General features: G+C 40.5%; 2 long non-coding RNA genes and 1 pseudogene across 2 annotated transcripts; 2 read left to right on the top strand and 1 right to left on the bottom strand.

The window, feature by feature from the left end:
- The first annotated feature begins 60,203 nt into the window (after positions 1-60,203).
- On the top strand, positions 60,204-61,021 carry LOC134486722 (aldo-keto reductase family 1 member C2-like; annotated as a pseudogene).
- A 16,181-nt stretch (positions 61,022-77,202) lies between these two features.
- On the bottom strand, positions 77,203-78,786 carry LOC120102231 (uncharacterized). The gene is made up of 2 exons (XR_005503447.2): positions 78,471-78,786; positions 77,203-78,116 (listed from the first exon to the last, which is right to left on the bottom strand). It is a non-coding gene; the product is annotated as an uncharacterized LOC120102231 (long non-coding RNA).
- Positions 78,787-78,835: 49 nt separating this feature from the next.
- On the top strand, positions 78,836-82,323 carry LOC134486667 (uncharacterized). Its single transcript, XR_010066010.1, has 2 exons — positions 78,836-78,947; positions 82,166-82,323. It is a non-coding gene; the product is annotated as an uncharacterized LOC134486667 (long non-coding RNA).
- The last annotated feature ends 61,856 nt before the right edge of the window (positions 82,324-144,179 follow it).

Here is a 144,179-nt window from a genome sequence, read left to right as displayed (position 1 = left end):
GTTGACAATTTGAACCACTTTGAACCCACCTACCATGGCATTGGGGAATGGTCTTGGATTGTTTAGCTACTTAGTGTCACCTTATTGTCTACCACTCAACCATAGCTTTCATCTGTATTCTATCCCTGAATAAGTTTTATCTGGCTTAAGATAGTTGGTGACCTGAAATACAAGGTTATACCTTAAAATAATTTTGGACCTAAAGATATGTATTCTCAACTACCTGATAGAACTGGTCAATAATGGAATGGAACAAAGAACTGAGAAGAATGTGGACCGAGGAAATGCCCTGCACATGTAGCTGATAGTTTTGAAAAAGTAGTGTCACTGTTACCTGGTGGGCATGTCTTGCTTGGGTGTCACTTTAGTGCTGTTCAGGTAGCATGCAGTTCTTCCCCACGGCTCATGCTGGTCAGCCAGCAGGATGCATGCTTCCAGCTGAGTCCCAGCCTCCTCCTCCATGGACTGCAGCCAGAGCATGCAGTGTTTTCTGCAAATAGAGACATACTGTCTAGTTCTCAAATGTAACCAACAGCTAGCAGTATCCTTGACACTTGACACAGTGTCGTGACCAATGACTTAACTCCTAGAGAATTCTATGCCCACTTTCTTCCAGCAGCCCTTGTGCTCCAGGAGTAAATATCCTTTCCACTTAGTGTGTCTGTATTCAGACTCCTTATTGTTTTTATTGTCCTTTCAGGTGCTCTTCCAAATCTCTAAGGTGCTCAGGGTTTAGCGTCATACAGTGAAACCTTTTTACGGAGCCCATGCTAAGGAGACCGCTCCCTAGGATTCTTAGGATGCCCTACTCTTGAGTGGCTTGAGCTTGTTTGTGTATCTGCCCTCACCAGGAATGTGCAGCTGCTTCAGCACATTAACTACATGGGGAAAGACAGCCATTGGGACTGTCACTGTGGATACGCCACCCTCAAGCAGATCAGCTTCAGATGGGTGCTTCCATTTCAGGGTCCATGCCACCTCTCCCATTCATCTGTGGGTTTGTTTTTTACCCCATCTCTTGGTTTGTACTGTATTCAAAAAGGATACCATATACTTCTCTACCCTGCAATATGTCCTTTAGGCCACTGGTTCTCACCCTGTGGGTTGAGACCACTTTGAGGGTCCAAGGACCCTTTCACAGGGGTCACCTAAGACCAGGAAAGCAGATATTTATGTCATAACAGCAAAATTGCAGTTATGAGATAGCAATAAATATAATTTTATGGTTGGGGATCACGTGAGAACTTGTATTTGAGGATCATGGCATTGGGAAGGTTGAGAATCACTGCTTTAGGCAGAGTTGTCAACTGACATGTGACATTGGGGATTGGTTCTAGATTTCCTTGCTACTTAATGTGTCTTCTTGAACACTTACCTGTAAATCCTAGCCTGCATCTAGTCTGCCGTTCTGTATCCATGTATTTTCTGTTTCAATCTGTTGCTTTTAAAAATGTCTATGTGCGTATGAGTGTATGAATGTAAGTACGTATGATTGTAGATCTGTTTCCAGTTATGGTCTGTCCCTAAAAACTCAAAACTCATATCCGTGTGCTAATTTGTTTTGCATTGACGAATGAGCTGCTATTTTCAAATTCACTTGGTGGAGATGGAAAAACGGGAGCCTTGATTATCCTTCCCAAACGTGGTATTTCGTCCAGTCTTCCAGGTCTCACCTTTAATGCCCAATTGCTGAAGGCCAAGTTGTAAGAGCTGCCTTCTGTTCTCTGAAGTACCCCACCCATTGGCAAGCTCCATAAGCTCTTCCTTCACGTCACAGTCTTGTCTACTTGGCTTCCAGTGCCCTCCTGTTCATTAGGACTCTATCTCCCCTCTTCCGATGGCCATTCTTTTCTCAGATGTGGTCAGGGAAAACAGCCCTCCTAAGTCAGGGTGGGCTCCGCTCAGTCTTCAGCCAGTCCTGGTGATACCTCCCTTGGAAATGAATAAGTAAAGGATGGGCAGATTTAAAAGATTGAGAGCGAGTGAACTAAAAACACAGTGATGCTCTGACAGGAATCCTGCTTCCTAGTAGCCTCACAAAGCCAGCCTCTACCTCTGGATGTAAATACACAAGCATGAGCACCACAGTCGTTTAGGAAGCAGTTTCAGGTTGTAAGTGAGGCTGTACAAAGAAGCTTGTAAAGACCAGATTCTGGGCAGGCAAAATGCTTCAGCAGGAAAATGCACTTATAATCTGATCTTGACCCCTGGAACCTATGTAGTAGAACCAACTCCTACAAGGAATGCTGACCCCATATGTATATCCACACATGCACCATGGCACATGCAGACTAACTGTAATAAAGAACAGGGTTAGTGGATGTCACTGAGCCTGCCCTTGCCTGTCTGCCTGAACAATTAGTCTATAGATTCTATTTCAGCCCCCAAGGTTGGTAGTTTCTTTAGAAACAGTTTAACTGTCATATCTAGAACCAATGTATCCCAGTATCCCAGTCTAACTGTTGCTCACATGGTCCTACTAAACTGGTAACCAAACTGTTCTACCACTACTTCTCTCCATTCTGGAAAATGAGATTTTGTTGAAATTGAGATGTTGCCCTTTTTCATAACACTCCCACACCTATCTCGTAAGGCTTCATGCATTCTCAGTTTTGGTTAATCTGCCCTGTGTAGCTCTCCCATGTCCATCTGCCCCCATCCCCTTTTAAACCGTTAGCCCCTAGTATTGCCCTCCCAGTTCTTTATATCATCTGTACCCTCTTTCTATATTCCTTACTTGAGGTACAATATTACATGTTTCCATAGAGCGATTCGTGTGTGCTCCATCTGGCAGTGGAGCCAGGACTGCCAGGAGCCTTGCAGTTTTCTTCGATGTGGGAAATGGGGAGAAGCAATAGCAGCGTTCTATCCGTACACAGATTCCAGACTCCCTGCCAGGCATGATGGGTATTCCTGTCATCCCACCAAAGTTCCAGCACAGCTCCATTGACAGTGTGCCTTCTCCATTGACAGTGTGCCTTCTCCATTGACAGTGTGCCTTCTCCATTGACAGTGTGCCTTCTCCATTGACAGTGTGCCTTCTCCATTGACAGTGTGCCTTCTCCATTGACAGTGTGCCTTCTCCATTGACAGTGTGCCTTCTCCATTGACAGTGTGCCTTTGTACTCTCTCTCTCGGTGGTTTTGCTTAGAATGTTTGCCATTTGTCCACTTTTGGACAAATACTTACAAACGGTGTCCTTATTGGGTTCATCATTAAATACTCTTGTTTTCATTTGTCTTCTCTCAAAAGCAGGCTTTTAGATGAGGAGTGAAGATTTTCTGGTTTGTTTTAAAGACAACATGAGGGTGGAAAAGTGAAGTAGGAAAGAGTAAATTGTGTGTCCATCAAATAACCAGTGGGACAACCTGACCTTAACGCCACCTGGGAGCCATGGGAAGGTATAGCCAACACACTTTACCATCCCCCTTCCAAGCAGCGTGAAAACCAGGGATTTGCCAGATGAGTCAGTCTCTGGTTTACTTTGAAAGGGAACTTCATTATCCCCTGGTGTGGCCCGTGTACAGGAAGAGTAGCTTCTGGCTACCAGAGTGTTCAAAGTTAAAGTTACTGGCTGTTAGAAAGGAAAGTGCTCTGCCCAGAAATATAGAGGAGTAGGAATCAGAGCAGGACACCAATAGCGTGTGCTAAAGCTCTATAGTGTACTTGGTTGTCTTATTATTAGGAAGTGAGTTTCAAGCATTTCCTGATTTCTTCCTAATCTAATTTTCACCACGGATCAAAAGATAAAGACAGTGTGGCAGAATCAATGTAAAGCAGATCTAAGTAAAGATCCTGCGTAAAAGATGGCCTTTACCTGTCCTTTTGTCTACGTGTATACTATATGTCCATATATTAAGCCATTTCACACCAAGTTAAATACATTTAAGTATCTAAAACTTACATTCTGTCCAAAAGAAGTGGTGGGCAGGGGAGGAAAGTAGGATCACTAATGACTAAGAAGTGTACTTTTTTGTTTCTGCCCACAGTAAAATAACTGCCAGAAAAATCTTCATAGCTTTTGACTCTGACTAAAATACGGCATCACTAAAGTTCGGTAATGAAGTAAATTGAGCATGCGTGTCTTGTTTATATTTTCAAGACGAATTTCTAACTTACAGTAAAACGATGTACTTTTCCTTTAGTGTTTGTAAGGAAAGATGACTCACACGCCTGCCCAAACCTTTGAGAACGCACGTTTTTGTATTGGCATTTTATCTATGAAGCCCACTACAGAGCTGGGACCCATATCATTTGGGTGACTGTTTCCACATAGAGAGCTAGACAGAGCATGGATTTAGAAGCAAAGTTCTACTCCGCTAAGGCTGAGGAAGCTGTTAGTACCAGGTATAGAGATGGCAGGTCTGCCTTTATGATACTTAGTAATTTTCAATAAGTTCACCTTTGGTGACTGTAAAAGGATATTTTCTGAATTACTTTGCCCTTACGGACGTAGGCATCATTCCTAAGAAGCGGGGCTGTTAACAAAATTATACAAAAGAAACCAGAGTAAAGTTACCCACTTTTTCATGTTAAAAAGAAAAAAGCTAATGGCATGCATTGAGAGGTTCTTTATGTTCCATCGTTCAGTTTGTTAAATTCCATGTGTTTAAAAATTAGCACTTGGAGTCTAAATCTTATTTAAAACAATATTCTACATGTTCTTAGTGAGATAGAGGACTAAGTGCTGTTTTTTAAAATTAAAGTTAACTTATAAATTTACAAAATGACATTTAAGGCAGTTGAGTTTATTTCTCGAAAGAATGCCCTTGTCCATTTTGAAACTGTTTCGGGGGAGAGAGGAGTCTAGGCCTGGTTAGTGGGGAGGGAAGTGGAGGAGTTAGAGCTGAGGGTGCTGTTGGGAGTCCATGGGAGAGGATGGGCAGGGCGGGCCCAGCCTCCTGCCTTTGTTTCAGAGTATATTGACTGACCTTTGTTTGTTTTAGTCATTGGAATTCAATGTTGGACTTTATTTGAAAAATTGATTCTACCGCCCTTCTTTTAAAGTTTGATAACAGTGATCTAGATTTTCTACAATATTGGCAATTTCTCCTAAATGCCACCAAGGAAGTTGGGTTTTACTTTCCATCCAGATTCAGGGTAGAGACACTTCACACTGTGAAAATTATAAGCATTTCTTCTAAGTTAGCTGAGTCTCTGTCATCCTGTGCGTTTGTGACCATGATGTTAAACTTAAGAGAATTGGACGGATTTCTAAAGAGCATCTATTTTTATCATTTCATTTTATAGATAAACTAAAAACCCAAAGTGGATGTGACCCACCCCCAAGGTTACATTGGGTAGAAATGAGTATAGATTCGAGTGCAGTGAACGAGTGCAGTGAACCTTCTCTATAAAGATCCCACTCTATCAATTTTGACTAACGATTATATATATATATACATATATATACATCAAGTATAATACTATTTACTGAAGCAAGTATACATGTGCTTTATTAGATGTCTGTTAACCTAAGAAAGATGAGTCCTGGCCTCTAGGGTTAAAACAATCTGTTTGGTAGTGGATGTTGATGGCATGTTGGCCACCAGAGATGCATTGTCCTTTGGGTTGATAACACCACCCAGATTCCCCTGTGGGTAGTTAGCAATGCACTGGCCTTCCCCACTTGCCTCTCAGCCCTTTCATTTTGCCACAGTCTTTGTGGGGTTCCAGATCTAAGTCCCTATCCAGCCCTAGAAGGTTGAAGGCCTAAAGCTAATGCTAGGCAATTAAACTATGACTTGGGACTTTGTATTTTAAGCAGGGGGATTCAAATATGGGGAAATATTTCAGAACTGATGTAGGGCAGACCACTGACTAGTTTCTGGATGCTTTCCCCACCAGACATCTTAGATCCTATCACTTTAAAGCATGGCTCTTTTAATCTCGTGTTGATTCTCATAACTCTCCCGTTTGAATATGCTCCCCCTATTTTCTTAAGTTAAATAGAATTGGTTCATGTTGCTTGTCATCCAATTAATGACTATGTTTGCGTAAAAGATTCCCCAATTCTCAGATGGGACAACACAAAGGACTATAGAGGAATGAGGTGTCCCAAAGTTTGGGTTATTATCTCAAATTCTGAGTCATCGTGCCAAGAAATGACACCCTTAACTGCCACCGGAAGCTTGTAGATTTCTGTTCATTGACAGGCTTGGCATTGGGAGACCTGTTATGCGATAAAGATAATTCCGTTCTCTGCTTTATCTTCTTCCCATTTAGAGACGACTTCCTAAGAAGCTGTCCTGGGCCTCTCAGGGCTGTGAAGCACTGTCCTCCGGTTCCCAGTGTTCATTTTGATCTGCTAAAGTACCCTTGTGCTGGCCTTCTGCTGAGTGCTGTTGACCTTGTTCGCTGATTGCTTCTAGTGATTCCCTTCAGTGATTGATGGAACCGACCGGACAGCAATGAAAACAGAGCCGATTCGCTTTATCTTAGCAGGATTAAAGCCTGGAAAGAAATCTAATTTTTCTTTATGGGGAAGGGAAGTCAGAACAAAAGATTTTGATCAGTGTCTTAAAGTAACATGAAAGGAAGACTGGAGGGTTTAATATGGTAAAAGGAAACTCCGTGAAGGAAGGGCAGCATAGCGGTTGGGTTTCTAATGGAAGGAGTGGGACTCTCCAATTTCCTCTTTAACAATAAATGCGTTCACATTCTAGGCATGCTATAGACACTGGCCCATGTTGCCTCTGGATACATTCATGATGTAACTAGGAGCAGGAGTGAGGAGAAAATGGAAATGTAATATAAAAATTAAGGTGGTTGGACTGGAGCATCGGATGGGATGGTTGGTTCTTCACCATCCCATGATACCTCTCTAGCTTCATCCCAAGAAGTAATTGTTTGTAACTATTTTAAAATTTATTTAAATTTTAACCGTTAGTAATTGAAGGCCAGTTGCAGGTTAGCCTGTGGTGGGTCCTGTCCCAACAGGATGAACTATTAAAAAACTCCCTTTCATTCATTTTTTTTTCTCTTGTGGAAATGTATAGATAATTCTGTCCTAGGGAGAGCTGGGCTTCAGAATGTTGATGCCATATCATTCTGCTTCTGTAAACACACTTTGTGTCAACAGTCGGCCATTTAGCCTCTGTTACACACTGCAAAATGGAGATGTGTCAGTCAGAGGCCAGCCTACACGGTGCCTTGTGTAAATTGGAAAATGTCACCCTGTCCTTGCTCCTGAAAATGTGTTGCCCCATGAGCTTGATAAATGAAAGACAGGCTTGATTTCTGACCTCCATTTAAAAATATAAGCTACTCACCTGTACCTCGCGTTCATAATGAGAGTTTTTGGGTTCCCCTAACAGGGACCAACTATAAACATCTCAGACCAACCAAGAATCCAGTGTCAGCATAGTGTAGGACGTAGATCCGGAGGGAAAGTGGCAAGTACTGCCTGTCTCACATCAGAGCCAGTGTTTTAATTCAGGAGCCAGGGAGTTCTCAGTGCTGCTGTGACACGTTTGACCTTTCATAGCACTGCTGGCTCAGAGCTTGCAGTCTCAGGGGTGGTGTTTGATTGCCTGGTCCCCATCTGACCGGGAGCTAGCTGGTGGAGAAGGATCTTCTGAAGTGCACAATGGCAGTCGGGTAGTATTCAGTGCCTCCTTGGAGGATCTCAGTAACTGACTCATCCCCAATGAATGCGGGATGCAATTAGCATGCTGTGTTGCATTGTTTCTCAAGCTTCCTGATGCTCTCACCCTTTAACACAGTCCCTTTTGTTGTGGTGAGCCCCGACCATGAAATTATTTTTGTTGAAACTATTCTTGTTGTTCCTTCATAACTATAAGCTTGCTATTGTTATGGAAATACCTGTGTTACACGATGGTCTTAGGTGACCCCGTGAAATGGTCCTTTGAGCCCCACCCCCCCAAAAGGAGTTACAATTCACAGATTGAGCCATGGAAAGAACTTGGTGCTATACAACAGAAACCATAAATTCTTTTCTAGGTTTTAGGCGGTGAAACATTCTAAAGATATTATCTAGACCTGGATCCCTTAAAAGACTACTCTGAAGACGGGGCATAAAGTGTTAGTGCTAAAAGGACTTCAGTGACAAGTTTTCCTTGCCTCATGTTTTGAGTCATGCCTTTTTCTCTGCACATAGACATAACAGAAAAATATAAAAAGAGGACCCTGTTGATGGTTGAAATTTCATAATTAAGTATTCATGAAGTGTTGTGTGGATTCATTATCCTCTTTATATAGTCTCTTTAACTCACCCCCAAACCGAGGATAGAAGACAGTATACTCCAAAAGAAGAAATGTTCTCAGACGCATATCTATTCCCCGCGGAGTGAAATGTGATGTTTTCTGTTTGTTGTTTGTTTGATGTTATCCGTGTGTGAAAATAGCAAAGTGGTCCTACAATTGACAGTGCAGTCTGTAGGATGGGATGATGCTCTACCCTTAGGCTTCCACAGGATCCAGTCCTTTGTGTGACCCACATCTGCTGCGGAGAACCCTGCTCCTAGTGCCTAGGCCTTCCAGAATGGGAGAGAGGATGTTAGCCTTTCTTTTTCTTGGTCCTTGTTCCTCACTCTACTGATTTTCCAATTCACTGTGATGTTTTCAGGCCCTTGAATTTCCACAGTGCATAAAATTACTGACATAATGCATAGCTTAGTGGAATTTTATCTCTGACATCTTATCATTGTGCATAAATCTGTTTGTGTACATTTTAAGTGTTCTAGTGGCATTCTAAGCCCTGGTTTATTTTACTAATTTCCCTGGTAGGTAAAGCCTGGGCTACCTGTAGGTTCTGTGTGGATCTTACAATTCTGGTGAACAAGAAAGATACAAGTAGATGCATATATTTATATATATATTCTCATAAATTATGAAGAAAAATAATTTTAAACAAAACCAACCTTGTGGGAGAACAGCAAGGGTAGGGCATGGCCAATGAGCAACCAGGCTTCTCTGAGGCACAGAGCAGTCGAAACTTAAAGATAGACAGGTGTGATGGTTTGCGTGCGCTCATCCCAAGGAGTGACACTATTAGCAGGTGTGGGCTTGTTGGAGAATGTGTGTCACTGTGGGGGTGAGCTTGAAGATCTTCCTCTAGCTGCCTAAGGATACCCAGTCTGTTCCTGGCTTCCTTCAGATGAAAAGGTAGAGCTCAGCTCCTCCTGCACCATGTCTGCCTGGATGCCGCCATGCTCCTGCCTTGATGGCAATGGACTGAACCTGTAAGCCAGCCCCAATTAAATGTTGTCCTTATAAGACTTGCCTTGGTCATGGTGTCTGTTCACAGCAGTATAATCCTTACTAAGACAACAGGAAACCTATCAAATAAAAGGTTGGGCACACAAGAACTAGAGAAGCAGAAAGGAACAGAATATAGAAGCAGCGCATACAGTTTAGGAGAGCATGGATTTATATGGTTGCAAGAAAACACAATGTAATAGTGACTTAGTATTTAAATGTACTTTGCTTAAACGGTCTTTTCTCTGAAGCATCTGGGCTCATTCCTCAACCAATATAATACATTGCATCTCATTTCTACACCTGCTGCTATGGCTACTCCAAAAGGAAGGAGTACACAATGCTTTTCTTTACACCCTACACCTGAATTCATGAGTTAAATGTTCTCGTGCTTCATGATGCTGCTTCATTGTAACGACCTGGGATACGCAATGACGAGTGGAGAGCTGTGTATTAGGCTCCGACTGGATGATATGTGAGGAGTTAGATTATTCTGGGCAGAGATTAGCCTAGGTGAAGGTCCCATGGTAAGGCTACAGTCTGCGTGCTCTAGAACTGCTTAGTAATAATGAGATACTCGACTCCCTGTGGCCACATAGCAGATAATAACTTGAAGTGTGATTCAGTGTATGGCTCTAGTCATCAGGGTTCTGCTGTGTCTTTTATTGAGGAAAAATATACTTTCTAGAGTTAATGCTAAATGAGAGGCCTGTAGCTGATGATCATTACGGACTATATATCACATGTGGCAACCATAGCCAGACATTTTCTTACTTAATTCTAAAGACTATCATTGTTTCTGATTTGAGGTTAAAAAAAATCAAGCAAGCCAACAAGCTAAATGACTTATTTCAGGTCACACAACTAGTAAATGGTGGCACTGGTGTACAGACCCAGGCAGTCTTGACTTCTGTGCTACACTGTAGTTCAGATTGGCGAGAAAGGACCCTGCTGATCAGGTGCTCGAGCGTGTAGAAGAAAAACGTCACGTCTTCAGAGTCATGCAAAGGGCAAGAGAAAGGTGTGTGTGCATGGTACTGATGAGGTTACATTCTCTTTCATGTTAACGTCCCCCCCACTCCTGGGGATCAGACTGTGAGGAAACAGTACTTTGTTAACTTAGCAGAGACTCTCTTGTTCCAGTGTTGCCATTGTTCTTTCTTGACGTTCTTGCATATTTCCACTTGTGGTTGGAGAGTACCTGACCCACTGAGGCTCCATCTGGGCATCCAGTGACAAATGCCCATCATCAAGCCCTTAGAAACTAGGGAAGAGAAACATCAGAGATGAGGCTACATTTTCACAAATAATTTCCCTACCTAGAGCACTTCAAAGCTAAAACTTAAGAAAACTTGAACTGACTGTAGAAATGGAGACAGCTCCCCTCAGATTTAGGACTGTTTACCTAGAACCCTGTACAGCCTGATGCCCAACAGGCAAGTTGTGCAGAACAGGCACAGCTCTTATTTTCCAGCCCGTCTTATTCTTTCTTTCTTTGTAAAAAGTGAATCTGGGATAAATGTAGAGTGTACTGTATGGAGACCCCAGGGAGACGAGTGCACGATCAGCAGGCAGGATGAGAAGTCATTGTGCTTCTGCTTGACTCACTTAGAGTCATGGCAGAGCTCCAGTCCAACATAAACAAAGCCCTTGCCAAAGGGGGGAATTTTGTTTTTCTAAAATTAAAACAATAAAAAAAACCCCTAAAACTAGATGCTCCATCCTGATATGAACATCACATAATAACAAGTGTAGACTGTCTGAGCTGAAGCTTTCACTGTGAACGTAAAGATTTTAACAGTGTTGTCCAGGCACCTCATTTTCTCCATTTTGGAATAGCCTGAGTTGGACATTTCAGGTCAGGTCTTCTGCTCCAGACAAGCTCTTGCCTTTCTTGCCTCTGGATTTTTCTTCCTCATGCAGATCCCATGGGGTGAGCTTTCCCTTCCTCCTTGTTCTCAGTGTACTTCTCCCTCTCATTTTTACTGCATCCTCTCTTGGAACCCCTTTTTTCACTCTCAGTTTGGGCTCACTGCCCCTCTACCTTTGTATTTTACTCACTACCTTCACCCTTTATTTTATTTCTTGGCTTATTTAAATAAAATTATCTGGTTTACAGAGACTTTCCCCTTTTCACACAAAGTCTGAAGCCCTCAGAGTTGTCAGCTGTCTTTGTCCAGTATTGTTAACCGCTAGGCCAAGTAACGTTCTTGACAAATGTCAGGCAAACCAAATTCCAATGCGTGAAAAACTCCAAGAAGAAGAAGTAAGACGACACAATTCTATGCTGGCTTTGGAAGTGAGAATGGTTTCTATTAAGTCGTCATCAAAACAGAGGAATACCAAAATTAAACTTCATAATCCAGCCATCCCAGGAACAGGTAAACAGAACAAAGCTGGACCTGAATCTTCGTGCTGACTTCCAATTCTGACTTCCAGTTCTAAAGCAGGCTGTTGATTCAGTGTGCTTTAATTAGCTTGGCTGCTAAATAGCTGTGAATATCACACTCGTGGAACTCTGTGGGGCCTGCTATTCTTACTGAGTCAACATGAACGCAGCTCATCATGAAATACTTTGGCCAGTTGTATGGACTTGACATTTTCCTGGAATCAACAAGGAGCATGTATTCCCATATGGCAAGCTACTGGATTTCCTCCCCTATATTGTGAGTTATAAACACACTTTCCCCATTGACGTTTATTACAAAGTAACACAAAGCAGATTGCTGGGTTTGGGCTTGTCTGTGGACATTCCATAGCAGGCATAGTCTGTGTTCTTCGTGTGCTGGACTGAAGGCATATCCTTGCAGGTTAAGTCCTCAAATCCTGCTCCGCCGTTCTAATAATTTCATTGACTTAACCTTTATATGGATGAAGTGCTTTGCTCTGTACTGGTTGAATGAATGTTTCATGTTATAGTTCAGTCTGGGATCTGTCAGGTGACATTACAAGAGGTTTGAACACCAACACTGGGTCACACCAGGACAGGCTCCAGATGCTTTTGTATTTTATTATACCATCCTCTGTCTCCCTATCTGGATTCTTTCTTCTCTTTTTTGCCATCTGTCAATAGACTTGAATGAGGTCCTTAAACACCTATGCTATCAACAGGTCAGGGTCATTTTTTTCATTGTAAGACAAAAATGTATTATAAAACAATTTCTAGTTTAAATTATCCTGTGTTTTTTCCAGGGCTAAGTAGTAATTTACTACTATGATTATACAGTTTATTCCTATAATTCTAGTATTTGTGGCAAAGAAATTGAATTGTGTGTATATGCATGTGTGTGTGCGCACATATGTGTATGTGTGTGTTGGAAATTTTTACTAAAATTAATTTGTGGTTTCGGAAAATTCCATGAAATTAAAATTTCGATACTTATAAATAGAAGTTCAATGGATTGTAGCCACAATGATTAATTTGCTTTTTGCCCATCGTTGCTTTCAATCAACAGAGTTGAATAATTTACAACACAAACCTTCTGACATGCAAAGTCTAAAGTATTTCCTACTTAGCCCTTTACAAAGAACGTTGGGTGTCCCCGACTGAGAATAATGAAACTCTGTTTTCAGTTAAGACTTCCAGTGCAGATTTTCATTGCAAGAATAGTATGTTAGTTTCCAAGTATTACCATAGCAACATCATACTTTGTGAGGCTCAGAACAACAGGATTTCTTACTTCCCAGTTCTCAAGGCTGGGAATCTGAAATCAAGATGCACCATGCTCCTTCCGAAACCTAGAAGATAGGTTTTTCCTAACTTCTCATGGTGGTCTTCAACACTCTGGGTTTCAGTTATGTAATCTCAGCTTAATCCTCATCTTCACATGGCGTTCTCCTTGCGTGTGTCTATGTGATGTGGCCATCTTCTCACAAAGCTACTAGTCACATCAGACCAAGGAGCGACTCTGCTTCAGTAAGATCATCCTCAGTAATGACACCTGCAACTGCTCCACTCCAGATAAAACCACAGACGACATGCAAGGCGGAACATTCCAACACACTCATTTTTTGGATTAGGGTGAAGGTAAGGAAATTCAGCTTCTGACAACTAGCAATTTGGATCTTCAAGAAGGGTTCATCTAAAGGAACAGAGACAGTTAGTGTCAGAAAGGACTCTTGAGTCTGTAACTGGCAAGTGACTGTGCCCTCCACTGAGTTTGGGATACAGCATGAGTTCAAAGTCAGTTACTCTCCCACATCTAACGTACACTTAGCTTCACCAAACACTTTTCTAGAAATAGCTATTTAAGCATTAATCATGAAACCCACTATTTAAAGCTTCAGACTGCAATTGCCTAAAATCCGTAATGCTGTGATTTTTATTCATTGATTAGAAGGGAGGAACGAATGTAGTGAGCTTTATTTTTACCCTGATTTTATTTGTCAGCAAACATTCTAGAAAAGAGAATGTGTGTACTCAATCGAATGTACTCAGCCTTCACTGTCAGCAACTCTCATAGTTTAACATTCTTCTTTTGAGTGACATCCATATGAAAGAATACTAAGGACGAAGATCAGAAAGTTGAAGAATAACCTGTTTCAGTACTTGAAGAAGTAATTTATCTGATCGCTGAAAAACTCCTTTTGTCTTAATAGCTATCACTTTTAGGTGGGTTTCTCCTCCATTAGGTCTGTTAATAGCTGTTTGCAAGAAAGATACTTTCTCTGTGTTCAGAGATCATTAAAATATGGAGTATGACAGAACGGATCCCTTCAGAACTATGGATTCTGAACATGGTGGATGTTTAGAAAGGTCTGCAGGGATCTAAATGGACATAGGTCTTGCATAAACACACACTGGGTAAAGAAAGATGTTGGTGTTATGCTGACGAGAGAGAGAGAGAGAGAGAGAGAGAGAGAGAGAGAGAGAGAGAGAGAGTTTAATCAGGTATTATTTACTGATAAATACTATTCCCTACAGTATTTTTCAAGTGGTTTCCCATTCTGATATTATGGAGAAGCCTGGGTGGTTTGGACTAAAGAAAGCCATCAGTGTGCTTTAGCAATGTTGTTCTCTTGGGCTGCATCCAGGCTTTCTGGTTTACTGCTTTGGAAGATGCTCCTGCTTCCAGTTGCCAACATCCAGGCAGCTGGGCATGTAGCTGAGAAACCCTGGAGACAAACACCCCTGAATGAACCTCCAGCAATGAGACCCAGCCACCCAAAACCTAAAATAATCACAAGATGGGATGATTGTGCTTGGAGAGGAGAAGCTGACAATAGGATTGTTACAGCACAGAAAGTTTCACACTGGCTGTGGCTGTGAGGTAATTAATTGCCCTCGTGTATGCCTTTGAAGTAGATGGAAGTGAGGGAAAATTACCCCATTTGACTGATAGAACAACTGAGAGGAGAGGAGCTAACTTGCATGTGGTTACCCAGGGAATAGTTGGCTGAGATGCCAGGATTCTTGACTCCAAATTCATTGCTGTAACCACCAGACTGAAACCAGCCGCCAAAGGCTATAATTTGGTCTTGAAGCTGTGGCCATAGTTTAGAACCACAATAGTGAGAGAAGCACACTTTAAGGAGGACCTTGAAAATCTCTCAAGAGAATTATGCCTCTTTATCGGTGTTGATTATGCAACGCTTGCAATGAATGAAGATTCTGTCCCTGCCACATTTTTTTGGGTTTGGGTTAGGCTGTGTCGCTCTTAGGAAACTGGGAAGCTTTGCTTCCCCATTGAGCCCCAGTTTTTAGAAGAATTGTGTTGAGTTTATGATGCGTGAATCAATGTGTTAACAGTCAGCTTTAAAATTGGCAGAAGTATATGGGGGTTGATGAATATGGGAAGTTGGGCTAGTGAGAGATTTGGAGGTTTGGAAACTGGGTGATGATACTTCATGGGGACACTCGGGTAACTTGGATTGGACCCAAGGGAGACTAAAAGTCTGCAGGGATCTAAATGGACATAGGTCTTGCATAAAGACACACTTCTGTGTCTCTGGAAGCACAAGTGTGTACAGAATATGGCAGAAGTAGGGTTCCATGGTGACTACCAGGCTCAAGTTCTGCAAAGGAAACCTCAGATGTCACAAGATCTGGGTTTATGTCTTTGGGTCCCAGGTTCAAAAGTAGGTATTGTCAATATCGTATCTTGAGAAGGGCAAAATGATGGGTAAACGGAACGATTATACTAACAATTATACTATGGAGTACCCTATGGGCTCAGTGCTATATTATCCCCTTTCATTCCTACTTCAAATCCTATAATGTAAGCTTAAGTCTTTATAACTTTTTATGTGGAAAATGTGTATTAGAGCGGTTGACAGGCATGGGTGTCATAGTGAGGCATGAGACGGAGAAGAGATGTGAACCTGGGACCCCAATTCCATTGCTCTATGCTCGGTTTTATCACACAATGGACTTATTAGGGTCTCGAGTCACAGGCAAAAGGGAAGGGACCTACTCTTTAAGACTGGCAGATACTTCTGTGAAACCAACTTTTCAATTTTCATTGTAAAGACTATAATTTCACAAGAACAAACTTCACTAGATATCTTCAGCCATTGTTCTTCAGTAAAAAGGAATACACCAAACTCACCAATACCTGGTTCATGTCTGACAAAATTAATTCTGTAATATTTTCTAATACCCAATCTCTATTTAGATTTTTTTGGAAATGAGCAGAAATCTTTCATCTTACCTAATGATGTTTCGTTCCCAACCGTTATCATCACATGGCCATCTAAGTATTTATGTTGATATCCATATGCTGCCCCCAACCTTGGTTAATGGTGTTTCTTATTGTACTAGGTAGTGGTTAGAGACTCATTAGTGTTAAAGTGCTGAGAATAAACCGTCTCAAGTGTTCAGGTGTAAATGTGAAATATGATGCTGACAGACAGACAGACAGACAGACAGACAGAGACACACAGGCACACATACACAGACACACACACACACGCACATGTGCATGTGCACACACACAAACACAGGCATGCACAGACAAACACGGGAACGCATGCATGCACACATGCACACACACACGGCAAGATTCAGGCAACGTCCCAGCAAATGAGATGGAGAAATGTCTGAGCTGGTAGATGGGGTTATGGGCACAATATCAAACCACTTGAAAGTTCCAAAACAGGGTTGGGAGTTTTCTGATATCTCAACCCTAACTGATGAGCTATTGGCACTTGATGGCTGCTGTGGAAAGGAAAGTCACTTGTCTTTCGGGGTGTGGCCACTTGTGGGTTCCTCATTCTTCAGTAAATGAACTCATACCCATGCACATCCAGGGCCAGGTGCAGCAGCACACACCTTTAATCCCAGCACTTGGGTGACAGAAGCAGGATGATCTCTGTGTTCATGGCCATCCTGGTCTACAGAGCAAGTTTCAGGACAGCCAGGGCTACCCAGAGAAACCCTGTCTCAAAACAAAAACAAAAACAAAAACAAAACAAAACAAAACCAAACAAAACAAAAAACCAACTAACCAGCCAACCAAACAACCAAATAAACAACCAAACAACCAAACCATTATGGGAAATATGGAAAGCGCTAATTGGACTCTGGGAAGGAGCAGTGATAGAAGGGCTGGGGATCCTGGAGTGGGGAGGAGAGGTGGATATAATAAGATACATTACATACATGTGTGAAATTTCAAAGAATAAACAAACATTAAAAAATACTCTATCTTGGGTTGGGGATTTAGCTCAGTGGTAGAGTGCTTGCCTAGGAAGCGCAAGGCCCTGGGTTCGGTCCCCAGCTCCGAAAAAAAAAGAACCAAAAAAAAAAAATACTCTATCTTAATGTAGTTAAGCAATATGTTTTTTTCTCTGATAAGTTACATTTTTTGGTTTCTTTACTCAAGACATTTTCTAAAATTATGATCAACAAAACATTCCCCAATAATCCCTTCTAATTAACAACTTCTTTGACTTTTCACCATTAAGTCTTGAACACATACCCCATACAGGAACTGATTTTTATGTAAATACGATGGTTAATGTTGACAATTTGATGAGATTTAGAATCACTATGGAAACAGTATCAGGCTATGTTTGTGAAAAGCTGTCTAGACTAGGCCAATTGATGTGGGAAGGACCCATCCTAAATGCGGGTGGTATGATTCCAAAGTCTATTGGGTATAGATGTCTATATATGTGTATTATATCAAACTTATTAATAGTTTAGATCAGGAGCTGACACAATACTTCCTGGCTACTAACTGCCAACTCCTGTACATTTTATAGTACAGATATGGTATCCATTTTCAAAGGCTTCAAATCATGTAGATGAAAAGTTGATAGACCATAGAGAGAAATAGTTACATCCTTTGTTTCTTTCTTTGTCCTGGACCCATTCCTCTAGGAAATATTTCACAGTGGACTATTTCAGCACACCTCATAGTCAAACAGTAAATGGATTGAGACACATAAGAGGTATGAAAATATGCCTGGTAAGTAACAAGAACGATGCTAAATTTTCCTTATAATATTATTTCCTTCTTTCTCTCATTTGTTATTATATTCAAGTAATGTAGGGTTCTTGAATTTTCATTTTTATATTTATTTATGCAATTTATTGTTGCACATTGATTTTAAACCTAATTATATGGCGGTAAGATTCTAAAATTCCATCTGTTTGAAATTCCTTTGGCATTGCTCCATTTGGTCACTTTTCATAAATATTCCATGATTACTTCAGAATTATATCCCTACATTATCAATATAGACTTCTACAAGTGTTTATTATATCAAACTCATGAATTTTTTGGTCAAGTCTTATATGTTACTATATTTAAAATGTGTGGATTTTACTAAGTCAGTGGATGAAACTGAGATGATAATGTTAAAATATCACTAAACAATTTAAAAGTTTTTAAATGCACGTTGGAAATTTTATATACAATAACAATGTGGTTTTCTAAAATAGAGCGTGGCATTGCTTTGCATTTTACTAGAATTAAATCAAGTCCTTATGTTCACAATGGTACTTACAAGTTTCATTCAAAACTAATGAAATGGTTGAACAATAAAATAGCTTTATCTTTCAGCTAATTTTTCTTTTAGAGTATCCTTGGCACATTAGGGACTATAAGGTGTGTTGAATATTTCACTGTAAGAAATGATGGGTCCATTTTACTCTGTGGTCTATCAACTTTTGATCTATATGACTTGAAATAATTCTAGAGCTATTAGATTTTCATGGGGGGTAGAGACTTTGTTAGTTGAGACTGGGGATCTTTTTCCGTGACTCAAATATCATTTTATCTGCGATTATTATAGCTTTTCAACTCTAATGTCATTAGTTTTTCATGAATAGTTTTCCCCTGTCCTCTTATTTTCAACTATCCAGGTCCTTTTGAACAACTGAGGTATACTGTCTGATCCCTTTATTTTGAGTGTGTATGCCTGTGTGCTCATGTGTGCCGTGTATAGCCAGAAGTTAGTGCCAGACGCCTTTCTCATCCTTCCCACTATGCTTTTGAAACATGTCCTCTCACTAACATGGGGCTCACTGACTCAACTTGACTGATGCCAACAAACCCTGGGCTTCCTCTGCTCTATCTCTGTAGTTCAGGGCTTCCCTGTGCATGCCTTACTTTTATGTAAGTCCTGAGGATCAGAGCAAACTCTTCTTGCTTGTGTGACAGGCACTTTACCACCTAAGCCATCTCTCTAACTCTGCTACGCTTTTGTTTTTATGGCAAATTTAATACAATCACACTTATTGTGGTTTTAAAATATAATTTGACTTCTTTTAAAAGATTATCTTTGTCTCTTTTACTTCATTTTATCCTCTCTCTCTCTCTCTCTCTCTTTCCCTCTCTCTCTCTTTCTCTGCTTATCTTTGTGGAATCATGAGGTTTTCTTTGAAGTTTTTGAAGAATTATTTTAGCTATTTTTAATTACGTGTATATGTATGTGGACGCCTATGGAATCCAAAAGAGGGTGTCATATCTAGGCGAGCTAGAGTAACTGGTGACTGAGCCATCTATCAGGGTTCCAAGAAGCAAGCTCAGGTCCTCTACTGCAGCAGCACACTCTTGCACATAATAATTTCTTTCTTAAAGGTTCCTGTGTGTGTGTGTGTGTGTGTGTGTGTGTGTGTGTGTGTGTGTGTGTGAAGCCTCAGTAACTCTACAGCCCATACACATTGCTCTGCCGAGCCATCTCTCCAGCCCCTTTTGTTAACTTTCCAATTTCATTTTTTCTCTCTTGACTTCAAAGTTATTTACTTCTGTCTCAGTGACCACTTTTCAAATTTTGCAAATATCTTCAGCAAGATTAGCAGTCACTCCTTGATCTCTCTGGGAGACTATTCAGACCCTGGATGTACTTTTAATTCTCATCGCCCTCTCTCTCCTCATGAATGTGGTATCTTTTCTGGCATCAAATTAAAAATTGTTATTTGGGGACTCCATGGTTAGGAGTGATTTTCCAGAGAACCAGAGTTTGGTTCCCAACACCACAACAGATGGCTCATAACAGCTTGGAGCTCCAGTTCCAGGGGAATCTTATACCCACTTCTGGGACCCTCAGCCACCTACATTTATGTGGTACACACACACACACACACACACACACATACACACACACACACACGCACGCAAAGAAGCCTTTAAAAATTTTTTATTATTATTACTATTATTATTATTATTATATTGCAAACAACCATGTGTAGGCTTAGCTTCATTTTTTTTAAACGAAATATTTCTTTTTTTCTTTCTTCCTAAAATTTCCCTTTGGAGGTTTCTTCAGTAAAGATCTCTTAGTGATTATCTCAAATTTGTTTGCCAAAAAACGTCTCGTAAACCTTTGTTCTTGGAGTGCAATTACACCGAGAGTGTAAGTTGCAGTGCAGTTATTTTGTGTCAGAACCTTGAAAATATTATTTCAGTGCTTTTTTTTTTTTTTGGCTTCCCTTGCTGCTGCGAAGTTTCTACCTATAATTTGTGGATCATTTTCTTTCCTGTTGCTTTAACAATCTTCCCTTTGATTGTGCTGTAGAATTTTAAATTTTACTGTTTCACCGAAATATATCCAGGAATGGGTTTATTTTATAAAATTCTTCTTAGTACATACCATACTTTTTGTGCCTACAAGTTCATGTTTCCTCAGTTCTGGAAAATTTGGGGCCTTCAACTCAGAAGTTGTCTTTCTCAACACTCAGGGCGCTTGCTCAGTACAGGATGGCCAGACTTTCAGTGAAGTGGCTACATTAATACAGTATTTCAAGGCGCCCACAGTAATACAGCTGTAATACAGGATTTCTGATCAGCTGGATGGCGGGCGTCTCTGTGAAAAGTAAGAAACAACAAAACAGAACCCTTTTACATTAGAAGTCACAACTTAGGGAATTTGGATCAGGGTTGAGGTTTGGTCAAGCCCTAAAGTAGCTTTCTTTTATTGGTCGAAATCAGGACAAGCAATTTTGATTGCTTCAGAGATAAAACCTACAGTGGGCCTGGACACTCACTGAGTTAGCATCAAGGGCACTGGGGACAGGGGGAAGGGGGACAACATGGCAGAACCACAGGAAATCTTCCTGAGGTGCACTCAACGGTGACATCCTAGGACACCTTTTACAAACATGTCACCCATTTGCCCACTCCTAATACTGCGACCAGTATAGATGATGTCTTCTGGCAATTGCATGGCCCCTGTACATGGATCTAGTTTTGCATCCTTATTTCCTTCTTCGTTCTTAAATTAGAGGATCACCTCGAAAAACACAATAGTTGATTATCTAGGGGAAGGAGTTAACACGGGGTCTCACTCCATAATCCTAGCCTACTTGGAACTCACTTATTTATCCCAGGCTGCCTACCTGCCCTGCCTTTCCTTCCCAAGTGCTGGGAATACAGTTATACACCATGCTGCCAGCCTTGACTGCTATTTTTTGTTCTATTAAAAATCACACCTAAGGGTTGGAGATTTAGCTCAGTGGTAATACACTTGCCTAGCAAACACAAGTCCCTGGGCTTGGCCCTCAGTCCTGGGAAAAACAGAACAAGACACAACCACCTGTGTGACTTCAAATTTGGGTCAGTAAAAACATTTAAAATGTGTTCTAGATTGATTAGCATATTTTATCATATAAAATGTATGTGCCAAGCATTTCCAATCCCCCAATTATGTGCTTAGATAATGATGAAATGAAAAGGAGAGAGACATTGGAATCTATCCTCAGACAGTTTTGACTGGGCACTCACCCCCTGCCCAGGACTGGCCACTAACCACTGCACTGCAAAGGTAACACAGGGACACTAACAGGGAAGTCCCTGGGCCCTGAGCTGGGAGAGTTGCAGGCCCTTAAATAACACATCCCATCCTCTGATTTCACTTGGGATACATCAGCTTAAGTAACCTAATTGAGTGTCATAATTGATTTGGGAGACTCATTTCCTTCCTTGGAAATCATTAAAGGTAGCCACGGCATGCTTGAGGCAGCACTTTCTCTAATGGAGTCCCTGGATCTGCTCTTGAGGAAGAAAGGCCCTGCCAGCAGGTGACTGCTCAGTCCTGCTGGCCCATAGCCTTCCCAGACCTGCCCTCTCTACAAAGGCCTCAGTCGCTCCCCAGGCCTCCCCACTGGGCATCTTTCAGAGTACACAAAAAGGGCATATTGCCATTCCTAATGGAGGCAGCCACCCTGGGCAAATGGCTGGCCATTGGTGTCGTATTGGTCATCACCCCAATTAGTGTGACACACTCCATGCCACTGAAGAATTTGTAGCAGGAAACTCCATTGTCAGTGGCTCAACTCTTCACCTCTGTGAAATACCTAGATACTGTGACTCCTTTTTCTTGCTTCAATCCTTAGCTTGGAGACATTTCCACCCAGCTGAGAAAACCCACTAAAGAATTTGCAATCCCCTCTGTTGATTTTAGCCGCAAGCTGTGAATCTGGGAGCAGCCACTCTGCTCAGAAAACCTTGGAGTCACGGGGCGGTTGTTCATCCCTTCATTTATTCTCTCCTCTACTGAACAAAATGTGAAAGAGTCACATGAACACCATGTAAAGACACTGGAGTTTAGGGTCGCAGATGGAGTGCTGTCGGAGAATTAGCTTTCTGACCCACATCCCTCTGCCTTACTCTTCATCATGTGTCTCTCTCTACAGTGGAATTGTACATACGTTTATGTTGTATACAGTCATACAGTGATTGATATATGCACGATATATACACACATATACATATATATCAATTCTATTGTATGTGATATATGTACACATATATACACACATATACATATATATCAATTCTATTGTATGATATATATATACATATATATATATATATATATATATATATATATATATATACGAGCAGTTCCACAATTCCATATAAATACCTTGAAAGAGCAAGCTTCAAAACCCCTTCATTCCTGAGGTAGCCTCTAGTCTCCCAATGGCATGTCTAAAATGAATGTCTAAAGAAAGAATTCCTGTGCCGTTGGTGACATGGGACACCCTCCTTGTCCATTGCTTGGTTCACAAATCTTGCTGTTCCAAAGTTCTTCAATGTATCTAACCTAGATCTCCTTGATATTACTTAAATTTCTAGTCTCCATAGAACAAATAACAGGTTCTTTTATGGTAAAGACATTGTAGACAGTATTTCATATATATATATATATATATATATATATATATATATATATATATATATATATATATATATATATATATCCTCTGCAAGTGGACTATTTCATTCTCAACTACCAGAGAGGGAGGAGCACATGGAATGTGCTGGAATCCTTGGCTTTCTTCTCCATCCAGTCCCGCAGACAGGACTTACAGGTTTTATTTGTGGCTTCATCTTGAATCAGTCTAAATGTCTGCAGATGATTCTGATTCAAGGACTATTTTTCAAACAGGCATCCTGAGTTTCAATGGGAGAATCCTGTCATTAAGTTCCTGGGTCTAAACTACCTTTGACAACTAAAGAAATAAACACAATTTATCATAAATACACATTTAAATACAAAATGTGTAAGGGCAAAAACAAGATGCATGAGGAGATAAACTGTCCTGTGAGGATTTGTGTAGTTAGAACAGGTGAGTGTGAAAGGAGGAACACGGTGTGTCCTGGGCACCCAGGCTAGAGAGAAGGACCTGAGCTGAGGCAAAGAAGGCGAAGCAAGGGGGCCCCACCAGGCACTGAGGGAAGGATGTCCATTCAGGCTATAACAGACTGGGAATTAGTGGGTTTAGTCAGCTGAAGGCTGTGAACTGATGATATGAGTGGTAATCAGGCACCATTGACTTCCACAGCAAAATGGATTCAACATAGAGCTTAGAATCGCGGTGGAAGACGTGTTCACATCCCTTCTTCCCAGAGACAGAGTTGGTCTCTGATGGTGAACCGGCCCAAAGTTGCAGATAGAGAGAAGTAAGTGGTCAGAGCCAGAGCTTCCCTTTGTGATGGTTTTCCTTACTGCACAAGTCCCCTGGAAGCTGTTTGGAGAACTGATGTAAAGTCCCTATCCCCGAGATGAATGTTCCTTGCTTTGTCACCAGCTCCGCCTTTACTTTTCAATGATTACAGCAATGGTCGCATCTCTAATCCTTTGTTTCATACTTTCTGATCTCTAAATAGTTCTAGTTTTAGAGGTACCATTATATTCCTGATGCACTAGACAAAAAGGAAGTTGAGTAAGGGATTCAAGGCCACACCCAGCTAGTCATAAGGTGAAAGGTGTGTGAGGAACAAAATAGGACACCTGACTACAGACAGATGCTACGGGATGGGGTGACTGGCTACAAAGGACACCTGCCATCTGCTGTGGCTGAGTGCTTGGAATGCAAAGGGCAGGGAGGTGATGGATTTGCTTGTAGCCTTTCTGACGGTGCTGATTAATAGGAGTGAACATGTGTCGGAATGTTCTAGGTTGTGGTACTGGAGAAATGGCCCAACAGTTAAGAGTGTTAGCTGCTTTTCCAGAGGAGCTGAGTTCTGTTCCCACCACACCTACCTTGTGGCTTATGACAACCTAGAACTCCAGCTCCAGGGGAGCTGATGCCTTCTCTGGCCTCTGTGAGCAACACACACACACACACACACACACACACACACACACACACACACACACACAAAATTTTAAAAATAAAATAAAACCTTTGCAGACTGGGCAATCAAAATACTTACACTTGAGTACATTTTGTATAACTTTAAAAAGAAGTAAAATAATTGATGGTACCAACAACTAATGAGTGTAAACAATAAGTAAGTAAGTAAGTAAGTAAGTAAGTAAGTAAATAAATAAATAAATAAATAAATAAATAAATAGGTGCAGTTGTTGGATAACCACAGCTTAGTGAATACAGGAGTATGCGAACTCTAGATTCCTCTTTATTCATCCTGTGAATAATACTGTGGATCTTTCAAACTGTTCCCACATCAGGCACCCTTAGTTGACCTCCCACTAAAGGGGAATCTTGATTAAGTGGGAGGGCTTAACTTGTGCAACTCGCGGAGCTCTGGGGAGCAGCCTCCATGAGAATGAATGGGCTGCCTGCAGAGTTCATGGAAGCTGGTTGAGCTATCAAGCATTCCAGCTAACCAGCAAGTCTGGAGGGCAGTCTGCCTGTCTTCCCAGGACAGGGGTGGTGCCTTATAAATGCCCACGGTCTGGTGAACACTGTGTGCTAGTGATGCCCAAGTCATGAGGCCTGGGCTGGCACAAAAGGTTTTCACCGAGGTTGGTCCTGGGGAATGTGTCCTTGTCTGTCTCAGTTCCTGATTACACCGGAGGAAATTCAGTGCTTTCTAATCAAGAGCTTAAAAACCCCAGATCCTAAAGTCTGCCTCTACCTCCTTGACCTAAAACCTTGGACTGGTTGAGCTCTGCATATTGCTTCCAGGTTGAAAGAATATAGACCTGTCTTTCCTTGTCTCCATAAACTGTCCCTAGTGAATTCTGATGTCAGGGCTTCTTGCCCAGTGCCATTATTGTCGTAAGCCTCGAACTCCAAGCATAGGCATCCGGTTATGAACACAGGGCTTTCTCCCTTACCTGCACTCCCAGGATTGCTCAGCAAAGGATGTAACCTACTGTTCTCTCATCAGCTTCTAGCTGACTGCGAACGTTTACAACTCTTTTCAAACCTTCTACATGTTCATAGTCTCTCGTTTCGGGCAAACAGCCCAGCTTCCAACTATGTAGAGAAACAAACACCATTAAGTATAATTTCTCTCCTAGAGACAAATGTCTCCCTGCCATTTCCCAGGACTCCTGCATTCCTTCCCATTTCAGAAGAGAAGGCAGGGGGAGAGGGGTGGTTTTACAGTGGTTAAGAGCAGGGCGCCTTGGGTTTCTGCCTTGCTCCAATACTAGCTAGCATGTTAACATTGGGAACACCACCTGACGCCTAAATTTAGCATCTGTAGGCAGAGGTACTATCGATGCCACAGACTGTAGAGAAACACATAAGGAAGTTGGAATATTTAAGCAGTTCCTGTTGGGTAGATGTGTCCTCTGTATGCGGGATGCTGTCCATGCTTCCTTCTCAGAGCAGACTCTTCCTGTCCTCTGAGTCCATTTCTCTTCCCACTGCAGTCCTCATTACAGAAGACACTCTGCCCCCACCTCTCCTCCAATTCTAGGATCAAATGTCAAGTTTAACAGATTTCCCTTGTTAAAAATCTCACCTCTCTGGATCTTGATACTTGCAAGTATAACTTGCTAAATATATAAATTTTAGACAAGTCAGATTTCCTCTCCTTTTTTTCCTCCAAAGAGACTATTTTCTGTGTTTAAAATACTAACTGTGTGACATCTCCTTTTATCTCACTCCGTGCTTGGAGGGGTAGTGTGCTGTGCCCAGGGTTCTGGAACCAGGGAGGCCTACGTAGGAATCATGACTACCATATTGGTTCGGTTGTATTAGCTACTTCGCTATTGCTGAGATCAAAGTATTTGACAGAAACAATTTAAGAAAGGAAATCTTATTTTTGTTCATGGTATCAAAGAGCTCTCAGTACATGACTGCGTGGCCCCTGTGCCTAAAAATCATGGCAGAGGGAGCCTGCAATGAAGGATACACTTTCAAACCATGGCAGACCAGGGAGCAGAGGGTGAGGCTAGAAAAGGCTGGACTCATCAAAGATCTGCTTCTACTAATCTACTTCTGGCAGCCAGAGGCTGTCACCTACATAGGTTCTACAGCTGCCCAACATAGGGCTTCTAGTTGGGCCACGTATTCAAAGCATGAGCTACTTGGAAATATTTCCTATTCCATTACTAAGCCCACGAGGTCCATTTTGTCCTATATAAAATGGACATAGTCCAGAACCTGTTACCATGGAATTGTCCTATCAGCACAAATAACACTGGAGAGGCTTGTAGCCCCACACTTGGCACAAGGCCTATTCTATCACCACTGTAACAGAAATTAAGGAATCTCCCAAACCAAGGTGTCATACTTGCTGAAGGACCCAACCCAGTTTGCGGCTGTGCTCGCACATCAACACTAACGGCGCTGTCAAAACTACAGAAAGAGCAGAAACAAAAAGCAAAAGGGGGAAGCATTTTTTTATTCTGTTCACAGACTCGTTTCAATGCACGCTTGAGTGCTTCTCTGTTTGAGTATGTGTGTGTTTTAAGTTTAATTCATACAATTAGCTTTTCATTTCCCATCTCAAACAGTTTGTAGCTAAGGAAGAAAACTAAACTTTTCCCCCCTCTGGGAAACAGGAGAAGAAGGTTTTTCTGAGGTAGCTTAGATTATTCCTGCAAGTTGATTAGTATTGTGTATCGTGTCCATCACGATTTTAAAGCTTTCGAATTAGTTGATCACCACAATCATTCAAATAACCTAATAGATCTGATTGTTTATGTAGCATAGGCTTTGATACACGTTTTTAAAATTTCCCTATTTTTTCTGCGTTGATAATTATTTTTCTGTGATCTTCCCCAATTTTTTTCAACAGAAAGAGAAGATGATTAATATCCTGAACATTGTTGAAGTAGTGTCCACGATATCCACAACACGGAAGACAGATTCTTATTTTCAATAAAGATAAAGATGCACTTCTATGTAAGAGGGCAACAGACACGAAGAGTCAATCCTCAAAGTAAGTAAAAATGACCAGTAAGAATGCTATAACAAAACAATGGATACTATTTTAATGTGGGAACTAACTCAGCATGTACCCATGCAATTCTTCATGACCAACTAAGATTATATTTGGACTTGCATAGTAAGAAACATCCTGCTTTTGCAGATAACTCTACTGCCTCCATTTTATATGTGACTGAAAAACAACAGAAGATCAATAAAGGAAAAGGCAATAAGAGGGGTATAGAGTAAACTGACCAGTGGCAGCATGCTAAATATTTGAATATGGGGCAAATTGCTCTGAAGTCCATGTATAAATTAATTTTTAGTCCCAAATTTGGTAAAACGTGGCTGGAGGGTGACAACCCTCTTGTCATCTTGCTGCTGGTCAGTCCTGAAAACTGAAGCTTCTGTTGATCTCAGATTGCACTCCCCTGAGCAGACTCTGGCTCTGACTATAGCCTGGAGCCAGACGCTGCCTTTGGATTTTCCTCTCCTGTCCATCCATCATGCAACACATTTGATGGCTCGCTGTATTCCAGAGGGACCTCCCACTTGCTAGCTCATTTATTTTTAAATATCAGTGGCTATCTTTTGGAAAAACTTCTCCTACCATTTAATGAGATTCAAGAAATCATATTATAAAGAGTGTTTTTCAGAGGAAACTTAGTAGAAGGACCGAGCACTTTTCCAGCACAGAACATTCAATCTTCTTGGTCCCTAATGCGAATTACCATCCTGGCCACAAGAGATGACACTTCATTCAAGGTTTGAGAAACTAATGGCAATGCTATTATAACAAAAACAATCTTTGACTAGCTGTCTACATGCTGTTTAAACGGTTACTGAGGCAGGATATGGAGAGCCTCCTGCCTTAGATCACTGACGTTCTGTTATTCAACCCAACCAGCCTTCATTTTCTTCATGAGTAAGTGCTTCCTTCTGAGTCCCAGTAACCGAGAGACACAGAAGTCCAAAAAGAGCACTCTGAGATGGGAGCAGGTTATAGCTCCCCACACCTAAAAGCACTAAGCACAAACTCATACCCAGCTCACTAGAGGGAATCAACACACACACACACACACACACACACACACACACACACAGATTACTATTCAAAAGTAGGACAGAAGGATAATTATATTTTATATATGGTTCTTGCCATATGGCCACTGTTTTACCTAGTGAAAATTTTGGATTTTATCTGTAGCTGTTAGTGTACGTGTCCCTGGGTATAAATCCTTTCATCTGATCTTTGCGTTTAGAAGTTGGTGGTTCTTACATGAATTTGAAGGTAAATTCACTGAATTTGTCCTTGAGATACAAAGCAGATCCACAATGTTGCTGTTATCTGTAGATTGTTCGCCCTTCCCCCAGTCCTTTCATATTAAAGCTGGCAGAAAAGGCCCTAAGCAAGGCTGGTTGAACAACATCCTTGGAAAGCTGAACCCTTTTCCCTCCAGACAATGTGCTCACCTTCAAACTGGCAACAGTGTAACTTGAAAGACGAGAGAGCTAATCACATCTCACTGAAGAAGTGGTTCTCAACCTTCAGGAAGCTGGGACTCTTCAGTACAGTTCCTCCTGTTCTGATGAACCCCCCCCACACACACACACCATAAAATTGAGTTCATTGCTATTTTGTAACTGTGATTTAGTACTGTTATGAATAATATAAAAGTTTCTGGAGATGGAGTTTTGTAAAAGGGATCAAGCCCCAGGTTGAGAACCACTACACAAAATGAAGATGGATTTGTTTGTTTTTATTTGTTTATTTAATATTTATTTATTTAGTGGAGTTTCAAGTAGCAGGATTTCTCATAGTTTTACTTTTACAAAATGCCCATAGGAAAAGAGATTTTTGTGGCCAAGACATTGAGCTATTTATAGATTGACAGGGAGTATGAGCGTGGGCATGTCCTGAGACTTCCTGTGCTTTAAAAAAATTCTCTTTTTAAAACTCTGTTTAGCTTAGTGATTCCAAATTTGTTTGACCACAATCCTTTTTTGGGAAACATTATTAGTATTGCATAGAACTAAAAGACTACAGAAAAAAGTCACTGGTTGTCTTTACAAATCCTTTAGGATCATGGAAAAGATGTGTAATAGCATTTGGGGTCACAGGTTTTCTGATTTAGATTAGATCTTGTGACTACTAACTTGACAGGCTCTGGAATCACCTAGGAGACAAGCTTCCGGGTGTGTATGCAAAGGATTATTTAGGTTGGTTAATTGCAATGGAAAGTCTCACCCTAACTGCCCGACTGAATAAAAGGATGAAGATAGGGAGTTGGCAATCACTGCTCTGTGCTTCCTGGTTACGGATACAATGTGACCAGGTGCCCTCGGCCTTAGAGACCATGGCTCCTTCAGGCTGCTACTGATTGGTACAATTGTGAACCAAAGCAAACCCTTCCTTCCTTAATGGTTCCATAAAAGCATTTTATCACACCATTGAGATAATATGGAAAACTAGCACCAAGAAGTGGGGCCATTTCTGTGATAAGCCCAACCATGTGGCTCTTAAAACTTAAATGCATGTTTTGAAATTTCAAAGATTAATATAAATATTATTCAAAACTAATAATAAAAACATCTGTATCGTTTTACATAGCTATAATTTTTTGCTATGAACACCAGATCTTCAGTACATATGTCTGTTGCTTCTTCATTCCAAGTTGCCTCCTTCAGGTCAATCTCAAAACCATGCAGGTCATGTTAGAGGGACAGAAGTTTAAAATTGCCAACAATGGGAGTAAAAGTGACAAATCATTTGAAGTATTAAAGAAAAACTTTCATTAGGACGTTAAAAAATGCATCTAGACTACACCCATTAAAGGCTGGACAGGTAGAAAGGGCAAATTTATTTGGAAGGAGATAGCAGAACTAAGAATACTGCAGGATTCCTTTCTCAAAAACAGACAGGCAAGCAAGCAAGCAAACAAAAACCCTGCCTAGGAAAGTAGTCTTGCAGATTCATCACAAAGATATGCAGAGCCCAGTAGGCGTCGTTCAAGGGGCCCCATGCTACACTTTGAACTGAAAGGGAACTCGGCAGCAGTGCCCACAGGACACTGGGTTTGTAGATCTGAAGGATGCAAAATGAATGGGGTCCTGGATTCGTTTTCCGTGGTTTCAGAGAACCACTGAGGCCAGGCAATGTGTGGCTTGGTCAGAGTCTCTTCAAGGTAGCCCCGAAAGTTCATTACATGAAGCTATGAAGGTGCAGTGGAGACCCCACAATCCTGGAGACAGGAGAACCATGGGATTTCTGCTAAGGAAAAGTAGCTGTGAAATAGAGTCAGCTCAAGAAGGAGAGACATTATGTATTGTGGGCAACACATCTGGATGGGGGGGGGGGAGGGAGTTACAGAAATCCTTTGGATTCCAGATGATTCTGTCCAGTATCCCAGATGCTGATATGGACATGCAGGGTTTGGTGTTTTCCCTCCCTGCTGGTCTGGTTCCTTCCTGCTTTGGTCTGATCTTTCCTGGCTATGCCCCCCTGCCCCAATTCCTCTCTTTTAGAAGGAGAAGATTTATGCTGTTCCAGGTGACTTGTTTATTTTGTTTTAGTTTTTTAATAGTTCCTGGTTAAGTTATTGCCTTAAATCTTAAAAGATACTTGGACTTTGTACTTTCTAACACTGTTGGAATTATTAGAGACTATGGAGGGGGAAGGGTGCAATGTTATGACTTAACAATATGTTTGGGTGTAAAGTGGACAACTTGTGATGCTTAATATTTATCAATAACTTAACATGAGCTGGAAGACAGGCCTCTGCGCATGCCTGTGAGGAAATATCTGGATGGAGGTGGGAGGAAGACCCACCCTAACCGTCGAATCCATAAAATGGAGAAAGGAGCTGAGAAGTAGCTTTCATCACTTCTGTCTTCTAACTGCAGATACAGTGCAACTGTCTGTCTCAAACCTCTGCTACAGCTTCACAATGAACAGTGTGGGCAAACCATAGAGAATGTTGAGCTAGAAGTTATCTGCACAAGTCTTGTCACAGTCTAAGCCTGTGGAGATGTGTTCACTGGTGACACACATGATGGGCATTAGCAGCTTCCAGATGAACAGGGCACAGAGGTGGAGATGAGTGGGACATCTATTGGCTATCTTGATAGTTCCTGGGTAGTGGCCATCTTAAAAGTCACAATGTTTGGACTAACTGGCTATTTTGTTCCCGCTCAAAACCATTATATTTTTCAAAACTTGTTTGAGTATAAAACATAGTTTTCCAAAAACTAATATTATCAACACTTTATGGGAGTGGCAGTCTGTGCAAAGCACATAGAGCACACTGATGGGGCCGTCAGGAACTGGAGCTTATGAGCTATGTTCATGTTAAGCTGGTAGTCCCACACTCTGAACTCTGTATTCACTCCACTGTAACTTGCTCTACTGAAGTTTTTAATCCAGTCTCCTTAATGAGCACTTTTGTTTGAAACTGTCAAAGAGCCTTACAAATGAATTGTGTCAGACAAAGAGTTCTATGTCCTGAACACTTTTAAGGATGGCCCATATTCAGCGATTCGTCCAAGCAGGAGTAAAAGCATGCAACCATTTTTGGGCCAATGTGAGAGAGTTCTGACAGCTAATGTGTTCCACTGTCTCAGGTCTCAACAGAGAAGGCCAAAGATTTGTTACTCCTGGTGGACCTACCCTGATTCATTTGAAAAAAAAAAAAAAAGATGTGCAAAAAACATTACAGTTGGACTTCTGTTCACTGGTACTTCCGTTAGTCTTCCTAAGTGTAGATTACAAATGCCATCTCAGTGTCTTCTCACAGAGAATCCTACCCACACCCAGAATGTGTTGTTTCTTCTCTGTCCTTCCTGTGTGTCTGTTCAGCTTTTCATGAGCACAGTGTAGGTGTGTAAGTCCGAGCAGGACGTAAGCTGTCTGTGAAATGGACAGACAAGGCAGTTCCCATTGCATATAGAAGAAGGAGGCCAAGTCTGGTTTGGATGGCTACCATGCTTCTTTAATAGGAGAATCCTCTACTTGACAAGCAGTCACACATTAGAAGAGCCATGTTAGGATGCTGGAAATCTGACGATCATTCTCGAATTTACCATTTCTCTCCATGTGGACTCCATCTGTGGATATTTCCTGAGGGTAGCTCTTCCCCTCTCCCTTCTCCCTATTTTCTTTCTCCATGAGAACTAACACCAGTGTCCAGAATTCCACTCCCTCTCCTTCCACCTCTATGATAGCTGAAATGATATTTTCCTTTATGAATTGTTATTCACAGCAACCTTCTTGACTAATGCATTCAAAAGATGGGAATGCCGTTTTCCCCTTAAATGGGCCCCTTTAGACAAATAACTGCTAGGCATTTTTTTTCCTGCGAATATGTAAATAGGTTAAAAATGAAGATGCAGCCAGTGTTGTGTGAATATTATTCCAGCATTACACTTAAGATCCTTTCAGCCCCATTTGCTAACATTTTGTACTCCTAGCCAAAGTGCCAAAAATTGCTCTCTCCTCATGCAATTTTCAAAAATTTTGCTGGCACGAAATGAAGTAAAATCTCTATGTGCAGGAGAGAGCAAACTTCATTTAGCGTGTTTTACAAAGTGCTAAATAGGTTTTCTATTTTGGGAGCGGGACGGCAGAACGTGTGCTTCCTGCTATCCAGATCAAACATTTGTACTTCTGTCCTGCGGATTACATCCTCCAGGTTATGTTTGGCTATATTAACACGAGGCTTATTATTTTCTGCAAAGGAAAAAAATAAAATCACAGTATGTTTCTGGGAAGCGATGTCAGTGCTGCGAGGCTTTTCTTCATTGTTTTTAATTTTTTTCTTATTTAAGATAAGATAAGGTTTGGGGGGGCAGATTTGGGTAATGGCTTTTGTCTCCAATAGTTTTCAGAGTAACGGCTCTTATTTTCTTTCGCTCTTACAAAATGCAACAATTGAAACTGGGTTCTGACCTCTCTGGCAAGGAATTTAGGACCTTAGATCACTAACATCATTTCTAAGCGCCCATCAGATCTATATAGCTCACGGGGCTAGGTATCCTTTGGGTGTGTTTTTTATGATGTTGAGTCCCTTTAAAAACAACATTGATGACTGATATTTATCAGCTGCTAAATATGAACAATTCGGAGAACTTGATTTTCACGCCAGATTGCACTATTTAGATTGACTTCAGACTGAATTCTTCACCAGTATACAATGCCTTCTCACAAACAACACACTTCTTTATAATCCTCCCACTATTTGCATCATGAAATACAGACTTTTTTCTTTTAACCAACTATGTTTTTATGTTATAAATAGAGTCACTTGCAATAAGGAAACAGCAAAAGCCTATATATAAAAATTGGTTGTTTGTTTAAAAGCAGAATTTGACTGATGGGAGGCGTTCAGTGTGTATTTCACACTCTACCTCTTACAGGGATGCTCTGAGACGGAACATTTACAGCAGCTTGAATAAGAGCATGAGGGACATTGCTATTCATAAGCAGGCACCGAGGAATGAAAGAGGTCTACAGTTCTTCCGAGAGTGCTGCGCAGTGCAGACAGACAGCTTAGTCTGTGTGCATACTGTATTGAGTCACAACTACGGGGTCCTGAAAGCTCCTAGGACTCAAACTCTGCCCAGCGTGGGTGTTTAAGGAGGATGAACTTAGGTCCCTGGGCTATCCCATTCTAGAAAGGATGGGACCAGAGCCCAGAATATTCTGGAGAGTCCTTCCTTGTTCAGAGTATGTGACAGCTGTCCTGGGAGGAGGGGGCTTGTCCTGATTCTGAATGTCTTGGGGAAGGTTTCTTAATATTTGTCTTAGAAGTATATGAAATCAGAAAAAATTACAAACAGCAAGAATGAAAATCAATCTTACAGAAAAGTCATTGCCAGAATCTGCGAGTAATCCGTGGACTCTTGACGTCTGACAGACCTGGCAAGGTCCTCTCATCTTGCCTTTGATTGGTGACATTCCTAAGTTTTGCTTCTCAAGACAGACTATAACCCAGAGCCCTGAATGTACTCCACCTAGAGGTTGTGATGTCACATCCTTATCACACATGACTGCTTTGGGAGGCTTATTGTACTTAGTGGAAACTGCTCCCATGCTATTTGAGAAGCAAGCTCCAGAAAATATGGCCCAGGAAAGGGTTGTTGTCAGTGAAATGTTGCTTACCTCAAAAGGATGCTGGATAGGAACAGACACTTTAAAACCTAGCTTGAGGTAGGGAAGGCCATCAAAGGAGGTCTCGTTGAAGATCTAGATATTTACAGTTAATACGGAGAAGGAAGTAGGCCAATGTAATTCTTTATTGTCAAATATAAGCTCCCATTATCCATATCTTTTAAGATAAAGGGCAGGGAGTGGGATCTAAAATAAGACCATGAAGACATAGTGTAAAACACTGGGAAGGATTTGGAAGAACACTGACTGCTTGGTATTTGGTAGAACACTGGCTGGATAGGTGACAAGTTTTAGCAAAAATTAACATGCCACAGCCTCCTTGAGACAAGGAGGAAAAACCCAAACAAGACAAGATGTACAAAACACATGGACATAAGAAATAATAAGGATCAAGATGTAAAATGGAGGATTAAAATATACAGTTTTTACAAGATAAAAAAACGAGCAATTCGGTGCATAAGATATGGACTCAATGATATGAAAATTCACTTAAGGACACCGTTCTTAGAAAGGAAAATACGGGATAGGCTGAATAATGAGAAAGGATGGAAACTTAGGCCACGGTAGAAGTTAGGCTAACTGAAGGAGGAAAACCAAAAATACCTGAAGTGAGCATCTGTGAAAATGGAAGCAGATTGGTATTCTAGAGCGAAATCAGCAGAATTTAAAAAGAAACTTTGAAATTCTATAAACCCTAGCTATAGAATGCAGTTCTTCTATAATGGAGTAAAAAAGATCACTAAGTGCAGTCTCCTTTACACACTAGAAATTAATGGAGTGACCTGTCGGGATATAATAAACTTGCAGCATCAGCCTAGGAACATCTGATGTTGATTGATAAGTCTCAAGAGAATTTAGAATGCCATCAAATGCAAAAAGGACACGGGAGTCCCTGTGATCATCCTCAATTTCTAGAGAATAGTTAGGGTAAGTGATGTTCCCATACTTGGGATGTTTTCTTTTTTTTCCTTGACACAAATAAGCATTGCTTTGCTTTATATAACCTTGAACATGCTGGCCTGTATAGGATTCTCTGGTGAACTCTGTTATCAAAGGCTCATAACTCTGCTATCAAAGGAAGTGGAATCATAAAAATGAGCCTGGTGTGCAAATTACAATCCCATGAACCTATGGATTAAGCACTGCTGTCCAGGAAGCCATGTTTCAGTGCTGAGAATATCCTAGACCTGTGCTGGGAAATAGGTAGCTTCTGTTTACATATAGTTATTTAAATGTGACCAGCAAAATACAAATATGTGGTTACATGCTATGCTGGATAGTGATCTGGGAGGGCCAGTCCATAGTGGGCAGTGCCATCCCTAGGCTGGTGAGCCTGGGCCCTGTAAGAAGACGGGTTGGGCAAACCATGAGGAGCAAGCCAGTAAGCAGCACCCTTCCATAGCTTCTGCATGTTCCGGCCTCCAGGCTCCTGCCCTGCATGAGGATAACTTGTTGTATTATATAGAACTGTGAGTAAAATAAACCCTTTCCTCCTCAAGTTGCTTTTGTCATGGCTTTCCATCGCAGCAATAGTAGCCCTAACTAAGACAAATGCCAACAATATTGACAGTAGATCCAGAGCTTTGAGATTCAGACATTGCTATGGATTATTGTTACACGAATGTTCCTACTATCTCATATGATGGGCATGGATTTTGAACACTCAGAAGCTAAAAAATTAATCACTCATAAAGTTTACTTGAAAGATAATCTTTGAAGGTCTTCTAAATATTAATAAATGCAAAGACATTTTCAGTTCAAGAATAAGGAAGTTTAGCTAGGCATGGTGGCATATGCCTTTAATCCCAATACTTGGGAGGCAGAGGCAGGTTTATTACTATGAGTTCTAGGCTAGCCTTATTTAGATAGCAAGTTCCAGGACCACCAACTACATACAGAGACTCTGTCTTAAAGCAAAACAAGAATAAAGAGGTTTTATTATTAAAGTCTTGATAGCTCCCAAAACAGAGATCTGGGACCACACACTTTCTGTGCCAAAGAAAAATACATACATTTCAAAGCTATCATTATTTTTTTAATTTAACATAATATTTGTATCGACTCTTCTTTATACATCATACACCCCAATCCCATTCGATGCTTAATTCTTCCATGTCCTCTTCCCCCTCCTCTGACCGTGTTACCTTCTCCCCAACAAAACCAAAACCAAACACATAAAAACAAGTCCAGTCTGTGTTATCTATATACTCACTGGAGCACGGTCAAACTCCCAGCGACTTGTCCTTTAAACAGAACTGAATTCTTCCCTTCTTAAACCCCTGTCAGAAGCCGTCAACTGCAGAAAGCTACACTTCAGCATCCTCATCACACATTTGAAGAGTTCTCTTCCATGGATTCCCATTTAAGCTGTTACTTTGGTAGGGGGAAAGGGTAGGGAGGGTAGAGGTCACCAGAGAAGCTTTCTACATAGTTCTTTCTTTTCTCAACCTTGCGTTTTCAGTTATCAGTATCGCTGCCAAAGCAGCTTCCTTGCTCTTCGCCATGAGCAATCCCAGGTTTCTACAGAGTTTCTGGCAACAGCTCTATCCATAAACATGGCCGCTGGCTGCTGACTCAGACAAGGCCCTCGGAGGCAGCCCTTATCACAGACATCAAATCTGGTTTCGGGTGACCACACAGGCCGTTCCCATCAACAGGGGCCCCTGCGGCAGTGTGACCCATGGACATCAACTTGGTCTCAGGCTGCATCACAGACCACATAGATCTGCCTGGCCTTTGGAGATAGCATGGCCCACTGACATCAATACAGACCTTGGCTGCATCTGGGCCTAAGATCCAGTCATGGTCCTTGACAGCAGCACAGACCCAGACAACACCATAACTCCTGGTGTCAGTGTAGGCCACTCATCAAGATGGCCCCTGGCAACAGCACAGCCCATAGTATAGATTGTTATGGCTTCAGGCTGTAGGTCAGACCATGGACATCCACAAGCATTTGATTGTAACAAGGCCACAAACATCAACACAGACCCTGTCTGTGAGAGGGACAGTAGAGAGACCATGGACCCAGACATGGCCCTTGGCAGTAGCACAAGCCTCAAATGGCAGTACAGGACACTGAAATTGGTATGATTCAGGCAGCAGCATAGACTATGGACACCGAGATGGCTTACATCAATATTATTAAAGAAGAAAGAATTGAAGTAATTTAAGCATTCAGCTCAAGAAAAGTAGAAAGTGCACAGGAAAGCAAAACTGAGCAAGGCAGAAGACGTGAATACACAAACGTTTGAGAGGCGAATTCATATATAAAGATATAAAGAGAGAAATAGTAGAATAAATAAACCTATTTATTTATGAGGGAGCGGGAAGCCCTAATACATCTTCAGTTAACTAAAACAAACAGCAGAAAGGAGAATAAGCCCACCACACTGTGAATGGCAAAGGAAATATAAGAGCTGTGGTGCTTTGAATATGCTTGTCTCATAAGAAGTGATACTATTCGGAGGTGTCACTTGCTGGAGTAGGTGAGACCTTGTTAGAGGAAGTTCATCACTGAAGATCTGAGCTTTGAGGTCCTATGTTCATGCCCCTCCCCGTGGAATGTGACCCTCCTCCTAGGTGCCTGCAGAAGACAGTCTCCTCCTGGCTGCCTTTGGATTAAGATGTAGAACTCACAGCTCCCCTGCATACTTCCCACCATGATGATAATGGACTGAACCTCTGAAACTGCAAGCCAGCGCCAATTAAATGTTTTCCTTTATAAGAGTTGCCTTTATCATAATGTGTTCACAGTGATGAAACCCTAAGTCTGAAGTAAATGTTAAATAGATTGATTTTTAAGGATAAAGAGAAAAACACAATACCCCACAATCTGAAAAATGAAAACTTGTTCAGGCATGAGTTAACTTCCATGAGAAAAATTAGAAAACACGTTAAATATTTTAGCATTTTTTAAAGTTTTTTAAGCTGGTTATGGACGTGCTTTTGAAATACTTCTTTTTTTTTTTGAGATTATAATATAAGCACATCACGGCTCCAGGAAAGAACGTCAAAAGGTCAGTCCTGAAAGCATGCATACAAGTAACACCATACAGCCTTGGATACTTTGAAAGAGATTTTCCAAATGTCTAAGGAGATTACTTCAAGAACTTGTTGTTAAAAGACTTTTATTTTTTCCCCCAGTGCAGTTTTTTGTTTTAATAGCCAAATTAATCACAGTCACCAATGGTTTCCTATTTCCAGATCCCAGACTGGCCTCTCCTATTTCCAACATCCCCCACCAGAATGGCTCCTTAGTTACAGCCAAGAAGTCAACACTGAAACATCGAAGGATCTCATCAGGATGCACTGGGCACTGAACACAATAGGGCTTGAGCCAGCAGATGTTGCTGGTTATTATCACACAGTGTTGTCACTATCTTACAAGTCCTCCACTATTCATAGCTTGCTGCCCTGACGCCTGCCAATCACTGATTTTGGTTTGTGTGGTTCATTGTTTTTCCTTTCTCAGAACGTCTCCTACTTAGAATCAGATACTATGTAGCATTTCAGACTAACTTCTGTTCCTTGATGATACACATTTACATTTTTTACACTTTTTCATAGCATAGTTAATTGCAGAGAAAACATTCCTTTTCTAGATGTACAACACTTTAATTTCACACTCACTAACTCAGGGACATCTTGGTTGTTTCTAAATATTTGGAGTAACACATATAGCTGCAACAAACATCTGTGAGTAGGTTCTTGTGAGGACAGATATTTTTTGGAATTGATAGCCAATGATTCTTGGTTGCTAGATCCTATCAAAAGACTATATGTCGCTTTTTAAAAACTGAACAGTCTTCAAAAGTAGGTATATTATTATACATTTTCCATTCACTTAATCAATAACAGAGTTTGTTGCTCCATGTCCTTGTCAATATTTGTTGTCAAATTTCTCAAGTTTGTCATCCTACCAACTAGGATCTGGGATCTTTTTTCTTTTTTCTTTTTTCTTTTAAAATAAAAATTCTTTGATGGCATGTTGTGGGAAATCTTTTTACATGTTGCTTTAACGTCGTTGGTAAGAAATTTGTTAAGATCTTTTTCTCTCTTCTTAATCAGTTTGTCTGTTTTAAGAATTTGGTTAATAGTCATCACACCTGTGTGGATTTATGTTCCAGGTGGAAGATTACAAGTTGCTTATGATTTATACAAATCAATTCTCACGAGAGTAAGTCAAGTGGGCCCCACTGTCATATGCATTTTATGGAAGAGAACATCGAAGTGTTAGAAAATTGGGTCATAATTTCTTTTTCTGGCATTGTGATTAAATAACAAAAGCAGCTTAAGGAGAAAGGATTTCTTCTGGGTCACAATTCAAGAGTACAGTCCTTATGTAGAGGAAGGCAGTGAGTGTCTAAAGCAGCTAGTCACATCCAGTTCATAGTCCGAAAGCAGAAAGTGGCAAATGCATATTCCTTCTTGCCTCTATTCTTTCACTTCTTCAATCCGGGATCCCATCCAGGGAATGGTGCCACCCACAGTGGGCAAGTCTTCCCACCTCAAGTCACAATACAGGTGTGCCTAGATGCCGTCTCCCAAGTGTTCATCAAGTTCTCATCAAGTTGATAACTAGAGTTGGCCATCATATCAAGTAACTTGACCAATGTTCCACTTTCAGTAAAACGGGATCAAACTCCAGTCCAGGTAGCCTGGCTCCAGAGTGATGCTGTGGTAGTAACTATCCTATCTTTTATGCCAACAGATTTTTTGAAGAAAGCAAGGTATACATCTGAACAGTTGTAAAACAAAAAGTAGATTTTAATATTCAGAACCTAGTCCTGACTTAATAACCTATCACTTAAGCTGGGAGATATGGTTTTGTTGCTTGTTGTGGGATAAATCAGATATTCCTAAAACCAAAGACTACCAAGACATCTTTGAGGCAAGCACATTCATCATTACAAGTGCTTATACGGTAGTTCCACTCAATGCAAAGAGTCGTGATGTGTATATGGCAGTGATAGGTATGTAAAAGTTTTAACTTTAATGAAAGGGAAAACCATTATTTAGGATGCCAGTGACATGATGTTCTTCCTAGGGAAATTAAATATCTAAAATGAATGAAAAAGCATAGTGTGCATATTATGAAAAGAGAAAGTACAGAGAAAACCTGACTTGTCTACTTCAAGAAGTGCAAACACAAACGTCTTTACAGGTCAGCCAAGTGATGCAAATCCATAGCCTGTCCTGTGAACAAATAGGTAAAGCAGGTAAGATGTCGTCAGAAGTACACAGAATCAGAATGCTAAAACTGAACTGTGTTCCTGGATCCTATGGACAAAAAACAGGCCAAACATTTAGAATAATGAGAGTAAGGAGTGAGAAGTCCTTTACTCCCATCATATATTAAAATGTTTATAATAACTAAAGTAATTTAAATTTTATTCATTTGATTGGTGAGAGAATAAAATCATCTATTAAAATAGAAAAGATGACAAAATATATAACTATATGTACATGTGTACCCTGTGGAGCACTGGAGTCATTTATTCACGCAAAAACAATGTCTAAACACTAGCCTTGTAATGGATAAGACTTAGGTCAATAGATTAGACAAGACACTGTTGTTCTTCCTCAGGTTCCAGTGATAAAAGTCCCACAAAAATAAGTTTACAAATTAACCAAGATATCATTCAAGATGGATGTGTCATTGTGGTTTAAAGAAGGGACATTAAGCAGGTGAGTGTATAGTTAGAAGAATGAGCCATGTTGACAAGGGAAGGAGTGGGGATACCCACTGAGGAAAGGTTGACAAAAATCAAGAAATGCATCATCCATTCCAGAGGAGCAGAGCAGGAAATGGGAAATTGCCCAGGGTACGCTGGAAAGTTGTTTTAACTTTAGGATGTTGGGCCCAAGGTAAAGAATTGGGTTATGAGCACAATAAGATCTCTCCACAGAAATTGGCACTTGTTTTACTCATAAATATCATCCACCAAGGCAGCTAATCCTCTGTGGAAACTCGTGGGGTTTAGAGGAAGATATAAGGGGTTGCAGCAGAGTAGAGTTCTAAGTACATGAGTAAATTTTAGATGTGTTTTTGGAGGAGAAGGCAAATAATTAAATTTGGGGCAAAAGAAATGGAAGAATCTGTGCCATTTCTCAACTATGAGCTAAAGAATCAATCGGGTGGGTGATATCAGAAGATGGCAGAACACCAGGACTGAGCTTGGTGTGGGAGCCAAGAATCACGAAGTAGGCTGGAGGATGGTGTCAGACATTTCGAAGAAGTACAATGAGGCAGTTATACATCTGATGTTCTGATGAGAAGTCTGACGTGAAGCATCCTTTGATAGCATTTAAAGCCAAGGTACAGATGAGGGCATCCACAAGGCAATGGCATCGGAAAGGACTTCAGCCAACTTCCAACACTTGAAGGGCAGAAAAGGAAGAGCATGACTGCAGTAGATACAAGGGAATCAGGTGAAAACTATGCAAGGAAAGTATCTCAGAGGGGACAGTATTATAGCAGGGTTAAGACTTAAACTCAAGTGAGGTTTAAGACAATGGAACTAACACACAGCTTGAGAAACTTAAAGAAATCCCACTAAAATCAGGGACAAGACAAGGCTGCCCACTCTCTCCCTGTCTATTGACTATAGTACTTGAAGTTCTAGCTAGAACCTAAGAAAACTAAAGGAGTTCAAGGGGTTACAAAGGAAGGAAGGAAGAAGCCAAACATTGCTATCTGCAGTATTCATAAGTGACTCCAGAAATTCTACCAGAGAACTCCTACAGCTGATAAACAACTTCAGCAAAGTGGCTGGATAAAAAATTAACTTAAAAAATCAGTATCTCTCCTTCACAAAAATGGTAAGCGGCTCAAGAAAGAAATTAGGCAAATAACACACTTCACAATGGCTATAAATAATATAAATTATCTTGGTGAAACTCTAACCAAGCAAGTTAAAAACCTGTATGATAAGAACTTCAAGTCTCTGAAGAAAGAAATTGAGGAAGATAAAGATGTAAAGATCTCAGAGGCTCACGTATCAGTAGAACTAACATAGTGAAAATGGCCATCTTACCAAAAGCAATGTATAAATTCAAAACAATGACCCTCAAAATTCTAACACAATTCTTTACAGATATTGAGAGAACAATTCTCAACTTCATATGAAAAATAAACAAAACAAAACAAAAAAACAGGATAGCCAAAATAATCCTAAACAATAAAAGAACTCAAGCTGTACTACAGAGCATTAGCAATGAAAACTTCATGGTATTGTTATAGAAACAGGTTGGTTAATGGAATTGAATAGAAGACCCGGAAGCAAACCTACACACCAATGGACACTTGATTTATGACAAAGACGGCAAAACCATACAATGGAAAAAGGAATGGTGCTGGTCTAACTGGATGTCTGCAAATAAAAGAATGCAAATAGATCCATACATATCGCCCTACACAAAGTGAAGCCCAAGTGGATCAAAGATCTCAACAAACCCGGATACATTAAAACTAATAGAACAGAAAGTAGGGAATATTCTGGAACTCATTGGTACTGGAGGAACCTTCCTGAACAGAACATCAGTGGCTCAGGCTCCAAGATCAACAATTGATAAATGGGACCTCATGAAACTGAAAAGGTTCTGTAAAGGCATAAGACACTGTCACTAGAACCAAAAAGCAGTCTACAGACTGAGAGACAATCTTCACTAACCCTACATCCGATAGAGGTTTAATATCCAAAATTTATAAAGAGCTCAAGACGTTCAACATCAAAAACCCAAATAACACAATTGAAAAATGAGGAAGAGAGCTAAACAGAATTCTCAACAGAAGAATCTTGAATGGCTGCAAAGCACTTAAAGAAACGTTCAAAGTTTTTCGTCATCAGGGAAATGCAAATCAAAATGTCTCTGCGACTCCACCTTACACCGGTCAGAATGGCTAGGATCAAAAACTTAAGTGATTGCACATGCTGTCGGGGATGTGGAGCAAGGCGAACTTTCCTCCATTACTGATGGGAGTGCACATTTGTACAACCACTTTGGAAGGCAACAATTGATGAAGTTGGTGGGCACAGAATTCCCGTAGAGCAAGAGGTGAGGAAGTGGGAGCTGATGCTTCTCACAACCTTTTCCATACAAGTAAAAGGTTAAAATCATTCCAGTTCAAAACAGCACTTGAGTTTGTTAAAAGCAGTTCCAACCAGCCAGGTGAAGAAAGGCTACAGAGGTTCTTAGTATGATTTATCGCTAACTTGGGAAAACAAAGTTTGAGGTTTCTGAGAAGGAAATGGAAGAAATACTTCAAAACGAGAGCAAACCTCTCTCTTTCTCTCTATTTTGTATTTTCATTTTGTAATCATACTTTTTCCAATTTTTTCCATATTGTGCTCTTGTTTTAAGCCAAAGTATTAGTCTCTCTCTCTCTCTCTCTCTCTCTCTCTCTCTCTCTCTCTCTCTCTCTCTCTCTCTCCCCCTCTCCCTCTCTCTCTGTGTGTTTCTCTTTCTTTCACCAACCACTTTTTAAGGAACCTACCTTGTCCAATACCATAAGAAGTCAATTCAGTATAACAAGCTATCTGCATTACACTGGCTGCCTGACTTCAGACATCTGTGGTCTATGAGACTGCTCACAGCTATAACAGAAAGTAGGCAAGGTGTTATCCTCAGTAAAACCACAAGAAACAAAGTGGAAGTTGTAAGTCCCTGTAACTCCAGGCTACTCATCAGAACTACAGAGTACAAGTATGAAATGAAAGAACTTGACACAAGGTCATGGCAATTGAGTCATCTTGAGCAACATCATCAGAGTGGTTAAGGCAGAAATTGCCCCTCATTGAGTAAGATCGTGGGAGAAATCTTTAGGACATGGTGACCAATTTGTGGTTACACTAAATTCTTCAGTGAAGTTAGAAGTGGGGGAGGTTACCCAAGAAGTAGCCTTTCCTTTTCTCTTGGGAGTTCTTGTGCATCAGCTAGAGTGTAAGTATATTGTACACAGAAGCAGAGGATGACTACACTATGTGTGTCTCCCCCAGCACAGAAGGCTGTAATCAGCTATCCAACGAACAGCCCCAGATTCCCTCTAGATCTTGTGTTCAATACTCTGTCATTTGTCTGAGTCCAGTTAAGGAAAGGTTAGCTCTAACTACGTTTAAAGAAATGTGGTCAGTGACAAGAGGTCACAGATCAGGAGACTTTAGAACTGAGGTTGCATAGAGACTGTTTTGCATAGTTCCTGTTATGGCTGTGGGTTTGGTAATGTTACTGTAGAGACCATTGCTCAAGCTCATGTCTACCTACCATTGCATATTAAAAATTTGGGGAGGATCTGGATACTACATCCGACTCAGTAGAGCGAGGGAGGGCACCTCATTGTATCTGAGGCAAGGATTCCCTCGGTTGGCAGTGGGAAAGGTAAAATGTGTGCAAGCAGACTTGACTCAAAATTCTTCTGGTGTCTGACTCAGAACCAGGGGGTCAAAGACGTTTTTAGCTACGGACCTGGCTTTTGCACCGTATGCTTAGGCAAGCGCTGAAAGGAAATGATCTCATGAGATGAGCAAGTAACTACATTACATCTACCTGGAAACCAGGAAACAGCCAGTGCACTGGAACTTAGACGCAGAAAACCTAGAGGTGGCCGGCGGCCTTACTGATGCACCTTTTCTCTGTCTCACTGTGTTCCGCACCTTCACGCATAGATGTCAATGTCACAGGTTCTTTTACATTCGTCAGACAGAAAACACACCTCTCATTCCCCTCAAACTATCGAGCTGTGTACTCCTCAGCTTTTATAATCTTCATTTTGTAATCTGAAGCTAGCTACGAATGAGGTTGATGTCAGGGTTTATAAAATATGTTCATGTGCTTGCGTCTCCCTCTGCCCTCCATTTTGGTTCTCTGTGTAGCTCTGGCTGTCTGAGAATTCATCCCATCAACCAGGCTGACCTGAGACTCACAAAAATCCTGCGGCCTCCACCTCCTGAGTGCTGGGATTAGAGGTGAGCACCACTACTGCCCAGCTGTACTCGGATCGTTGCTAGAAAGTCTTGGTTTTATGCTTACAGTTACTTTTATCGGATTTTATTTTTATGTCTATAGATGATACGTTCAACCTTATATTCCATTTAATTTCAGGGTCTTGAGTTCTTAGCTATGCATAGGGAGGAGTCTGGTTTTCCATCATTCAAGTCCTCAGACAATGTGCTTCTGTAGAAGATGATGGCCACAGTGAAGGCAGCTTGTTCTGCACCTTCTCAACCAGATGTGTATGGACACGTGAACCAAGTTTCTTCCCTCTCCATCTCTCTCTCCAGTCCTCTTTCTTTCCCTCCCTCCCTTTTTCCCTTTTCTTCCCCCCCCTCTCCCCCCTGCTCCTTATTTGCTCCCTCCCTCTTTCCTTCCCCCTGCCTCCTTCCTCCCTCCCTCCCTTCTTCTTTCCTCCCTCCCTCTCTTCTTATCTCTGAAATACTGCACTGCCCGGGTCCTTCTTTAATTAAAGAAAAGCTACCAGAAGTCAATCTTGGGCTGGATTTTTATCTAAAAGTACTCTAGAAAGTCCTAACATTCAGCCAACAGCAACCGTCAATGTTAATTGAAGCATTTCAAGTCTGACTCTTTGACTTTGAGAAAAATCAATGCTTTCTATATTGATGGTTCTCAAACTTTGGTGGTTACAAGAAATTAGTCACACCAATTAGTAAACACAACGAATAAAAAAATCTAAAGTACAGCCAAGTTTAAGAACTGTACCTGCACCCCTCCGATTCAAAATATGGGTATTGTCCTGGAATTTGTTAAAACAGCAGTCTTGTCACAAGCTTGTCTGCAATTGCCTTTGTCACATTGAAGTTTTATTGACACTGCTGCAGCCTTGAAGTTTCCACCTTAAATGTTGGAGTTTGCTATTTTATCACCTCTTTCAAGTCATTCCCTTATATCAGAGAGCAACAATGTAAAGGTATAATTCTAAAACCTTGTTTCCGAAAACCATCCAGGTCTTTTCAGGGAGGGGATGGCTATGGCTTCAGCTTGTTTCGTCTTTATATGTTTGTTAGTGTTCTTTCTTTTCTCCTTGGTCCTGCACATGTTTGGTGACTGCAGGAGGAAATGCGAGGGAGGCAAAGGCCTCATGTTCTTCGTCTAAAAATGAAACGACACTCTGAATATGAAATAGGAATCGATCAGAGATGCTTTGACACCTTGCAGTGTGGGAGGAGAAGGCAGCAACCAGGGCACTCCCTCAGAGCAAGTTAGTTAGCTCTGCTCTGTTGGAACAATGGTGTTCCCCGGGATGTCAAGATCATGCTGAAACCTCCTCCAACTCTCCAGAATGGCAGCCTCCACACCAGGCAGAAGATTTGTTCTTCAGAAAGAGTTTTAGTACAGAGAAGCCTGATAAATATATTTCTACTTAGGGTGAGTCACCGCCACTTTCCATTGAAGCAATTTTCTACATGTGATGGGTTTTTAGAATTTGCATTCACTCCTGCAGCACTGTGACTGAGAAATAACTGTTGAGCCACAGTTTGGTAAGGAATTGCCTGAAAGCTGTCTGTGCAGATTTCTCATTCCAGAATGTTCCTTTCTAGTCAGCCTCTGCCTCATTCTTTGTTCTAAGCCTATCCTAAACCCTATGAAACTACGTTATATTCTGCATGTCCTACGTACCTTACATGTACACACACACACACACACACACACACACACACACACACACACGTGTACAATGTGCAAATCCCCTGGGTCTCCTTTCCATATGTGTTTCTCTCAGCTAATCATAGGCTATTGGAGGCGCAGTTTCTACAATACTCATCTAATATCAACAGTAGTTGATATTTGGGAATTGCTTTGATATTATGTGATGGGCACTTAATATGCAAAATTTCATCTAATTTTCAAAAATTGAATGAAGTTTTTATTTTCCCCAGAGTGGGCAAAAAGGTCAGCTCATTGTCCCCAATGTCCATACTTTGCCCTCTATAGAGGAAAAAAATTCTTGTAAATGAGCATCTCTTGATAAAATGAAGGAATTAAATATGGTTCATTATGAAGATTTTAAGCAAAAAAAAATTTATCATGATACAATGAACTTCTACATACTTACCTACTAACTAGTATCTCCAGTCAATAGTTTTTGTATCTTTCATCCATATTTATTTTACTGTGTGTGTATATGTACATATGTGTGTGTGCATGTGTGCATGCATGTGCATATGTACACATGTAAGGTACGTAGGACATGCAGAATATAACGTAGTTTCAAAGGGTTTAGGATAGGCTTAGAGTAAAGAATAAGACAGGAAAATTCTGGAACGAGCAATCTGCACAGACAACTTTCAGGCAATTCATTGCCAAACTGAGGCTCAACGGATATCCTAATGTCAGACACTTTTGCATTTCTGTAGATGGCAGAGTGGTGGTCTCAAAAAGGCACTTCCATATTCTAAGTCCCTGTTCCTGTGAACGATACTATTTGTTAAGAGACGAAATGTTATCCTATTTGAAGTAAGTCTTTGCCTACATAATTACCTCAAAGATACAGAGATGAAGAAATCATCATGAATGATCTGTGTCGGCTGGGCATCCAATGGCAAGTCTCTTTCCATAGGGACTGTAGGACAAGGGTTAGCAGACAGAGAAGATGAGGGGACATTATGAAGATAGAAGTCATAGATGGGCGATTATCAGCCACAAGCCAAGGATTGTGTGGAGGTCCCAGACATTGGACGAAGCAAGGACACATTCTACTTCAGAAGTACAGAAAGGAACACTGTCCAACACTTTGATTTTATGTGCTTGCTTCTAGAACTGAGAAACAACGAACAAATGAATTTTTGCTGTTTTGCATCAAGCTCCTTAGAATTTGCTACAGTGTCTCTGGGAACTAGCACCACCTGGCATATTCTAGTATGTATTATAAATAAGGATAGTCTTCTACATAAATACAGTACAGTGATCACATATAAAAAAAACTGACCCTATTGACCTAATTTTGCTAATACCTTGGTGTTAATGCTTCCCAGAAGTCGCATAGAGTGTTTTTTATGAGATCTATTAGAGAATAATATACTGCATTTGGTTATTATTCCTTGTAAGTATTTTTTTCTTCTAGAAAAATGTCCCCTTTATCCTTTCTACCCTGTTTCCATGGCACTGAATTATAGCTAAAGCTGATAAATTACTCACATTATAGGAGTACCCCTTGGATAGAGTGAGAGGCTGTTGCAAGGTGGTGATTCTGCTGGGAGAGTTCCAAAGCTCACTGAGTCCTGTACTGCTTATAACAATCTCACTGCGGGAAGGGCTAATGGGAGGCAGTGACAAAGGAGAGACAACTTTCTCCACTGGCTGACATCTTTTGTGGGCTTCTTCTCTTTTCTTATATTGGAAGATATTAAGGCTCAGTAAGGAACTACCAGAGAGGAGGTAGAATAAACCCCCTTCCCACTGAAACCATGGTTCTACACACACACACACACACACACACACACACACACGCACAAACGCATGCACACAAACACACACATACACATACACACACTTATGATGATTTGATGTCTGAATGTTTGAGACCCAAGGAAGATAGTGGTACGGCTCATTCAGAATTGGAAGGCCTGGGAAGAAGGGCCATCATAGATAAAGGGCAGCCGACGACCAGGATGCAGCAGAAATAGGAAAGAAATACATTCTCCCTTTCTAGTCTATTGTTCTATTTATACCTTCAGTGGAGAGAGTGATGTCTACTTACATTCACGGAAGGCAGTCTACTTCACTGAATCTACCAGCTCAGACTTTAATCCTATATAGACATTCTCAGAAATAATGTTTAGCAGAATAAATGGATGTCTTACCAACTGGTCAAGTTGAAGCATTAGATTGACTATCATGTATGTTGTAATTGGCACTGCCTCCAAAGTCCTTGTATTTCATGCAGGTCTCACTGAGGCAAGAATTTCATCTTTTGGAGTCTATTCCTCTATAAATATTAGACACGTCCATGAAAAATAGCACACCTCTAGAATTTGAATTTGAATGCCTTGTATTGCTAATGAAGTGCTGTGAATTGTTTTTATTTGTTTGTGTTTTTGTTTTGTTTTGTTTTTTACCATACACATGTCTTGCCTACTGATTACATCATTGAAAGGGATCTGGGGCTGATGGTTGTTTAATAATGAAAGCCTTCATTTGCTTTCTAATTTTACACAGGACTAAATGTTCAGTGAGAGAACTAGAGTGGAGAACTGAGTGCTTAGCCACCAGTTTTGGCATCCATTATGTACCTAGAAGGAAGAAAGGCAAAGCTTCTGAGATTCTTGGCTGAGGGGACACCTCATTAATTCTGAAAGAACTCTGAAAGAGAAATGATGGCCCTGTTTAGAATGTTCAAGGTGTTTCTTGACCTTTCCTAGATTAACTATCATGGTCAACGCCAAGAAATGTCCTTTTGTCACTGTCTCAAGGCCTGACATTTGTATTCTTTCCTGCCTCTTGTTTGACTTAAGGCTGCCTTTGGGCATTTATTGACTGGATTAGCACATTAGTTTTACTATTTTCTTCTATGTCCTTTTATGTTCTGGTGAGTTTATTAGTTGAAACCAGTTTTCTTCTGAGAGTTTATTCCAAAGGCCTTTACAGAAGGCGGGCATATTTCCTTTTCTCATAAAGATAAGAACACATTGGTAAGCTAAATAAAGTTAGTGAATTGTCTAAGACTGAACGGTGGATCAGATTCCATGACAAACTCCCTTATAAAGAAGCCACTTCAACCCCTCAGGCTTCCTTCTCCAGACACATGAACCACGGAAAAACAAGTACTTCTTTTGGTACCTGGTCGTGTCCCTTTGTTTTCTCTGGAGACATTTTTGTGACCTAAAACTAGCTGTCAGTATTTAGGATCTCTACCTGGGCTCCAGGAAAGGCAGAATCATGAGTTCTCTTTGAGTACATACCAATAGTCCAAGAGCAACTATAGAAGACAAGCCATATTTAGGAATATATGGAAACTATATTTCAGAGGGAAGAAAACATGAAATTTCATGTACTCCCAATGATAAGTTCTCATACCCAAATTAATCCACTAACATACTTCCTAGTGCTCTTCATTTTAATGGCATGCTTACTCAACAGTGTCTGATTAATAATCTCTCTTTGGTTTTGTACAATTATGTATCATTTTTCCACAGAAGCATCTTGGAAGCACCTAGAAACCATGAGGGTGCTATTAAAACATGCCTGGATCTGAGAATGTACAAGCAGTCCTTTAGACTCACCCTAGACCTATCTTACAGTTTGCTTCTAAGCCTGTCTTCCCTTAGGCCATCCCCTAATCTTTTTTGATGACTTTTAATCTGTCTTTCTAGAATGAAAAAGAATCAAGTAACAGCTTTCAATTATTCGAAAATAAAAAACGACTTTCTGTCAGCCAGTACAATTTTGTAGTTCAAAGCTAATCAAGTATTAAAATGCCGCAAACATTACTTTCAAGAATTCCTGATTGATTTGCCTGCTTGCACTTCCGTTTTCTTGCCTGCGCTTATCACCAGTGAAGAAAAAAAGAATTCTTTCAAGATTCCTAGACAGTTTCTTGCAACTGCCTTTTTTTCTAATTTTGCTGCCATGACAGAATTATATGTAATGAACAGAAATTTATTTGTCTTACAGTTTGAAGGCTAGAAGTCCAAAAAGGAGCTTTGGGCCAAAGTATATTAGCTTATGCCAGCCAGGTAGAGGAGCAAAGGATGGAGAGGGAGGAGTGGGGGAGGGGAGGGTCATAGATGCTCCTTCATCAGGAACCCACACCTGCAACAACTATCTTCTCATCATAATGGCAAGAATTCATTGCCCTAATTAACCATATATTAAATAGGCTACCTCTCACCTGTGAGAATGAGGTTTTTAGGACACGACTGTGGTTAACACATACAAATCATAGCACACATGATCTAAAATCACCTCCCATAGACAGCTTTGTATAGTAGATTCTCTTTAAGACATTTAGATACAAAAGTGAATACAAATTCAATACCAGCCACACCTACTGGTTTCTTGTAAGCTGCGTCAGGTTAAAGCAGACATCAGAAAGCTCTCATGGAAAATGATCTTATGGAATAACTCTAACCTTCATCTGGCTCTAAACCCCACAGTCCCAAAATACAGAAGAGTTTCAAGCTCTCAGTATAGCTGGAAAGGTAAAGACAGATGGAAAAAATGAAAATTAATTAAATCTGGAAGCATGCAAACAAAAATATTTCTTAAATGAAATATAGAGTGAGCATAGCACTAAGGTTTGGTTCTATGTTTTAAATTAGTCATCCTCTAACTAATGTTTAGTAGCACCATCATTGCACTGCTGCAGGATCTCTCTCTCTCTCTCTCTCTCTCTCTCTCTCTCTCTCTCTCTCTGTGTGTGTGTGTGTGTGTGTGTGTGTGTGTTGCTTGTATAGAAGTAGGCTTCCACATATCTTTTTCAAAATTTCTTTAGTGTTATTTATCCATCCTTGTGCTCCTTCTGTGTTCCTCCATCATAGTTTAACCCTTACAGATCCCTTACTCCCTTGTCACCTTTATGCCACTGTATTCTGTCTCCTCTCTCTTAGAAGTCCTCCCTGTGGCCCTTTAGTAACATCATGACTTCTGTGCATATTGCAAATGAAATGAATATATCATAGGACCCAAAGCTAACATCCACAGGTAAGAGAAAGCATGTGACATTTGTGTATCTAGTTCTGGATGAATGTTTCCAGCTCCATCCACTTACTAAAATGGTTCACTATTCTTAATAACAAAATAAGATTCCATTATGTAAATATAACACATTTGCAATATCCATTCATCAGTTGGTGAACATCCAGGCTGTTTTCGTTTCCTGACTACTCTGAGTAGAGCAGTTATGGATATAGATAATATGTATCCATAGAATAAAGACATGGAGTCCTTTGGAAATATACTGAAGATTAATATATCTGAATCATACGATTGGTCTAAATTTCGAAAGTGACTGCCCCAGAAATGAGTAAGGGGTTCCCTTTCCTCACATCTACCTAACCATTGTTATCATCCTCTGTTTGTCTGTCCTTCCTTCTTTCTTTCTTTTTCTCTCTCTTTCTTTCTTTCCTTCTCTCTTTCTTTCTTTGCCCTTCTGACAAGAGAGAGTCAAAATCTCAAATAGTTTTAAATTACATTTCTCTGACAGCTATAGATGTTGAACATTTTTTAAAATGCCTCTTTTTTTACTTTATCTTATAAGGACTCTAGTTCTAGGACCAATTTTTCACATTGGGTTGTTTTTTTTTCCTCTTGTTTAATTTTTTAGTTCCTTATGTATTCTGGATTCTAGACTTCTATTAGATGTACAGCAGGTAAAGGTTTTTTGCATTCTGTCGGCTGCTACTAGAATGATGATATCCCTTATTGTATAAAACCTGGGTATTATCATAGGATCCTATCTATTAGCTGTCAGTTTTAATGCCTGCGCTATTGGAGTCCGGTTCAGAAGGTCCTTTCCTGTGCCTGTTGAGTTAGTGTATTCTCTCGTGTCTCTTCTCTCAAAATCAGGGCATCAGGGCTTATGTTGAAGTCCTCGATCCCTTTGGCCTTGAGTTTTGTGTAGGGGGAGAGATAAGAATCAAGTTTCATTCTTCTACATACAAATCACCAGTTTAATCAATAGCATTTGCTGAATATGCTATTTTTTCTCCAGTGTGAACTGTTGACTTCTTTGTAAAAAAAAAAAAAAAAAAAAAAAAAGAAAGAAAGAAAGAAAGAAAGAAAAGAAAAGAAAAGAAAAAGAAAAAAGCAAAAACAAAACTCAAAACCAAACCAAACAAAAACAAACAGACAAACAGATAATAACAACAAACCCCGAAATATCAGGTTGCCGCAGGGGTGTGGGTTTATACATGGCTTCTCAATTCTAGTTGAGTGATAAGTAAGTCTGTTTCCATGCCAACACTATGATGGTTTCCTTACCATAGCCCTGCAATATAACTCGATATTTGGATGCTGATGGCTCCAGCAGTTTGTTGTTGCTCTTTGTATTTTTAAAGGAAATTAATATTTCCTCTTTTTCAATTTCTATTAAGAATTATGTTGGGATTTTGAAGGGTATTGTATTAAACCTTTAGATTGGTTTTACTAGGTTAGCCATTTCCACAATATTAATATTGCCAGTCCATGAGCACAGGAAGTCTTTCCATTTTTCTATTATCTTCCTTAATTTTTTTCAGTGTCTTAAAGTTTTCATTGTACAAGTCTCTCACTTCCTTGGTTAGATTTATTCCAAGATAATTTGGCAAGATGATTGTGAATGATATGCCATGATGTTTTTCTGTTTGCATCTACAAAGGCTACTAATTTTGTGTGCTGATTTTGTATGCTGTTACTCTGCTAAATGTATTTATCAGCTGAAGGAGTTTTCTGATTGAGATTTAGGATCACTTACATATAAAATTACGCAGTCCGCAAAGAAAGACTAACTTCTTTCTTTCCCAGTTATAATCCTTGTAAGGCAAACACAAGTGGGGAGAGTAGATATTCTAGTCTTGTTCCTAATTTTAGTAGAAATTCTTCGAGTTTTTCTGTATTTAGGATAATGTTGGATGTTAGCTTCTTGAATATTCTCTGTAGTATGTTGAGATATGTCCACTGTATCCATATTCTCCCAGAACTTTCCTCATAAATGAATATTGGATTTTGTCAAATGGTCATATGATTTCTGTTCTTTAGTTTATTTATGTGGCAGGTTTTATTTATCAATTCATGTATTGTGAATCATTTCTGCATCTCTGAGATGAAGCTGACTTGATTATGGTGTATAATCTTGCTGTATTCTCGAATCAAGTTTACCAGTATTTTATTGGGAACTTTTTGTGTTTGTATCATCAGAGATATTGGACTATATAGTTCTCTTTTTCCTGGTTATTTGTATAATTTTGGTATTCGGATAATCCTAGCTTCACAGATTGAATGTGAATGCATTTCTTTTTCTGTGTTGAGGAGTAACTTGAGGAGTATTGGTGTTAGTTGTTTTGTGAAGGTCTGGTGGGATTCTGTATTGAATCCATCTGACCCTGAGCCTTTTTAGTTGGGAGATTTTTAATATATGCTTCTACCTCATTGGGTGTTGATAGGTTATATCTCTGCCACCAGTAAAATGAGTCAATTCAAACTTGATAGGAATATATTAAAGGCAGATTTATTGGGAAACTGCTTTTAAGCTTTTGTTCACTGGCCCCAAAGAAGTCACCTTGGGGAGAGTGGAAAATAGGAAGGGGAAGAGAAATAGAGAAAGGGCATGGGCACATAATGAGAGAGAGAGAGAGAGAGAGAGAGAGAGAGAGGGGGGGGGGAAGAAGAAGAGGAGGAGGAAGAGGAGGAGGAAGAGGAAGAGGAAGAGGAGGAGGAGGAGGAGGAGGAGGAGGAGGAGGAGAAGAAGAAGAAGAAGAAGAAGAAGAAGAAGAAGAAGAAGAAGAAGAAGAAGAAGAAGAAGAAGAAGAAGAAGAAGAAGAAGAAGAAGAAGAAGAAGAGAGACTATATAGGAAGGTGCCCCGAGGAGAAGGGCAGCCTAGCATCTGGGCTGCAAAGTTCAGGGTTGGGGTCAGTGTATGCCGGGTAGGGAATTAGGGATGCTGGAAGAACCCAGAGGCCAGTGTTGCTGGGTCTGAAACCAAACAGGTATTAGTAGTCCATTTAAATTATTTATTCATCCTGAGTTTACTTTAGTTAACTTTGGTAGAATATATATGTACATACATACATACATACATACATACATACATACATACATATATACATATGTTTGTACATACATAGTCCCAATTCTAGTCCCTCAAGAGCAGAGGTGGTAAGCTTCTTAACATTTCCATACAATATTTCATCTTGTTGGGTCTCAGTAAGCACTTGTTCTATGGAAGGTAGATCACAATAAATGTTTACTTGGTAGATAAAAGGCCTTGAATACATCATAGAGATCAAAACAAGAGTCTAAGAAACTCAGTCTAAATCCACGGTTTCAGCAGGAACCTCTATGAGATGTCTATCGATTATAGGAGTCACCTAAAACCTGGGCAAAGGGCACTCAAGGAACCACAAGATAGTTCAGTGGAGACCTCTGGGGACAACATAGTCAGTCTACTGGTGTTACCTGGTTGTTTATCTACTCTATTAAATTAAATTTTAAAGTGTTTAAGGGAAAGAAGTATAATTTCTTTTTATGTTTTATACATACCTTACAAATATTTTTCATGAATAAATTTTACCCTGAACACTTTTCTCTGGAAGTGATTGAACCTCTTTTTTGCTATTTCATTATTTTCTTTAAGATAAGACATGGAACGTGAAAAAGGTGCTTCCCTTCCAGGGTGGATTTGGGGGAGGAGATTCTGTCATTAATAATTAACTGAAAGCATGAACATGAGTGAAGGTAGAAACCCCTATCATTCAGCAACACATCTACTTGCTATTGACTCTCCCCACTAGCATGCAAACTCTGCCAGACCTCAGATCAATATCTGTTTGGTTTGCTAGCATATCCTGAGCACCTAAGGATGGTTTGGGGTGCATTAAACATGCTTAATAAATATTTGTTGATGGAAGAAACGGGAAGAGGAAAGAAGAGACTGAGGGAGGGAAGACTTTTGTATATGGAAATGTATAATAACTATGCATCCATGCTAATATCTATCCTACTTCATTGGTAAGTGATCTAAGAAACACGCCTGCTGGAATCAAATTCTCTCCAAGACTCCAGTGGAGGGACATTCTGAAGCAAGAGGAATAAACTGTAAAAGGAAAGGAAAGAAAAGGAAAGAAGCTGGCTGTATGACTGGGCAGGAAAATGCCATGTAAGCTCCAAGCAGACAGATGTTAGAAGATAGTGCATCATGGGAAAATGGCACAAATGTGCCTCTAAGATAATGGTTTCTAACTACCTGATCAGAATCGGGAAAAACCAAAGGAGTTGTTGACTACAGCCTACTTTATGTGCAAGGATTACACCTCAACTTCAGTGCAGTAGAAGAAACATTACTTTAATTATGCACTTCTGCACTTGGATGAGAAGTATTTCTAGAAAATAAGTACATTTTCCCCTAATGGTCATGACATAGTTTTGGGATTTTTTTCCCCTAGTCTTTCTATGTCTTTCTTTCAAGCCTATTGCTTTGACTATGAGCCTATTTGGTCTTACCAAAAAGTGTGTGTGTGTGTGTGTGTGTGTGTGTGTGTGTGTGTGTGTGTGTGTATGTAAAACCATAGTTCAGGTGACATGGTTAGATGCCTCTCTCTAACCCCTCTACAAGAAGAGTTTTTATAGCATTTGCTGTAAGTTCTGTGGCTGTCACTTAAGGTTGATTCATGTCATAGATTTAATATGTATACATATATAAGTATATTCTCATTATAGCTAACTATAGACTGAAGAATATTTGCTATTCATATCCTATCCTTATGTCCTGTGTAGATCCAATGTAGTTAAAGTTTTTACTTATTGCAATCAAAAAAAGAAAAAGAAAGAAAGCCTTTTACAATTTGGAAGTGTTAAGTTTACAAAGAGTGGACTCATGATAGTTTTTCTTCACTGTTCACAAGATTTATGGTCACCTAGGAGACACACCTCTGAGCATATCTGTAAGGGCATTTCCGAGAGACTTAACAGAGGAAAGAGGACCCATCCTGAATGTCAGAAGCACCTTTCCATGGGCTGAAGTTTTAGACTAAATAAAAGGGTGGGGGCAGAGTTTGTTTAGCAACAGTGTTCATCTTTCTGATTTCTGGTCTATTAAAACATGAGCCAGCAGCTGCTACAAGGGACTGCCAATGCAGGGTCTTTCCTGCCATCACGGACCATGTGGAAACTGTGGGTGCAAAACTGTGATCCAAAAAAATATCTTTCTCCCTTAAAATTGATTCTCCTCAAATATTTGGTCACAGCAACAAGAAGGGAAACAAACACATCAGGGTATCAGCTAGACCTCTTTATTTTCCTAGAAAAAAACAAACAAAACAAAAAAATCCTATAGCCCGTAACCCTATTAAGTGGGAAGACTGAGGTAGGAAGATTGCTGGGGGTTTGAGATCAGCTGGGACAGCATAATAAGCCAGCCCTTGGCTACAGAATCAGACTGTGTCTTGCTAGCATGGTTACGAAGGAAAAAACTCCTTATTAACTGTTGGTGAGAGGGCAAATTGGTGAGGCTGCTCTGAAAATCAGTGCTCAGATCCTACAAAAACTAAAATCTATCGTATGACTTAGCTACACCATTCCTTCACATACACTCAGGGGATTCAACATCTTGCTTCACAGATCCTTGCCTAGCCATCGTCATTACTACCTATTCACAATGTCCATGAAATGGAAACAATCTAACTGTCCTTCAACAGATTAATGCATAATGAAGGTGTGGTGTGTGTACATAATGGAATGCTGTTTAGCTGTAAAGAAAAAGGAAATCATGAAATTTGGAGGTAAATGGATGGAGCTACAGAAAAATTACCCCGAGTGAGATAACCTAGACCCAGAAAGAAAGATGCCGCATGGCGTCTCTCACCTGTGGATCGTAGTTCCACATCCTTCCATATGAGTATACAACATGGAGTAACTGCAGAAATCAGGAAACTATGAAGGGACCAGTGGAGGATGGAGTAGCAGGGCTTAAGCTTGAGAGGGGACTGGAGAGATAACAGGAGGTGAGATGATGTTAGAGACAGAAAAGGCTGGGAAGGATAGATGGAGATCAATAAAGAGAGAGGAGGCTGGGAAGGATGGATGGAGGTCAATAAAGGGAAAGGTCGGAAGGACAAATGACACCATGGCTGTTTGATAAAACCTCAAGGAATCATGCTATTTAATATTTACCTAAAATTATACATAATACATATAAGTGTATTAAACCCACACATTTATATCTGAAAAGCAATTGGGCCCCTTGTGATACCCTCAAGACTGACAACACTCCAGCAGGAAACAAACCAACAATTAAAAAAAAAACCCTTCCCTTTAAACAATTAGGAAGTATAGTTCAAGTGACTCCCCAAACAATACAGACAATTGATGTAGTCCTTGGCTGTCTCTCAGATGATGAAGTTATCCTCTATTGCTGAAGTTATTGCATTCTCAGGACATAAGACTCAAATGATTTCAGCTGTATCTGACCTAAAAGCCTTATTCTTGTCATCTAGCTTCTACAGTACTAGAAAATACTATGCAAGCTGCCAAGGGAAGGTAATTAAATAGTCCTACCCACTACAGCACCTATGAACCTTGAATGTTACCAATATGACAAGATGTGTGTAAAGGTACAATAGGGGCACTTACCTGTTAGTGACTAGCACTTTGCTAGACCATATAATTCCTTACTACATTCTAAATCTTGTCTTTACATTCACAGTCAGTATAACTATCACTTCTCACCAGAGAAGCCTATCTTTACCGAAAAATGAAGACCATCACAAAAAAAGAAAACAAATAAACAAACAAACAAAAACCAACTATAATAGACAAAAGGCTAATTTTGATCGTGATCGTGAATATCCCAGGCCTGGTGGATATATTTACATCATAGACACTTCGGCTCAGAGAACATCAGGAAAAGGAAAGAATTTAAGAGATAGAATACTAGGACATCTTCTATTAAACAGTGTTTCCTAGAAATAGCTATCAAAACAAGACTGAAATGGTGGCAATATCGATGGACATGTCATGCATCAATATGTCAATATCAAATGTCAATATGTCAAAATGTCAATGTCAATGGACATCAATATCAATAGGAAATTTTACAGGGTCCTACCCGTAGACAAAGAACTGCAGGCAATTAATGACTGCTAGAGGGACAGTAAGCCTCTCCTAGGGACAAGACTCCTTATTGGTTTTTCAATGCAGAGTTTTCAACCCTGAAGTTGTATACACATAAACAACAAAAAATGGACTCAGTACTTTCTATAAGACCAGATTTGCACATAGATATTGTTTAAATTTGACTTTGCCCTAGAATATTTTTTCTCCATCTATGGTGTTTTAAATTTTTGCTGGGTATGGCTGGCATCTGTAGCCTCTTAGAGTCTAAAAGTGAAAGACTTCTATAACAATAACTTAAAGTCTTTGAAGAAAGAAATTGAAGAAGCTATCCAAAGATAGAAAGATTACTCATACTCATGGATCTGAAGGAATAACAGTAAAAATGGTCATCCTACCAAGAGAAATCTTCTCAAAATTGCAACATAATTCTTTACAGACCTTGAAAGAACAATGCTCAAATTCAAATGGATAAACAAACAAACAAAATCCAGGATACATAAAACAATCCTGTATAGTAAAAGTACTTCTAGAGATATTATCACCCCTGACTGTCCTACAGAGCAATAGTAATAAAATCTGCACGTATTGGTATAGAAAAAGACAGATTAGTCAGTGGAATCAAAATAAAATATCTTCAACAAATTGTCTGCTCTAACTGGATGTCAGAGTGTAGAAGAATACAAATAGATCCTTATCTATCACCCTGCACAAAATTCAAGTCCACATGTATCAAAGACCTCAACATAAAACCAGATACACTGAGCCTGGTAGAAGAAAAAGTGGGGAATAGCCTTAAACTCATTGGCACACAAGACACAACTTCCTGAAGAGAACAACCACACCGGCACTAAGACCGACAATTAGGACATCATGAAACTGAAAAGCTTCTGTAAAGCCAAGGTCACTGTCAATAGGACAAAATGGGAGCCTACAAAATGGGAAACAATTTTCACCAATTCCATATCTGACAGAGAGCTAATTTCCAAAATGTATAAAGAACTCAAGAAACTATACTTCAAGTAAACAAATAATCCATTTTTAAAAAGTGAGATGCAGATCTAAACAGAGAATTTTCAAGAAAGGAAGCACTTAAATGTTTCGTGAAAAACTTTCAACTAGATTATGTCAGATTATCTTATTCATAACTTGATATTAATTAAGTCATCAGAGGAGATATATGCAAAAGATGAGAATGGAAAAGTATTGTTTGAGATAGTAGATCTCTGTGCTATGAGGGAGGCATTGGAGATATATAAGGATGCAGGATTGGCCAAGTCCATCAGGATGTCCAACTTTAATCACGGGAAGCTGGAGATGGTCCTGAACAAGTCAGAGCTCAATTACAAGCCTGTGTGGGACCAGGTAGAATGTCACCGTTATCTGAACCAGAGCCAGCTACTGGAGTTCTGCAAGTCAAGAGACATTATTCTGGTTGTCTACCAGGCCCTGGGGTCTCAGCATCCTATAACTTGGGTGGACAAGAATGCCCCATTTCTTTTGAATAGTCCAGTTCTTTGTGCCATGGCCAAAAAGCACAATCAAAGTCCAACTCAGATTGCCCTTCGCTACCAGGTACAGCATGGGGTTGTTGCCCTGGCCCATAGTTATGAAGAGAATGAGATGCAAGAGAACATTTGAGTATTTGAATTCCAGTCGCCTTTAGAGAATCTGGCAGTCCGAGATGGCCTGAACAGACGCTTCAGATCTTTTCCTGTGGACATTGCTGCTGGACACCCCAGTTTTCCATTTTTTAATGGATATTAATATGAGAGCACTTGTCATGGCATCTACCTAAGCTCCTAAATGTGGGTAATGATACTACCGCCGATGGAGGCGATGCTAATGAAACTCAGCACTTCTGGGTGGTCCATATGACTCTTAACACATTACTAGCAATTGGAGCCACGTTCACTAGCCTACAGGAGAGACACTAAGTTTTTAATCACTTACCGAAGTAAAAGTAACTCTTTTTTTCTCTTCAAAAAGAAAGAAATGTTTAACATCCCTAGCCATCAAGGAAATGCAAATCAAAAAATCTCTGAGATTGCATTCCTGACAGAAGGGCTAAGATCAAAAACATGAATGGCAGATCATGCTGGTAAGAATACGGAGTGAGGAGACCACTCTTCCATTGCTGGTGGGAAGGCAAACTTGTTCAACATCTGTGAAAATCTGTGACAGTTTATCAGAAAACTTGGAATTGATCTACTTCAAGACACAACTATACCACTCCTGAACAAAAACTCAAAGGATATTCCATTCTCCCACAAGGACACTTGCTCAACTATGTTCATAATACTTTTATTTTTAATAGAAACTAGGAACAACCCATATGTCCTTCAAACAAAGAACGGATGAAGAAGATGTGGTATATTTATCCAGGGGAGTATTACTCGGCTGTTAAAAATAACATCATGACATTTGCAGTCAAATAGATGGAACTAGAAAAAAATCATCCCGAGGGAGATAACCCAGACCCAGAAGGACAAACATGGTATATACTCAATTATAAGTGTAAATTAGCTGTAAAGAATAGCCACACGGGTTGGGGATTTAGCTCAGTGGTAGAGCGCTTGCCTCGGAAGCGCAAGGCCCTGGGTTCAGTCCCCAGCTCCGAAAAAAAAAAAAAAAGGAAAAAAAAAAAAAAAAGAATAGCCACACTACAACCTACAGATCCAGAGATGCTAAGCAACAAGGAGGGCTCAAAGAAGGAGGCATGAAGTCTTTGAGACGTAGAAATAGAAGACATATTGTGGGAAGACTGGGGAACATGGGGACAGGAGGAATCGGGTGGAGGCAGGTTGGAGGGAGAAAGTACTGGGAGAGACAAATCAAATTGGAGGCATGTCGGTATAGGCTAGAAAACTAGTATAATGGAAACTAAATGAATCTACAAGGGTAACCCTAGCAAAGATTCCTAGCAATGAGGAATGCAGACCTTAAACTGGTCTTCGGCTTTACCCAGGTAGACTTCCGGTAGAGGGATTGGAACACCAAACCAGGCACAAAACCTTCAACCTACAATTTGTCCTGCCTACATTATGTGCTGGGTTAAAGATGGCAACCACTGACTGGTCCAGCTTGAAACCCATGCCACGAGAGACAGCCCTGACACTACCTAGAGGGTCAGGAACCAGAGGATGAATAGCCCAGAGACCCTGGATAGAACTAAACAGGACTGGTAATTTTTTTTAAAAAAAGAGTCAATGAAATGGTCCCTAATGAAATTACGTTATACTCATAGACAGGAGCGTAGCATAACTGTCCTCAGAGAGACTTCATTCAGCAATTGATGAAAACAGATCTGAGACCCACAGCCAAACATTAGGCAGAGCTCAGGGAATCCTGCTGAAGAGAAGAAGAATTGTAGGAATTAGAGGAGTCAAAGAATATCCACAGAATCAACTAAGCTGGGCTCACAGGGGCTCACAGAGACAGAACCAACAATCAAGGAGCCTGCATGGGTCTGAGCTAAGCTCTCTGTATGTATGCTAATGTTACGTACCTTGATCTTTTTGAGGGACTCCTAACAGTGGAAGCAGGGGCTGTCTCTGACTCTTTTGCCTGCTTTTAAGAACCCTTTCCTTCTGCTGGGTTGCCCGGACTAGTGTTAGTACAAGGGGTGGTGCCTGGTCTACTGCTACATGATTGTCCATATTTGGTTGAATTCTATGAGAGTCCTACCCTTTTCTTCAGATAAAAGGAGGAGTGGATGGGGATGGGATGGGAAAGGGGACTGAGATGGGGGAAGGGGAAAAGGGGAAACTGTTTAGAATGTAACATGTGAGAGAAGAATAAATAAAATTTAAAATAAAATAAGAAATGGACCTGTGTGTGTGTGGAGAGAGAGTGAGAGAGAGAGAGAGAGAGAGAGAGACAGAGACAGAGACAGAGACAGAGAAAGACAGAGAGAGAGAGATTTGTACATATACATACATAGTATAAAACAATATTAATTAGTAAACAAGAAGCTATCAACTTGAGAGTGGGATAGTAGGGGAGGAGTTTAAAGGAAGGTTGCTGGGAGGGGCTTCAGGCAGGAAATGGCAGAGCAGAGGTGATACAATTCTATTACAATAAAAACATACTGAAAGAAAGACAGACAGACGGAAGGAAGGAAGGAAGGAAGGAAGGAAGGAAGGAAGGAAGGAAGGAAGGAAAGAAAGAGGCTCCTGTGTCATATATTTCTTCATAGAAATATGTGCAAACTGATTCAAATGGCCAAAAGTCTTAGAAATAGATTCTGAAAATGAAATGATCTCTACGTAAATGCTCTCAATCCTGATGAACTATAGCCAGTACCTGTGGATTCTTTGGGCAGACATTGTGGAGGGAACTCCTGACCTCAATGGGAAGAAGAAAAAAAAATGAAACTTTTTTTTTTGTACCAATAGACTATGATCTATTAATCTATATGATTTTACTCTAAGTTTCCACTTGATTTTACTGTTGCTTCCCACCAGTGACTTTCCTTGGAATGTACTTTAGAAAAATAGATGAAAACTTCAGGGTTCATTTGAATCTGGCCTCTGCACTTCATGAATAATAATTTAGAACTGAGAGACGAGGAGAGTTGAGCGGAAGGGACTGATGACCTTTGACACTGTGCTAATTTTAGTATGACAGGAATGTGCTCTGCAAAGGCAGCGCTTGAGAGGTTGTTAAGGTAAATGAACTCCTCCATTCTAAGTGGTTTCTATGTGTTAACTTAGTATCGCAATTATCCACATTTCACCTACAAGGAGCTAAGTTGCCCAAGGTTTCACAGTGGCAAAGCTGGGATTTAATTTTTAGCTATTTGACATGAAGATCTTATTATACTATCACAGTAGATGGCCCTCCTGTGTATGTGGAATGAAACTTCCGTGCAAGTGTTGAGACATTTCTAAAACTTTGGGGCTTTTTCTACTGAGATGTAGTAAATAGGCACGAGTGGAAAAAAATTTATGAATCTCAATCCATAAAGCAACATGAAAGAACTTTTGGGACACTCAAGGGTGTCAATCTGTGGAAGCAGATGATGTGAAAGCGAATGTAAATCTGTTCTCAAATTGCTCTAGCCGGCCTGTTTTCGGCAAACCAGAGACATATGGAAGCCAGATTCATGTCAGGGCAAAGTCTCTCACCTGTAATATACTGTGTCACAAAAGCTACAGGAAGGACATTTGAATGATCATTAAAGAGCTTTTTCACAGTCCCTACTTCTGGTGATGGCAACTGTAGTTGCACCAGTGGCTTTATTAAGATGTAGTAAGGGGGTGGTGGCCTTCTGATGCCTGTCGTTGCTAAGGAAGACACATAAACACTTCTGTACTGGTTTTTAAATTCCATCCATCCTGCGAAGAAACTGTTCATGAACAGAATTAAAATAGTAATATCAGTATAACAGAATGTTAGCCCTTGAAAATTTTTATTTTTAAGTGCTATGTTTCCACCAATACAGAGTTAATGGTACCTGGGTAGGTCTGGGTCCTCTCTATATTAAAAAGCCTATCCAGTAACTAGAAATGAACATTACATTTGAGAAAAGTAGTCTAAAGAATGAGTATTATATCATTCAAACATGCTGAGATAAAATAATGGAAAGATAAAAAAAATTAAAAAAAAAACAAAACACCACCGAGATGTGGTTGGAGGGAGGGAGGAAAGAAACTGGAAGGGATTTCACATGGTGACTGTTGCTATAGGAACCATTTACCAATTGCCCAAGGTATTAGTTCCCAAGAAAGTCAGGAGTACTAAGAAAAAAAAAATCAAAGGAGCAAAAGAAGGATCTGTGTGTGCGCACGCAGCATCACGCTCACAATCCAGCCACGATTTGATGTAAACACATCGAAAGACAGTATTTTCTCAGGAAGGGCAGTTGTGGCAGGCACCCAAAGTGTTGTGACCATTTTTCTTTCAAAGAGCATGTAGGTGGTAATGCGTTAAACAGCGGGGAGGTCTTGGATGGCTGCTCTGTCATCTTCCATAGCTCGGTACCACTCCACCAGTCAGTTCTGTGTCTGATCATTTACTTTGCCTGCGGGTCCCCCTTTCTCTTGCTTTAAAATCAATGAGCACAGAATCTCAGTGCCAGGGTGTGGTCTCAAAATCTCAGTGAGATTTCTTGTCCAGAGCCTGTCAGACTCAATCATATCTTTGGACTTATGGCTAATTTATAATTTCCTATCCACAACAGATAGACGTACACCACAAGTGAATTGTCGGTTTAAAAATCTAATCACTGTATTTCCAATATCTCAGTAAACATGTTCCTTCATGTTAGGGTGAGGACACAGTAGGTAGGCTGGATGTGTTGGACCTCAGCCTTTCATATAAACTGGACATAGGGTGTCAGTCACCTCTCAAGCCACCGTTCTCCACTGAGTTCTTTGTCTTTTTGCTGGCTGTGGGTGACCCTTTCTTTGTTCCTTTGAAAATGTCATTTACTACTTGTCTTTCCTGGCTAAGAGTGGGAGTCCCATAAGAGAAACTTTTTTGATTCCTTGGTAAATCCCAGGTTCCCCAAACAGTGATAAACACACACCCACTAGATGGTTTTAAATAATTTTTTTCTTATGAAATTTTGATTTGGGGGCATTTCACACACGAATATACATTTACATCATTTTCACCTCCCTTTCATTCTTTGAACTCCTTCAACTCTTTCTGCCAACTCCTTTTCAGATTCATGGCCTCCTCTTCTATAATTATTATTAATTTTTTTTTAAAAAAAGTGTGTGTGTGTGTGCGTGTGTGTGTGTGTGTGTGTGTGTGTGTGTGTGTGTGTGTGTGTGTGTGTGTGTAGACTCAATAAGAAAATGCACAGCTGAGGATAACCTAGTGGCCTCTGGTAGAGAAGCTAGGGCATCCCCACATTCCTCCTCTCTGCTGTCCCTGGTCTACCGGGTAGGTCTACATCTTCTAGTCTAGATTTTATGGACAGCACGTAGAACATGCCTGGGATGTGAGTTAAATGTTGGGTTCAAACATATCCCTTCTTTTGCTGCTTTCTCTAAACTTGCTCCGTAGGAGGATACTACAAACTCCAGTCTACAGAAGAATGTAGGGAAGTGACCCAGAAGAATTCTACAGACCCCTAATGGCACCTGGCTCCATACCATGTCAGGAACTGAAACAATAACTCAGAACCAAAAGCTAGAGCAGTCACATGGCAAAGTGACATAGCTGTTCCTTTAAACAATATTTCACAATAAATTGTGAACAATATATAGCATGTTGTACTGAACTTTGGAGTGAGCACAACGAGGTGAAATCCTAGCTCTGTCATTTAGTGTGGACACCTTGCACAGCTTTACTGAGCTGAATATTCCTTTTCTGTTAGAGGATTTGAGGGGACAATAAATGGAGTAGGTGTTCAATTAATGATAGCTTGCTTTCCTGCCGCTAAGCCACTATGTGCGCTAAAACCATTTTAGAGAATTTGGATCCTCATCTCCTAAACCACATTCAGGAGCCTTTTTTGGAGGGAGGATGCATGTGCTTGCTAGTGTGGATTTGTGCACCCCTGGGAGCTGCCTTTTTCACCATTCTACTGCTGTGAAGAGACACCATGACCAAGGCAACTCTTACAAAAGAAAGCATTTCTTTGGGGGCATGCGTACAATTTCAAAGGCTTAGTATATTATTGTGATGGCAGAGATCATGGTAGCAAGGAGCATGGCAACAGGAGGAGAAGTAATTGAGAGCTACAGCTTGATCCCTAGACAGAAAGAGACACTGGGCCTGGCTCTGGATTTTGAAACCTCAAAACCCACCTCCAGTAACGTACTTCCTTTAACAAGGCCACACCTAATTTTTCTAATCCTTTCAAAGGGTTTCACTCCCTGGTGACTAAGTATTCAAACACATGAGCCTGTGAGGGCCATTCTTATTCAAACCAAAACAGAAGGGTACAAGAGCACACACACACACACACACACACACACACACCACACCACACACCACACACCACACACCATACACCACACCACACACACACACACACACACACACACACACACACACACACACACACACCCCTACCTATGTGGATAAATGTGGGTGTGTGCATGTGGAGACCAGGTTATATCAAGTGTCTTTCCTCAAAAGCTCTCTTTACCTTTATTTCTGAGACAGCAGCTCTTACTGAATCTGAAGTTGATGATTAGATGAGCCTAATTAGTTTAATTAGGCTAATTAGGTTAGGCTGGCCATCCAATGAGATTCAGGAACTCACCCATCTCTCACACACCTCCTCTCAGTTTGATTATAATTTTAAAGTGATAGCTACCACGCCCAGCTCTTTAGATGAGTTCTGTGGATTTGAACTCATGCTGGGGTAGCAAACATTTATCAGTTTGACTCAACTCCCCGGCTTTCAGCACTCTTCTTACTGTAAAAGTACATCATTGTACACAAGTGACCTTTCTTTAACTTATGCCCTTACAATAATGTTTCCTAGATTTTGGCATCACTTCTTAGTATATTTCTCCCTCCCCATCCCCATCTCTGTGTGTAATTCTATATTTATCTTCCTTTTCTTAAAACAAAACAAAACAAAACAAAACAAAAAAACAACAACAAAAAAAACCCCTACGATTTGCTACCTCGGAGGACATCTTTTCAAAAACTTTTATAGTTTCTATACATTTTCTATCCCTAACATTAGGAGAAAGACCAGTTATACATCAGATGAAAAGAAAATCAGAAATGGCATTAAAACACTGCAAACATCAAGACTGTAAGTCCTTTAAATATGAAGGAGATTTTACAACACTGACTGTTATTTTCCAAAAAGTCTGGTTTCTGGCTTTTGTCTAAATGAATCCAGTAGCAGCAGACGCTTCTGTTGCTATGTGACCTGGAAATTCCCAAGTAATCACCATTGAATAGTTGATGTTTAGATTAGCTAAGATGTTCTTAAGGAAATAAATCCTTTTCTGGTTATTTTTGAAGGGTTCTGTGTATCTGGTTCAACACATTAGTGCAAGTATGTCCTCAACAGGTGCAAATAAACACGTGCGGAGTCAGGGCCCTCCGAGGGGATCTGGATCCTATTCTCTAGCAGACGCATCAAGGCAGGACGGAGCTCTGACCCAGGGCTGTGTGGGGGTCAGGAGGGCAAGGCAAGAATCTGCTGGTCCTCTCTCTCTCTCTCTCTCTCTCTCTCTCTCTCTCTCTCTCTCTCTCTCTCTCTCTCTCTCTCTCTCTCTCTCTCTCTCTCTCTCTCTCTCTCTCTCCTGCCCCCCAGCCCCACTCATGTGAGAGCAGAAAACGGGCCATTTTTAAACAGGCTTAGGAAAGGAAGTATTTTTAGAAAGATAACTTGCTACTTAAAATAATTCTATCAGTGACATTTTAATGTCATGTGCAAAAGCAAGTGTTGGGGTAATACAACCTGCTTATAACCTGCTATCAGTCAGTACCATGAGGAAATATTTGTCAAGTGTCCTTGAGAGAAAGGTGACCAGCAGATGGACGTAGGGATGGGAAACAGAATGTTTGAAGACACCATAGACTTAGGGAACTATGCTAACGTAGCACTTTTTTTTTTACTCTTTTCCCTTTCTTTCTTTCTTTTTTAATTCTATGTCCTCTTAAATTGCTGCTGGTCTACCCTCCCTTCAATAGCTGTGCTGAAAGAGCCCGAGTCACTCAGACCTTAGCTTAGGAAAAAGACAAAGCAGTTCTATACCTTAGCTTTTTCCTTTGAACCAAGCAAATGCTTATGTTTTAACCCCCTAGCTCTGTGGTGTCCTAAGCTGTCCATCCTCACGAGCAGCAAAACACGAAACTCAGTTCTAAGAGACCCCTTCTTCCCTTCCTTCTCCTCTTCCTTCTTTCTCCCCTCTCTCCCTCCCCCTTCCTACTTCCCTCTTCCTCCCTCCCCATCTCCCTGATAGTCCCTCATTTTCCCTCTGCTTTTCTCCTACTCTGATCCTTTACCAAATTTCTCCTTTAACCCTCTCACCCTTCAGTGTCGTCATCCACCAAACAACACCTTACCGTTTTGTTAAAGAGAAAAATGATACTGATCTCCATGAGAAGCTGAATATGCCCACACAATTTTTGCCCAGGCCAACTTGGAAGTTAATCATTTTTTAGTCAATTTTTATTTAATAGACAAACAACAACGGCAACCAAAATCATAGACTCTATGTACTCCACATAGTGAACCTACAGACTCAGGAGGCAAAAGACTCTGGAGTCTTTCTCTCCTCAGATCTTTCCAATTAGAACTTGAAAGCCCATTTTCCTCCCAGAGAAATGCCAGATGCATTCTTCTTTAATGAGCTTAGGACCAAAACTGCAATCTGATCTGCAGTTCAGGTGGAATATGGGTAAGAGCTCGGAAAGAAAGGAGAAAGGGGTCTGGAGGAGGATGGAGATGGAAGGATTACCTTAATTAAAGGTAAAAGTAGGATCAGAGAGGTAGCAAAGCCTTCAAGGAACTCTAGTCCTGTGGTCTAGGAGACAAAGCCATGGAGGGCAGCTGTTCTCATGTAGGAAGGGGAAAAATCCAAGTTAACACTGACATTTAAAGAAATATGGTGGGCATCACGAACGCCTCACAGAATATCAGTAATCGAAGACAAAACCTTATTATGAACAAATCACATCTTCAAGGTTTAGAGTAGTAGCGTAGTTAACGCCAGTCCAAGCAATTATCCTAACTCATAAATTCAGATACTATTCCCAAGGATTTCATTGTATTTTTCAGAGTCTTAGCAATTAAGGTCATATAGACAAATGGAAACTCAATTCAGACACTAATGCAAAATAAAAACACAGTTTGTGACACGGTTTCCCTTTTAAAAAAAAATGTTTTTAAGGTCCGGATTTGAAGATGCCGTCGTTTGGATCCAATAACCTCTAATCTATTCAAATAATGAAAAATTATGCAACTGAAGGAATGAATGTAGCAATCACACAGCATGATAAAAAGAAGTCAAAGATAAGTCATTACAGGACAAGTAGAACAATAATATGAACCAATACATAGGCATTTACATGAAAAGGCAAGAATAATATATATGGACTTACTTACTTAAATATGTGATTTGACATAGATGTGATTTTTTCTTAATAGCGTTTTTGGTTACTGATATATTCTGTGAGGTGTTTGTGATACCCACCTTATTTCTTTAAATGTCACAAAAATATTCAAATCTTTTCTCCCTACATGAGAACAGCTGCCCTCCATGGCTTGGTCTCCTCAATATACTTACACAGACAAGGAAGTTTTCAGGAAGAACATGTGAGAAATCAATAAGTAATTATTTTGAATTAGTGGACAGGAGATTACTGGACTAACTGCACATAGGGTTGAGGAGACATTTTACTGTGTCCAGCTTTATACTTGTTAGATCCTTTCACTGTGAGACATGTGTGTGTGTGTGTGTGTGTGTGTGTGTGTGTGATTTATTTTGCACTTCAAAGTTCTCTGTTATAACCCCAAATAAAATACAATGCAGCAGTCCAAAGGACAGTTGCAAACTGATGAACCTGTGGAATCTTCACGATCTCCCCCACCCCTGACTTGTATTTTGGTTGCAATCTCGGTTATCTTGTTTCTTGCTAAATATCTCAAATGCCTAAGGTTTGACCCCTTGGTGAAAGGAGAGATCAGGAAACTTCAGAAAACACAACCTCCCGGTAATCTGCTTAGAGGCATTTGGAACTGCTCAGTGATCCATGAATGTCAAGGCAAACTTCTAATATCCCTCTTCCCAGCTCATGTAAATCTCTTTATCTCAGGTAAACTTTAGGTCAATAAGAAATACCAGTGACCTTTGTTTTAAGCTCCTGGGCCTTTCAGAGACATTCTTTCACATACATTTCTGATCACTCAAAAATATATGCAGCATTTCAGATAGCTTTCGCTCATGGCAGGGTAGCGGCACTGGAAGATGTGGAGTGGTGGCCATCTGTGTGAAGGTAAGAAAGGGCACTTGTTTGCTCTGCTCCTCTGGAACTGCAAAGATTCAAAGACTTCCCTCCTGACTACTTCTGAGCTACTTTCCCCTCCAGACATGCGAGGCTCCCCTGTTCCAGCAGCTCCTGTCATTTTAAAGCTAATTTCTTATGTAACTAGATGCCTTCCTTTTCTCCAGGTGGCAAATGTCCTCTATGTAATATCTGGGGAGTGCTTATCACTGGAGTTATTAAATGTACAAGCTGACACAACAAACCACCAATTTGTTATTTTGATGAAAATATTTTTGTATTTTCAGCAGATGGCTCAAAATGTTGCCTTTGTATTATAGTCTTTGTTTTGACAAAGAAAAAAAATAAGAGAGAGGGAGAGAGCGCTCTGGATCATTTTCCTATGAAACTTAATCTAAAACCAAACAATTTGGCACGTGACTCCCTAGTGTTGTTCTGCATTTCACTCTGAAGCCATTTCCCTGGCAACCTCCACCTTCTCCCAGCTGTAGAGGTCAACACAATAGACTTGTCACAGGTTTGAAGTCCGGTAACCACTTTTAATTTGGAGAAATTATTACCCGGGGAGAAAATAGGCTGGTCCTGCACGTCAAAGTAAAAAAATAGAAATCAAGATGCACACAGCCTCCTGAATCGGACTGACTCTTAGTGCTGCTGTGTGGCCTCATAAGCAGCTGTTCAAATAAGTAGTTGCCCAGAGGAAATGTATATTCAAATGGGCCTTGTCAATTGCCTCTCCTTGCTTCACACCTAAAAGCCAGATGCAAACTCGTCCCAGCTAACAAATAGATACCTTCAGCTGGCTCATTATGGTGATTACTGGCCATATATTACTGCCATGTGAAAAGAGCTGTGGGCAGGCCAGCCCAGGGGCATTTACAAGTGGTTTATTTGTGTTCAGCTATTAAGAATCCTCGAGTTATCAGATCAACGACTGCTCTTTGGGTTTTACAGCAAGCAGTTCCTAACAATCCGTCCTTCATCTGCTACCTTTGTGATACATTTAAGCAGCACTTAAAGACCTAACCTGCTGTGTGAGAAAGTTACTTCACCCTGTTCCAGAGAGTTTTCCAAGTCCTCCTGCCCTATGAAGGGCCTGCTCTATGACAATGCTTCCCTGCAACCCCGCTGCATCCCTGCAAAGCATTCCCCTTCCTTGTTTCTCCACAGGACTACACACCTCTTCTGGGGGCAGCAAACACTTTCTCGGTGTTAATGCATGTGGACTGAATTTGATAGGTTTGAATTTACAGGTTACACAAGTGCTGAACCTCAGACAGGATAGGGTAAGCCTTCTTTTAACGGGGGGGGGGGGGAAAGAGAGAGAGAGAGGGAGGAGGGAGAAGGGAAAGAAAGAAAGAAAGAAAGAAAGAAAGAAAGAAAGAAAGAAAGAAAGAAAGGAAGGAAGAAAGGAAGGAAGGAAAAGAAAGAAGAAAGAGAGGAAGGAAGAAAAAGGAAAGAAAAGAAGAAGAGAAACAACAAAAGAAAGAAGAAAGAAAGAAAGAAAGAAAGAAAGAAAGAAAGAAAGAAAGAAATTTTAGGATTATTACAAATAAATTTTGCAATGAGAAGTGAATTTTTTAAAGCTGACCAGTCTATACTCATCACAAGACTTAAGAAAGAAGAACATGACTTTTAAAAATCAATTCCTGAAGTGGTGGCATGGCTCGGTGGGTGAAGGTGTTTGCTGGACAAGCCTGATAACCACAGGGGATCCCCAGAACCCACAGGAAAGGAGAGAACCAACCACTTCCAAAGCTATCCTGTGGACTCCACATTTGGACTGTATGGACATTTTCATGAGCACACACACACACACACACACACACACACACACACACACACACACACACAAAAGAGAGAGAGAGAGAGAGAATTAAATTTTAAAAATGTATCCATTTGACTCAAGTATGCCATTATTTGAGCCATGTTATGAGCAACAGTCACACATCTTTGATCTTTTCTTCATGTGACAATGGTTTTATATTATTTTCAGACAGGGCAAAGGGAGTCCAGTTTTGTTTTTTTTTTAAACAACCTTGACTGAAATATGACAGTTTTTATTACTGTAAATTTCTTTTGACACCAGAAAGTGTTATTAGTGATGTCAGGTAAATTTTCAGAAATTTGTTTTTACATTTGGGAAAGTGTTTACTAAATTTCTCCGTATGTGAACTAGAGTATTTCAGGGTGCATTGCAGTGTCTGATCTTAAATACGGTTTGACCGGAAATCTAGGTACCGAGCACAACTCGTGATTTGTGAGAGATGCCCTCATTGGGAAGGGTTTTCCTAATCTACTTCTGCATTTGCTTTACTTTGCAGATTTGCTTTACTGGGTGTGCTGCTTTTCTGAATATTTTCTGCTGATTTCACACTTGGCTGCTGCTTTTTGTTTCATATTCCATTCCCTTTTCTGATATTTCTTTTAGTTTTTATGTCCATTCATAAATGTATTAAAATATGGTACCCTTCATGAATGTTTAAATCAGGACAATGAAGGTAAATTCATATATTTTGATTTTATTTCTCTTGGATATTTTATGTGGACGTTTCAAATGTTATCCCCTTTTCCCCCTCTCGCATACCGCCTAACCCCTACCCCCGCTTCTATGAGGATGCTTCTACTCCCACACACCCACTCCAACCCCAACGCTCCTGACATTACCCTACATTGGGGAAACAAGCCTTCACAGGACCAAGGGCTTTTCCTCCTACTGATGCTGGACAATGCCATCCTCTGCTACATATGGGGCTGGAGTCATGGGTCCCTCCATGTGTACTCATTGTTTGGTGGTTTAGTCCCTAAGAGCTCTGGCGGGGTCTGGTTGGTTGATATTGTTGTTCTTCCTATGGTGTTCCAAACCCCTTCAGCTCCTTCAGTATTTTCTCTAATTCCTCCATTGGGGACCCTTGTTCAGTTCAATGGTTAGCTGCAAGCATTCTCATCTGTATCAGTAGGGCTCTGGCCCAGCCTCTCAGGAGTCACCCTTATCTGGCAACTGTCAGCAAGCACTTCTTCAGCATCAGGAACAGTGACTGGGTTTGGTGTCTGCCTAGGGGATGGATCCCCAAGTGGGGCAGTCTCTCGGTGGCCTTTCCTTCAGTCCCTGCTCGACTCTTTGTCCCTGTATTTTCTCCTGTGAGTATTTTGTTCTCCCTTCTAAGAAGGACTGAAGCATATACATTTTGGTTTTCCTTTTTCTTGGGCTTCACATGATATGTGAATTTTTTTTTCTTAGGCATTCTGAGCTTTTTGGGCTAATATCCACTTATTAGTGAGTGCATACCATGTGTGTTCTTTCATGACTGGTTTATCTCACTCAGGATGATATTTTCTAGTTCCATCCATTTGCCTAAGAATTTCATGTTGTCATTGATTTTAATAGTTGAGTAGTATGTCATTGAAACGTTTCAACTTTCTAAAATATTTTATTTGTGTGCATATGTGTGATTTCACTAGATGGAAATGTTTGCTTGTCAAGCCAACCAGGGATCCTCAGGACCCATAAAGAAGGGAGAGAACAAAGCACTTCCCAAGATGTCTTTTGGCCACCACATTTGGGCTGAGGGATCAGAGGACAGCTAAGAGTGGACTGTCACCTTCTAGCAGGTGGGTGGGTGGTGGAGATAGCCAGACTTGCCATCTCCCCAGCCCCCTTTGGAGACTTTCAAAATAGCTTTCCAATCTTGTTTCTCCATGGTAGCATGCATTTATATATTAAAATACACACACACACACATACACACACACACACACACACACACACACACACACACAAAAAGACTATCCACTGAGAAAATTCTTTTTCACAACATCATCTTATTGATTATTATAGAAAATTTGGAAATAACTTAAAGATCAAAATTGGGATGCTGAAACCTTAGTTGGCATCACACAATAGAAGAATGCAGCATCTTTAAATGCTTTGCTGAAGTAGATTCATTGCTCAGAAAATTAATTATAATACTTTTATGGAAGAATACAAAGCAATATAAGTGGCAAAAATCCCAGTTTTGCCTAAAAAAAAATAAGCTCCTTACTTTTTTACATACATGAATATCTGTGTACCAAGGTATTCGCAACAATTGTCTTTGGGTTGTTAGAAATTATATATTCATATAATTCATTTTTCATTTTCCTAACTACTTTAAATATTAAAACATTTTAATGTCAGAAAAAGAAAATATTACTTGACAATGGATTTCTTTAGACTTTCTCAATAAAATTATAGACTAAAATTTAGATGCTTATGTTAAGGCCCCATTTTCAGGAGACAATAAACCATTTCTGAGATTTACTCTCCAGCTCACTACAGCAACAGGAGGCTTCCCCATATGGTGAGATCCGTGAGTTCCATCCCCGTGCTTGGGTAATAGGTCCAAGTCCAAAAATTATTACCAAGTGACCATAAGAATATCACATGCTCAAGTGAATCTTTCTAGAACGTTATAAATATTTCAAGAATTGTCTGGAGCTGGGTTTAGTCCTTCACAGTTGTAATTAGAAAAGACCAAGAACCTAGTAAGAAATGGTGTGTGTGTGTGTGTGTGTGTGTGTGTGTGTGTGTGTGTAGCATAGACTTTCCACATTATTTGGAATTTGAGTTGTCCTGTATATGTTTAAGGATTGTGTTGGTCCCCATAATCTGACGCTTAGAATGTATTTTACATAAACTATTCTTCTAGATACTATTCTCTGTTCCTTTCTTCCTTGGTAAAGACCCATATTCCAAGGTCACACTCCCAGTAAGCCTCAGTAGATCCAGAATGTAGCCAGGAAGTGACTGTTGGAAGGGCAGAGTGGCCCCTTGGAGCAACACTATCTAAGCCTCCTTTAACACAGTGGGGACTCCAGCAGCGCACTAGAAAGAGCCTTCTCTGGAGGTCAAAGGCTTTGGTGTGTGGAAAAGCAATGGTAGGAACTCTTCTTGTTCTAACCAATTTTCTTCGTTCTCCCTTTACCAGCTGACCCGCACGCCTCCTGAGTTGTATAGCCCTCTGACCAAATTAATCAGTGCTTCAAAACCAGTCCTCCAGCAGCTAATATAATCAGGCCATGGGAAAAAAAACAATTGTTTTTCTCTCAGAGTAGTTTGAAACCCTGTTAAGATAATGACTTGGGGGGCTGGGGATTTAGCTCAGTGGTAGAGCGCTTACCTTGGAAGCGCAAGGCCCTGGGTTCGGTCCCCAGCTCCGAAAAAAAGAACCAAAAAAAAAAAAAAAAAGATAATGACTTGGGCCCCACTTAAAAACCTGCCACAGTCAACCTTCTAAATCCCTGCTCTTACAGATTGCTGCCCCGAGTCCGAGGGCTTTGTCTCCGCAAGTGCTAATGGTTTTCTGTGTTCTTTCTAGACACGTGATGGCCTGGTGTCATAGTGCTGCTGAAAAAAAATGCATTCTCTGTGCCCAGGAAGAACCTGTATAAATATTCTCAATAAATAAATAACAGTTGTCATTTTCAGAATATGACAATCTCCAGCTGCCTGTGCTTAAAGTGAGCGACGTGTCATTTACCCTAATAGATGTGAATGCATGTATTGTACATGCCAGCGAGTCACCTAATTCCTATTCGCTCCATCCAGCCTTGGTCTCAGTTGGGGGCAAGTGCCTGTAACAGGGTTTGGCTGGATCAAATCACAAGCTGAAAAATCTCGGTCAATTATAGAAGGCTGAGGGGAGGGAGAGCGAGGGGGGGAGGAGAGAGAGAGAGAGAGAGAGAGAGAGAGAGAGAGAGAGAGAGGGGAAGGGAGAGGGAGAGGGAGGAGGGGAGGGAGGGAGAGAGAGAGAGAGAGAGAGAGAGAGAGAGAGAGAGAGAGAGAGAGAGAGAGAGAGAGAGATCTTCATACCTCCTTAACCGCCCTACTTTCACCCCGCGCACTTCCCAGGCTCACAGAAGCCACACACCTCCCATCTGTGGAATTTCTGGGAATCTTTTCCCCCTTGTAATCGAATGTGACTCAGTCACTCTGGGTCCCCATAATACAAGTGGTGAGAACGGCGCCTAATCCCGCTGACATTGTCGCCTGTCAGCACCTCTTTCTTTCTCTCTTTAAAGGCTCAACATGTTTTGATTTACAATCCACACTAAGATAACTGCAGGTGCCCTCTCTAAAAAGCGAGGTTAACTCACCTGAGATGAGTTCTTTTATTGCAAACAAAAGCCACGCAAGAGCAGGAAATACAATTAAGACAGGTGGCTCCCCCGAAACTTAGCAAATGCCTGCTGCCTTGAAAGGGGAGAACAATCTTCACCATTGCCTGGGGGTCCCTTTCACACTACTTCAGGAAAGGATTTGAATTGGAATAGGTTGAAAACAAAATGGGAAAGCCTTCTGTGCAGGACCGCATGTAAGGAGGTATAAATTGTTTAAGGACTCAGGTTATGCAGGGGTAAAGAGTTGACCAAAACTGACCCTCACATTGGAGTTCAGTGAACCACCTGACAAGGAAAGCATTGGGTCTCATATGGGATGCGTTTTCAGGCTGTCTCCGCGACAAAAGCCTTTTTCTTTTCTTTTCTTTTCTTTTCTTTTCTTTTCTTTTCTTTTTTCTTTTCTTTTCTTTTCTTTTTCTCTTCTTTTCTTTTCTCTTCTTTCCTTTCCTTTCCTTTCCTTTCCTTTTCTTTTCTTTTCTTTCCCTTAGCGAACGCAAGGCAAACTTTATAAGAACTTGTCATTTGATTCTCTTGGAAATATAGAATGCATATATTAATTCAGGGCAAGTGTTTGACTCCGCTGGTAAAGGCAGATGAGCTAGCTCCAGCTTGTTTAAATTCAGAGTTCACTAACTTGGAGGCTGACTGGTCATTCCTGTCAAACTTAGCAAACTAACCGGGTGAAAAGACTTTTTACCTCGAAGTAACGGTCAAACTTTTCCGAGGTGGTTGAGGTTGTTTGCTGTCCATGTTGAGAAATGACCAAAAAGGAAATCAAGCAAACTGAATGCTGCAGCCCTACCAATCGGCCACATTTCATGAGTTTTGTGTAAAGAAAATTAAGAAGAGAAGCCCTGAAAAGCAAAAGGGGTGTCATAGACTTAAGACCCGATAAACAATTACATTCAACCAATCAAAAATATTCCATCTTCCCCCCCCCCTTATCTCGATAACTTCCCTAAGCGCATGGTATATCTCTCACCACATCCTGGTTTAATTTGAACTGATTTGTTAGACAAAGTGTAACTGTTCAGCCTTGGCTGGGCCCTTTCTAGTATGAATTAAGCCAAGGGTCCAGATTCGGATGTTTACCACCCCGATTCTCCCTCGGACAATCCCCCTCCTCCCCAGAGCACCCACACAAAACCCGGCTTCCAGCAGATGCTTTGGGCCTAGCCTCATTTCCTTAGTGCCGGTGGCAAATTTACCTGCTCTGCCGGTGACAGGATGACAGGGTCGCATGCTCAATTACATCTGCTCCTCTTTTTAAGTAATTGCCTCAGATCTTGCCAAATTACATGCTGGTTTTCTCAGGCGCGCTAATTCCGATTAGAACGGAGGTGCTAAACTTTTATCAATGACTCTAACCTGATGGTTTGAAGCAGTGTCTTGGTTTTCCAGAATCTACTCTTTCACGACCCGATTACAAATGGCCAGAGACTCCTGCTCTGCGGAATCCCAGCACCCCGGAACATGACATCTCCTTCAGGAATGTCTATATGGAAAACCTTTCCCCCACGTTCCGATTTTCACGTCACAAAAGAGTGCTACTTTAGAGAATTCCTGATGATTTACACAAATAAAAGCAACAGAGGAGTTAAGCACGCTCACCGGCTTTAGCAAATAAAAATTCGACATGCCTGGTTAAATCTAAATTTCAGATAAACAATGAATTATCTGTTCGTGTAAGTATGTCTCATGTAATATTTGAGACGGAGTGATGCCAAAAACTGCTTTTTTAAAAATCTGAAACCCCGGTTTAGCTGGGCTCCCCATATTTTATCTGGCAAGCCTGCAGCAAAGTAAGCCAAAAGCGATCCCTATCACTGCATTTTCTAACTAATGTTTTATTGGGAAATTAAGGAATGAACTCTGTTTTGATTTTTGTACTAGGGAAGTATAAAACGGATTTGTTCAAATATTGGTAAAACTGAGATACGACTGGCAAGAGACCGCGAGAAGGATAGGAACCCCATGCCCTTTCCACATTCTATAAAAACATAATTTTTCCTGAGCATACAAATATGAAAACTCCATTGTTTTCTGCTTGAATTAGCATTTGTTATTTTTGCTCATGACTCCCTAAAACACTTTCCATTACCCGAGTCATCGGCAGTCAGTCAGAACTGGTAAAGCCTTATGAGAACTCCAAGTGGAGAAGTGCGGTCTAACTAAAGCGATCTCACTTTGAGGAAGAAGAGCTTTGCGCCTGAAACTAGATGGTCAGTGTGCGGACTATTCAAAACGAGCATCTTAGATAATTTTCCAAGAAAGTCCAAGAAAGACATGCTAAGGACAATTTCTTCTCTAAGTCACATTTGCAAAACCCAAGTGTTCTCCTTTTCACTTTAGTGGTCCGATGTTATTAGCAGAATGGTTACAAAGCAATCGAGCGAACCTTTTTAGGATTTTTTTTACTGCACATTTTATATTAGGAGCCAATCAGAAGATGTAGCGTAAGTTGTTTTAAAGGTAGAATATTTCAATTTTATACATTCTAAAGTTCAGCCTACGTGAGACTTGAAATGTTCTCATTTTATAAGTCGTGTTTTATTATCTTTCCCATTGATCTCGGTAATTTTATCTTTTTTCTTCCTTACTCTTAAAATAGAGTTCATATTGGTAAAAGAACGTTCGTTATTCTTATATGGTGGAACGAAGCTTTATTATTGGGCAAAGACCAAGTCTGGGTTGAGTCTAGTGCTATTGTAATAATCGGAAGTTCTCAAAGTAAATGGTCTTTCTTTTCAATTGTCTTGATGATGTGTGGGACAGTTACGATTGTTTCCGGTACTCTAAAAGAAAACATGTATATCAACAGGCAATTCTTTACTAAACATGGCGAAATATAAGTACTTGCTGAATTTTTCTTAAACATCACTTTATCTACTTACCTAAAATGTCCCATATTGTTCGCTAAATATTTATCCCATGTCTGTGGGAAGGAGCCAAATTAACTGTGCAAATATCCAATATAGACATAAAAATTCCTATGTCTGCAGATGTATATATATCATCATTTAAGAAAGAAATCTGTTATTTCACCATATCCTAGTTGGTCCTATGACAATGTAAAAAAAAATGAAGGAAAATAAAAATAAGTAAATAAATGAAGACATATTGAAGGCCGATCTACTACCTGGCAGTGTGCCAACCCGAAGCGGGGTGCCCATGTGGCACTCACGGTCTGTGAAGCCAAAGCTGCCCTTGCCAAAGTGGACAGTGGGGGAGAAATATTCTCCAAGAGGGAGGAAAGAAAGCACAGATAAAAGGAAAGGAAAGCTCAAGAATAGCAATGGGATGAGGTCGTGAATCAGAAGCTATAATGGACAGATACAACAACAAACAAAACAAAACAAGAGCATCACCCCGAACAATGGCAAGTTACCATTTCCCCACGTGAGATAATTGGTGCCGAGAAAGTGAATCGTGCAGCGAAGAAATAAGTTCCTAGGACCAGACGTGCTGGAGAAGTTCATGCTTTTCTTGGAGTTCACATGCTTAGTTGAGCACTACACTTTCCAAGCTGTTTTTGCAATATACTTTATCTTGGTATTACACATGCCATGATTAAAATGGATTTCCTCAGACTTTTTTTCACTTGGAAGCATTCCTATAGTACGAGTAGATAGGGAAATGAACTCCAGCATAGTGTCATTGTGTCACGATGCCCTTGGTGACAGCAGAGTATCAAAGTGGTTAACAGTAGGACCTTTGAGCTGGGACTCCATGGGTTCAAATTCCAGGTCTTCTATTAGCCTAGGCATGGTCCTTGGTTCTTTTTATGCCACTGTTTCCTATGTCAAAGAGGGGAAATAATGATATCACCAGCTTCCTAAGTTGAGGAGAAATAGGCTCAACAACCTCTCAGGTGGCCTCTATAAGATATATAACCAATGCCCAGCACTTTTGAAACAAAAGTCTTAATAATTAAGGTGTCTTTATTTTTTTTTAAATCTCCTTTGTAAATTCTCTAGAGTCTCTGTCTCAACAGTCTTATGGTTGTTGTTTTGCTTTGCTTTTCTTGAGAACGAGATGAAATGAATGCCCAGTTTCTCCAGATGACAACGTAGTGCCTACTCTGTGGTGGAATGTATGAGTGTGATCGTCGCAGCCCCATGCTGGCTGCAGAGGGATTCAGGGAGATTACACACATGCAAAGGGCTTAGTGGTTTGATAGGCAGCGGGTATTACTTATTTAATTGTGGTAGGGATGAACTGACAGGTAATACTAGTGTGATTTGGGTTCCTTATCCCCCTCAAGTTGCCCCTTTCATAGGCTTTCAATATCTGCTTTGCTGAGACACAAACAGGCTCTGGGGGCGTTGTATCTGTGCACTCAGCCAGAAGAATCCCTGCCTCTGGCAGCTGGCATTGTGAAGAAAAGGGAAGATCTGGGGGGGGGGGGGCTTAGAAGGAAGAGCATAGCCAAGCTTGCACCACATGACAGATAATGTTATAACTGCAGATTGACGGAAAGTTAGGGAGACAATACAGAGATGTCTTGGGGACCCTCCACCACAAATACGTTCTCACAGTGTGTCTTAATTTTGGGGTTTTGCTATTTTTGACATTGTCTTAAGAACAATCAAGTACCCCTCCACACACACACACCCAAATAATGGAATGAGGGACTGTCCCCTCATTTGTTATGTCTTAAGTAACCGTGGTTTGGTAAGAAAAGCAGGAGACTGGGATTGGAATTGAGCAGATATATTCAAAACGGTTTATCACATTTCACTTTTGCCTCCACCACCAAGATGCAAAACCCAAGACTGCTTTGATTGATCCCTACTCACACGCTGTCTTTTATTACTATTACTGTTGTTATTGTTGTTGTTGAAAGAGTAACTACAAACATTAATTTTTATTGATTGTATTTCAACTTTTACATATACCCTAGAGGTAGACATGATTAGAAAAAGCAGTTACAGTAGCAGACTTGGATGCCGGAGTGTGGACTTCATGGATTGTGAACAGATCTTCTCTGGCTGTGGTGTGCTTCCCCCTCCTCTTTGTAATGCCGGTCGTCATGAATAAATGACTCGGGATGGAACTCCACGTTAATCAGCTTCTCTGTCTTCCTTTATGATAACCCGTGGAACAGTATGTGCTGAAGAAAGGAGCTAACAATGAAACAGATGCCACTTTAAAAGCCATAAACAAGCTCACGGTGGTTAAGTGGTGACATGAATAAATGGCTTGTGCAGGAAAATTCATAGTTAATATCATTACTAAGCCACCACTGAAAGGCATAACTGTATTTCAAATGGTTGTGATGGCCGGCTCCACTGGATTAGAAATGATTTCATGATGCCATCATAATGACTGTTTAAAAAAAATAAAGCAAAGGAAATCTTAGAATTTCATCATGTTAGGGAAGTAAAATTCAATTATGATATGACTGGGTATTATACCATATTCTTGCCATATTCTCCTCTGATCTTAATACAATACAGCAAGATTTAAAAGACTTATCCTCAAAGTTTTGGGTATGGATATGATTCTCATTGTTTTAAGGAAAAATTAAACCTCCTCATTCCAAAAAATATTGAGCTTACTGGATTTCCAAACGGGTGAATATTATTATAACAAATAATTTTTCATCCACACAATGAGTTAATCTTGATTAAGTAATTAAAAAAGGTTATTGAAATGGAGAGACTTGGTGAGAAGTATGTTCATTAATGACATCATTGCGTCAGCATCAATTTATCGATCTAGCATCAATTAACAGCATTTTGCTAACTGAGTTTAAAACCAGTCCCTGTCCTGAAATGCTTTCGTTGGAAAGAAGTGTGTTTTTAATGCTGTACCTAGGACGTTGTTAATGCAGATATCCTGAAGGCCCCTACTGTCTTAGCACTCTCTCTTGCATCTCAGTCCTTCTTTGGGGTACTTCCTTTGTTCTTTTGCCTTGAGGTTCTTCTAGAATTTTCTTCAGAACATAGATCCTTTAGACTTCTTGACCAGTGTGCTGAATTTAACCTGGAATATGTTTCAGTAGATAGATGTTTCACTGTGCATGCGCGTGTGTGTGTGTGTGTGTGCGTGCGTGTGTGTGTGCGTGTGTGTGTGTGCGTGTGTGTGTGCGTGTGTGTGTGCGTGTGCGTGTGTGTGTGTGTCCGTGTGTGTGTGTCCGTGTGTGTGTGCGTGTGTGTGCATGCGTGTGTGTGTGCGTGTGTGTGCATGCGTGTGTGTGCATGCGTGTGCGTGTGCGTGTGTGTGTGTGCATGCGTGTGTGTGCGTGTGTGTGTGTGCGTGTGTGTGCATGCGTGTGTGTGTGCGTGTGTGCGTGTGTGTGTGTATATGCATGCGTGTGTGTGTGCGTGTGTGTGTGTGCGTGTGTGTGTGTGCATGCGTGTGTGTGTGTGTGTGTGTGTGTGTGTGTGTGTGTTTTGCTTTCTCTTGTTTCCATAACGTATAACTTCTGTTGATCTTTGGCAATCTAAATCCTCGTTATTAATCTAGTGTCTTTTTATTTTTATCTTTGTTTTAGTTTGAGGTTTTATATATTTATTATGGGTAGGACAGTTTTTCCATAATTTAAAACATCTCCTCCAACAGAGTTTTGAATTAGGACTTTTCCTTCAATTCTATCATCCACGCCCAGTCCAGAAAATTGCTTGGACTTCTATAGGACTCCTCGTTCTTCCCTCTTTACTCTGTCTAATCTCTTGCTCAGTCCATTGTTTCTGAAAGATCCTTGCTTTACTCTTTATTTTGCCTGGTCATTATTATAATCTTTTTCACTAAGTAGTGTTTAAATGAGTCACTGCTTTCTAGTTTTGAGGTTTTTTCTGACCTTGCTATAGTATGTTGATACTGGTGTAGTTCTTAAAAATATGTTTAAATTGAAATAAAATTGTATCACTTCCCCCACCCCTTTCCTGCATTCAACTCCTCTCATGCCCCCTCACAGTCAAGTAATAGCTTCTTTTACTGTGTTTGTCATTGTCACATAATACATGAGTGTGCATATGTATGTGTGTGTGCTCAAACTAGAAACACAATCTGCTAAGTTCATTTCCGTTGTTTCTTTGCATGTGGTATTAAGGCTGACCACTCTGCACCGGACAATGGATGCGAAGACTTTTTACTGGAAAAGGCTGGTTCATTGTCTAGAGGTGGGGTTCTTACATTTTCCCCTTTCCACATTAATGTGTCTTTTGGTTTTGCCACTGTTTCGGTCTTGCTTCCGCAGCCATTTCTAGATGAGACTGTTTCCCAGCTCACTTCGAAACATCAATCTTTATGATACACTGTCTTAACATTCCCTGGGCCACAGATACAGCAGCAGCACTGTAGCCGTATCCACTGGGCTAGACTCCCCACCGTCCATTTATCTCTTCATCATATCCAGTGCATGGTACCCAGTTGTGGTTCTATGATAGTCTTCATTGGTTGTAAAGGCAGGGTTCTTTGATGATGGTAGCAACACTTATCTGTGGGTATAAGGATAAGATCCAGAATGTAATCAGGAATTACATCGGTCTAGTAAAGTGATAGAGTAGTGGATCCTTGGACCTCACTAGCATGAGGAAGCTGGCCAGTTCTCAGTGTCCAACATGACTTCCCTCCTGTTGAGTGGGTCTTAAGACCTACTTAGACAGCTATTGGTTTCCACAGACATGTATGTGCCACTTATTGCTCCTTGCATATGCATATCTTTATGCATATGATACGCAAATATGGATATCTTGTTATCCTTGTTGTCATAGTGTTGTATGTAACCAGGAATGTTAAACTGTTTTCCTCCTTTGGCAGCTCGTGTAGCATTTTCTGATACCTTGGAGGCTAGACTGAAAGAAAGAGGCTTTGGGGTCAGATCCTGCTCAAATCATCTGAATCCTGTGCCCTACATATGTGGTGTCTTCAGGAATAGGGTCCCACTCTCAATCCCTGAGAAGAAACCAAGGCTTCATACATAGTCTATATCATTTTGGGAGTCACTTGGACAATCATTCAAAAGGAGAATTTCTAATGTCTGTGCTGGGCTTTTATTATTCTATGGTTTTTATGGGAAATGTTTTCAGCCAGTGTGATTACTCCTTTAAAATATGTGTGTGTGTGTGTGTGTGTGTGTGTGTGTGTGTGTGTGTGTTTGTGTGTTGTCTTCAGCAAAGGATCTTCGTTGTCAATTTGTGGAGAATAACCTATATTCTTGCCAACAGCCTGGATTCTTTGGGGGTTCCCATGTGGCCCCATGGTAAAAACCTCAATTTGATATAACCCAGTACCAGTACTGGAAGCTTCGTTTGGTGACAAGAGACAGTGAGTTCAGACTCCCCTTTATTTGGCAATTTCATTTAGAGCGCCTCCATACTCAAAAGATGCCCCAACATATAACAAAGACACATGCTCCACTATGTTCATCGCAGCCTTATTTATAATAGTCAGAAGCTGGAAAGAATCGAGATGCCCTTCAACAGAGGAATGGATACAGAAATGTGGTACATCTACACAATGGAATATTACTCAGCTATCAAAAACAATGACTTTATGAAATTTGTAGGCAAATGGTTGGAACTGGAAAATATCATCCTGAGTGAGGTAACCCAATCACAGAAAGACATACATGGTATGCACTCATTGATAAGTGGCTATTAGCTCAAATGCTTGAATTACCCTAGATGCATAGAACACATGAAACTCAAGACGGATGATCAAAATGTGAATGCTTCACTCCTTCTTTAAAAGGGAAACAAGAATATCCTTGGCAGGGAATAGAGAGGCAAAGATTAAAACAGAGGCAGAAGGAACACCCATTCAGAGCCTGCCCCACATGTGGCCCATATATATACAGCCACCAAACTAGATAAGATGGATGAAGCAAAGAACTGCAGGCCGACAGGAACTGGATATAGATCTCTCCTGAGAGACACAGCCAAAATACAGCAAATACATAGGCGAACGCCATCATTAAACCACTGAACTGAGAACGGGACCCCCGTTGAAGGAATCTTAGAAAGGACTGAAAGAGCTTGAAGGGGCTTGAGACCCCATATGAACAACAATGCCAACCAACCAGAGCTTCCAGGGACTAAGCCACTACCCAAAGACTATACATGGACTGACCCTGGGCTCCAACCTCATAGGTAGCAATGAATATCCTAGTAAGAGCACCAGTGGAAGGGGAAGCCCTTGGTCCTGCCAAGACTGAACCTCCAGTGAACGTGATTGCTGGGGGAGGGCTGTAATGGGGGGAGGATGGGGAGGGGAACACCCAGAGAGAAGGGGAAGGGGAGGGGTTAGGGGGATGTTGGCCTGGAAACCGGGAAGGGGAATAACAATCGAAATGTAAATAAGAAATACCCAATTTAATAAAGATGAAAAAAAAAGAAGTATGTATTATAGACAGTTTCTACTGTGTTAGATCTCCACACAACCCCTCAGGTACCTCTTAATTTTAGCGGTCTCTCCCTATGTTCCCTCCCATACCCCCTTTTCCCCAACCTCGTTCCTCCTGTTCCAGGCCCCCACCCCTGTTCCATTCACCCATCATCATCTATTCTATTTCCACTTTCGAATGAGAATCTGTCTCATATTTTACATACCCTCTGGAGTTCTATAAATTGTAGCTTGGTTATCATTGACCTAACAACTAAAATCTACATATATGTGAATACATAGCATATTTGTCATTTTGGTCTGAATACATTCTTTAGGATAATTTTATATTTAGTTCCATCCATTTGTCTGAATTTCATGATCTAATATTTTTAATGTCTGAGTAATACTCCATTGTGTAAATGTACTACATTTTCTTTCTCTGTTCTTCTGTTGACAGACATCTAGGTTGTTTCTAATTTCTAGATACCATGAAGAAAGCTACAATAAACATGGTTGAGCATGTGTCTTTGTGGTAGGATGAAACATTGTTTAGGTATATGTCACACTGATTTGTATAGTGGCTGTACAAGTTTTTACTCCCACCAACAATATATGAGTATTGTCCTTGTTCCAGATTCTCACCAACATGTGCTGTCGGCTGAAACTGATTTTTGTTTTGTTTTGTTTGTTTGTTTTGTAATCTTAACCATTCTGATAGATGTAAGATGAACTATCAAAGCAGTTTTGATTTTCAATTCCCTGGTGGCTAAGGATGCTGAACATTTCACTGAACATGGTGATGTCAAGCTGGTGCCTACACAGAGCCCCAACTTTTACATTCTAGTGTCTTTGGTACAGGAAGATACTCTGCAAGATACCAAAACAGAGATATAAATATCAAGCCAGCCACAAACCCTTTGACCTACAATGGTATACTACCTGCAAGATACGCTAGGGCAATGTTAGCACAGAGCTCATGGGAGTAACCGAATCATATATGATTTGACTTAAGGCCCACTTCATGAGATGGAGCCCACACATGACACTGCTTCAGTGACCAAGAACCAGAACAGAAACTAGATAGCCCAGGAACCTAGGGTTAAAGCAAATAATATGAGAGAGAGAGAGAGAGAGAGAGAGAGAGAGAGAGAGAGAGAGAGAGAGAGAGAGAGAGAGAGAGAATAGAGATAAAAGACTCCTAATGACATTCTCCTCTACTCATAGATCAGTGACTTGCTCAGCCCTTGTCAGGGAAATTTTGCCCTGCAGCAGATGGGAACAAATACAAAGACTCACAGCCAGACATTATGCAGAGAGTGAGAGACCTTGGACTACTCAGCCTTAAATGTGATGTCTCCATCAGAGCCTCAAGGCTCAGGGAACCCCAGGGAAGAGGATGCACAAAGAAGGTAAGAGCTAGGAAGGATGAAGCATACCAAGAAAACAATGCTCTCTAAACCCTCTAAATCAACATGAGCAAAACTCATATGAATTCAGAGTCTGAGGCAGCATGCGCAGGGCCTGCGTGAGTATGCACCAGGTCCTCGGCCGTCTATTAAAGCTTCCAGTTTAGTGTTTTTATGAGATTCCTGAATGTGAGTACATCTCTGATTCTTGAGCCTTCTCTTGGGCTCTTTTGCTTCTGTTGGCTTGTCCTGTCCAACTCCAAGGTGTTAGGTTTTGTTTCATCACAGTATATTTTATTTTCTTATTTTATAAAAAATGAATGAACAAGGGAGTGAATGAATGGACAAATGGATGAATGAAAACCTAGCCACTAGGGTAAAGGCTAATAACTGAAGTGTTACTTACACCTGCTGGGAGAGAGAGTCAGTTTTCTCCAACGGAATGATACTGCTTATATGAGCCACTCCAGAGGAAACTCCATGTTCAGGAGTAGTTGACCAACACATATGTGAACTCCATACTTTTGGGGGTTTTGTTTTTTGTTTATTTCATTTTTACTGTATGTGTATGTATGTGCGCGTGTGGGGTTTTTTTTGTTTTTTGTTTTTGGGGGTTTTTAAGTCTTGTTTTCCCCCTTGCCTGGATGTTTCTTTTGTTTTCCTGATTTGGGGAGTCTTGTTATATCGAGTGTGGGTTTTGTTTTTGTTTTTGAGAAACAAGTTAAAAGTTAGATGGGTTGGGAGCAAGGAGGATCTGGAAGGACACGGAGGAGGGGAAGAATATGATCAAAATATATTTAAGTTTAAAATAGTTTAATAGAAATTGAAAAGTGTGTGTATGTATGCTTAAATGTGTTGTGCATGATCTTAGGTTAATATATAAATCACGATGTGTTTGGGCTTTGTTAAATGAATTTAGTGTTGTTTGTGCCTCTTTCTTCATTCTCCCTCATTGCAGATGGCCTTCCCCTTTCTTCAGGTGGAGTCACACACCCCCTTTGTCCATCTCTCACTTCACGTTATCTGTATCCTGCTATTACTCTCACAAGCATCCTCCATCTACGACCCTTCTATCATTTCATGGTTTCTGTGGTGACTCCATGTTTTATTTTCACATCTGAATGTCTGTAGCTGCGACCCACAGATAATATAGAACATGTGGAAATTGGCTTTCCGAGTCTACCTTAGTCAGTATAATCTTTTCTAGGTCCATCCATTTAACTTCAAATTCCAACATTCCATTTCTCTTTATGGTTTAATATCATTTCATTGTGTGTGTGTGTATGTATATATATATATATATATATGCATATATATATATATATATCACATTTTCATTATCCAGTCATCTGTTGAAGAGCATTTAGGTTGTTTCCATTTCCTGGCTGTTGTGAATAGGGAGGCTATAGACACTGCTGAGCAAGTGTCAGTGGAATGAGATGCCGAGTCCTTTTGGACACGTGCCAGCAGTGGTGTTGCTGGGTCATATGGTGGACTCGTTTTTAGTTTTTTGAAGATTTTTCATACTGATTTCCAGAGTGGCTGCACCAATTCACATTTCCCCCGCCAACATCATACTGGAGGAAAAACTCAAAGCAATCCCATTAAAATCAGGAAGGAGACAGGGCTGCCCACTCCTCTAACTCCATCCACATCTATTTAGCAGTCTTGTGCTTGGTTCTTTGTGGAAAGGTTGAGGAAATCTTAAATGGGTTTGAGATGAATTTCAAAGAATGCAATGGTCTTGAAAATTCTGTGCTAAGGATTCAATTCCAACTGGCTCTATGTGAGCCATGCTCAGAGGGGATGAATAGAGTCTAAGACGAAAAAGTAATGATTTAAGAAAGAGCACGTGAAGAAATAAACTGAGGAAGTCCAGCTACTGTATCAATGTATAAATGACAACAACAAACCTAAGGTCAGAATTAAAAGATAACAGCAGGATGAACACACACACACACTTACACACACACACACACACACACACACACACACACACACACACACACACCACGGTACATTCTATAGACTTTTCCTAGAGAAAGACTCTCATTCTGAATCTCTTAAAAATTTGATGACAAGGTGTCTCTAAGATAAACAGGGGTAGCAGGCAAATTAAAATACAAAATTATGTGGATGTTGTGAATTCAGACAAGGTTGAATTCACAGCAAAGAAGCATTAGATATCACTAGAAAGACATTGTGCAATGATAAATGCCAAAATTCACAGGAAAATATAACACTCAAGGATGATCATATACCAGATAACATAGCATGAAAAAAAAAAGGGATGGGCTATGGGTCTGGCTCAGTAGGTAAAGTGTTTTCTGGCCAAACATGACGACCTGATTTCAGATTGCCAACATCTATATGAAATCTAGATATGGTGATGTGCATTTTCAACCCCAACCAGTGGGGACGGGCAAAAATATGCAGATTCTGGAGGCCTGCCTGCCAAGCTAGTGAATTCCAAGTTAGTTAGTGAGACTCCTGGCTCAACAAGAAGGTAAGAGAGCAATAGAGGATGAAATGCACAGTCAACTTCCATCTCTCTCTCTCTCTCTCTCTCTCTCTCTCTCTCTCTCTCTCTCTCTCACACACACACACACACACACACACACACACACACGCACACATTTGAGTTCAGGGTACTGAAAGTGAGATGAGGTGAGAGTGGACATGTTACTACATATTACATTGTCTGTTTACATTTTAAAAATCGGTACATCTTTTAGAGAACAAAATATGACAATATATATTAAAAGACAAATTTAAATACAGTAATGTCCCACTGAATCAATATAGGCTGTTTTGGTAAGTTTTGGAATATGACTTGGACAATATGCATGAGCATATATCATTGCCAGGACAGTAGTGTTGTTTTATTTTAACTTCATAAATTCTGTCTCCCTATTAAAACTACCCCTAAGTGTGTGAGCATAATCATTGCTCAAGCTTTAGGCTATAAAACTGCAAAATGTAAATCTAAAATAACATATATATATTTATATATATCTATAAATGTATTCCACATAATATATAGTAAATGTTATGTATATTATGAAAACATATATAACATCATATGAAATATATATAGTAAAGTATTTCTGGTCACCTGCAGTGATCTCGAAGATGAACTCAAGGAATTCGTTGTTAGAACCTTGTAGAGCCTCTCTGCAAACCTGAGGCAGGAGAACTCACCCTTTCCTGGCAGACCTTTATTTTTCTACTCTTTTTTAATCACAGAATCCACTTACTAAAATTGTACCTCACAACACATTGACCTTCAGACTGTAATGGCTTCCTTGGGCCATCACTGCTCACAGGGCTCACACCTTTCTGTCATTCAACCTCCAGTAAAGGTTACACATTTTAGAGCACGAATTCTCACTCTCTTTTCCACCCAAACCCAAAACATTAGCCCACTTTGGGACCTTTTAGTACAGGAAATGATATTCTTGGAAATCAAATTTATCTCAGTGTAGAAAGGAGGATTTTTAAAATATTTAATACCCGGGATCATGGTCAGATCATCTCCTGCTTATCAGCAGTCACAGATTGCTCTCTAACCATGGTCAAGAAAGAGAACATTCGTTTTCCTTTGGTATAAAAATATACATAAAAATTATAGCAATTGCCTAAGGATTGTGATTACACTTGATCTCTTTCTCTTTTATATTTTCAAATATTCAGGTGAATAAATGCATTGAGTATACTTAAAGTTGAAATCAGACTTGGTTTCACGGTTGGAAAACATATGTGAATACGACAGAAAGAAAAACCCTTGTGTATATGTAGGCGTTTGTCAGTGAGCATTTTATGTAGAGCATGGTTAGGATCGGCCACAAGCACTTTGGATCCTTCCTATAACAACAGCATCAAAAGAACATGAGATTTTTCCTTCCCGTGTTAAAATCCAGACAGAATTAGTCCAAGTGAAACAGCTGACCTGCAACACAAAGACCTCAGGAAGTGACATGCCTTCCACTGACCAGTCCCCCTGTGCAGGACTCTACTCCTAAAACATTTAGTGTGCTAAGATTGATGCTCCAGCCAGCAGTATGAAGAAGGGAACCAAAGTAAGTCACGTATATTAGTTTTTCTCTCCTTTCCTTTTATTTTAAGACAGGGTCTAATGTAGCCTATGCTGGCTGACTAACTGACTAGCTGTGTAGCCAATGATGACGCTGAACTCCTTCTGCCTCTACGTCCTGAGTTCTGGAGAAACAGGAGTAGGCCATTATATCCAGTTTTATGTGGCACTGGGACTAAAACTGAAGCTTTGTGAACACCAGGCAATGTTATACTCACTGATCTAAATCCCAGCTCTCTTCTTTTGATTATTTCAGAAGTTAAACATGCCACCTCCATTTCTTGTAAATGTCTAGAACAATGACATGACCATCATCCCCCACCAAGGAATTCTGGGGAGAGGAATAGTTTTGGATGACAGGGCCACCTGAAAATTGGCTTAACTTATCTGCTTCTTCATTCCCAATTCCTTTTCATTCTGGCACACACTTTCAAATCACTAGCAAAAGCTAAAATTTGAAATCTTTGTTCTCTCTTCATTTATAATATCATGGATGAAAATGGGTTTCTTTAAGACAAAAGCTTAGCTGTAATGGAGACATTTGTAGAATAATATAAACTGTCACAATTGACTCAAAATGAATTTTTTTTAAAAAACCCACCCCACAGTAGATACATTTCTGAAATCAATATCAGTACCACTATCAACAACTTTCCTCTATCCAAGAAGAGAATTCACACCAAAAGGTAATCTTACCAAATTCTCTGGTTTTTAAGTCATTTTTTTTAATAATTTTAAATCTTTCTATACTTATCTTGTTTTTTGTTAGATTTTTACCATGGGACACTGGTTTCTTAGACATGATGCAACTATGACTGTGAGTAAGTTTTTCTTCTGAACTTTGAGTGGCAATTCTTTGAACAGAGGTCTGAAATGCCTTTCTTCAGGCATCGTCTGCCCTAGCTCCTGACACTAAAACCACAGCTTCCATTTCCTAGACTTGGTAGTTATTCTTTGTTTAATTTATCTTGCTGTTCTTCATATGAACTATATATATTCTTTTGTCATTGGTCAATGAAAATCAATCAATTAATAATAAAAAAAATCAAAGCAGAGCTGCTGGTGAGATTTCTCGAAAGAGATAGCTTTTTCTTTTCTATCTGATGCTCAAATACCAATGCGCATGTTTTCTTGTCGTGATGTGCAATGAGGTTCATTTTGGATGAATCTTTCGTGGAGAGCTGTTGGATATCCATTTGGGGCTAGCCTCAGGTTTTAAACTTGTTGTCTCCTGTGTTAATTTTGCCCAAGAAAATGGAGGCTGAAGGTATCATGGCGTGTGAAGGAAATGGCAGCTTTCCAATGAGCTTACTATCTCCCCGGGCTTCTGCTTCCATGTGTTTATAAATATATGCATTCCTTTGATGCTAGCTCAAATGTGCCCTCAAAAAGAGCCTGCCCCACATGTGGCCCATACATACACAGCCACCAAACTAGATAAGATGGATGAAGCAAAGAAGTGCAGGCTGACAGGAACCGGATGTAGATCTCTCCTGAGAGACACGGCCAGAATACAGCAAATACAGAGGCGAATGCCAGCAGCAAACCACTGAACTGAGAATAGGACCCCTGTTGAAGGAATCAGAGAAAGAACTGGAAGAGCTTGAAGGGGCTCGAGACCCCATATGAACAACAATGTCAAGCAACCAGAGCTTCCAGGGACTAAGCCACTACCCAAAGACTATACATGGACTGACCCTGGGCTCCAACCTCATAGGTAGCAATGAATATCCTAGTAAGAGCACCAGTGGAAGGGGAAGCCCTTGGTCCTGCCAAGACTGAACCCCCAGTGAACGTGATTGTTGGGGGGAGGGCTGTAATGGGGGGAGGATGGGGAGGGGAACACCCATATAAAAGGGGAAGGGGAGGAGTTAGGGGGATGTTGGCCTGGAAACCGGGAAGGGGAATAACAATCGAAATGTAAATAAGAAATACTCAAGTTAATAAAGAAAAAACGGAAAAAAATGGCAGCACAAAAAAAAAAAAGAAAGAAAATCTTTAACCACCCTTGTCTTGCAGTCTAAGTGTGCATATTAAGTGCGCATGTTCTAGAAGCTGAAGTACTCCTCCGTGTCTGTTTAATGTTTCTGTCTTAGCTAAGCTTGCACTGTATCACACCTGTAACTTGTATGACAGTGGCTCTCCTCTCTGCCTCGCCAGCGAGCACCTGTCTCTGTTGCTTCCTCCACAGTGGTCATAAGACATTTTGTTTGTTCTTTCATTACTCCTCTCATAAGTCTTGCAATCTTTAGATGTTACTATCCAAACACAAGATCTTTCTAGTGTCTGTGGTTCTCCATTTCTGTCCCCCTTTCCCTCTGCCTCAGCCATTCACATCCACAAGAATATCTTAAACCTTGCCATTATTAATTCCTGAAATGCTTACTTTTTTTGTATCTTCTTTGGTTTCTATACTCCAAAATAACCTAACTTTCTTTTTTCTTTCTTTCTCTTTTTCCTCATTCTTTCTTATAATACAGTTTGAATATTTTTGTTGTTCCTTTGGTAGTTATGTTACTATAAAGGTTGTCTGGATATTCCTGACCTGGGATGCTACTTGGGGCCATGTTGATATCCAAGGTCTGGTCCTGCTTCTCACCTGGGCAAGGAGGGAGAATTGGCGGGCTGACCATTAGCTACCACCTGGGCCCAGATTCAGGTCTTCGAGTTGGCCACCCCAACATCCACATGACCAGTAAATGACTGGAGCACATGAAGGTGCCAGCCTAACAGATCCAAAGCTAAAGGATCTCTGACATAGGGCAACAACAGGATATCCAAGAGGAGTCCTAATGAGGATCTAGTATTGATAGTGTAGCAGGAGCCAGATCAATGACTCATTGCAATGAACATTTGTAGCTAAAGTTGTTTGGGCAAAAGGATATATTATGTGACATACCATAACACACTACAGCTTCCATGGCAAGATGTGTTTGTTTGTACGTCTGACTATTTGTTTGTTTGCTTTAGGAGGGGAGGTTGCCAGGGCAGAGGGTGGGTATGAGAGGATGGGGAGATGAGTGGGATTGAAGTGTCTGATGTGAAATTCACAAAAATAAATTTAAAAAAAATATTTTTTAAGGGAGTGATGAATGAGTGAATGAAAGCCCTGCTAATCCATGTCAACAAATTCCAATGAAGTAACTTGCCTTTCTCATCAAAACATAGGTTCCACTGTCTTGTTTTAAAGAGTTAATAATGCTTAATTTGTATTGAATATGCAAGAGAAGGGTTACTCTCCACTTAACTCTCCCTAGCCCTTTATATGAGTAAATGAATTACATGTGGCCATAGAAGTGATAACTACAGAATGACTTGGATCTCTTCTATAAGACGATTAAACATGAATATCTGGTCCTTCCTTGAACTATGCTTTAGATGTAAAAATTTAAAAGTGGTAAATATTGTATCTTTTTAGAGCTCAGTGACACAAATACTGCAAGAGGTGGTAAAAAGGTTGGCTGATGGTCACTTTCTCATTGTTGTGACCGAATCCCTGATCAAACATCTTTAGGAAAGATGTCGTGGCTCAGTCTTAAGGCACAGTGCGTCAGAGTAGGGACTATAACATGGCTGGATGGCTGTGAGCTACAGGAGCAGGAACAGCGGGATGCCTGTTCATATCTTAGTGGTGCAGGAGCAGAGGTAAGATGAGAAGCCAAGTTGTAAACCTCAAGGCCAACCCCCAATGACCCACTTTCTCCAGGCAGCCCACATCTCTGGAAAGTTCCAGAATCTCACAAAATCTCACTATCAACTTGGAACCAAGAGTGTAAACACTGGAGCCTGTTGGGGCGCCATTTTCCATCTGAACTGAAGCAGACAGATCCTTAGCTCTGCTACCTCTGGAGTTAATGGTGTGTAAACATATCTCAGATACACAGACCACCACAAAGCTTTCTTCTTTTACCCTCAGAAAGCGAGCTCGTGTATCCTTGTCACCTCCATGTCCGTACCACATCTTTAACGTTTCACGTTCTGTTCCCTTCAGATAAGATGGGGATGCTTAGCTATTTAAGTTCCAAAGCTACTTGTTAAGTGAAATACTGAATGTGAAACAGATGTTCAAGTACTAAGGCAAAAAAAAAAAGAAGTCTTACTCAGAACAACACAAAAGTGGATAAAGGGAGGTCGACTCGTAAGGGAGGAGCGCCTGCAGCCACAGTAACGCCGCCGGGAGAAGCAGCAGGAAGGAGAAAGAAGCCTTTGCAGGGTGCTGGGAGTCTGCTATTTTATGGTGGGAGCGGGGTATCAAAAAAGGAAGACTGTGCTTCTATTTTATGGTTGCCCCATGTCTTTCATGTAAAAGAAAAGCAACTTAAGAGAGACAGGATTCACTTTAGGTCACACTTTAAGGTACAGTCCATCATGATGGGGAAATCACAACAGTAGGAGCTTGGATCACATTCTAGTAGGGTCCCACCACATTCCAAACCAGAACCAGAAAGGGATGGGTACACTCTGCTGTTCAGATCCTTTCTCCACGCACACAGTTTAGGACCCTCTGCCTCGGGAATGAACCGGCCTACACTTAAGATGACTTGCTCCACATCCATCTACTACAGTTAATGTGTATTAAAAGTTAAGATGGACAAACCTCTAAGCCAGAACTTCTATTTCCAGGAAGTTATTCTAAGAAAATAACCGGACATACTGTCATATACACAGAAAGTAAAGACTTTCGGTACAAATTGTCTCTAATGATGAAGGATCCAAAACAGCCCTCATCCCAATCCCTCAGCCATCCTTTCTGTCGAATCCTATCCCAATAGTAAAGGGATTTGTGAGCACCATCACTGTGCAGCCTCCCTCTGGGTGAAAGGCCTTGGTTCCATTTGAACGAATAGACCAGGGACAGTCATATGACTCCACCTAAAGGGAGCTGTGTGTCCTTCCCTGCTAAGGAAACAAAAATCCAGATGCGGGTCCGCTCTAGAAATGTTTGCCATAAGTGATCATTAAAAGTGACCTGGAAAAATCGTCTAAAACCCATTTTTTTGGGGGGAGGGAAAAAGATGTTTTGGAAAATTACTTTATTCAGACAGAAGAAAATAAGACTGGGGAAGCATGCAAGTGTGTATGTGAACTGCAAAATCTAGAAGGATTTACATCTTGAAAATCCAGTGCTAAGTGTGTTTGAGTGACGGGCTTATGGGTACCTAAGGTTGCTGGACTTAGGTTTAGATTATACTGGGTAGCTCCATAAAGCCTAGCAGAGCACACCAGGATTTACACTGCGGATCAAGTGTCCTGACACACTTAAACCTCTCAAAAACTGACAGATTTTATCTTTTCCCTTAACAGATAAGCATCTAAGCCAGAGTTTAAGCCAATATTAGTGAATGAATATTATCATAAATGTCTACAAACTACAAATAACATGTCTTTTTTAAAAAGACATATGTTCAATGAAGCTTTAAAAAAAATAAAGCCTTAGTAAAATCTTTTCATCCCAGCAGACCAGGGTTCCTGGAGTCTCGCCATGTGAATCATAGCTCACTCGGGTCTGAGGTCACTCAGGAGACTCATTTTTAAAACAATACTCTGTGGTCTTCGGAAGAAGTTCTGCGTCTGCCTGTTGAGTATTCATGTTGCTTTCCTTTTACAGTCACTACCTTCCCTGGTGACACCCTCCTTTGATTTATTTCATTCTTTATAGACCATTCTTCAAGAAGCGACTAGGTTAACGTCTCCACCCCTTTCAGCTTGCTGCTGGTACTGGGCTCTGTGCCTGTTTCTCCTCCATCCTCCTTCCTGGACTCTGATCTGCACGGACGGAGTTCATGTAAGAAGCCTTGTCGCAGTAAACTCATCTCGGGCAGAGCTTTGCTAACTTTGCGTTTCCCGACTGTAGTGATATACTAGCGGTTTTGCTTCGTTATGTTCTATGCTGGAATTCTGAGCAACATCTATTATTTACCAACCAAGCTTCTGACCAGCAAAGCCTGTCCTCTGCCCCTTTGCTTCTCTGGTGGCTCAGTGTGGCATCCGTAGTGCATCATTTGCTCAGACCCCTTCTGGTACCACTGTCCCGTTACAAAGAGGCCAAGGTTCCCTAGCTAGAGACTGAAGGATGCAGAGGCTTGGCGTCGGCCCATCCTGCGGGAAGCAGGACTCTAAAATGCAGCTTCTCATTTTCAGCTTAGTTCCTGTGGCTGCCAAAGCAGACGACCACAAACAGGGCGGGTTGAAACAATGGGAGAATATGCTCTCACGGCTTGGAGGCCGGGAGTGTGAACTTGAAATTTTGGCAAGCATGGCTTCATGCCAAGGCTCTGAGGGAAAATCCAGTGTATGTTTTTTGTCTAGTTTGCTGGTGCCTGTCAGCAGTCTTTGTTGATGCTCAGCTTATATTTTTATAATTGTCTTCATATGTCCCCCCTGCCCGTGTGTGTGTGTGTGTGTGTGTGTGTGTGTGTGTGTGTGTGCTCCCTAATACAAAGACACTTGCCATTTGATTTGGGGCCCATGTAGATGATCCAAAATTATTTCATCCTAAGGCCTTAGATTCAATATGCAAAGACTTCTTTTCCAATTGTACGTTCATAGGTCTCAGGTATATGGGGCAGAGGTGAAAGCGTTCGATCCACTCTGTTCAGGAACTTCAGGACAACTTGGCCAAAACTTTCCCAGAGATAGACTGAGATCAGAGACCTTCCTGGCTAATCCCTGTCCCTCCTTGGTTCCACCTGTGGCAGGCCTAAGTGCTTGCAAAGGTCCTACCTGTCCATTCTTACTATTTTATCCTTTTTATTTCCTTTACTAAATCTCTGCAAATCTGTGTTTGTCTTCGTGTCTGTTCTCTTGTGGAGGGTAGGGGAGGGTGTCTGGGACATACAAAATCTAACATACACTTAATTTGCTTTGTTGTTTTGTCTGGGTTTTTTTTGAGACAGGGTTTTCTCTTTGTAGCCCTGGCTGTCCTGGAACTCACTCTGTAGGCCAGGCTTGTCTCAAACTCAGAGCTCTTCTTGCCTCTGCCTCCCGAGTGCTAGAATTAAAGAATCTCTCTTTCTTAATAAATACCAATGCTTGTCTTATTCTTTAGTCCCCACTTTAGTACAGGAAGAAACTGAGTTTCCTATGTTTGCTGCTTAGGTTTCTGTCAACTTGCTACATGTTAGGTTTTTTTTGGAGGACAAAGAAATGGCAATTGAAAAACTGCCCCCTATCCCGTCAGTCTGTTGGCAGGTCTATGGTATATTTTCTTGATTATGACTGACTTGAAAAGGCCCTGCCACTGTGAATTGTGCCAACCCTGGGGCAGGCAAGCCGGGATTACATAGGAGATCAAGCTGAACAAGTCACATGGAGTGAACCAGGAAGTGCCCTTCAGCTTTAGTTCCTGCCTCCAGATTCCTGCCTCAAGTTCCTTCCCTAGCTTCCTGTCAGTTACCTGGGGGGAAAAAAACTTAAGATAACATAAACACTTTCCTTTCCAAGCTGATTCTCAGTGTTTCGTCACAGCAACAGAGGCACAAACTAAAACAATATACAATATCCCACATTTTCTGTATCTTCCTTCCTTTTGAGTGGCTGCACAATGCAGTCTTTCTAAGCATTTTTTCCAGTTTTCAATGCACTGCCAGATTGCTTTACAAAAGCAGAGTGAGGAACTTGATGATGCTAACTAGCCCAAACTCTCTCTTTCTCCCAAGGATGAATGTCATAAGACAACTTGGAAAATCTGGAGCAACTGCAGCCCTAAAGTCAGCACTGCGTAAATTCAGTCACCTTTCTTCTTCCGGGTGCCACCTCATTCTTACTTCCCTTTCACCTATGTGTGCTGCAACATCATAGTTAACACATTACCGTACACGTGAATTGACAGCCCACACATGTGTGCATCTAAAGAGGGCGAAGAATAAAATGCATGCTTTATGAATGGAACCGTAAATCATTTTGCAGCAGCAGTCATGAACTCGGTTCAGGAAAGATTAGCGCACTTCAGTTGATAATTGCATTCACTATATCAAGTGCTTGGTAATATAGTGCTTAGCTATTCTGAAGTCACTCAGGTATGCTAAACAATTGCACATGAATCTGGGCGAATTGCTGTATTTAGCTTTCCTCAATTATAGAACCATGTATTGTTTGTGGGTATTTTCTACATCAAGCTCATGAGACATGAGCATCTTACTTTGTTTTTTTTTCTTCAAAAAAATTAATACTTTTGATTGACAAATTGTAATTGCATACATTTATGGGATGCAGTGTCATGTTTTGATATAGGTAAACAATGTGGTGTGATTGAATCAGGGTAATTAACATATCTATCATCTCACTCACCTATCATTTTCTATAGTGAGAATTTTTAATTTGCTCTCTTTTTTGAAATATATAATATATCATTATTGCCTATAGTGGCCCTGCTCTGGAATCTTTCAAAACCCATTTCTCTGGCACTTCGGAAATTTTGTTGCCTTGATCATCCCCTCCCTCCCAAACACTTTCGTCCCCAAGCTCAGGTTTATTAAAAACCACATGTAAGCAAGACCATGCAATTTAAATTTTGCCCTTCCCTGTGTCACTTACCATAATGTCATTAAGTTCATATTTCCCCTTTTTAAAGGCTGACTATTATTCCATTGTGTATAAGACACTATGCATGTTACATTTTTAAAATCCTTCTGTTCACTGACAGATATTTAGGGGATTCTATACCTTCGTTATATGGATAATTTTGCAGTGAACATGAGGATGAATATGTTCCTTCAATGTATTGATTTTACGTGTGTGTGTGTGTGTGTGTGTGTGTGTGTGTGTGTGTGTGTGTGTGTTAGCTAGAAAAGCAATTCTACGCCATTTAGAGGTCCCATTTTCAGGCTTCTGGGAAGCCTCTACACTGCTTTCCATAATGGCTGTAGTGATTTCCGTTTGCCCCAAAGACGAATGAGTTCGTTTCTTCAGTACTCTCCCTAGCACTTTCTACCAGTCCTTTCCTTAATTATAAAAGCCACCCTTATGGCTGTAAAAGTGATATCTCATTACCGTGATGTCCTTTTCTCTAATGATAAGCAGATTTGTTTTAACGTTAACCCTTCATTAGATGCGTGGTCTGTCCGTATTTTCTTCCATCCACTCGTCATCTCTTCACTTTACTGGATCCTTAGTTGCCCGAAGCTTTTTAGTTTAATGTGGTGCATCTCAACTAGTCCTGCTTCTCTCTTGCCTGTGTTTTTATTTTCTTTTGTTATTGTTTCAGGGTCTCGCTATACAGGGCAGCCTGACCAAGAATGTGTGATCACCCTGCCCTTGTCTCTCAAGTGCCACTTTGTGGGTATGTGCCCCAATGTCCTCACGCCACACCCGTATTGGAGAGACCACCCTTTCAGCATTGTATTCTTATGCCTTTGTCAAAAACCCAATTGACTGTGAATGTGTGGACTTATTTCTCAGCTTTCAACTGTACGTTACTGGTAACTGTGTCAGCTTTTAGGTCAATGCTGTGTTCTTTTGATCCTTATCACTTTATGTTTAGAAACCAGGAAGTAAGCTACCGCCATTTTTCCCGTTTATGTGAAGAGTTTTCGCCTACGAAATTGAGGGTATTTTATGGTTATCCGGAACTTAAGAGGTGGAATTTGCATTTCTATTTAAAATATCATTGATAAACTAGATTTGGACGTATGTAACTGTAGTCCCCACACTAAGGAGGTGGAAGCAGGAAGTTTGGGAGGTCAGCGTCCCACTCAGCTACTTAGTGAATTCGAAGCTGCTCTGAACTTCCTGAGACCGATCCTTAACTCAAGACATAAACAAGCAAAGCCCGTCATGTTGTGATTCACATCGTCCTGAACCTGAAGATCTCTTTTGGGGGGTGGGGCAGCCCTTGTCACAGCAATGACCCTTCCAGTCCAGGATATAGTGTATTTCCCCATTTACTTGTGTTTTCTTTAACTTCTTTCATCAGGATATTATAATACTCACATAGAGTGTTGTCTTCTTGGTTGAATTTATACCTCAGTCTTTAGTTTTCATGATTTATAAATTTAGTCGCATCCTTAATTGAACAAACACCTCTCTTTGTATCCCTTTTTAAAATTGTTTTTCATCTACGTTCCACCCAGTTATTCCCAAAGCAACTGTTGTGGGTGTGGCCGTGTCTCTGCCACTTTGTGCCCATGTTTTGTGTAGGACCTTCTTCTGTTGCTGCTTTGGCATTCTCATGGTTGTGCATTTTGAACACTACGCACTTCTATAGGTTTAGCTTGTACACAGCATCATAATTGCCTCGTCCCACTATTAGCTGACAAGAACTCTTGCTGTGTTTTATGATTTGGACGTCGAGCTTGGTTTTATAGTTTGCACCATTTAATTTATTGTAGTTACAGCCGTTGTTTTTAGAACTTTTGGGGTTTTAGCCCTCTCAGTTGAGATGAAACCTTTTGTTTAAAGCTTAGAAATAAATGTGTTATAGACCAATACAATACATTTATAATTCATAATCTTAATTTCTCATCAATAATATACATGTCTTCGATTACCGTTCCTTTTCAAATTCTTCCTATGTCAATTTACATTTTAAAATATATCTATTTATTTTATATAAATGAGTGCTCTATCTGCATGTACGCATGTAAGCCAGAAGAGGAGGTCACATCACTCCATAAATGGTGGTAAGGCAGCGTGTGGTTGCTGGTAATTGAACTTGTGATCTTTGGAAGAGCACCCAGTACTCTTTTTTTTTTTTTTTTTTTTTTACATTTTTTTTTATTTTTTTATTTATTTTTTTTTTTTATTAACTTGAGTATTTCTTATATACATTTCGAGTGTTATTCCCTTTCCCGGTTTCCGGGCAAACATCCCCCTCCCCCCTCCCCTTCCTTATGGGTGTTCCCCTCCCAACCCTCCCACCATTGCCGCCCTCCCCCCATAGACTAGTTCACTGGGGGTTCAGTCTTAGCAGGACCCAGGGCTTCCCCTTCCACTGGTGCTCTTACTAGGATATTCATTGCTACCTATGGGGTCAGAGTCCAGGGTCAGTCCATGTATAGTCTTTAGGTAGTGGCTTAGTCCCTGGAAGCTCTGGTTGCTTGGCATTGTTGTACTTTTGGGGTCTCGAGCCCCTTCAAGCTCTTCCAGTTCTTTCTCTGATTCCTTCAATAGGGGACCTATTCTCAGTTCAGTGGTTTGCTGCTGGCATTCGCCTCTGTATTTGCTGTATTCTGGCTGTGTCTCTCAGGAGCGATCTACATCCGGCTCCTGTCGGTCTGCACTTCTTTGCTTCATCCATCTAGTCCAATTGGGTGGCTGTATATGTATGGGCCAAATGTGGGACAGGCTCTGAATGGGTGTTCCTTCAGTCTCTGTTTTAATCTTTGCCTCTCCCTTCCCTGCCAAGGGTATTCTTTTTCCTCATTTAAAGAAGGAGTGAAGCATTCACATTTTGATCATCCGTCTTGAGTTTCGTTTGTTCTAGGGATCTAGGGTAATTCAAGCATTTGGGCTAATAGCCACTTATCAATGAGTGCATACCATGTATGTCTTTCTGTGATTGGGTTAGTTCACTCAGGATGATATTTTCCAGTTCCAACCATTTGCCTACGAATTTCATAAACTCGTTGTTTTTGATAGCTGAGTAGTATTCCATTGTGTAGATGTACCACATTTTCTGTATCCATTCCTCTGTTGAAGGGCATCTGGGTTCTTTCCATTTTCTGGCTATTATAAATAAGGCTGCGATGAACATAGTGGAGCACGTGTCTCTTTTATATGTTGAGGCATCTTTTGGGTATATGCCCAAGAGAGGTATAGCTGGATCCTCAGGCAGTTCAATGTCCAATTTTCTGAGGAACCTCCAGACTGATTTCCAGAATGGTTTTACCAGTCTGCAATCCCACCAACAATGGAGGAGTGTTCCTCTTTCTCCACAACCTCGCCAGCATCTGCTGTCACCTGAGTTTTTGATCTTAGCCAATCGCACTGGTGTGAGGTGAAATCTCAGGGTTGTTTTGATTTGCATTTCCCTTATGACTAAAGATGTTGAACATTTCTTTAGGTGTTTCTGAGCCATTCGGCATTCCTCAGCTGTGAATTCTTTGTTTAGCTCTGAACCCCATTTTTTAATAGGGTTATTTGTTTCCCTGCGGTCTAACTTCTTGAGTTCTTTGTATATTTTGGATATAAGGCCTCTATCTGTTGTAGGGTTGGTAAAGATCTTTTCCCAATCTGTTGGTTGCCGTTTTGTCCTAACCACAGTGTCCTTTGCCTTACAGAAGCTTTGCAGTTTTATGAGATCCCATTTGTCAATTCTTGATCTTAGAGCATAAGCCATTGCACCCAGTACTCTTAACCCTTTTGCTATCTGTCTACCCTGTCTACTTACAATTTTTACGTAAATTACCTTTGCCTTTTTCCTCTGTGTTTGAAAACTTCTTTATACAAATCTTGGTTAAAGCTCCCACAGCCACGACAACTCTTTTAAAGAAAAACATTTAATTAGACCGGTTTACAGTTCAGAGATTTAGTCTGTTATCATCAGAGCAGGAAGCATCGCAGCACACAGGCAGGCACACTTCCTCCATAGCACCACGCCTACTCCAACAAGGCCACACTTCCTAATCATGCTACCCCTATGAGCCTATGAGGGCCATTTTCTTTCAAACTCCCATAGTACATCAATCTTACAGCATTAGAGAGTTGCAAGCATGACCCTCACTGTTTATGCCATGTGTGATTTCATGTTTCCTCCTTGGGCATCTTTATTTCTTGATGTTATAAATGAATAACCTTTCACTTTAGCTTGGAAACCTCCTCTCGGCAATTCTCGGGAAGCAAGCATAGTGCTGTTGACGCATAATGTTAATTGTCGGCTTGGCAGGATCTAGAATCACATAGGAGACCAGCTTCTGGGCACACTGTGTGTATGGTGGTAGGGCTGTTTTAGCCTCTCTGGCTATGCCAATGAGAGATTAGGACTGGGGAAAATGGGAAGGTGGATGTGATACAACCAACTGCTTCAAGCTCTTTAGCTCTCTGCCATGAAGGTCTGTATCGTACAGTGGTGAGTCAGAACAAGGCGGGCCTCCCTTACTTCACTTTTGTCTGGGCGTTTCATCAAAGCAACAAGAGGTACTAAGACAGTATTTCCCTAGATTTTAACCGGGGAAGTTTTTAGTATCCTTATTTCTGAAGAACAGCTTTTTGGGCAGCCTTGATGGGTATCTTGTTGCCCCTTCACAGCTTCCTGTGTCTTGCCCTAGTGTCTCCTAACTTGCAAAATTTCCAATTGAAAAATCTACCGAGTCATGTCCCTTTGAAAATGACAGTTCTTATTGCTTTGTTTCCTTTTTCCTTTTTCCTTCCTTTTTAAGATTTGTTTATTTATTTATACGAGTAGCTATCTTCAGACACAACAGAAAAGGGCATCAGATCCCATTTCAGATGGTTGTGAAACACCGTGTAGTTGCTGGGAATTGAACTCAGGACTGCGGAAAGAGCAATCAGTGCTCTTAACTGCTGAGTCATCTCTCTAACCTCCACCTTTTTCTTTGCCACTGGCTTTTCTTCTTATTATTTTGCATTTGGTTATGATTTGCTTGGGTGAACTTCACTTTGAATTGAGTTTGACAACCAACCTCAGAAAATTCTATACTGGTCATTTTCCTCTCAAGATCTGGGAACTGTTCTGTCCTTTCGGCTCTAAGTGTTGACTTTTAGCCCTTTGCCCAAATCTTCCTTCCTTATATGAGGGTTGGTTTGATAAACAGTGTCTCCTAATAATCCTTTTCCATTCCTTTTCCTTTTGCTTCTCTGGTCCAGAGTTTTCATAATTCTTTTTTTTTTCCCTCAAATGCCTTATGTCTGAGGAAATGATAATCACTTCCAGTCCTCTTGAGTATTATTTGGAGAGAACAAATACTTATTCCTGCTAGTTATTCCTGCCTGCATAAGCAAGCAAACCCTGGGGTTGAGCTCTGATGTCATGCCGGGTGGCTTCTTGTGCTTTGAGGTCAAATGGTAATCTTGGTTCTTCTCCATCATCTGGTGAGACCATTCAGACACTGCCATCAGATGGTATTGCTGACTAGACTTCGTGACTACCTCCGATCAGGGAGCATTTCAGATTGTCTTTACCTGGGAACCATGTTGTTTGAAATTTGTAGTTAGTGAGGGTTGTGGGTGTTATGGGTCTAGATGTTAAATAAGGTTTCTGGGGTTGCTTCTTGACCACATGGTATAGGTACAGTTATACCTAGTATTCCATAGATATGTGCTGATTAGGGTTTATCTCTTGGTCTAGACTATTCTTAGCCAGAACACAGATGGGTCTGAGGTGAAAGTGGGGTCAGTACCACTTTGGCACTTTCTATGCCTAAGCTCTGGTCTGCAGTTGACTCCTGATGTGAGAAAGCAAGAGGATCAGGACTAAGATCACCTCTCCTATACCAGGCTTAGTCACGGGCAGTGACTTCCATGTGACTAATTGTTGATCTGCAGTGGCTTTGTGGCCTTGGCAACATGCGTTGGATCAGCGCTGAATCACATCTGCACTAATGTTAGAGCTTTATGTCCCTGCCACTTGTTACATTTTCACACAAGGGGGACTTTATCAGAGTGTCCCAGGCACTGGGGAAAGCTGGCTAGACTGGAGCCATTGGCTAGTTTATCTCATATAGTAGTGCCATTGGCTACGATGCAGAGTAGCCACCAAGATATGCGCACTCGTTTGTATGAGCTACGCCTTCAGGGTGTCTTAATTGTTTGTTCTCAGGTGGTCTACCCTTGCCAGTACTACAAAATGTCTAATGGTATGAGATGAAAGCAGGCTTCCTGTGAGAGATTCAGGGTTGCAAATAGTGGGGCTCCTATTCCCCTAACAGGAACTGTGTCCCTCCAGGAAGGGGTGAAGTGCTCAGAAAGCACTCCTCTTGCTATCTTCTGATCATAGCCTTTCTCTCCTGCAGTTCAAAAGGCAGCTTCATGCCTGAGTCTGAGAAATTCCTAGTGATAAATCCAAAGAGCAACTCTATTTTTCTGCCTTGCTGACATCATTGTCCTTGTTGATTGGGATTTTAGATTATAGAAAACAATGATTATACTGTACATCTGTAACAATTGTATAAGTTACATGTCTCAGAAAAGTTGATTACGTCCCTTACCCTATTCCCAAGCCCCCTGTGGTGCTTTGAATAAGTATGGCCCCCATAGACTTGTTTGAATACTTGGCCCATAGGCACTGTGAGGAGGTGTGGGCTTGCTGGAGGAAGTGTGTCACTGTGGGGTTGGGGTTTGAGGTCTCTGTGCTCAAACTCTGCCCAGTGTGGAATTCTAGTCTCCTCCTAGATACTTTCAGATCAAGATGGAGAACTCTTGGATCCTCCAGCACCATGTCTACCTGCTTGCTGCCATGCTTCCAGACATGATGATAATGGAATGAATCTCTGAAACTTGTAAGCAAGCACCAACTAAATGTTTACTTTTATAAAAGTTGTCTTGGTCATGTGTCTCTTCACGGTAATAAAACCTTGACTAAGGCACTCTCATTTAAAATTTTTCCCTAGGCTTATTTTAAAGGGATAAGTTGAAATGTTTAAATCTAAGATGAGTTTTTGGTTTTGGTTTTTTTTTTCTGGGTTTGAAGACATGCTGTCTGGGTAAGGTGCTTGTCTTGTATACAAATCTGAGTTTGAGGCACAGTACCCATGGTTGGTCATGGTATGACATGTCTGTAACTCTTGCACTTATGTTGATTTGGGAAACAGAGACTGGAGACTCCCTGGAAGCTCACAGGCCAGCTAGCCTGGCATACACAGCAGCAAATAACAAGGAGATTGCTTCAAACAAAAGAGGACAGGGCTGGCACCACGGCATTCCTCTATTCTGCACACATGCACACTGGCATGTGCACACACACACACACACACACACACACACTAATGTACACATCAAACACACATGTATCAATATATATATATATATATATATATATATATTCCATATATTCCATTTCAAGGAATGAATAGGTTTGACTATTCAAGGTTTGAATAGTCCTATGTTACAGTGACCATTGGTAACTCTGACCAAAGCATTATGGTAAAAATGTTAAACTGAAACCATTTATAAATTAAATGATCAGTTCAGTCACAGCCAAAAACTATGGTGCCCCTGGGCAAATAGAAATGAAGCATTTTGTAGGCTAACATTATGATCCTGATTAGATAACACCACAGTCCTAGCCTACCCAATCATCCCTTTGTTTATCATTTAGGAAGAGGGAATAAAACCTTAAATGGATCATATTCATAAATGTCACTTAAATTATTTCTCAAATACATTTCAAATCTTAGCTCCCTGAGCATTGATGTAGAAAAAATTTTCTGAAAGTCCTAACACAGCGCTGTTCAGTAAAGCAACCACTTTGGATGAAAATGTCTGCCCTTTTTCATACGAATCACGGGACAGAATTTAAGAACCATTTTAAGAGTTGTTGGGTTTCTTTTACCATCCCATGAGAGAGCTAGAAGGTCTTGGTTAGACCGCAGAAGTGATCAAAGAGTCAAAATGTCAGTCAAAGGTTCTCTATTCATTTGGAAGGGGCATCGAACAGACATGGCACTCTGGCCAGTTCACATGTAGGGTTGTCCTGGTTACAAAGGAATGTACCAAGGAAACCAGAATCCACTGGTAACAGTTCCAGTTCTCCAATACCTGTAGTCCACCATTGCTTTTCCAGTAGTCTATGCAAGATAGAATTCCCAAGGAATATTCAGGCTTCAAAGGAATTCCTCCAGTCTAGCAAGAAGATTGCTAATTCACAGATTACAAATACCAGGGAAGAAAATTCAGACCCATCACTTCTTCCTAAGCAATCCAGGCTTGTGGTGAGGAACTTGGCATGTGTCTCAAAGCTCCTATTGTACCTCCCAATCCCTCTCTGATCTGCTACCTGGAGCATGGATACATTGAGACCTGAGTCAACCGCTGGGATTGCAGAACTAGATCTGCCCATTACTGGGCCGTCTGCTCAAGTAACCCAGCACACATTTCTTCATTCTTTACCGTGCAATAACTACTATTCAACTTGCAGCAGACATTGCAGTGAACAAAGCAAGCAACATACTTATGCTCAGTAAGCTTGTATTTTTAAGAGAAGGAAATGGACAGTAAAAGGTATCCCAGGTAATGACAAATGCTTCTTCTGAATTTGGTAAACTACAGTGCTTCTCCCTAACAGCTAGTAAGTTGCAGTTCAGTTCTGTGATGTCGCCAGCTGTTGCTCAGAGGGAGCAAGCAAAAATATTCTAATATTGAGCTTCTTTTACTTAACATGTATGTATAGAACTGCCTGAGGGTCTTATTAAAATGCAAATTGTGATTCAGTGGGTCTGGGCCATGTCTGAAAGTAAACCTTTTACAACTGCTTAACATATCCCCTCCACCTTCCCTTGTCCTTAATTCGTCACTTCTTTCTAACCAACAGGAGGGTGAAGGCATAGTGGCTGCTCACCAGCCTCCACGGGTTTGTCATACAAGGGGCAACTTCCTTCGCCACTCTCAGCAGAGCTGTGGGAGATCCCATTAGAGTAGTGGTGAGTAAGCAAGAGTCCTGTGCGCAGGGAAGGTCCTGACCCACTGTGGCTCATCTAGGTCCCACTTTACAACTGCCATCGGCAGAACCACAACAAGCCCTGTGAGAGTCAACGGGGAAAGTACCATTGTAAAAATGAAGACAGCTGTTTCCACAATAGAGCTAATTGCACACTGCTTCGAGGATCTAAATTAGTAGTGAAAACAGTTATAAAAACTGACAGACAGTGAAACATGACTCACTTGAGAGCTGCTGCCAGCCAGGCACACTGTCCTTGGCCACTGTTCAAAAACTCACACCTGCATTTTTTTTTGAATAGTAAACACAGAAGATGTAATTACTAGGAAAACATATGCCACTTTCCCAATGTGACACTACTATTTTCTTCCTTGCCACCATGAGTGGCATGGCTCTAAACTGACCAGAATACTTATTTAATCCCAGGAGGTTCCACAGAGAAACTGAACCCACCTAAGGCTTAGGATGAGTTACTATTCACATACTAAAGACTGTCGTTAGTTTATACAGTGTTCAATGGTGTGTTCTGCCAACAAGAAATTTCTCAATGTCTTCTCAACTTCTCAAGGAAAACTTAAATCTTGTTATGTAAGAAGTATCCATTGACAGTTGCACAAGACTATACTAGTCGGCTGAAATACTCAAGCAGCAGTGAGTTCGGGTGTCTTCTCTAGCTCCCTTCTCAGCTATCCAGTAATTGCTGTCTCAATAAGAAACAGATGTTCCTAGAAGCCTTCATCTATTCCTGTAGCCTAAACACATTTCTGCCTCCTCAGCTACAATATGCTGCAGAGAGTCTCTAGGTTCCGAAATGGTACACATGAATCCTGCCAGGTACAACCGAAGGATGCTGCTTTCTCTCTCATAGTAGGTAGGTAGCTAGCAGTAATAAAGAGCCCTTTGGTCTCTGACCAGCTAGGCACAGGTAATAATTCCTACGAAGAAGATACACTTTGAGCTAGTTGTCAGTGATAATTCTTCTCCATCCAAAATAACCCGGAGAAGCCAAAGGGTTAGACACCACTAAGCTGAAGTCTAGTGGCTCATTACATTATTACAGTCTCATCTGGTGTTTTCTAATATGCAAATGGTAATGAAATTTATTTTCCAACGAAGTATAATTTCATTCTGAAACCAACTCAGAGAGCTTGTTTAATGTCCAGGTGACAACCCTGCCTTTGCCTAATGGAACATTGGTATTGTGAATTGTGAAGCTACATATAGACTAATACTTTCTCCATCCTCAATTAATTAGTCAAATATAAACGTAAGAGCAGAGCTATTTACGATATTTCTTCTTGCTTTTTCAATACCTAAGATTAAGCACTAAAAATACAATGTTTTCTTCATGTAAGAGAGGGCACGAATATATTTCATGTCATATTACTTAATAAGTAAGATGCTTAAATAAGCAAAAGTTCTATTAGTATCAATTTGCAAATGTGAGGACATGTATACAGTTCTAGATGAGGGACCTGCACTTCATGTTTATAACTTGTGGTTATGCCTCTGAATCTCCCAGATTTATCAGCAGGTGTCCAGGAAATCCTGTCTTTTATCAGAAATGCTTCTGATCTAAATGTACTTCATTGATCTCTTCAGAATTCAAGATCAGCAGCCTTAACTAAGAAGAAACTGAACTGCCACAGCCACTGCATATTGTCCAGGATGGTTGGAGGGATGGGCATGAATGTAGTGGATTACATTCCTGGTCTCACTCATCCGGGATCATTTCTGAAGGAGGTAGGAAGAGAAATTGTTAGACGTAAGCATGTCTTCAGTGTTGCTAGGCCAGTGGAATTAACCAGGGCAATTTAGATCCCAAATCTCATTTCAGCTATAATTCTTGTAAATGAAAATGTTAAGCTGGTAAGTAACAAAGAGGGCTCGAGGGAGGATGCTTGAATCTCACTCAGAAGAAAAAGTAAAATAGACATTTGAAGTGAATGGAGAGAGGGAACTAGGTAGAAGAGGGGATGGAGAGGAGAACAGAGATGGGTGGGGGTCAGGTGTGGAGAGTTGGGGGTGGGGTGAGAGGGATGAAAAGAGAAAGGAAATCCACTGTGGAGGAGGCATCTCTGGGACAAACTGGAGACCTGGGACAAGGGAAGCTCTTGGGTGGGTATGGAGGTGACCCTAACTGAGACTCTTACAGCTGTGGATATGAAGCCTTAAGTGGGTACCTCCCCTAGCCAGATGGGACTTCCAGTGGAGGGAGGGAGACACCAACTCACCCACAAAACCTTTGAGCCAAAATTTGTCCTGCCTACAAAATGTGTAGGGATAAAGGTGGAGCAGATTGAGGGAATGGCCAATCAATGACTGGCTGAACTTGAGACCCACCCCATGGGAGAGGGCCTAACACTATTAATGATACTCTGCTAGGCATGCAGACAGGAGCCTAGCACAAATGTCATCTTAGAGACTTCATCTAGCAGCTGATGGAAATCCCAAATATTAGGCAGGACACTTCTGGAAGCGTCTGGGGAAGGATTGAGGGAGACAGAGGGGTCAAGGACACCACAGAAGACTTAGAGATCCAACTAACCTGTGCCCATGGTGGCTCACAGAGACTGAGCCACCAACCCAAAAGCATGCATGGACTAAGCCTTAGACCCCCTACGCATATGTAGCAGATGTGCAGTTTGATCTTCATGTGGATCCCCTAACATTGAGTGAGAGGGATGACTCTGACTCTGTTGCTTGCCTTTGGATCCCTTTCCCTTAGTGGGGCTGCCTTGTCAGACTTCAGTGGGAGAGAATCCACTTAGCCCTCATGTGTCTTGATGTGCTGGGGCAGGTTGGTGTGGGGCCTCTCCTTCTCTAATGAGAAGGGGATGGAGGAAGGGAAGTAGAAGAGTGGGGGAGGGAGAGAAGAGGATTTGTGGCCTGTAGGCACAGGCCTCAGGCAGGCATAGGGTAGGGAGCAGAGACTGAGGGAATGGCCTGCCAATATCCAGTCCAATTCAAGACCCATCCCATGGGCAAGCATCAATCCCCGACACTATTATGTTCTGATACTCTGTTATGCTTCCAGACAGGAGCATGGTGTCCTCTGACAGGCTCCACCCAGCAGCTGACTCAGATAAATAGACATCTACAGCCAGTAGATGGAGCTTGGGAACTCTTATGGAAGAATAGGAGGAAGGATTGTGGGTCCTGAAGGGATAGGAACTCCATAGGATGACTAACAGAGTCAACTAACCTGGACCCTTGGGGTTCTTAGAGTCTGAACTGTTGGGCTTTACCTTGGGGTATTTCCCTTCCCCTCGCTGAGCCTTTTAGCCTGCTATAGCAAGAAGTTGTTTACACCCTTGGCAGTTGCTCTTAGCCCCTGATTTGGGGCGGGCATTTTCCATGGCACCCTTCCTCCCCAATGAGACTTCCAGCTTGTTGCTGTAAAGAAGTTGTTTATGCCCCTGATTGGGCCCAGAACTTTCCACCACACAGACTTTTCCTGTTTTCCTGGTTGGGGATTTTCACCTGCCTTGTTGTTTTCCATGACTTTTGCCTCGGGTATATAAGGAGATCTCAGTAATGCCTTGGTTGCACTCTCTGAAAATGGGTGACCCGTGTACATGCTTTCTTTCAATCCCGCAGACCTACGCCTGATATTCACACACTGGCAGTGCAGGTGCCGTCACTGAACCACCAACCAAAGAACATATACAGACTGGACCTAGACCTCCCCACTCATATGTAGCAGATGTGCAGCTTGACTTGACCTTCATGTGAGTCCTGAGCAACTGGAGCAGGGCTATCCCAAAAGCTATTGCCTGTACTGTGGGATATGCTCTACTAGCTGGGCTGCCTTGTCTGGTCTCAGTGAGAGAAGAAGGGCCTAGCCTCAGAGACCTGAAGTGCCAGGGAGCAGAGATAGCCAGGGAGGCCCTCACCTTCCCAGAGTAGAGGGGAGGGGGAGGAGAGGAAGGGAGGAGGAAGAAGGACTGTGGGAGGCAGTGACTGGGGCAGTGAGTGAGCTGTCAAGTAAATAAGTAAAAATTCTAATTAAAAACTTAATTAAAACAAATCTGAAACTACTAATACACTAAAGAATTTATCAAAATAGAGATGATATTTTTCTTCCCTTAAATAAAATGTTAAGCTGGAAGCTTTTGAGCTAGAAACTTCTAGCTATTGTCTGTATTTCTTTGCGTGAGGTATATGTGAGCAGCATTTGGATCAAGTACTGAAATAGGCAAAGTTCAGGGCTGTATACATGACTCTTACACAGCTAGAATGCATGTTTATGAGGCCTAACTTTTTAATGGAGATACTTGGCACCAAAGGAAATGAACTTATTAAGTTGTTATAGAAAGCTGCAGCCTTTGAATGTACTTGTTTTAAGAACTGAAGCACACCTATTCTCTCTCACTAATGATTGCTCTCTAACTCAGATCATCTCTTTGTTCAATTACACACATATTCTTTCTCTGACACTGCCTTGTTTGGCAAGGCATATCTCAGTCAGTTCCTTAGTCCTCTTAATGAGCTCCTATTTCCCCTTAAAAAAGGTTATTTCATTATTAGTGAATACTTTGGGGTATTTTACCTGTGTATATGCCCATGTACTGTGTGCTTACAATGCTCAGTGAGACCAGAAGAGGGTATTGAATTCACCCATAACTAGACAGGTGAGGTAGGACTTGAACCCAGATCCCATGGAAAAGCAGCCATCTCTCTTCACCATGGAGCCGTCTTTCTAGCCTCTCTCCTCCTTTTTAAAAAATATTTCTTTTAATGGTATTTACATTATATATTTAGATGTGTTTTATGATACCTTAAAATAAATTTTAAGGAAAAAAGTTTAAAAATACAATATTTCTAAAAACTGAATTTATTTCCCAGACTGTGAAACATGTGATGAATATTTAAGAAGATGGGGAACATAGTTGAATAGGATAAAGCAAAGGAAGGAGAGGAGGAGGAGGAGGAGGAGGAAGAGAAATAGAAAGAAATAGAAGAAGGAAAAATAGAAAGAAATAGAAGAAGGAAAAATAGAAAGAAATAGAAGGAAAAGGAGAAGGAGGAGGAGAAGAAGAAGGAGAAGGAGGAGGAGAAGGAGAAGAAGAAGAGGAGGAGGAGGAAGAGGAGGAGGAGGAGAAGGAGAAGAAGAAGAGGAGGAGGAGGAGGAAGAGGAGGAGGAGGAAGAGGAGGAGGAGGAGGAGGAGGAGGAGAAAGAAAGCAGCAATATATTGAATATTCTGAGGCAAGGCTCTGGTATCCATCCCCAGTGCTGAAATAAATAAATATCTGTACAATGAAGCAAATGTTTGCCTTCCTTAGAGACAACAAGCCACACAGTGAAAGAGATAGCTTGACAATCACATTTGTTAAGCACCTGGGAGTGGGAAATGTCAGGAGCTGGAAATAGCAAAGGTGGTTGTATAGCTTTCAGAAAGGTGAAGGAGCAGAGTGCCCACACCACGAACAAGGCAGGTTAGTGCTGTGGCATTCATAATTCAAGCCTTGATACCCACTTTCAATGATGGTGAGTCATTGCTACGTTGTAGGAAAGGGGGCTAAATATTAGGGATGAGCTCATTTTCACATATACTCATATTCAGTAACACTGATAAACAAATATAGTTTACTAGCAAATACTGTACCTGATGCTATTTTTAAACGACTTAGTAAACATTTAGGTAAAAATACAAATACATTTTATTTTGGGAAGTTAGTGCAGGTGTGCAGTTCCTGGTCCACATGTGCTGCCCTCACTCGATCAAAGAGCTTTTGAATTTGTGAAGATACTGATGTATATTATTCATTCTTCTCTCATGTAATTTGGTGAATTGGGGGGTAATTAGGACCTTGTGAAAATAATATTTTATATTTATTTATAAAATTCCAGGGACGATTCAACAAACCTTAGTCAGACTAAAACACACCAGGTGCTCACATCTACCGATACACCATGATTCTGTTACTGGAGAGAATATATGTATATTTGGAATTAAACTGTTTATGTTAAACATATAGGAAAATTGTTATGCAGGAATTTGTGCAATAAAGGCACAGGCTAATATAAGGCACAGGTGAGAATATATTTTCTAGAGGCCTTTCTAAATGTGTAAGAGAAGGTCACTGCGGAGGCTTACACTGAAGAATTTGAAATATAGGAGCCAGGGGTAAGTCATTTACCTCCCAGATTGATGCTAGGAAGAATAAACCAACATAGTTGTGTAAAAGTGAAAGAATGAATAGGCAGTAGCAGATAGACAGAAGCAATGGACAGAGAATAAACATCATCAAAGCAGGGCTCATGTTATACAGCAAGGGGGTGGGAGGGAGGGAGAGAGAGATAGAGAGGACAAAGGCAATCCTGTCAAGTCAGAGGTTTTTAACATTCAGCAGGTCAATGGCAGAAGAAGACATCATACTAGATTTTCTCACTGAGAATCTCTCCAGCAGGAGCTTCAGGCTTCCCAGGTCCCCCTTTAGGTGTTCTTATACCACAGGATAAATAGTAGTAACAAGGATGCAATACTTCTAAATACCTTTAGTTGGCTGCTCTTTCCCATTTTTTTCTTCACAGAGCTGGGTTCAGGGGAGCATGATCTGGGATTTGACATAAACATGATTAAATCTAAAACAAAGGAGGGCCTCCTCTAGTCCAGAGTCTTCCTTCCATCAGCTTAAGCAGCATATGACAGTTTATCAGTACCATGCATATTACAGCATGTACCACACATGTGCAGGCATACACACACACACACACACACACACACACACACACAGAGAGAGAGAGAGAGAGAGAGAGAGAGAGAAAGAGACGTACATACACAACAATATCAAAGACTTTTGGTTTTTTTTTTATTTGCACCCCACATTCATTGCCGCTTTATTCATTGCAGGAAGGAAACGGAACCATCAACAGATGAAAAAGGAAATCTGGTACATCCACACACAGGAGCATCATTCACCATTAAAGAAGCATGAACTTTACAAGAAGATGCATTGATTTAGAGTGTACAATATTAAGCGAGGTGGCCCAAATCCAAAAGGAAAGAAAAAAAAAAAGAAAACAATGTTTTTCTTTATATACAGATCCTAGTTGTCTTAGGTTTTGTTTGTTTGTTGGGTTTTTTTTTTTTTTTGTCATTTTTGTTTGTTTGTTTCGTTTTGTTTTTCTGTGAAGAGACACCATGACCAAGGCAATTTTTACAAAGGACAATATCTAACTGGGGCTGGCCTACAGTTTCAGAGGTTCAGTGTGTTATCATCATGGCAGGAAGCATGGTGCTGATAAAGGAGCTGAGAATTCTACATCTTGAGTGGAAGGAAACCAGGAAAGACTATCTTCTGCAGGCATCCAGAAGGAGAATCTCTCTTCAGCCTTGGATGGAGCCTGGACATAGGAGGAGACCTCCAAAGTCCACCGGTCAGTGACACACCAACTCCAACAAGGCCACACCTCCTTATAGTGTCACTTCACATGGGCCAAGCATATTCAAACCACCACACTAGCCTTCCCCGTCATTGAATGTATGAACAGCGCCATCATCCTCCCTTCACCCCCCCAATGGGTGTGGTTCTGATTTCCTGCTCCCTCCCTCAGGGTGTCAGGACACGGCTGCATACCAGGCAGATTAAAATATCTCTTTACTATTGCCTCTGGGCTTGTGGTGAGGTACCAATATCTGTCAGGTATATTTGGGCTTCTTTGTTCTACTGCCACTCTTTGAGTTACGATGGTTTCACAATGTTTAGAAGTGTTTTAAAATTTCTATGGATAAGTTGTAAATATATGTTCCTAGTAAAATTTTAAATAATAATTTTTTAATAAAAGTGTTTAATAAAACCCAATCACCATTACCAATATTATATTAAATCCATAATTTCCTTTGTCAAAAGTTTATTTACGAACACAGACACACCTTGAACTACCTATTTCCCCCTTTCCCATTCATTCCATCTGAATGTTGTATGTTGCAAGCATTTTATGTCATTATTGAAATAATAACTTTCCCAGATTATATAATCATTCAACGTCCCAAACTCCTAGAAGTTTACTAAATTATCCCAAACTTCTAGAAATGTTAGTTGTAGAGATATTTTGGCATGTATGTATGAGTGTACGTGTGTCTGTGGATGAAGGTGCGTGTATGTGGTGGTTCTGTTTTTTTGTTTTTTTTTTTTTCCTGGAGCTGGGGACCGAACCCAGGGCCTTGCACTTGCTAGGCAAGCGCTCTACCACTGAGCCAAATCCCCAACCCCATGGTGGTACTGTTTTTTAAGACATCCATCTACCTTGCTTTTTAAAGAAAGGGTTCCACACTGGAATTGATGCAGGTGACCCAGAAACCTGCCTGTGTCTGCTTCCCTAGTGCTGGGATTACAATTGTGTGATACCATACCTAGATTTCTTACGTCAGTTCGGGAACTTCTATCCCTGTGCCTGTAAGTTACCAGCTAAGCTATCTCTCTAGCCTATAAATATAAAAGTCTTCTTGATAGATTTTGTTTTAGTTACTTTTATAAAATCCAATGGATTTTTTAAAATCAAAACTATGTTAAATCCATGAAGTCATATGGACAAATTTTCTTAGTGTGTCATTAACTCAACAAATATTTCTTGAATATGTACCATGAGATAGGTGCCACTCATGAGACGATCGCTGAGCACAAGCAAAGTTCCTGTCCAGAAAGCTTAGAGGATGGTTTCTTCCATGCGAGTACATTCTCTCTTTTGCTTTATTTGCTAAGGTCATCTACTGTGTTGGAGATTCTCTATGGGCAGTACTGAGGGTGACCTCCAGGCAGGGCGGCAGTTCTTAGGAAAATGAATCCTGCCAGCAGCCTTGTGAATTAACTAGGAGATTTATCTTTCCACCAGTGGAACCAGCCTAAGAACACATTAATAGGCACTATTAGGAGATGTGGCCTTGTTGAAGGAACTGTGTGACTGTGGGGGTGGGCTTTGAAAGACCTTGCTTTTAGCTGCCTGAAATTCGGTCTTCTCCTGCTTGCCTTCAGAACAAAAGATAGAACTCTCAGCTCCTCCAGATCCTTGCCTGCCTTCATGCCTTGATGATAATGGACTGAACCTCTGAACCTGTAAGCTAGCCCCAATTAAATGTTGTCATTTTTAAGAGTTGTCTTGGTCATGGTATCTCTTCACAGCAATGGAAACCCTAGCTAAGAAAATCACTGTGTTTATCACAGCAAAGAACTACTTTCTAGAGAGAAAGATTTTACCAGAGCTGTATACCAGCATTTTCTTCACCCCAGGTTCCTGTAAACTTTGCACCTTACCAAAATGAGAAGTAGGGTCATACTCTTGTGATGTTCACAATGCAATGAGATGTCTATGAGATGGGAGTAAAATATGACATGTCAGAACATTCCCCTCTTCCACTCACTTCCAGCCAACAAGACCCCAGGATGAAAGTACATGAGGGCTAAAGGAGCCCTCTGGGTTCAGAAACCCATATGGTTTCTGAAGAGCAATGCTTACAGGGACCCTCAGTCAGATGTGAAGATCAAGTGAAGAAAGAAGAGATGAGATTTCATCATCCACAGGTACAGAAAAGATCAAACACAGTTACTCTCTTAACCAGGTTAACATAACTGGATATTCAAACCATAAAATTTTAACAATCAATATTAGCATCAGTTTCCATGTCCAGAATTACTGTCTTCCAAAAATCACAGGTGAAATACTTTGTCTGGTAAACAAGAATACATGACCAAGCTAACAGAAAGAAGAAGGAGTTGATTTGGGATTACAGTTTTAGAGAGAACATTCATAACGCTGACAGAAATGTGGTAGCAGTCCACCTGAGCAGGAAGCCAAGAGATCACATCTCTACATAGAGATTCAAAGAAAAATGGGAACTTGGTAAGACTATGAACTCTTAAGGCCCACTCCCAGGGTGTGTTTCTTCCAGGAAATGTCCCCAAATGGTGCCCAATGCTTGGGAACCAAGTGTTTACATCCATGAGCTTAAAGGAGACATTTATTAAACAACCACAACCAGCAATGCTTGCAGAAAATAAAGGCCAGCAGCAACACAAGAGATGGAGAAAGATTGAGACTTGTCTGCCATAGACGTCTGAGCTGACCCTTCACTATGGTGTTCTTTGAAGGAGTTTATACTAGCTAAAATTATATGTTATGTGGGGCTAGAGAAATGACTCAGCAGTGATGAGCATGGATTACTCTTCCAAAGGACCCAACTTTGTTTCCTAATACCCACATCAGTCAGCTCACACCTGTAACTTCAGCTCAAGGGATATCCCATCTCTGGCCTCTTCAAGTACCTACACTTATGTGTATACACACACACACACACCACACATACACACCATATATAGACTTAATTAAAAATAATTTTAAAACTCTATTATACATTCTAATGCAACCACTACAATATTTTAGAATAAATAAAAATTATTTAGTAATTGAGTAAATAAAATGTAATTGAGCACAAAAATTAAACTCAAAGGACTCAGAAAAATAGGGGACATAAACCAAAAAAAGCAATAAAAATAGTTACAATTATAATCGATTTCAATTCACCCACAAATTGAAGATTCCTGTGAGTAACTTACAGACATTAATACCATCATAGGTATGATTGGTTTGAATATATGATTGAAGACAGATTGCTGGGATGGTTTAAAAGTGAGACTAGTTATATTATTTATCTATAAGAAATCAATTTTAAATACAAAGATTTACAAAGATGTAAACAGGAAAGGTATAGAAAATGCTATTCTACATACAAACTGTCAACAAAAGACAGGGACAGTCTGGTGAATTTCAAATTAAGATTACTTCAAAATCAGGAAGGTTAGTAAAAATAAAGAAGGTTACATTCTGAAAAAGTCACCCCCCCCAAAAAAATAAACCCCGCAAACCCTTAATGTAGATATATTTAACAAAAGATTCAAAATACAGGACACAAAACTAATAGAAGCAGAATAATTCTACTGCTGAGGCCCCTGCGAGTAACTTACAGACAAATTAAGAAGGATACATCAGTGTTCCAAGCCCTGAACTTTGTAGCTATTTGCCTGTTCTCCCTGGTACCTACAGACTACAAGGTCAGCAGTAGCAGAATGCCCATTCTTCTCAAGATCATGTAGAACTTCACAACAGAGAAGAGGTTTGGGGTCAGAGAGAACTGAAATCATATGAAATGTATTCTCAAATCACAATAGAAATCAACAATTGAAAGATAGCTGGAAATATTAACAAATAAATCTATTTCCATATTGACAATATTTCCCCAAACATCTAGCATACTGACCACAGTCCATGGAAGGTCCCAAAGGATAATGTTCACAAAAAGCTAAGAAGACAGACTACAGCTTCAGTAATAGCCATAATAATTTTTCTATCCAAATCATGGCATGATATAGAAGTCCTTAAACTTTTTAGTTTTAAGATCTATTTGGACTCTTAAAAATCATTGAAAACCACAAATAAGTTTTGTGTTATATGTGTCATGTCTATTGGTACTTAGGATATTAGAAATTTAAGACATTTTAGAGATAATTGCTCATTCATTTTTAAGTCAAAGTAATAAACTTCTAATATTTTAATAAAACACCTTTGAATGCAAAGTCAGCATTTTCAAATCCAAAATTTTTTTTAGTAAACGTGGCATTTTTTTTCAAATCTCTTCAATATCTGGCTTAACATGATAAATTATTATTATTTCACAGTTGTTATTTTATATATGAAGAAAATTTAACCTCATACATATGTAGTTGGAAGAGGAAATACGATTTTAGTACCCGTTTTAATACTTGTGGTTAATCTTCAATATGGCATCCAAACTCAGCAAGTGGCAGTTGGCAGTGTTTAAAAGAACTTGCAGTATGAAGTCTGCGACTGTATCAGTGACTTACCCTGTTCTCTGTATCAACACATTGCAGCTACCTGGTCTATTTTGTGTGATGAATGAGCCCTTTATTCATCTAACACCTTGCATTGGTCATTTGGAAGACATTGCCTTAATGGATCACATAGCCTTTCCCAAAGTTGACACATTTCCTAACACAGCACCGCAGTCATTAATATCACACCACTCTTATCAGAAAAGCCTTTCAATATTGGGAAGCTGTCAAGCTCAAGGTGGCAGATAGGAATTTTCCAAAATTCTAATTTTTGCTTGATAGCTTAAATTTTATTGTTGGCAACAAATACTGTCAGTTGTTTTCCTTGAAGTGACAAGTTCACTTTGTTCCTTTTTGACAAATGTCTGCCACACGCCCAAGTATGAATAACCATAGTTTGTCAGTCATTCTTTCAAGTAAAAAAATGACTTTCAATGAAAAGAAAAAAAAATCCAGCTAGCTCTGCTCTCAAGTATCTGAGAACAGAGCCATCATGTGCTTCAAAGTGCAGCCAAGTTGTGAGTTTGGATACCTCCCCTCTCATCACACTCAAGAACTGAGATTTATCAAAATTAGTAATTATTACTCCTTTATCCAGGACATTCTTAAATGACACCGGCTCTTTCCCCCCACTTGTTAATGTACAGTGGTTTAATAATATGTCTGCTGGCCTTGTCTGCTGCCGCTGACTCGATTTGGACTAAGGTCCAACACTCTTCCACCATAGCTTTTCAAGCACCAGTTTACACATGAACCAAGAACTGTATACAGTGTCTTCAGTATTTTTATCAGGATACCTTTGATCCAATGGTACCCTTGAAGGTTCTAGGGGATCCTAGTAGAGCACGGGAACCTTGACTATTATTGTGTAGGGAGATCATTGAAAAGAGAATATGTCCTCTGTCTCCACTATTAAAGCTGATGGTGACTCTGAAGAAACATGTGCCCACGTGGCCGAAGTGAGAAGCTAAAAACGAAATTCACAATGGTGGATTATTCTAATTATAGCAAAGAAAATTTCCACATGGTCAGTGTAAACTAGGAATGAATTCAGCCTCCCTGTAGGTATGGGGACTTTGCAGGTGACTCTTCTGGAAGACAGTGGTAAATACTGATTGTATTTTGCTTCCTTCCTTTGACTGAGATGTCGTGGGAGCATGCTGCATTTTTAATAGAATGTGAGATCACTCGCCAAGGAGCTGAGACCTGCACAGGTCCTATTATAATTACACTCGAAGCTGGTGTTAGTGCAATGTTAGTGGCATTTATTTTGATGAAAAAATTAGTCTTCAGTATTCAAATGTACTTTGTTCAAATGTGTGATGCAGGGATATTAGGGGGCTTGGTGCAGCAATCACATGTTGTAGAGATGTAGCCCCTCAGGAACTAGGAGTTGTAAATGACAAAGAGGCATGTTTCTGGGAGCTTGAGGAGTCCATTAGAACAAGGAGCTTATGCAGAGAGCAAAAGTCTTACTAGCAAATGTTATTTGTGAACTGTTAGCCAATAATCCCACAGCAACCTTCTATTGTCTTCAGCCTTCTGAATCTGATGGGGCAAAAAAGCATCTTTTAGGGGCCAATGCCAAAGCAGAAGAAGATGTAAACCTGAGTTTAAAAGTCAGGTTCTTTTCAGACTGTATCTATAACAAGCTTTTGGCTGAAACGAAATGTAATTAGCAAGTCCGATAATGCGGTTTGCTTCATTTAGCTCTTTACTGGGCTTATAAACAAATTCTGTCCGTTAACTTGTAAATCACATGCATCTGCTACACCCGTTAAGGAAGGCAGCCTCGGGCAGGTGCAAGAAACACAACAGAATGACCTTTAATCAGAGGGCCAGCCTGCGACTTGGCAGCAATAGACATGTGCCACTGTCTAAAGGCTCCCCTGTGAAGAAGGGTGAGAAATGCTTTACGTGAAGGATTAGAAGAAGCTGAAACCCCAGATTCAAAATGTAACCCTAAGCTTTGATGTCCCTTTTGTAACCTTCCCAAAAGGACCTCAGGTATCATGAGGGGACTAAGCCAACGTTGAGTCCTAATGACTCCTATCAAAATATTAGCTGTGACTTTGAGGCAGGCCAAGTTTTTATAACATTTCTCTATTTTTATATTTTTACTATACTAATTTCACTTAAAATTTTAATGTGAAAAAAAATGAATAAAAATAAAATTTTGACCTCATCCCACAAGGAAATTGAAAAGATGAACAAGTAATTATTCAAAAAACATATTTTATTCAGTTCAGAATTGGTGAGATCAAATTCTACCTGTTTGTGCTGAGATTTATGGATATAGGACCATAGTCTCTATTTCAGAACACAGTGAAAAGGCGGCAGAAATATCTGACATAACACTGCTCAGGGAGAATTGAGCTGGAGTAAGGTTCAAAAGGGGGAGATAGACTTTCCTGAAATAATTTTAAAAGTTTGCAAATGGGTAAATCAAATAGTGATTTAACTATAACAAAAATATTAAACCTCCCAGTTTCGTACCACCTCCCCTCTCATCGAGACCCATTCCGTTTCTGAGCTTTATTAGAAAACAATCAGGCTTATAAGGAGAAACGATAAAGCAGAACAAAATATAAAATGAGAAAGCAGCAGCTAACACCTTGGAGTTTCTGATGGGGACTGAGCAAGTCATGATTCTGTGAGTTTGCAGAATGTTCTGGGGCTTCCTGTTACCTGGTGTAGAGCAACTACATAGTAGAGTCTTGGAAACAGTCAGGGTTGTTTGGAGATTCTCAGGAGACCCCTTTGGCCAACAACTTGATTAGATGTGGCCCAATCCCAGGACTGGAAGCTTCATTTGTTGACAAGAGATGGCCAGTAGGGACTCTGTCTCCCCCATTATTCAGTAATTTTATTTCAATCCTCTTCATATATATATATATATATATATACATACATACATACATACATACATACATATATTTAGGAAGCTTCTACTATATTATGTTTCTGTACTACCCATCAATTGTCCCTTAACATTAGCCTTTTCTCACTCTATTCTCCCTTCACCCCCTTTCTCTCTCCCCCACCCTCCCCACTTGATCATCCTGTTCCAGCTCCCCATCTATCCATAACTATCTGCTCTTTTCCCCTTTCTAAACGGGCTGTGTTCCGTAGTACCTTACTCTATGCCTGTGTCTCTGCAGATTGTAGCTTGGTAATCATCGACTTCGCTAATCTTCACATATAAGCCAATACACACCACAGTTGATAATCTGAGTCTAGTATGTCTTACCTGGGATGATTTTTCTTTTCTAGTCGCATTCTTTATCAACAATTTTCATTTCTCTTAAAGGCTAAATAATACTCTATTGTGCAAATGTACTACATTGTCTTTATCGTTCTTCTGTAGAGAGACATCTAAATTGTTTTCAATTTCTGGTTATTACAAATAGAGCAGCAATAAACATGGTTGAGTAGGTGTCTCTCTGATAGGATCTTTGGGTTTGTGCCCAAGCGTGGTTTAGCTGGTCTTAGAGGTAGATTGATTCCCAACTTCCTGAGGAACCGCCACACTGATTTCTATAGTGGCTGTACAAATTCGCCCCAGTACTCACACCAGCAATGGAGGAGTATTCCCCTTACTCCATCGCTCACCGCCATGAGCTCAGCCATTCTGACTGGTTTTAAAGGAAATCTCAAAGTAGTTTTGATTCGTATTTCCCTGGTGACTAAAAATGTTGAAAATGTCTCTAATTATTTCTCAGCCATTTTATTTTTCTCTTTCGAGGATTCTCTGTTTAGTTCTACACCCTGTTTTCAGTTGCGTTATTTGTTTCTAGTTTTTAGGGCTCCTTAAATATTTTGGATATAAGCACTCTCTCAGATATGCAGTTGGTATACAAAATTTTTGGATTCTATATGTCAATTGTCACTTTGTCCAAGTGATGGCATCATTTGCCATGCAGACGCTTCTCAGTTCCATAAGGTCCCACTTACTGTTCTGAGTTGTTGTGCTAACGGTGTTCTATTCAGAACATCTTTTCCTGCACTCATGAGTTTAAGGCTGCTCCTCTTTCATCAGGTACCAGGTTTTATACTGAGGTCTTGGATCCATATAGTGTTGAGTTTTGTGCAGGATGTTAAGTATGGCACAATTTGGATTCTTCCACATGCAGCTATCAAGTTTGACCAACACTATTTATTGATATGGTGTCTTTTTCCCAGTGTGTATTTCTGGGTTCTTTACTAAAACATCAGATCTTCATACATGCATAGAAATTTATCTGATCTTCAATCAGATGCCATTGGTCAACATGTCTGCTATGTGCCAACACCATGAAGTTTTATTACTATAGCTTTGTAGTACAACCTGAAATCAGGGATAGAGAGAACGTCTCACAGTCTCTTTATTGTTCAAGATTATTTTAGCTATTCTGGATTTCTTGTGTTCCCATATGAAACTGAGAATTTTTCTTTCAAGGTCTATGAAGAATTGTGTTGAAATTTTGATGGGAATCGCATTGAATCTTTACATTGCTTTTGGTAGGGTGGCCATTTTTACTATGTTAATCCTTCTGGTTCATGAGCATGGGAGATCTTCCAATCTTCTTTAATTTCTTTTTTCCATGTCTTAAAGTTTGTATCATACAAGTCTTTCACTCTTTTGCTTAGAAGTACCCCAAAAATTTTTATATTACTTGAGGCTATCATGAAAAATGTTGTTTCCCTGATTCATTTCTCAGTCTACTTGTCTTTTATATATAAGAGACTTAGAGATTTTTGTGAATTAATTTTGTACCTTACTTTGCTGAAAGTGTTTATCAGTTGTAGGAGTTTGCCAGTAGAATTTTTAGGGTCGATTATATATACTATCATATCAACTGCAAGTAAAGATACTTTGACTTCTTCCTTCAAATTTGTACCACTCTGATCTCCCTCAGTTGTCTTATTGCTCTAGCTAAGAACTTCCACAACTATATTTGTCATTGTTTAAATAGGAATGAGCCCCATAGATTCATGTGTTTGAATGCTTGGCCATAAGGAGTGGTACTATTCAGAGGTGTGGCCTTGATGGAGGAAGTTTAAGACTGTGGAGGTGGGCTTTGAGGTCATACATGCTCAATCTATGCCCCACAGTGTGGTACGCATCATCGTTTCTGCTGCCTGTGGATCAAGATGCAGAACTCCCAGCTACTTCTCTGGAACCATGTCTGCCTGCATGCAGCCACAACAATAATGGACTAAAACTGTAAACCAGTCCCAAATAAATGTTTTTTTTTTCTTTATAAGGGTTACTGCCATGGTCATGGATTCTCTTCACATCAATAGAAATTCTAACTAAGATAATATTGAATAGGTCTGAAGAGAGGGAGCATCCTTATCTTGTTCCTGATTTTAGTGGAATTGCTTTGCATTTCTCCCCATTTAAATGTATATTGGCTCTAGGCTGCTTATAAACTGCCCCTACAGGAATGTTACTTGTACCCCTAACCACTCCAGGACTTTACCATGAAGGGGTGTTGGATTTTGACAAAGGCCCTTTCTGAACTTAATAAGATGATTGCGTGGTTTTGTTTTTCAGTTTATTTATATGGTAGATTGCATTTATCAATTTATATATGTTGAAGCATCTTTTAGGTGAAGCATACTTGATCAGGGTGGATGATCTTTTTGGTGCATTCTTGGATTTGGTTTGCAAGTATTGATTATTTTTACATCTATATTCATGACAGAAATTAGTCTGCAATTCTCATTCTTTGCTCTGACTTTATGTGGTTTGGGTACCAGGGTAACTGTGGCCTCATAAAATGAATTGGGCAGTGTTCCTTCTGTTTCTATTATGTGGGATAATTTGAGGCATATTGGCATTAACTCTTCTTTGAAAGTCTGGTATAATTCTTGCCCTGGCTATTTTACTTTATTTATTTATTTATTTATTTATTTATTTATTTATTTATTTATTGGAAACTTTAATGACTTTTTCTATTTCCTTAGGGATCACAGGTCTGTTTAAATTGCTTATATGACCTTAATTTAACTTTGGAAAGTTGTATTTATCAAGAAAATTATCCATTTTTCTTAGATTTTCCAATTTGGTAGAGTACAGGATTTTAAGGTATGTCCTTAACATTCTCTGGATCTCCTTGGTGTCTGGATTTCCTTGGTGTCATTTCTGATTTTGTTAAATTTGTACGCTCTCTCTGCCTTTCAGTTAATTTTTATAAGGGTTTGTGAATCTGGTGGATTTATTTTTTTTTACAAAGAATCAATTCTATGTTTCATTGATTTTTATTTGTTTTTATTATTTTGATTTCAGACATGAGTTTATTTCTTGCCATTTGCTCCTTTGGGTTGTGACTTATTTTTATTCTAGAATTTTCAAGTGTGCTGGTAAATTATTAGAATAAGGTCTTGCTAACATTTTTTTTAAAATGTAGGCACTAAATGCTATGACCTTGCCTCTTAGAACTGTCTTCACTGTCTCCCATAGGTTTGGATACGCTATGTCTTCATTTTCAGTCAATTCCAGAAAGTCTTTTCTTCCGTCCTTCCTTCCTTCCTTCCTTCCTTCCTTCCTTCCTTCCTTCCTTCCTTCCTTCCTTATTTTCTTTCTTTCCTTTCTCCTCCTCTTCTGTTTCTTGTTTTGATTTTTGGGTTTTGGTTATTTTCAAGTCAAGGCTTCTTCGTGCATTCTTGGCTGCCCTGGAACTAGCTTTATAGACAAGACTGCTCTCAGATTCACAGAGTTGCCTCCTCTGCCTCCTGAGTGCTGGGATTAAAGGCGTGTGTCATCACCAACTGGCTTAATTTTTGTCTTGAACCATACTTCATTCAATAGTGAGCTGTTCAGTCTCCATTAATTTGTAGGCTTTCTTTTATTTCTGTTGCTGACATTCAATTTTAATCTGTGGTGGTGAGATAGGATGCAGGGAGTTATTTCAAATTTCTTTTATCTGTTGAGACTTGCTTTGTATACTTATGTGGTCAATTTTGAAGAAAGTTGCATGAGGTCCTGCAAAGAATTTATATTCTTTTGTAAATATCTGTTAAGTCTATTTTGGCTTATAACTTCAGTTAGCACTAACATTTCTCTCTTTAGTTTTTGTCTGGATAACCCCTCTATTGGCAAGAATGGGTTATTGAAGTTTCTTACTCTCGATGTGTGAGGGTTCATATGTGATTTAAGCTGTAGTCGTAGTGATTTACTCTTTGTTTGTTTAGTTTAGTTTAGTTTAGTTTTTTGTTTAGTGTTTTTTGTTTTTCTTTTACAATCTTGGTTGGCCTTAATTTGGTGTGTGAGTGTTAAGAAATATAATGTCTTCTTGGTGAATGTTTTTTCCTTTGGTTAGTATGTAGTATTCTTTTCTATCTCTTCTGAATAGGTTTAAAGTCTGTTTTGTTAACTATTAAAATGGCTACATGAGCTTGCTTCTTAGGTGCATTTTCTTGGAATATATTTTTCAGCCATTTTAGTCCAAAGTGATGTTTACTCTTGACGTTAAGATGTGTTTCTTACTTGAAGGGGCTCGAGACCCCATATGTACAACAATGCCAAGCAACCAGAGCTTCCAGGGACTAAGCCAATACCTAAAGACTATACATGGACTGACCCTGGACTCTGACCTCATAGATAGCAATTAATATCCTAGTAAGAGCACCAGTGGAAGGGGAAGCCCTGGGTCCTGCTAAGACTGAACCCCCAGTGAACTAGATTGTTGGGGGGAGGGCGGCAATGGGGGGAGGGTTGGGAGGGGAACACCCATAAGGAAGGGGAGGGGGGAGGGGGATGTTTGCCCGGAAACTGAAGAATTATTATTAAGTATTAAATAAATTTTTTAAAAAAAAGATGTGTTTCTTAGATCCAATAAATGAATGGGTTCTGTTTTTTAATCCACTCTGTCTGTGTCTTTTTATTATGGAATTGATAACATTGGTGTTGAAAATATCAATGGATAATGTTTGTACATTTGATTCCCATTATTTTGTTGTTGTTATTGATTTGGTGGTGATGGTGATGGTGGTGGTGGTGGTGGTGGTGTGTGGGTGGGTAGGTGTGTATTGTGGGTTTCCTATCTTTTGATGTGATGGTCTAGGATTGTTTATTCTCTTTCATTTGAGGAGTGTAGTTTTCCCTCTAGCACTTTCTGTAGGACTGAATTTGTTGAAAGACATTGCTTACATTTGGTTTTACTATGGAATGTCTTATTTTCTCCATTTATGGTGATTGAAAATTTTCCTAGGTATAGTAGTCTGTCTGGTATCTGTGGTCTTATACTGTCTATAGCACAGCTGTCCAGGCTCTTCTGGTTTTTAGAGTCTCCATTGAGAAGTCAGATTTCATTCTAATAGGTCTGTCTTTATATGTTACTTTGTTTCCTACCAGCACTTTTTGTCTTTCCTGGTCCAGTCTATTTGATGTTCTGTATGTTTTTTGTACTTTGGCATGCATCTTCTTCTTTAGGTTAGGGAAATGTTTTTCTGTGACTTTGTTGAAAATATTCTCTGTGATTTTGACCTGTGTTTCTTCTCCATCCTCCATTTCTATTCTTATATTTGGTCTTCTCATAGAGTTCCAAATTTCCTGGATGTGTTGTGCCAGAAATTTTTTTTTAACATTTAATGTTTTCTTTGACCAAGGTTTCTATTTCTTCTATTGTTTCTTCAATGCCTGAGATTCTGTCTTCCATCTCTTGGGTCTGTTGGTGAGGCTTGCATCTGAGGTTGCTGTATGAGTCCCTAAATTTTTCATTTAAAGATTTCCCTCAGTTTGAGCTTTATTATTATTGTTGTTGTTGTTGTTGTTGTTTCCATTCTTAGGTCTTGAAATGTTTTATTTCACTTCACTGTCAGTGTCTTCATAGATTTTGTTAAGTGATTTATTTATTTCCTCTTTAAGGATCTCTGTCTTGTTCAGAAGGAATATTTTAAGTATTTTTCTTATGCTTCAGCTATGTTGGAATACTCAGGGCAGGGTGGGTGGGCTCTAGTAAAGGCATATTGCTCTGCCTGGTATTGGTTGGGTTCTCACACTGGCATTAAGCATCTGAGTTTGGGAAGATTGGGGGTGTTTGGTTCCTTAGTTTCTGTTGCATTTTCTTGTTCTTAGGAGAGTTTCGTGGTTGTGTGTTGCTTGGCAGGAAATTATGTGGGATTCCTCACAGATGTGGCCATTGGGGTCCCTAGGTAAAATGCTTTTTTAGGTACTGGGAACCAATACTAACAAATGAGGATGGCCTGGAGGTGAGGGCTCTGAGGGGCTCAACAGAAGAGAGGAAAGTTGGGTGTTCCACTAGGATCTGCTTAGTCCCCTGGAAATGGGAGAAAATATGGGAGGAAGGCTACAACAGATGCTCTGCTACAGAGCTAGGGATGAGCCTTAGGGACTGGACTTGGAGAATGAAGGAAGAGGTAGAGTTTCAGTTAACCTACTTGCTTCCCTGGTTAGAGTGCCCTATGGGCTCTGTTGCAGTTGGGGGCTGGGATAAAGCAATGAGTTGGGAGAGGGAGAGCTGTGTGATCTACTGGAGATGAAGTTGGGTGAAGTAATCAAAGCTGGTGGTCTGCAGAGTTTGGGGTTAGTCTGAGGGAATTAGATTTAGAGGAGCAGAGGGTGATGTGAAGATCTGTGGTTAGCCTACCTAGTTCCCTGGATTGAAAGCATAAGCTTCTGTGATATGAAGTAGTCTTGCTTGTCAATTCTTGCTTTTGTTTGCTGTGCAGGGGGAGACTCATGTAGGAAATCATTACATGTGCCAATATTTTAAAGTGTTTCCCCATGTTTTCCTCAAATAGCTTCTGAGTCCCAGGTCTCACATCTTTAATTTATTTTCAGGTGATATTTATATAGTTCTTCTTGAGGAGAGGATGATTAGTATGAATCAAACTTCTGCATACACAAAATTCCAGCACTATTTGTTGAAGAGGCTAACCCTTCCAATAAAGTTTTTTTTTCATTTTTCCCTTTGTATTTACCTCTTTTACATGTGATTAGTGCTTCTACTTTCTATCTCTTTTTAAAAACTTTTATTCTTTCCTCATACATTACATCCTGACTGTAGTTTCCTCTCCTTCTACTCCTTCCAGTCCCTCCCCATACCTCTTCTTTCTTCCAGATCAACTCCTCCTCTATTTCCCTTCAAAAAGGAAGGAAGGAAAAAAGGAAGGAAGTCTTTCAGAGATATCCACTGAACATGTTCTAACAGGATTCAGTAAGACTAGGCCCAAACCCTTATATCACAGCTGGACGTGTCAACCTGGAAGGAGGAAAAGAGTCCCAAGAACAGGCAAATGAGTCATAGTCACCCCTTACTCCCATTGATGGGAGTCCCACAGGAACACAAAGTTACACACCTATAAGGTATTTGCAGAGGACCTAGCTCAGTCCCGTACAGGGTTCGTGTTTGTAGCTTCAGTCTCTAAGACCCTCTGAGCCCTGATTAGTTGATTCTATAGAACTTCTTGGCATGGTGTCCTTGACCCCTCCAGCTCCTACAACCCTTTCTATCAGTCTTTCTATAGGGTTCCCCTGATGTCCCCCCCAGCTTAGTGTTTGGCTGTGGGTTTCTGCTTCTGCTCCCACCAATTGCTGGATGCCACCCCTCTGTTGACAACTGGGCTAGGAATTGATGGATTAGTATAGCAGTATTCTATATTAGAATCAGTATTAGAAATCGTTTCATTAAATTTTTTTCCAGTCCTGCTTGGTTTTATTCTGGGTCTCTGAGCTGCCCTGCCTCTGTTCCTTGGTCATCCAGGTAGTCTTGGGCATGGGCTCCATCTCATGGTATGGGCTACAAGTTGGACCAGTCATGGGTGGGTCACTCTTACAATCTCTGCTCCATCATTGCCCCAGCATATCTTTCAGCCAGGACAGATTTTAGGATGAAGGCTTTGTGACTTGGTTGATGTTCCAGTCCCACTATTAGGAACCTTGCATGGTTATAGCAGACAGCATACCCCAGTACTAGGAGATTTCACTAGGATCCCTCTCATAGATTCCAGGGAATTTCTCAGCACCCCCATGGCCTGATCCCTCTTGTTCCCATCCCCACCTACAAATCCACCCCCCCCAAAAAAATCTATTCCACATTCCGTGGGAGATCCATGAATTCCCTTACTCAAGCCCTCTTTGTTACTTAGCTTCTCTTTTACTACATTAATTTATTTAATTATTAAATAAACAATTAAAACCTAATTTAAGTTGTACTAGGTTAATTCTACTGATCCATGAGCATGGGAGATATTTCCACTTTCTAATATTGTCCTTAATTTCCTTTTTCAAAGACTTGAAAATTTTAATCATATAAGTTTTTTGCCTGCTAGACTTACCTCAAGGTATTTTATATTATCTGTGGCTATGAAACATGTTGTTTTCCTGATTCCTTTCTCAATTCATTTGTCATTTGTGTATAGGAGGGCTACTGATTTTTTTTTCAGTTTCCAGTTTCTTGTACCAGCCACTTCCCTAAAGGTGTTTATCAGCTATAGGAGTTCATTAGTAGAATTTTGGGGGTTTCTTGTATATATTATCACATCATCTGAAAATGAGAGTTCTTTCTTTCCAATTTGGGTCCCCTTGATCTCCTTTAGTTGTCTTATTGCTTTCACTAGAGCTTCAGTTACTACATTGAACAGATAAATAGAGAGAGCACAGCTTTAACTTGTTCCTGACTTAAGTGGAATTGCTTTTAGTTTTTCTCCATTTAATTTGATGTTGGCTATCAGATTGTTGTAAACTGCCTTTACTACGTTTAAGTATATCCCCTGTGTTCCTAATCCTTCAGGGCTTTCATCATGAAGAGGTGTTAAATTTGGGCAAAGGTTTTTCAGTGTTTAACATTTTCGTTGAAGATCAGTTGGCTAAAGACATGTCCTTTAATTCTGGGTCTGCTGGTCTGCTCTGTAGATTTTCGTGTCTGTTTTTATGTCAATGCCATGTTGTGTTGGTTAAGACGGCTCAGTAATGTGCTTTGAAATCAAGCTTTTGATGTCTCTAGGCTTGTTCTTTTTTTCTCAGTTTCTTTGTTATGTGAGGCTCTTTGTGCTTCAACATGAACTTGAAGAATTTTGGGGTTTTTAAAGCTCCTTGAAGAGCATCCTTGGTGTTTGATGAAGACTGTTTTTGATTGAGGGTTCCTTTGGCATCATGAGCACATTAGCAACATTAATTCTTGCAGGCCATGAGCAAGAGCCTTTCTCTCTGTAGGTGTTACTTTTTCTTCAGTGTTTTATAATTTTCTTTATTGTTTTTGGATAGTATCTTGTTATACATTAATTTTGAGTTGTGACTATTATCCATGAGGCTATCATGATTTCTTTCTTAGAAAATCAATTATCGGTATATAGAAATTATTGGGTTTTACATACTGATCATGTGACCTACTACTTTACTGAATTAATTTAATAGTCTTTTTTAGACTATAGGTTTTTCTGTGTTAACAGTCATATTGCATGGGATTAGTGATAATTTTGATTTCCTCTTTCTTGAAGAAATTCTTGATTGCTTTTTCCTTCTCTTAATTCCTCTCCCTTAAATTTCTGTTACTATACTGGGCAAGAGTAAACACCCATAACTTGTCTCTGAAGTCTCAGGTTTTCCCCACTCAATATGCTCTCTAAGGGCTTTTTACTTATTACCTTTATTATCTGGGTGTAGGATCTTTCTGTAACTAATCTTGTCAGGGCCTTTATCATGAATAGATGTTGAATTTTACCAAATGCTTTTTCTTCACCTATAAAATGAGAAATATAAATTTTATACCTTTATCTGTATGTATATTTATTGATATTTGCATGTTGAACTATCCATTCATCTCTAGGGTGAATGAATACTATGCTCGTGGTTCAATAGTTTATTCAAGTGAACTATTGAATTCAATTTGTAAGTATTTTGTTGAGAATTTTTGCAACTGTGTTCATCATGAATATCAGTCTTCTGGTTTTTTGGGGGTGTCATTGACAGGTATTGGTAGTAGAGTAATGTTGGTCTTATAGAATGAATTCGGAAGCATCCCCTTCCTTTCAATTTCAAGGAACTTTTTGAGAATCTAACATGTCTTTTAACTTCAAAATACCAAACTGTCTAGGAAGACAGGTCCTCTTCTTCTCCCTTTTAACAAAATCCAGTGATAGAGATCCCAGTGTATGCTAATGCTTACTGTAAACGAAGATTTACACTGTACCGAAGATTAAATTGGGCACTGAATCTCTTCCTTTCATATGTACTGTGTTCTTTAAGACACAGGTCAACTTAGCAGAATAAAATCTCATTTTTCTCCACTTTCTCCCACATATATTATTCCCTTCTTGTTCTTGTCTATTACACTGAGCTATTCTGAATCTCTTCTAGACAGCCTACAGCTCTGTCACGTACTGATTTCTTGACAGAGTCGCCAAATTTGCCAGTCAAAATCAAGAGGATGCTACTTATTCAAGAATATCATGCTAGGTTGCTAACTATCGAGAAAAAAAGATAATCCAGAATGGGGGTCATTTATACTTTTGCCCCTTCCCCCAGTTAGGATCCTAACATTGCAATAGTGTGGTTATGACTCCCAAGCAACTTGTTTTATAGATTTTTTTCTCCTTCATTGACTCATCAGGCTTCAAGCTAGGATATACTCTTCTGACTTCATAGGAAGACATCTCAAAACTACTACTTGAAACCTTCTCACTTGTGTTTTTCATCCACCTGGTTTTAGTTCCTAAGTTCTTCAGACAAAATGTCTGTAGTGTTGTTTCTGTGTTAGATGTGTTCAAGTTCTGTTCCTCCAGCTACTGCCTAACATCACCTCATCCCCCAACCTTGAGCAGGAGCATCAACAAATTCCTCATATCCCCTCAGGTTCATGAAGATTGCCTGACCACTTTCGCCTTCACCCCTTGTTAGCTCCCTCTGCGTAGGTGAGGTCTGGTCTTTGCTCACCATCTTGTCCCTCCTCAGCCCCAGGTTATCTCAGAAGGACCCCAGCCTATCCTTCCAACCAGGCTGCACCTGTGAAACCAGCTACAGCCAGAAAGAGGAACCATGCTAAAACTAATCCTAAAACAAATTAAATTTTTCTGTGACATCCTCTGATAGCCAGAGATATTCAGCAGAAGGTTTTGCATTAGTTAAACACCCTCTTCTTTAAAGTGTTTTGGGAAGGAAGTAAAAAACCTATTTTTATGCTAGGAGTTAGGGATTCCTGGAGCTCCCCCACAGTAATTCAGGATGCATTAGTACCACAGTGAAGGCTCTTCCAGCACACCTCACAGAGGGAATTTTTAAACCTGTAGTTTGTGTGTTTGTTTTTAGAAAAGGATCACAGTTACTATATATGAAAAATGTCTCATTTGTATCTCCCCAAAGACGGCTGAAGAAAGTGTAAAATGCTCGGAAAACTATTTCTGTGAAAAGATGGTCCTTTTTAGAAATGTTATATTTCCATGCTCAGAATAATCCCAGCTGAGAAGTCTCTTCCCAAGAGTGTCAATTTCTCGTTTATCCAAAAAAAAAAAAAAAAGTCAGCAATGTGGATACTCAGGTTTTACTCCCTGTACAGAGAACCTGTTCACAATTGTAACTATTAAAAAGTCTACTAGGAGATGGGTTGGTGGCCCCATCCTCCAACCAGGGGCCTTGCCTAACCTCTGAATATGGACTGCACAGGTTGTCCCTCTGCTTTGTTGGGCATTACAGCTAATCTCACCCCTGTTGGGTCCTGGGAGCCTCTTGCTTTCCTGGCATCTGGGATTTGGTGGCTGCTGCTAGTTCCCCCTTCCCCCATTGCTACACACCTCTGTTCAAATTTCTGATCCTGTGTATATCATAACCATCTCCTCTCATACCTGATCCTGCCCCACCCATTTCCTCCCTCTCCCTCCATTCTACTTTCAAGTCCCTCCTACCCCCTGCCTCCCATGAGTATTTTGTACCCCCTTCTAAGAAGGACTGCAGCATCCACATTTTGGTCTTCCTTCTTGAGCTTCATATCGTCTGTGAATTGTATCTTGGATATTCTAAGCCTTGGGCTAATATCCACTTATCAATGAATGCATACTATGTATGTTCTTTTGTGACTGGGTTACCTCACTCAGGATGATATTTTCTAGTTCATCCATTTGCCTACGAATTTCATAAACTCGTTGTTTTTGATAGCTGAGTAATATTCCATTGTGTAGATGTACCACATTTTCTGTATCCATTCCTCTGTTGAAGAACATCTGGGTTCTTTCCAGCTTCTGGCTGTTATAAATAAGGATACTATGAACATAGTGGAGCATGTGTCCTTGTTATATGTTGGAGCATCTTTTGGTTATATACTCAGGAGTGGTATAGCTGAGTCCTCAGGTACTATGTCCAATTTTCTGAGGGACCGCCACTGATTGAACTGATTTCCAAAGTGGTTGTACCAGCTTGCAATCCCACCAAAAAGGGAGGAGTGGTCCTCTTTCTCCACATCTCTCCAGCATCTGCTGTCACCTGAGTTTTTGATCTTAGTCATTCTGACTGCTGGGAGGTAGAATCTTAGGGTTGTTTTGATTTGCATTTCCCTTATGACTAGTGGCGTTAAACGTCCTTTAGGTACTTCCCAGCCATTCAATATTCTCAGCTGAGAGTTCTCTATTTAGCTATGCACCCCATTTTTAATAGGGTTATTTGGTTCTCTGTAGACTAACTTCTTGAATTCTTTGTATATATTGGATATTAGTCTTCTATTTGATGTAGGATTGCTCAGTCTAAAGGAAGTAAAGGGACAAAGAGTGGAGCAGAGACTGAAGGAAAGGCCATCCAGAGACTCCCTCATATGGAGATCCATCCCATATGCAGCCACCAAACCCAGTCACTATTGCTGTTGCTAAGAAATGCTTGCTGACAGGAGCCTGATAAGGATGTCTCCTGAGAGGCTCTGCCAGAGCCCTACTGATACAGATGAGGATGCTTACAGCTAACCATCAGACTGAGCATGGGAATTCCAGTGGAGGAGTTAGAAAAAGGACTGAAGGAGCTGAAAGGGTTTGCAACCCCATAGAAAGAACAACAATATCAACCAACCAGACCCTGCTAAACCACCAACCAATGAATTCACATGGAGGGACCCATGGCTCCAGCCACATATGTAGTAGAGGATGACATTGTCTGGCATCAATAGGAAGAGAAGTCCTTGGTCCTGGGAAGGCTCATTTCCCTAGTGTAGGGAAATGCCAGGGCAATGAGGTAAGAGTGGGTGGGTGAGAGGGGGAGGATCCTCATAGAAACAGGGGGTGAGGGGATGGGATGGGGGGTTTCTGTAGGGGAAACTGGGAAGGGGAATAACATTTGGAATATAAGTATATAAAATATCCAAGAAAAAAGAAAAAAGTTTACTTTGAACATATACCCTGAGTAAGGGAAAGCTAATTGATTTAGTTTATGATTGAGAATTAAAAGAGTAAACTGGGTTGCTGGCATGGTGAGCCCATCAGTAAATCTGTTGTGCAAGCAAAGGGCCCCGAATTCAATCCCTAGTACCCACATATTAAACCTTAGCTTGAGGGCTGGGGAAATAACTCAATGGGTAGGAGAGCTTGCAGTACAAGCAAAAGGACCGGAGTTTGCATTCTCACCAACCAGTTAGAACTAGGTATGATTGCCCATTCCTAAAACCCCAGGATTGGAGGGCAGAGACAGGCTGAGGCTGGGCAACCAGCATGGTGGAAACAGGTTCAGGTTCAGACCTTATCTCAAAACCAAACAAACAAAATGGTGGCAAACAATAGAGGAAGACAACCAACATCCTACATGCATGCATGCATGTAGAGAAACTTGTTAGGAAATAAAATGAAGAGTGATTGAAAGAGCCTGGCAATGACTTCCAGCTTCCACATGTGTACACATACATATGTGCACTCAAGCCACATACACGAGTATGATATAGTAGCCGACCCCTAGAATCCTAACACTTGGGAGGTAGAGGCAGAATGATCATTCAGAAGTCCCAGCTAGCCAGGGATAGATACAAGACTCTGATTCCCACAACAGAAATGACCCTTGAAAAACTAAAGGGAAATGTCTTCTTCATGGCAGAAGAACTTCATAGCTACATCAGTTATATAGTTATACATAGGTGTGGCTGATCCATGTTCCTTTGGCACAGTATAAAATTGAAGGAAACCTAGATAATGAGGAAGAAGGTAGATTCGAAAGTGGCATTTTGCTCACAAATGACATGTTAACTTTGAAAAGTTGTTTCATACAATCATTTAACTTTTTTTCCCTCTATTTCTTACAAACAGCAACTGGGGAAAGGTTAAAGTGTCTACAGCCTGCTGTACCCTGAAGGCTCTTTGTGGAACTCTATCTGGAACCTAAGGCAAAGGGTTATTGTGTCCTACCAGATGAGGTCTGTGACCTAATGATGGTTCACAACCCATCTTTCTTTCCTCCAAACCTAAGTGAGCTACAACACCAGGCTTCATGGAAGTAGATGCTTCACTTATTTTTTAAATACTTTTTAGGCATTGAGAAGCCCATGTTAAATTTCTTTAGTATAAAAATATATGCTAGAGTCTACTTTATCAGCTTATCAAGTGGTGTGTACTTCAAGGTTTTCTCTTTTTTTAATTAGAATATTTTTTATTTACATTTCAAATGTTATCCCCTTTTCTGGTTTACTGTCCATAACCTCCTTATCCCATCCCCTCTACCCCTGCTTCTATGAGGGTGCTCCCCCACTCCCCCAACCACCCACACCTTCCCGACTCTCCACCCTGACATTCCCCTACACTGGGGGTGGGCAGCCTTGGCAGGACCAAGGACTTCTCCTCCCATTGGTGCCCAACAAGGCCATCCTCTGCTACATATGCAGCTGGAGCCATGGGTTTATCCATGTGTATGCTCTGATTGGTGGTTTATTCCCTGGGAGCTCTGGTTGGTTGGTATTGTTATTCTTATGAGGTTGCAAACTCCTTCAACTCCTTCAATTCTTTCTCTAAGGGACCTGTTCTCAGGACAATGATTGTGGGCATCCATGTCTACATTTGTCAGGCTCAGGCAAAGCCTCTCAGTAAACAGCTATATCAGGCTCCTGTCAGCATGCACTTCTTGGCATCAGCAACATTGTCTGGGATGAAGCCTACTTCATCATGGTGAATTATCATTTTGGATAATTCATGGATTCAGGTTAAGAGAATTTTATTGAGTATTTTTACATCGATATTCATAAGGGAAATTGGTATGAAGTTCTCTTTGCTTGTTGGGTCTTTGTGTGGTTTAGGTGTAAGCGTAATTGTGGCTTCATAGAAGGTAATGAGTAGTGTTTCTTCTGTTTCTATTTTGTGGAATAGTTTGGAGAATATTGATGTTAGGTCTTCTATGAAGGTCTGATAGAATTCTGCACTAAAGCCATCTGATCCTGGGCTTTCTTTTGTTGGGAGACATTTAATAACTGCTATTAGTTATTAAAATATTTCTTTATGAGTTATGGGAGTGTTTACATGGTTTATCTGATAGCGATTTAACTTTAGTACTTGGTGTCTGTCTAGAAAATTGTCCATTTCATCCAGATTCTACAGTTTTGTTGAGTATAGGCTTTTGTCAGATCTGATAATTTTTTTGGATTTCCTCAGTTTCTGTTGTCATGTCTCCATTTTCATATCTGATTTTGTTAATTTGGATATTCATATTCCTCTCTCTCTCTCTCTCTCTCTCTCTCTCTCTCCCTCTCTCTCTCTCTGCCCTCTTGTTACTCTGGCTAAGGATTTATCTATCGGGGTTGTGGATTTAGCTCAGCGGTAGAGCGCTTGCCTAGCAAACGCAAGGCCCTGGGTTCGGTCCCCAGCTCCGAAAAAAAGAAAAAAAAAAGGAAAAAAAAAGGATTTATGTGAATGCTTCACTCCTTCTTTAAATGAGGAAAAAGAATACCCTTGGCAGGGAAGGGAGAGGCAAAGATTAAAACAGAGACTAAAGGAACACCCATTCGGAGCCTGCCCCACATGTGGCCCATACATATACAGCCACCCAATTAGACAAGATGGATGAAGCAAAGAAGTGCAGACCGACAGGAGCCGGATGTAGATCGCTCCTGAGAGACACAGCCAGAATACAGCAAATACAGAGGCGAATGCCAGCAGCAAACCACTGAACTGAGAATAGGTCCCCCGTTGAAGGAATCAGAGAAAGAACTGGAAGAGCTTGAAGGGGCTCGAGACCCCAAAAGTACAACAATGTCAAGCAACCAGAGCTTCCAGGGACTAAGCCACTACCTAAAGACTATACATGGACTGACCCTGGACTCTGACCCCATAGGTAGCAATGAATATCCTAGTAAGAGCACCAGTGGAAGGGGAAGCCCTGGGTCCTGCTAAGACTGAACCCCCAGTGAACTAGACTATGGGGGGAGGGCGGCAATGGGGGGAGGGTTGGGAGGGGAACACCCATAAGGAAGGGGAGGGGGGAGGGGGATGTTTGCCCGGAAACCGGGAAAGGGAATAACACTTGAAATGTATATAAGAAATACTCAAGTTAATAAAAAAAAAAAAAAAAGAAAAAAAAAAGGATTTATCTATCTTGTTGATTCTCTCAAAGAACCAGCTCCTGGTTTTGTTGATTCTTTGTATAGTTCTTCTTGTTTCTACTTGGTTGATTTCAGCTCTGAGTTTGATTATTTCCCACAGTGCCCTCCTTTTGGGTGTATTTGCTTCTTTTTATTCTAGAGCTTTTAGTTGTGCTGTTAAGCTGCTAGTATACACTCTCTCCAGTTTTTTTTGAAGGCACTGAGATCTATGAGTTTTCCTCTTAGCACAGCTTTCATTGTTTCCCATAGGTTTGGGTATGTTGTGCCTTCATTTTCATTAAATTCTAAAACGTCTTTAATTTCTTTCTTTATTTCTTCCTTGACCAGGTTATCATTGAGTAGAGCATTGTTCAGCTTCTATGTGTATGTGGGCTTCCTGTAATTTTTGTTGTTATTGAAGACCAGTCTTGGTCCATGGTGATCTGATAGGCTGCATGGATTATTTCTGTCATCTTGTATCTGTTGAGGTCTGTTTTGTGACCAATTATATGGTTAATTCTGGAGAAGGTACCATGAGGTGGTGAGAAGAAAGTATATTCTTTGTTTTAGGATGGAATGTTCTATAAATATCTGTTAAATCCATTTGGTTCATAACTTCTGTTAGTTTCTCTGTCTCTGTTTAGTTTCTGTTTCCATGATCTATCCATTGATGATAGTGGGGTGTTGTAGTCTCCCACTATTATTTTGTGAGGTGCAATATGTGCTTTGAACTATAAAGGTTTCTTTAATGAATGTAGGTGCCCTGGCATTTGGAGAATAGATATTCAGAATTGAGAGTTAATCTTGATGGATTTTTTCCTTTGATGAATATGAAGTGTCCTTCCTTAATTTTTTTTGATAACTTTTGGTTGAAAGTTGATTTTATTTGATGTTAGAATGGCTACTCCAGCTTATTTCTTGGGACCATTTGCTTGAAAAATTGTTCTCCAGGCCTTTACAATGAGGTAGTGCCTGTCTTTGTCACAGAGGTGTATTTCCTGTATGCAGCAAAACACTGGGTCCTCTTTGTGTATCCAGTCTGTTAGTCTATGTCTTTTTATGGAGAAATTGAGCCCATTGAGGTTGAGAGATATTAGGGACCATTGATTGTTGTTTCCTGTTATTTTTGTTGTTATAGGTGGAATTATGTTTGTGTGGCTATCTCTTTTGGGTTAATTGAAGTTAGATTACTTTCTTACTTTTCTATGGTGTAGTTTCCCTCCTTGTGTTGGAGTTTTCCATCTATTATCCTTTGTATGGCTGGACTAAGATATTGTGTAAATTTGGTTTTGTCAAGGAATATCTTGGTTTCTCCCTCTATGATAATTGAGAGTTTTGCTGGTTATAGTAGACTGGGGTGGCATTTGTGTTATCTTAGGGTCTGTATGGCATCTGCCCAGGATCTTCTGGCTTTCGTAGTCTCTGGTGAGAAGTCTGGTGTAATTCTGATAGATCTGCCTTTATATGTTACTTGACCTTTTTCCCTTACTGCTTTTAATATTCTTTGTTTTGTGCATTTGGTGTTTTGACTATTATGTCGTGGGAGGAATTTCTTTTCTGGTCCAATCTATTTAGAATTCTGTATGCTTCTTGTATGTTTATGGGCATCTCTTTCTTTAAGTTAAGGAAATTTTCTTCTATAATTTTGTTGAAGATATTTACTGGCCCTTTAAGTTGGGAATCTTTGCTGTCTTCTATACCTAATATCCTTAAGTTTGAACTTCTCATTGTGTCCTGGATTTCCTGGATGTTTTGGGTAAGAGCTTTCTGTGTTTTGCATTTTCTTTGATGGTTGTGTTAATGTTTTCTATATTATCTTCTGCCCCTGAGACTCTCTATTTTATAACTTGTATTCTGTTGGCAGTGTTTGCATCTATGGCTCCTGATCTCTTTCCTAGGTTTTCTATCTCCAGAGTTGTCTTCCTTTGTGATTTCTTTATTGTTTCTATTTCCACTTTTAGGTCCTGGGTTCAATTCCTTCACCTGTTTGGTTGATTTTTGTGTTTCCTCTTTAAGGGCTTCTACTTGTTTGCCTGTGTTGTCCTATATTTCTTTAAGGAAATTAGTTATGTTCTTCTTAAAGTCCTCTAATATCTTCATGAGTTGTGATTTTTAAATCAAAATCCTGCTTTTCTTGTGTGTTGGGTGTCTAGGACTTGCTGTGGTGGGAGGACTGGGTTCTGATGATGTCAAGTGGCCTTGGTTTCTGTTGCTTAGGTTCTTGCCCTTGCCTCTCTCTCACCATCTGCTTATCTCTGGTGTTAGTTGGTCTTGTTGTCTCTGACCCTTCTGTAAGCTTGTGTGTCAGCACTACTGGGAGACCAACTCTCTCTCCAAGGGTACATGGAGCTGTGGCACAGTATCAGATCAGGGTAAAAGTGGAAATTGGAAGGTTCCTGTCTCAGACTGCTCCTTGGTTCCTGTGTCCTGAGGGCTCCAGGTGGGTTATTCTTGGGCCAGGAATGTGAGCAGAAGTGGTGGTCTCACCTGTGCTCTCAGAGTTTCAGCACTTCTAAGAATCCAACTCTCTCCCAGCATGACCTGCATACAGAGAGCTGTGCACAGGGTCAGCCAGTTCAAGGTTTTCTGCAGAAGGTTCTAGTGATGACTTACAGACTACTTTCTCCTCCATAAGCTCTAATGTCTAAGGGGAACAAGGGACCCTTCAGGTCTTTGATCAGATATTCTGCACTTTTTGTTCTTGTTTTATTTGGGGTTTTGTTTTTCTTAAGAGGAGTTTGGTTTTTGTTTCTGGTTTGAATTGACACAGAATCTCGTTGTGCAGCCAAGACTTACCTCAAACTCAGGATTCTCCTGCCTCAGCCTCCTGAGTTCTGGGATTTCAGGCTGCTGAATAAACTAATCATAGAAAAAAATCACCCTAGTGAGAAACGATTCATGAACTGTGCATACTCGTTTTGTGAGGTATTGGCAAAAGCAGAAGGAAAACCCAAACCCCTTGTAGAGTTTAATTATTTCCAAAGAGTAACAAAAATAACTCAGTCAGGCTGCCCGGGGATGTATAACTTACTGCAAATGAGGCTTGCTTTCTAAGAATGGTGGCCATGGGGGAACCAAATGCTTAGCAAGATGTAACTGAACACTCGCAGTCCATCCCATTCTGCTATCTCGTGAAAAGCACAATTTGCCAGTAGTGGGAATAATGATGATAATGATGCGAATTAATAAACTTCTAGTGAAACCTCCATTCA

The sequence above is a fragment of the Rattus norvegicus genome, chromosome 4, assembly GCF_036323735.1.
Source record: "Rattus norvegicus strain BN/NHsdMcwi chromosome 4, GRCr8, whole genome shotgun sequence".
NCBI classification, from domain to species: Eukaryota; Metazoa; Chordata; class Mammalia; order Rodentia; family Muridae; genus Rattus; species Rattus norvegicus.
The sequence above is the reverse complement of the archived record's forward strand: the minus strand, read 5'-3'. Positions and strand labels throughout refer to the sequence as shown.